Source organism: Musca domestica, unplaced genomic scaffold (assembly GCF_030504385.1).
Source record: "Musca domestica strain aabys unplaced genomic scaffold, Musca_domestica.polishedcontigs.V.1.1 2, whole genome shotgun sequence".
Classification (NCBI taxonomy): Eukaryota; Metazoa; Arthropoda; class Insecta; order Diptera; family Muscidae; genus Musca; species Musca domestica.
In genome coordinates, this window is record NW_026712249.1 from 3,223,259 (window position 1) to 3,341,654 (window position 118,396).

Here is a 118,396-nt window from a genome sequence, read left to right on the forward strand (position 1 = left end):
GGGTCAAATTATTGAATACTCATGAAGCTCAAAATGAGTATCCGATTCCTTTCAAGCTTGGTACATCTTAACATTTCTATCAACGAAGATATGTTTTGAACATGGAAGGGATTGGACCACTCCTTCTGGTATCTCCCTCAAAAACCGTTGACATTTGTTAACAATCGTATTCGCATACAAATGCTTGATTTTTTTTTTTTTCAAATTTTTGTATCCCAACATTTGCACCAGTATTAGATGAATTCAATACTTTATTCCACTATATTTGGTATTTCATGTACATTTCAACATCTTCCACGTTGTAACATTTATATTACATTTCTTCGGAACTATCGAAAATAAAATCGAAAACGATGTAGTTCTTTGAGGATCATATTGAGTCGATCTTAGGGTTGCGGACTCCAGCCAAGCGGAATCTAAGCTAAAAAATATATCCAAACTTTATCTTTATATATTTTCACCTAAGTTTACTCTCTGGCATCCTAATACATTATCTTAAGGAGCCTACAAAAATTCTAAATAATATATTTTTAATAAAATTAATATTAAAGCAGCCATTTTCTTTGTCATCTCTCACAATGTCCATTCGAATGTTAAATAAATACTCTGGTCTCAAAGATTTTGTCCACCATTCCTAAGAATAAACGAATGAAGGAAGCCAACAAAATAACCAACGACAAAGAAATCGAAACGCAAATGCAATAAATATCGATTCACCAATACACATTAAGAAAACCACATACATACGTATACCACAGCATTCACCTTCGCCGAACAATATCCGATTGAACAATTTAAAGTACATTAATGTTAACATATATACACACACATGCATGCATTTGTACATTTGTTGTATGTGTACATCCAGTCCGAATGTTGGAGGATGCATGCGTGTTGCTGGCAGATGGGTGGAGTTTTCCAGTGGCTAAATCAACATTCCAATACACTTACATATGCACATAATATACACCAGCCTTTTATATATATTGTGGAGATATAAAACGACATTTATATATAGCATGTGTATTATAAATGTGTGGTATATAAACCACATACATATATTGCGATAAAAATACAATACATTCATGTGTGGCACTGCAAAGATGTAACATTTTTATATAATACATGTTTCTGTATATGTGTATGTGTGTGAGTACCAACAATTCTAGAACAAAGTGCTGTGAAAACGTCCATTCCATAGCATGCGTCCAATCAGAATCGAAAAAAAGAAGAAAAACACAAGGAAAAAGAAGAATGACAAAAGCTTGCAAAAATACACATACTTTTGCACCGTCACTACAGCTGAAAGCAGCTCGAATTCAAGCAGACAGAGAACAGTGTTGTTGGTTAGAATTTGAATAAGAGGAAATTTTATATGGCAAAAAATATATCTTGCCGAAATAAAGGGGTCTCTTTAGGAATCCATTTCCAGACAATTGGAGTCCATCGATTGTCGAACGATTACTCTCAAATGGAGTATCCGATTTGTATCAAAAATGGTAAACCGTTACAATTCTCTACATGATGTGTATTTTCAATAGAAGTCACATGACAAAGACTTTTCAGAATAACCATTTCAGACGTTGTGCAATGCAATTTTACAAAATTGTAATAAAGAATTAAAAAGCGATCAAAATGCTCTCTGCAATTTGATTGACAGTTTTTCAAAACGACCCCACTGTGGGCAGGACAAATCAGCAAACAATGTTGCTAGGAAAATGAAAAAAAGTAAATGACAAAAACACCATTGCGAAAACGACGACCGCGAAGATGATGCGGAGCATACAAAACCGACATACATATGTGAAACAAAATAAAAAACATTTTTGCTGCTGTTTTCCTTTTTATTTGCGTCTCTCTCTCATCTGTCATCGAATATAAGATGAAAGGACGAATAAAGAAAAAAATTCGCTCTCACTCACACTAGTTCAATCGTTAGTGTATGGGTGTTGGTTGATTCCTTTGTAGCGGTATGTTTACGTGGATATATCATCTGTCATTTGTATAATTTTTCTCAAGCACACATACGTAGTACATATGTGTGTACTTATTTGTGCTTCAGATGCTTTACATTACATTGGATATCTTAAGATTTTAACAAATACTTTTCCTCAAAAAAGCAGAACAAAGAATAATCCTCATATGATACGAATCCTGGCATTTATAAATTGTCATTCATTTGTTCTGTTGTTTATTCATGGCTTAACTGAATATAAAATTGCATTTCTTCCTAAAAAAACATGGCTTACGTGGGAAGATGAAAGATTAAATTCTTCTCTATAAATTACAACACAAATACATGTCAAATCGGAGAAATCTTTCCTATACTTCTTTGTCATTAGAACGGATAATATGTCTGCAAATCTAATATGGGCGAGTATCACATTTTATAGTTTAAAATTTCTGGGTTCATAGCGAGGATCTTATAGTTTCTTAGGAAACTTAGGTCATCTTTCCTATTTTAATTACCAAAGAGGAGATCCATGTCAAATATTACCATGTCAAATATTCCGATGAATACAATATATATTTTACTGTATTCTATTTTAAACTTATTTTATTCTAAGTAGTTGGAGCTATTGAGATTATTTAAAAATCAAAGTTATATCCTGGCAAAAGGAGCTTTCCATTGATTCCTCAATTACTCTCGATTTTTTTTAGAGCAAAAGGAGCTTTCCATTGATTTCTCAATTTCTCTTGATTTTTTTTTTTTTTTTTTTTTTTTTTAGGGCTGCACAAACCTCATTTCTACGATTTCAATAATTACTACTATATTCTTTAGTGCTGTCAATAATGTATGAGAAGTATGGAGAAAATTAGATTTTTGTGGACTTTAACCTCACAAAAGTCGGCGTGAAATCGTTTGTGTCGGGATCTCGTTTGGAGGTAATTGCAAAATGTCTATCAGCTCGAAGTATTTAAGTTGCCTTCTCGCTCGAATATTATATGTTATGAGTTTTCGAGACGAGCTTAATTTTGAAGTGAAAAGGAAAAAAGGAAAGCCAGATATAGGGTATGTGTGCCTAAGTTCGGCATGTCCCAGTAGTCGGCACTTTTTATTTTTAAGCCCAAATAAATGAATCTATTATAACTAAATGTATTTTGTTTACTTCAAATATATTGCCAGCTATCTTTGTGTACAATTTCGCTAAGAAAAGATGATTTATTCTAATAAAAATTAAATTTTTGTCTGTGAAGGTCCTCAACAATTCATATTCTTAAGAAAAGTACAATAAACACGTCGAATCAGTTTAACTAAACAAAAATATTATATTTTAATGAATTAATTTATTATTATTATTAATTATACTTACAAAAAAGTTGGTATGCCGACTGTTGGAAAATGCCATACCGACAATTGGCAAGTGGTGCCGACTACTGGCAAAAAAGCATTGTTTTAATAAAACAACAAATTTATGAAATTTAATAAAAATATATTAAAACTTTATTATTGCAAAAACTATACAAAATTTCGAATCTGAATAAATTAACTTTGTAATAATTGAAATGTTCCACTCAGAATGGAGAGCGATTAAAAACGCGAAAATCCTAAAAGTGCCGACTACTGGTACACTTACCCTACACTATTACACACTCACCACTATGCGACGCGTTTCGCCGTTGGTTAGGGTCATATTTGGTGTGGATCATCGCTTTAAAAGGCCGTTCTTTGGAAAATAGTGTTTATTTCGAACTTATTGCGATTAAGCAAATGCGAATTATACAACAGAAACCCTCCAAGTATGACTCAAGTTCTACCAGCAAATCTTCTAGTTTTTGGATGATGCATACACCTTTTATAGTGCAGCTATAAGAAGACGGGTCAATGGTTTTAAACGTTGAAACGGCAACTTCTAGTTGGCTGGACACCAAGGTCCGCGTTTCAAATCCCACAGCCAGGCTCGGCTGCATTTTTAATTTATAAGTTTTGCCTTGTTAAGGCTAAGATCATATGTTTACGATTTATGTGCTTATTTATCTTTCGAGACGAGCTTCATAATCTGAAATTTGTGAAAAGGAAAGCCTCGGTAGTATCCGCATGGAACTGACTCCCAGCCGGAAGCTTCTTAAGTATCGTTGAGAGTATTCGATTTACTCAAAAATTTTAAGACCGTCATATTTTCTCAAATTTACTTCGAATTCGAAAATGAATTCTATCGAATCTCATCTTCTTGTAATACCTCCACAAAAAGTTAAAAAAATATAAATTTCATATAAAACAGGTGGTTGAAGCTTTACATATCGTAAAATACATTTAATTCTAAGATGAGGTGGGAAAATCGTTAATGCGGGTCCACTTATGGTACTTTTCCCGTAATATTGAATACCGAGTGTCTGAAGGTACCATTAAAATCCAGATTCACAGGAAATTCGGTAGAAAAATGAATAAACCCCAAAAATATCCATAATGGTGGCCATACCAAATCGATGCCCTTCATGGCCCATTTTCAATATCAATAAGTGAAAAAGCATTTGGAAGAAATTTGTAATTTTCAAAAAAAAAGTTGGAAAATACTGCTAAAGTCACAAAAATATCAAATATCGAGAGTTACACTTATATTGTAGCCTGTATGGAGACTTGGACCTGTATATGCACATTTTGTCTTAGGCCACTACGTTATTCAAATACGAAACATGAATAATGTCGCTAAAATCATCAAAATAACGAATATAGGGAGTTATCGTTGTATGGTGACTATACGAAGACAGGCATACCCAATTTTGTGTCATATGATGTAGGAACTTCAAATACCAAATTGGATACAACTTCGGTGAATAATGTCGCCAAAATCATCATAAAAAGTGTGACATAAATTATCAAAATGTCGCATATCTGTAGGTACAGTTATATTGAAACTATATCAGATCTTAGACCTATATTGACAGTTCTATGCAAGGACGTTTCTTACACGATGGGAACCTATGCTGGCAATTTGCAGCAAATTTCCCCAAAAAAACTTAAATTTGTCGGAACAGTTATAATCGGCTAGTTAAAGTCCAAAACGTGGAACTACATTGTCCATTTTCAATAGCAAAAGTCCTGCAGATCTGGATAAAATTTTATCAACTTACTTCTTTTCGTTCGGAAGCAAGAGTGATTTCCACAGGGGGACAGACATACTTTATGAGGTGTTACAAACTGAATGATAAACTTCATACACCTTCCATACTATAGTGGAGGGTATAAAAATTATACGGACCTGCAAAACATTTGAGTAAAATTTTATTAGGCTATTATTATTAACCTTCTGTTCGTAAGCTAGAGTAATTTCCGACACTAAATCTATAGTAAAAGTTTAAAATTTTCCAAAAATAATTATACTCCTTGTAGAAAGTAAAATAAGCCACAAATTGAGCCAAATCTTTGTCAGGTGTGAAAATATACAATATCTGTTTTACCTCCCTTAAAAAGTTCAACATAATTGTTATGGATTTCAAGTGAGCTGTGTCCATCGCAACTTATAGATTGCCATGCCTATTATTTTTTAAAATAATACATCATAATTATTAATATTTATGGGAAATTATTCATTTCTTACTGATTTAAATGTTTTTTGATCTTGTCATTCCGTTAGCGATTGCAATCCACAAAAAATCTTATTAAATCCGTTGCACTTTAAAGTACAATGTTCTGTTTAAATAAGTGAGTGCATCCGGTGGGCACCCAACTAAAAATACTGAGAAGAGAACAATGTCAACATAAACACACACAATTCTGAACAAACATCCTCGAACTCTTATGTACTTACATATGTTTGGTCTTATATTATTTGTTATTCGTTTGCGAACGCACAAAGGATCCATAACAGACCAAAAAAAGATGAAGATGGTAACTGAGAAGAGCAAACAGAAATCAGAAGATAGCAAACACCATTCAATCCCTCAATACCAACAAAAGGATAATCCTCATTCTTTGCCACTGTCATTCGTGGACAAACAAATCGCAGAAGGAAACATAATGTCGTCAATGCCAACACGCTTATGGCTTATTTACCGAACGAACGCCTTCAATATTCGACAAATTGACTCAATCAATAAAGGCCAAAAACAATAACAAAAACAACATGGAATTAGCATCCGCACGGAAACCAACAGAAATCTTCTAATACCATCATCTAGAAGGGAAGGGGGAGAGGCGAGGCAACGAAATCAAACCCAACAGCTGTTGTTTTAACCTCAAAGCTTAACCAACCCAACAATGAATGTTGACAATCTTTAATGACACCTCAGGGGTAAACAAAAAACGTTTAAAAACAACAACCACATTGAAGAAGCGACAGACAATCGATGCGACCCAATCCAATAAGACAAAAAGGCGGATTTCGAAATAACAACCGAAAAACATGAAACGGTCTTCCTTCCTACCTTTGCTTACGTCAATACCGGATCAATAACATTTGTGTACCAATTCCCTTTTCTTCTTGTTTTTGTTGTTTCCTTAGCTGGGGATGAAGTGTCACAAATCTATCTGTCACATGCAAATTTTTCAATCATTCTCCCGTCAATATTTTCAATCAATTTCCAATAGCTGAGGGCATTTTTAGTTCAGGTGCAGTTGTGAATGTTGAGAAGCTGTTTTAATCAATCAATTATGGAATTAAGTGAACAAATCGGGGGTGTTGTAAGTATTTCCCAAAGCGAAATAGAAAAAAAAAAGATTTCCTGTTTGCATTTCTCATTAAAATACGAATCCGAACATGGACGGATAGTAATTCGAATATCATCTTATCATAAAGATTTAAGAAAAATATTTCGTAATAGAAAAATAATTAAAGAGTTAGATGCCAGTAGTTTCTAAATATTTCGATATAGTATACGAGAATTTTCCCCTGGCTTTTAATTTATTTATTTCAGAACTCTAGTACTCCCATTTCTGATTATATCCTCAGCTATTATTTGATACCCAAGGGGTCAAAATTTTGAATAAGAAAATCCTCATAATATGTGAATTAAGCATCCGATTATCTTCATTTTTCATACATCGCAATATTTTTATTAACACAAGCTCTGGAGTGAAGATGGTAAATATCGGCCACTCCTCCACAAAGGGTTCCACATTTTCAAAACTTATATCTCTCATAAGTTGTGAAACAGGTCAGCGATTTTTTGGTATATCTAAATATTTCTCTCAACAAGGGAATCTATCGATCCACCCTTTTTCGTACCTTTCTCCACAAAAGGTTAACAATTTGATTAACAATTATTTGCATACAATTGCAGATAAATGTTCGATTTGCATTAAATTTTGCACATTCCAGTATTTTTTTTTTTTGTATTAGAGGTAGTGGGACACTTCGTCCACTATATCTGGTAACTCACGCATATTTCAACATTAGAAGTTGTCGATATACTCCAAATCTGGCACGTTGCAATATTTATACGAGGCTTAGTCATACAAAATGGACAATATTGGGTCAACATTTTGAAAAGTCCCAAGTCAAAATATTTTTATAATATACGGATACTGGATGAGGGTATACATCTGTCGGCAAACCCGACTGATACTTTTTAACTGGTTTTCATATACTTTCTATCAACTTATAAAATTCAGAGTTTCAACTATATTACTTCATCTGAAAACAAGTTAAAAAGTATCAGTCGGTTTTTTCGACAGATGTATACCCTCAGCCAATATTCGATTATTTAAATATAGCTAGAAAATAATATTATATATATATAATATATATATAGCTAGAAATAATATATAATATAGCTAGAAAATACCTTTGTCAAATTTTATCAAGATCGGTTCAGATTTCGATATAGCTCCCATATACTTCTTTATCTGATTTAAAGTTAATTGTATACCAAATTGTTAATTGAAAAGGCACAAATGCCTCGGCAAATTTAATAGAAATCGATTAAGACGATCTCATACATTACTTCCTTTGGACTTTAAATTATAACTATAATCATAGTTGGTCTTTACTGTTTTTTTTTTCTTTTTTTATTTCCAAATTGTGGAGAATATTCAAAGTTCGACGCCTTTGGTACTTGTTTAATATAATTGTTTAATTTTTGGAATTGTATGTACTTTATAGACACGTGTTTGTTCTCAATTTTACATAAATATCTCAAATAATAATTCTTTCTCACTTAAAAGAGGTATAATATCGTTCAACTCTCTCATCCCTCACGTAAGGGAGGGTGCATATTATACATTGTTCGGCCGGGCCGAACTTTGAATACCCTCCACCATTTGGAAAGAATTAGAAATTTTTCGAAAAAATAAAATCCATTAAAATTTTTGTTAAAATCTTTAAAATACCTAATACCGGAAGGTGCCGATATATGGGGGGATATACAATATTGTGGACCTATATACACAAAGCTCCGTCTAGGGGTAAAGTATTCACAAAGAACACAGCGTGTAGAATTTCAGACAATTCCTTTGAAAAATGTGGCTAAAATCATCAAAATACCGAATACCGAATATCGGGAGGTACCGTTATATGGGAGCTATACGATATCGTGGACCTAAATAGGCAATTCTCTTTCAGGAGGTAAAGTACTCACAAATAGAATAGTAGAATTCCGTTGAAAAATGTGGCTAAAATTATCAAAATACCGAATATGGGGGGTACAGTTACATGGGGGCTATATGAAATCGTGGACCTATATCGATAATTATCTTTTAAGGGATAAAGTACTCACAAGGAACTCCTTGTGTTGATTTTCAAATAAATTTATTGGAAAATGTGACTAAAATCATCAAAATACCGAATATCGGGGGGTACCGTTATATGAGGGCCATACGATATCGCGAACCTATGTAGATAATTCTCTTCCAAGGGATAAAGTATCCACAAGGAAATCCTTGTGTGGATTTTTAGACAATTCCGTTGAAAAATGTGTGTAAAATCATCAAAATACCGAATATCGGGGGGTACCGTTATAGGGGGGCTATACGATATCGTGGACCGATATAGCCCATCTTCGAACTTGACTTGCCTGCAGACAAAAAAGAGATCTGTGAAAAATTTTAGCTTTATATCTTAATTTCTTTTTGACTCTAGCGTGATTGTAACAGACGTACGGACACGTTTTAGAATTTTACGCTGATCAAGAATATATATACTTTGTTGGGTCTAAAATGATTATTTCGATAAGGTACAAACGGAATGACGAACTTAATATACCCTCCATACTTTGTATGGTGCAGGGTATAAAAATATCCAAACTTTTCTATGAATGATAAAAATGTTTCTACATTTGTATTAGGAATTATCTTAATGTGCAAAAATATATCATTGCATATGTTTCGTATTATCCTGCATTTAATGCAAATCAGATCAGATTATCTATTTTAAGTATTTAAAAATATTGTGGAAGTATTTGTGAATCCAGGTAAAAATAGTATTTACCGAGTTTAACACTATTTTATGTTCTTTGTAATTCCCTCCCAAAATCATACACTTTTAAAAAAGGGCATTTTTAAACATAAGCATCTGAATCTGTCCTATTAATTACCAATAATTATAATGTCTATATGTGCATTTGTGTTGAAATCTTATCCAATCTTCATTATTTTTCTACCAACAACTCTTTAAATTTACCCAAAATCTGTTAATGACCTAACCTAATTAAGACGACGTCCTCTTTAATTTAGATTTTTACGCGATATTCTCTTCGAGATAACCAATCCAACTGTTGAATGTTTTCTTTTTGACTTTCTTAAACTTGAAAAGACACACTTTTTTCGGCGTTTAAGTTCTTCGCAAGAACTTTCTGCGGCAGAAGTTTCCTCTTTAAGATGAAATGACTTTGAAAATAAACTTTTTGTTTTAAATAGAACAAAAATAACAACAACAAAAGCAAAAAAATTGATATTTTGTTTTTATTTCCTTATTTACCGAACAAAGGGGGAAAGTGCGGAAAAAAGTGAACTTTTTATGGCAGACAAACAGAAACTTTATTATGGGCCTCTACGACAGACAAACCAACAGCCGGCATAATTTTTACTTTAATGCAAAATAATCGATTCGGGGGGAGGGAGAGAGTTGTTGTTGGAAATTATTGGCGGTAATTTAAAGTGGTTTGCCTTTAAAAAGATCTTAACGTAAATTTAACTACAAATGGACGCCATCAAGTGAAGGACTAAAAACTCTCATAAAATTGTTCCCTGAGTGTGAGTGTGTGTGTGTGTACATATATGTGTGTGTGTGTGTCTCGGCCATATTAAAATCCACATCGAAATCCAAACTGGCAAAAGTTACACAACCATTTCTAATTACTTTGGTTTACCGCAATGCATAAATCTAATGACAGCAACTGAACGACGTGAGGTTATGTTCTCCGTTCGGGGATGCCAAAAACAAAGGTCTGTTACCACCGTATCTTTCGTTTAGCACTCGTAGTTCATTTCACCCCGACTTGTTGTTGTTCTTGTAGCCGGTAACAAACTACAGTTTCCGGTTTGTGTCAAACTACTGCAGTTCCATGCGGAATATTTGAATACGAAAGGTAAGCCATTGGGAGTTTGTCTTTTTTGTAGATCTTCTCTCTTTGCTTACAACATGACCTTAAGTTTTCAGGCGTTGTGATTGAAATTTGAATTAAATTAAATTTCATTCACTGAAATTTGAAAATGTTTAAATGTTATACAGATGGACATATAAACATTTAAAATGTTCATTATTTGTAGCATATTTGAAACATTGACTGGTTGACGGGACGAAATTCCGGAAAATTGAACCAAAAGTGTAGGAAAAAGGAAGGAATCGGTACACCGAATCAGTGTCGAACAATTAGAATTGGAAATGGACCAATGTGTGTAGGGAATAAAATATGCCCTCATTTTTGTAAAATTAAAATAAAGGCCCCTAAACCGACTAAATAATATGCAATGGGCGACCGGAAGAACTAGTGGCATACGTGGAGATTTATCGAAGATTCTCTGAAAGTTCTGAATTGTGTACCGCTATCGAGAACAGCTGGAGCTAATAATTTTTGCATACCGAAAATAGGTACTAAAGTATAACCAATATAACTTAATGGAAATGTAATGTTTCCGTAAACGGAATAACAAAAATCTAACGCGAAAATTTTCTATGACGGTACGAATGGTTTACTGAAATGGTCTTAAAATTTGTACTTGCATCGCTATCGTGGGCAAACGTATTTAGTTAGCATTTTTAAATTTGGAACTAAAATTGATTTTGGATTTTTAGGGATACATTTTACTTTTAAACCAATAATAATTTCTAAATTTTTCCAAAAAAAAATTAAAAAATTCCTCAACGAAAACTGTTCAATATTGTTCAACGTTTTAACATAAGCCCCATATAGAGGTTGCAGAAGAAATGGCTGTAGTTTAGTATTTTAAAATCTCACTTAGAAATCTGGTTTATGTAGGCCAAGCCCACAAAGTATGTATGTTTTAGATGATGACTTTCGCCACAAAATTGATCAGTCAAAACCCCACAACACGTTTTTTGTACCCTGCAACACTATGTTTGACTGGGCCAAAAATTATGTAACAAATCGAAATATCTGTCCGGCACAGTAATAATAATAGTTATGTATGTCCATCCATCCGTCTACAGGTCGCAATTACGACCCGATCCTTACGAAATGGGGTTAAGATCAGAATAGAAGCCTATTGTTTTTGGCGATAATTGCAAAATATTTAGGGATTGAAATGGACCAAAAAGCAGAAAAATGTCCTGATATTGCTGTTGTTATACACGCCGTCAATCGACATGGAAATTAGAGAGTGGAGTTAGAGTTTAGACAGTCAACGGACAAAATTAAGCGCGTAAAATAAACCATAATTTTATGTCAAAAAATATGAAAATTTCCACTAAACCGCGAATATTTTTAATTCCGGCGAAATCACAAATACTTTAAAAGGTCACTTCTGACCATTATAGCGATATCAGATATATAGCAAAATAAATACAATACATGTAAAATAAATATATATTAGTTATTCTGCTAATAAGTCACGAACTACCAGATTTATTTTCACAATTCTCATCAATTTCCAGGGTGCGATAAAAAAAAAAACTGCAACAAAGTCAAACGGCATAATTTTTTTTTTTTTTTTTTTTGAATGAAAGCAACATATGTCGGAATAGCATCACATTTTAGAATAAGTTTAGATTTGTTCGGTTTGGTCACCTTTGGTACGAAATATGGCCTTCAAACGACCAATGAAACCGTCACACGCTGCCCGAATGTTGCTCTGCGGTATTTTGGTCCATTCCCGGCGAAGCTCTTGCTTGAGGTGATCGACAATTTGGTATTTTTTAGTGCCAACCTACAATAGTCCAACTAATTGGTATCCGAAGATGTTGCTCGCCATTGTGAGCTGGAAATGAAGCGAGGAACTTCATTTTGTAAACATTGTAGGTGGCACGTGCTGAGTGCGATGGTGCTGAGTCCAGTTGGAATGTCCAAGGTCTGCGGCCAAAATGTTTGCGTGCCCAAGGCTTTAATACACCCTTCACAATATTTTCGCGATAATATTCGTATTTATTCTGATGCTACGGACGATTAATATGAACGGAGAGCGACCATCGGCTGTTATGGCGACCCCCGCCATCACCATAGACGGTGGTTGAGTTTTGATGCCCAATCGAAGGTGTACATTTTCAATTGAACTCTTTGGACAACGAATGTTTTCTCATCGGACAAAACCAAATGCGGCAGTTTACCACTTTCGGCCAAGCGAAGCAACTCTTAAGCTCTTTGAGTCTATTTCCTTTTTGTTGCGGTGCAAGTTCTTACACTTATTGGAACGTCAATGCTCATTTTTCAATATTTGTCGAATGGAATATTGCGATATTTTCAGCTCACGAGCCATTTTTCGGCCACTGCGACGCGGGTTTCAATCAAGTCGCTTCTTTACTTTTCGATCCATTTCTGCTATTGTTGTTGTTTTCTTCCGTCTACTTCCTTGACGTCGGGCTACGTTAGCAGTATCACGGTAACGAGCAATGGTACGGGACACAAAAGATTTATTAACATTTAAATGCTGGAGTGCTCTAACGATTGTCACTTGTGGTTTTCCAGCCAAATATAAAGAAATCACACTATTGCGCTTGAATTCCATCACGAATAACTTTTATTCTGGAAAATTCGCACTAAAATGCTTTTGTAAACAATATAATGAGCTGTCCCTGAAATAAATTTAACAGCGGTCGGACGAGTGGCTTAGAAATGACAGCAGTATGAAGTTGGTTGCAGTGTTTTCATCTCACCCTGTATATGTAAAAGAAGTAGATCTTATTTAATCCGCAATTATAATAAAAACAAGTAAAAAAGCAGTTGGGCAAGGCCTCCACCATTTGGAAAAAATTAAAAAATTTTCAAAGAAAAGAAATCCGTCAAAAAATGAAAACTGTTATATTGGGGCTATACTAAGACGTGGTCCTACATGAGTAATTTTTGTCATAGGCTGTAGTAATGTTTCCGAACTTCAAATACGAAATTTGAAACAATTTCACTGAATAATGTCGCAAAAATCATCTAGGGATACCGTTATATGGGAGGTATACTAAAACGTGGACGTAAGGGTAAGGTACTCAAAAGGAACCCAATTCACAAAAATCCACACTAGATTGTAAGACAATTCCATTGAAAAATGTGGCTGAAATCATCAAAATACCGATTATCGGGGGGCGTTATATGGGGGCTATACGAAATCGTGGACTTATATAGACATTCTAGGAGAGAAAGTACTCACAAAAAAGTCCTTGTGTGGTTAAATAAGCCCACTAATATTATGCACATAGCTAAACTACTGAACACTATCTCAATAAAACTGCGAACATCTGCAGCCTGCAGCATTTTCCTAAGTCAATATCTGAAATATTATAGAGATTTCGAACAAATTCAAATCGGATATGGAAGTGAGTTATTTATTGCCAAATATTTCGATTTTGTGATAGAATATTTGGATTCCCTTCCTGACAAGACACGTGAAAATTGCTTAGCTTAAATGCTTAAAAAACTATCACTTCGGCTTTGATTTTTTTACAAATCATTGCTTGCCTAACACCGCCTTTGGTATCCTCCATTGCCAAGTAACACCTCACCAAACCCCATTGATTTATTACCAAATCTAAGAATGATTTTAAAAGGCAACAATACTGCCAGGAAAATAATAGACCAACCTAAGAAGATAAAGATTATTAGCATGTGAACGAATGGACTTAAATGGCCTGCCAAATATAAAGAGGGCAGTTGTTTATTTGTTTGTTCCCACCCCATCTGCCTCTCTTTTCCTCCCTCAGTCGCCAGAAGGTATAATCAACTTGAAAATGAAGATAACACAGGAACTGCTTTATTCCAGCAACAACAACAGCAGTGTTTGTTCTAAATCTACATATCCACTTGACAAGGGAAGTTCATACCGGGAAGACAATGGCATGGGGGCTGATGCCGGTCACCACATATTCCAAAAACGGTCACAAAACGCCACTCAAAGTAAATCTGACTACCATAAATGAGGAGACAACTGATAACAGTTGGCAGTGTTGGTGTTGCTCATAAGAGAGCCATAGCTAGCTGACGGACTGGTGGGACGACTGCACGACGGGACGGGATAGTGGCAACGTCTTGTGACTTTGACTTTAATTACTGGATTTATAGGTCCTTAGAGATAATTTGTTGTTGTTGTCGTAAGAGATTTTATGTGTGTGTGTCCCAAATGGAGTAGACATCAGTAGAAGAGCGTTATTCTTTGTTTGGAGCACAAAGAAATGATGATGGTGATAAACCATCTAGTCATCCACACTACATGTGGATGTATGTATGTATGCTGCAACTTAATACACACACATAGCCCTTTAATTTGTTGTAAAGATACGGCGACGCGCGTTACAGCGTAATTAACATCATGAAAATACTAACTTGACGACTGACTGACAAAAGGCATCTTCTATTCCAGTGTCATGTCATTCTTAAGGCCCCCAACCAACAAAACAAAAAATATATTCCCCACCCTTTGGCTCTATCGAACTATATGATTATCATCGCATCAGCAGCCGCGACGTACACATGTAAGTTGCCTCATCTCGATCCACCGTTTCGTAATTGGCAGTAGCATGTTCGTTCGTTCGTTCAGCCAAAGCACAATGTCATGCGAAAATGAACTGGGAAAAATTAACATTTAAACTGAGCTGACAGCTAGAGCACGAAAGCCCAGACAGCTGTACAGATAGATTACAGAAACACGTATGCAACGCTAGCTGCCGACACATATGTACGGTTAAACATGAAGTCGAACAAGTTTTGAGTAATTAAAATCCGATATCTTAACAAATGTCACTTGAACGTATTTTTCGAGGAAAAAAATGAACCAAATTAATATTTTACCCTTTATAAGATTCTGTATATAATAATAGAGTAGCAATTAAAAATAGAGTTCCAATTTCAAATATGGAATGGGTCAAAGAGTTATCCAGAATGGCAAGAGATATTTTATCATTTTATAACTCAAAATTTCGACTCTCGGTCTTTCATCCCAAGAAGGAATTTCCAAGGCTAAACTTTGGCTACCGTTATCTCTTATTAGCATTAGTTCAAAACAGCCCAATTCCGACAAGTATTGAATAGTGAAACTCTAAAATACAGGAAAATAGGAAGTATTTTTCTAGGACTGTTTGTTTGTTTACAAACTGCTGGACAACGAATTCGAAATTCGGCAGTTCACCACTCTCGGCCAAGCGAAGCAACTCTTTAGCTCTTTTGAGTCTATTTTCTTTCTGTTGCGGTGTAAGTTCTTGCACTTTTTGGAATTTCAATGGCTTTACCCCGAGCTTATTATTCAATATTTGCCTAATGGAATATTTCGATATATTCAGCTCACGAGCAATTTTTCGGCCACAGCGGGGCTAGTTTCGATCAAGTCGCTTCTTAAATTTTTGAACCATTTTTGCTGGTCGGGCTTCGCTACTAGTATCAGGGTAACGAGTGATGGTTCGAGACACAAAAGTTTTATTCACAATTAAATTCTGAAGTGCTCTAACGATAGCCACTTGTGGTTTTCCAGCCAAATATAAAGAAATCACACTATCACGCTTAAATTCCATCACGAATAACTTTTTTTCTGGAAAATTCTCACCAAAATGCTTTTGTAGGCTTGTAAACAATATAATGAGCTGTCACTGAAATAAATTTAACAGCAGCCGAACGAGTGGCTTGAAAATGACAGCAGTCTGAAGTTGGTTGCAGTTTTTTTTTATCTCACCCTGTATATATTCTTGATCAGCGTAAAATTCTAAGACGATATAGGCCAGTCCGCCCCTTTGTCTGTTTGTTGTAATCATGACAGAGTCACAACAAATTAAGATAAGAAGCTAAAATTTTGCACAGATAAGTCTTTTGTCTGCAGGCAGATCTAGTTCGATATCGTATAGCCCCCATTCAACGGTACCCCTCGAAATTCGGTATTATAGGTACTACCGTCTATGACTGAAAATTGCTCATACAGGTCCATGTCTTCTTATATCCCCCATATAATGGTAGCCCTAATATTCGGTGTTTTAGGAATTGTTTGAAAATTCACACAAGGAGTTCCTTCCGAGTACTTTTAGTTGTTTCAAATATTGTATTAATTGAAGTTCGTAAGAGCTACTTCAACTTATGACGGACATTTTTCTATGAGGTCCACGACCTCATAAAGCCCCCATATAACGATACCTCCCTATATTCGGCATTATTAATCGGAGTTGTTTCAAATATTGTATTTAATACTCGTAATGGGTAGTACAACCTATGACGGAAAATTGTCTATACAGGTCCACGTATTTGTATAGCCCACATTTAACGGTTTTCATTTTAGCGGAATTTTTCGACGGATTTTTTTTTTTTTTTTTTTTTTTTTTTTGAAAATTATCAAATTTCTTCCAAACGGTGGAGGGTATAAAAAGTTCGGCTTTGCACTTAGCTGTTTTTACTCGTTTTTTGCTTATCTCACTCATTACTTGAAACTTAAAACATTTGAAAAGGGAGATGTATATTAGATTTTTCGAACCTTATTTTATACACTTATGTATGGAACATATAAGTCAAAACATTGGAACCAAATGGATTTACCACTATTTTGTTATTCCCTCAGCCATATGGCTAGGCATATTATTTGATTCGGCCGAAACGTGCTTCATCCAAATAAAGGTTTTAGACCCTACGTCTCATTGGACAAAATCCGTTTCAGGACATTTGGAGCCGATCTAGCAATGTTCGTCTGTCCGTATGTCTGGCTGGTACGCAAGATAACTCTCGAAGGGAATATCCGATTTGATCCAAACTTAGCACATCGTAATATTATTGTCAAACTTAGAGTGAGTTCGGAGATGGACAATATAGGTCCTGGTGCATCCCCCACAAAATGTCAACATTTTCAACACAAAGGGTCAACATTTTGAATACATTTAACTCTTATAAAAGATGATGTAAGTATCCGATTGTCTTCAAATTACACACACCACAATATTTTAATTAACCCAAGGTCTGGTGTGAAGGTGAAATATGTCTGTCCACTACTTCTGGTGCCTCTCCCACAAAGGGTCAACATTTCGAATATTCATGAATCACATTAAACGCGAAATTAACATCCGATTCCATTCAGACTTGGTACATCTCAACACTTCCATCAACACCGATACGAAATGTACTGTATTGCTCCATTCCTTCGGAACCTACTCCATATAGGGTCACGATTTGAATAATCACTACAGAAGTCAAAATATATTTAAATAATCGAACATTGACTGAGGGTATACATCTGTCGACAAAACCGATTGAAACTTTTTAACTTGTTTTATGGTCATTACTAATTAATTCGACGAGTTATATACGGAAGGACAACTGTGAATGTTATACAACGTCTCAACCGAAGTGAGTATACATTTTTGGATAGTTTATTATTTTATTTCTTGGATGAAAGCAGTGTTAAAATTTTGTAACAAAAATTTCAGTCCGGTACATAGCGTCATTTGTAAATTTTAAATACTTAAATCTTTCCCTTTTTCAATAAAATTTTCTACCGAAATTCTTATGAAAAACTGATTGCGTTATTTATTAATACGTCGATTTTAACCAGTATTCGCGTTAATTATTACTAAACATACCCAAACTGGTTTTATTTTTGATTTTGAAGCGAATTAGGCCTTTAGGTACATAGAGGATATACGAGGGGTTACTTATGTGGAGGAGGACCCATTAATTTACAAATTATTGAGGAGGAAGATAACATTTTCAACACTATTCAAAGTTTTAAGACCTGATAGGGGTTTCTTCCACTACGAATCTTTGTAGCTACTTTTTTAATTTTTGCTAATTAAATATTGAAACATATTGACGCTAATGCAATATAATTGATACCTTTAAATACCTGTAAATTGTATACTACCGCCCATTATTAAATAATAATCAAAACATCGCAATCATCACTCCTCTTTGCATCGATGATGACAATTGCCTTATAAATTCAGCGATAAAATGTCAGAGATTGTCAAGGCGACGTGTGTCGCGAACGATAACTGTGTTGAGGGCTCTACAATGGCAATTCGCACGGCGTTAGATGAATTTTTTCGCACATTGTTTGCAATTTCAACACCAGATTGTTCTGCTCGGTGGATCTCTACAACTGGCAAATGCCTTGACTGTTGACACTTTATGTTGATTCCTACAGACAGACAGACGGACGTACCGGCAGGCAAGCAGACTGACACGTGGGTTGAACCAAACAAATGTTTATTGTGCAAAAACCACCATGGAGGGTTGAATGGATGGTTTGTCAGGCCTTGTCTCATAACAGAGTCATGTGAAGTGAATGTTAACATCAAAAGACAATTCTTGGGAAGTGAACGAATTTTAATTTAACTACACCAAACAACAATGGGTTATTGCGAGCAAAAGTGGAAAAATTCTTGGGCTAAATATACAACAGCCACAATTTCATTTTTCATTTCATTCAAAATCCTGTTAAATGATTCGCTAAACCAACATTACTGTAGCTTTCCGTGTAGCCACCTTCCAAATTGCAGAAATGTGTGCAATTTACAGTCTCATGAATGAATAAATAAACAAAACAGAAACATGAAAACGCGCCGTTTGTCATTCTTTCCTAGCGGAAAAGCGGACAAAAAATAATATTGCCCCGACAAGAAGATGGGGTCACAACAGTGAAGTGAGCAGATGAAGATGTCGGTCGGCTTGGGAGTCATGTGATTTTCATGTGAATGGGCTGGCTGTCCTCGTTGTAGGTATGCCCTATTCACTCTGGACCTATTTAATCTGCATAATATTCTCTTCAATGACATCCTCACCTACCCATTGGCGACAACAACAAAGTGTGAATAACGACTCTTTTTTTTTTGTTTCGTGTGAACGAAGGAAGATTGAATGGGTGTTGTTGGAGTGTTAATGTCATTGGGTGGGTGGCAAAACATTTGTTACGGTCCTTAACACAGCGCGACAAAGTGTCAAGTGTCGGTTAAGAGCTCTCATGATTTTAGCGTTCAAATTCCGCTTCTATTTGTGTTGTCAACAGCCTGACCAGAGTCAAAGAAGTGTTGGTTTAACCTAACATGCATCAAACAAACATCATAAAAATTTATTTGCAACCATTTTAGTGTTTTCCCATTTACTAATTTCTTTTAGATTTTTTCCCTTAGATTTTCTTCTAAGTCCTAGAGAAAAAAGGTTAAGTAGAACAGTATATTTTCATTCCAAAAATTACTGAAAAGCCAATGTATTTTTATACCCTTCACCTTGGAAAGAAGGTTATATTAACATTGTCATTCCGTTGTAAATTCCCTAAATATTCGTCGTAGACCCCATAAAGCATATACAGGGTGAAATGAAAAAACTGCAACAAACTTCAGACTGCTGTCATTTCCACGCCACTCTTCCGACAGCTGTTAAAATTTTTCCAGTGACAGCTCATTACATTGATTACAAGCGTACAAAAGCATTTTGGTGAGAATTTTCCAGAAAAAAGTTATTTGTGATGGAATTCAAGCGTGATTTCTTTATATTTATCTGGAAAAACACAAGCGGCTATCGTTAGAGCTCTCCAGCATTTAAATTTTTGTGTCTCGTACCATCGCTCGTTTCCGTGATACTGGTAGCGTAGCCTGAAGTCAAGGAAGTGGACGGAAGAAAACAACAACATCAGCAAAAATGGTTCGAAAAGTAAAGAAGCGACTTGATCGAAACCCACGTCGCAGTGGCCGAAAAATGGCTCGTGAGCTGAACATATCGCAGTATTACATTCGGCAAATATTAAAAATGAGCTCGAGGTAAAGCTATAGAAATTCCAAAAAAATGCAAAAACTTACACCGAAACGGAAAGAAAATAGACTCAAAAGAGCTTGGCCGAATGTGGCGAACTGCCGAAGAGAAAAAGTAGTTGTCCGGCAGTTTGTAAACAAACAAAATTATTGTGTTTACTTGCCAAAGAGGTCAGCTGAAAATGACCTGGCCACCAGAACTCAAGCGCCCGCCGGCCATGGTGATGGTGTGGGCCGCCATAACAGCCGATGTTCGCTCTCCGCTCGTATTAATCGACCGTGGCATCAGAACAAAAGCCGAATATTATTGTGAAAATATTCTGGAGGGTGCATTAAAGCCTTGAGCACGCAAACATTTGGTCCTTGGACATTCCAACAGGACTCAGCACCATCGCGCTCAGCATGCGCCACCCAAGAAGGTTCCTCGCTTCATTTCCAGCTCACAATGGACACAAAAATCTACGGATAACAATCCGTTGGACTATTGTGTCGGAAGTATTTTGGAAAGCAAGGATATTCACTAAAAATACCAAAGTGTCTATCACCTCAAGCAAGCGCTTCGCCGAGAAGGGGCCAAAATGCCGCAGAACAACATTCGGGAAGCGTGTGATGGTTTCATTATCCGTTTGAAAGCCATAATTCGTGCCAAAGGTGACCAATTCGATCAGATAGGAGGATAGAAACAACTAAAAGTTCTAAATCCAAATTTGAAACAATTGCATGCAAAGATGTGTTGTTAATATCAAAATCATCGAAATACTGAATATCGGATATTTGACCTATACATAAACATTCTTAAAATCAAACATCTTAGAAGTACTATTCTTTGTCTTTATTATACCCTCTACCATAGTATGGATGATATATGAAGTTCATAATTCCATTTGTAACACAGCGAATTTTGGATCCTGCAAAATATATATGTTCTACAGTCTATAACAAAAAATTGTCTCTGCAGGTCCAGGTCTTCGTGTAGCCCTACTATAACGGTACCTCCCCATATTCGGTATTTTGCTGATTTCAGCGACATTATTCATCGGACTTTTTTTAAATTTCGTATTTGAGTATTGTAGTGGCCTACGACAAAGAATGCATATGCAGATCCGTGTCTTCGAATAGACCCCAATATATCAGTAACTCTCTATATTCGGTATTAAAAAATAATTACTAAAGAAAGGGTTTATTATTGGCACGAGTAACCACTTACAAAATAGCATTCACTTCATTCATTAACATTGGTATATCATAGGGATAAAGTACTTACCACACTGCCCATAAAAGCCAAAAAATAAGCACAAAGAAGTTGCCATTCTCTGAATACTTATTATTTGCCTCGTAGAGGGGTTGAACTGATTGGTAGTAGGTCACAGCATGCATTAAACAACAGTTTCGAAAAACGGTTACTGTTTAACGACGTGTTTGTGCGCTTCAAAATCTTCGTATTTAGTAATTATAGTAAGTTATTTTGCCTTGTAAATTTTATGAAAATTACTCACTATTTTTCTGCTTACTCGTAATGCAGAGAATACGTAGTTATCCTTATTTCTGAGGTACTGATAATATAGGTCATCAATGCTAGTAAAGCGTCTACCATGTTTTGGCTGGGTGGTGACATGACAAAAGTGAGAATGGGTCTACCAATAATTTAGAACTGGTCTCGTTCTATATGCCGTATGAAAATTTTGACCCACCTAGTCAGAATGGGCCGAATGAGCAGTATTGGAATGGGCTATAATGAAATTGCTTACCGATTATACTGAGGCAATAATTACATTTATAATAGAAAGTCTTTGACAGCTGCCATAAAAATGAAAAAATCATACTTTTATGACTCCAGCATGGAAAACTTAAGCCTTAGTTAATCCTCACACAAATCCAACTGCATAACGAAAATTATGGAAAAAAGCAGAAGAAACTTGAACGGATCTCCTTTAATGACATGTAACACATGTAGCCATCATTAATCCGACAAAATGCACAATTATCGTAATGCCGGAAGAGATACAATTTATGTTTTAATCACTGCATCATCAAAGGAATAGCAAATTATGAATGAAATGACAATATGTTACGACGACGATGACTACGACTGCCACTGCTATGACGAAGCGTCAATCATACAAGTCTCGTTCAATGTGGGGCAGAGTGGCTCGTCAAATGAGATTCTGGCTAGGCAGGCACACATGGATGAAACTTTCATTACAAGTTAATGTTAATTCCGACGCACAACACGTTCGGATGATGCGTTTGATAGGTGCGTCGTGTAGATTAATCGAAGCAGCAGCAAAACCGACAACACACACACACATACACAGACGGTAAAACATCCTGCAAGACAAATGAGCCACATGTTGTAATATCAGATTTACTCACCTCAAAACGAATGTGTATGGGTGTGTCACACGCACACACTTGCATACATACATCCGATAATGTACATTAATGACATTTCATACAAATGTCACTGTCACCACCAACAACAACGATAATAAGAACGTTAGTGGTTGATGATAAGATTCGACATATTTTACAAAATGTGTGACAGGATGACGTTAACAAAGCGCAAGGATTAAATGAAGCCAACAGATGGTGGTTGTGGTGTTGGCGGGAAAACTTTTTATTTATCTGAGGAAGTTAATGTATGCAGATGACGATGATTCGATGAGTTAAGTTTTTTTTGTAGAATCGCACATTGTAACGAAAAAAATCTAGCCCAACCCTATTACCAAATTGACTGTTATTGTTCTTAACAAAACTGCATGTATTTCTATGGAAGCAAAGGCAAAGCTTCCATTTGCAGAGTAATTTATATTGCAAGTGAAATTTGTGTATTAAAATTTTTTCTGCGAAATTAACACTTGTCCATTCAAAGTCAAAATCTTGAGTTTTTGGGAAATTTTTCAAAAATTAAATTTTGAATGCTTCATATGTTCTACAATATTATCAATTACGATTTAAAAATTGTCGAAATTTTCATTGTCGAAAAATTTCACACTCTCCGTATTCACCGCAAATTTTCATAAATTTTATTGTCCAATGACAGTTGGTGTTTTAGAAAATTAAAAGTGGATTTAATTGTACTAGGTTTGTAGATCAAAAGCGCAAAAGGGATTCGGGTTCTTTGTCCAAACTGTTTAAGGCTTTTATATAGCCCCGATAATACACAAAGAACCCCCAATATTTTGAAATATATTTCGGGACATTTTATACAGAGATTTGACAATTTATAGAGTGGTGTTAAATACTTCAAATATCTGCTTTATTGCAGAACCTTCAAGAATGAACTATTTGCAATTTTTTCGATATCATAAAGGAAAAATTACTTATCGTAGTGAAAAGTTGTGGAACACATCAGACGTCAGTTTAAACCAGTTAGAAAGTATCAGTCGGTTTTGCTGACAGATGAATACCCTCAGCCAATGTCTGTTTGTATATACATATTGACTTGTATTATGATTATTTTGACCCTTTATGGGGGAGGTTCCGATTTTCTATTTAGTATCTGACCTTAGTCTGATGTAAATATTACATAGTGCCAGATTTGGCCTATATCGACTACTTCCTGTACTTTATATAAGGAAACAGTTCAAATGAGCGCGATACAGTGGACGGAAAAATTCCACTACATTTAATACTGATTAAAATATTGGGTTGTGCAAAATTTAAAGAAAATCGAACACAGTTCAATCAAAAGTGTGACCAGTAAGGCTGGATCGAAATATATATTAGATCAATAGTTAACAGAAATATTGAGATACACGAAGTTTGATGATAATCGCTTACTTGTTTCGCATGTTATAAGGGCTATAATTATTCAAAATCTTTACTCATTGTGAAGGAGAGACCAGAAGGAGTGAACCGATATATTGCATCTTCACACCTAATCTTGTGTAAGTGGAAATATTGGAATCTGTAAAGCCTGGAATAAATTGTATGCTTATTTCGAATTTTATGATCGTTTTGGTTATTCAATATTTTGACAATTTTTTGTCGAGGTAGTAACAGGAGGAGTTAGTAGGCCGATATTTACCATCTTCACCACAGATCTTGTGTTGATTAAAATATTGGGGTGTGACGAGTTTTAAAGGAATCGGATGCTCATTTCGCTTTTTATAAGCTTCATGGCTATTCATGTTGACCCGTTGTGGGTCAATCTTCATTCCAGATCTTGAGTTTTAATTTTTTTTTTTGAATGTATGACATAGAGAGATATAATTTTTCACAATTTTGACCTTTTGTGCGGGTGGTGGCAGACGGAGCTGTCCTATATATTCCAGCTTCACAACAGATCTTGTTTTGGTAGAAATATTGGGATATGTAAATGTTAAGAGAATTGGATGCTCAAGTCGCATTTTATGCTCGTTTTGGTTATTCAGAATTTTGACTTTTTGTGGATTGAGATACCAGAAGGATTGGACCGATATCTACCATATTTATATTCGTATTCCGATTTTGTGTTGATAAAACTATTGAGGGGGTCGAGTTTGAAAGTAATCAGATGACCACTTTTAAAACACAAAACATTGACTCCATGTGGGGGAGGTTCCAGAAGAAATAGACCGATATATTTCGGTCTGGTGTTATCCTTGATTTATACAAATATTGGAATGTGTGAAATTTGAGAACAATCAGACTCCTATTTCACATTTTATAAGAGTCATAATTATTCCAATTTTTGACCCTTTGTGAGGAAGGTCGACCGAAAATGCCCATTTTCCCACCTGACCTAGCACTGATAAAAAATTGACACATTCTGCCCAAAAATACGTTTTATGTTACTTTTTTGCATTTACTCGAAAAAGGCCCTTTGGTGGCAGGCTTGAGGGTTAAAAATTTTGACCAAAATAATATATAATATCATTCGAAGACGCTGTATACCTTAAATGTAAAGATTCCATTCGAAAAAATGTGGAAGAGGGTGAGCTGGAACTTTTATTTTATTACTCTGCGATTTTGAACTTTCTCTGTAATTATTAGTGGCCAAATTTCTTCAAATCATAAGAAGATTCCCCAAAAAGTGTATAAAGGTGTATTAGAGGCAAAAGTGATAGTGGTCACTATGGTGTTTGAAATAGTTTAAAATCAAGCTGATCAAATGTAATAGTTTTCGATTATTATGGTCAGTTCATATAGTTTTATCACTTACAGCAATTCGTCTATTATCTCTTGTTTCAAATAATTTTAAAGACAATAAAAATCAAATCTCAAGTGGACAACAACGAAAAATATTAAAACATTTTCAATGAAGCATATCCAGTATCCGACTCAGACTCAAAAGCCAATAAATCAGAACCACCTGCAGGCATATATCTCACTCTTACCACCAGAGAGGTATTTTTAAGGCATTTTGATGTCATTAAATGTGTCAAATGTTTGTTTTGCTGTTGTTGTCTTCGTTATTTCGTTAGGAACACATTTCGGATTTCCCCAGAGGCATTGTGCCACCATATTTCAATGTTTATAGAGCAAACAACTGGTCATTGTGTCGCATCCAACCACCATCCCAGCAGCATACGCTCATCGCTTCTATTTTTATTTATTTACCTGGAATTTTCTTTAGAAAATATGTTAATAATATCTTCTCACCCCCGCGCATGGTGACATGGTGAGTACCATTCTCATTAAGGTGGCCATTACCAGCCACCGTCTGTTGGCCGTTCAGGCCAATGATGATGGAGATAGTATCCAGCGTTTGTGTTGATGCAGCTTCCACGTTGTCAAGTGATTTTTTCTGACGGTATCCATGTGTCCCGTTTGCTAAGCTGGCAAGTGTGCCGATGCGTCTGCAACCTGGAACGTTTGCAAGGAGGTGAGTAGATAGCACGGATAGAGATTCGGCATCTATCTGTTTGTTTCTTCCTGGTGTATTTTTTATCCAATTATGAATATAAAAATTGGAAAAATCACTAACGACAAAGCTGTTGTTGCTGCTCCTGCTGTCGAAAACAAAAGCAACTTAAATATATTTGCGTTTTTTCGAGCGATTTTCCCCCAAACCACCTAACGACAAAATCTCATTATATTTTCATTTGACCGGCGAAATAACGAAACATCGCGTTCGTATTCGCTTGTTTTGGTTGAGTTTTTTCGTTTTCTTTTCACTCTGTGCTGTTGGGTTGCTGTGAACTCAATTGGGTTTTCATTAAATGGAAAAAATGTCAATTTAGGTATTTGAGGAGGGGATGTTGGCTTAGACTGAGTGTTTATTATTTGGCCATTTAAATATTCCTGTATTTATATTCATTGTTTGTTTTGTAAATTTTTGTCTAAATTCTGCCGCGTTGCTACTTTAAGAGATTTCCGAATAAAACGACGTGACGAATTCAATATTTGCATGTTGCAAGAGTGGGAATTTGCGATTTCTACTCGGTTACATGCCTATCAATGGTATTTTGACTTTCACACCGACAAGATAATCTTCCGGTTTTTGTATTTTGCAAATTTCCTTGCGAATATATAAGCATTTTACAGTGGGATATAAATATTTAAAAGGGGGGAAATTCCGGAAGTAAAGGCACATTTTTATACCCTCCACCATAGTATGGAGGATATATTAAAATTGTCATTCCGTTTGTAACACCTCGAAATATACAATTTAGAACCCACAAAGAATATAAATTCTTGATCAGCATAAATTTCTATGTGGATTTAGCGAAGTCCGTCCGTCTATCCGTCTGTGGAAATCACTTTAGCTTGTGTACGAAATGAAGCCGGTTGATAAAATTTTACTCAAATGTATATTATATCTGCAGGACTTTGGTATTGAAAATGGGCCATGTAGGTCCACGTTTTTGTGTAGCCCACATATAAAGGTACCTCCCTATGATTTAAGCGACATTGTTCACCTGATTTGTTTTAAATTTGGCATTTAAAGTTCGTAATGGATAACACAGCCTAAGACAGAAAATAGCCCACACTAATGGTACTTCGGTATTTTGATAATTTTAGCTCCATTATTCGCCGAAATCTTTTTTCAAGTTTCGCATTTAAATATTGTAATGACTTATGACTAAAGTTGCCTATGCAGGTCCACGTCGTTGTATAGACCCTAATATAACGGCTACATTCGGTACTTTTTTGAAATTGCAGGGTATAGCTTTTTTTTGGTTGAACTTTTTTTTGGTTGAACTATGCAAACTCTTTTGCTCCACTGTGTTCCATTCAAAAAATCGATAAACAGAAATTATTTTCAGCAATGGTGTCCATCACAGGGACAATGTGGGCGAAGTTGCTCCGAAGCCATTGATATGCACAAACTGTAATAATTGATGTAAACTCAGCCAACCAACAGCCAAGCATCGGACGAACCAAACATCAAACCAAGCAACATACATACGGAAGTGCAAAATAACAACAAAACGGAAACTTGATTTCCAGTCAGTCCGTCGGTTGGTGATGTTAGTAATGGAGATTATCACGCTTGATTGCCCGGTCGATATGTTCAACGAAATGACTGACTGCCAGACTGGCAAGTGACTTGTTGTCATTGCTAAGTTCGAGTGGGGATGGTTGCAACCATTTGCTGTGTGTGTTGGTCGGAGGACGCTACGATGATATCTTCGCTAATAATAATGATTCGATAATCGTGGGTTCTTTGCTCCCTCCCCTCCCTTCCCACTGAACGGCATTACGCCACTAATACAACAAATAAGGAAAATCCTAATATTGTAATAAATGGAAATTGGAATATTGGCATGTTTTGATCGACAGGAAGAGGATTAGGCCATCAGTGAAGTCGTGAATCTCATACAAATTGTGATATTTTTGGGTGGAAATTATTATTTCATTTCCTGATGGGGATAGGCTAAGAAGACAAATGACAATATTCTTTTGATTCATGCAAACGCTCTAGCAACATATTATTAAAAACTCCCAAGCGTAGATATCAATAAATATCATTGTTTTGTTTTCTTTTCACAGCAAAGCTTATTTTTTATTTAAAAAAAGAAAAGATTTAACAATACTCAACATAATGTATTAAAATTCAACTCAAAATTGTGTACGTTTTAAGAGAGATATACACTAATATAAATATTTAATATCTAAAATACAAATTGTATTTTTAAATATTTCTGATTTGTATTTGTTTTAATTTGCATTAATATATTATTAAGTGATTTATTTCACATGTCATGCTCGATTCAATGTGTTAACCTCATTAATAAATCAAATCAAACTTGAATACTTGTCTAGACAATAACGGTATAACTGAATACAATTGGTCTAATTACAATTTTATAAATAGGATTAAGTGTAGAACTTGTTATTTAACTGGGGAAATTTTGCAGGAATTTCACTGAAATTTTCTTAGCGGATTGTGAAATTATTTTCATTGTGATATTATAAACAAATTAGCAAGGGCTACTTTGCGCCGTGAACCGCTGACCATGTGATACCCTACAACACTATACTATATAAGAAGCCCCTAGAGATCCAAATCCATATTGATCGTTTTTGAAATAATGCAAAACAGCACAAAAATTTTTTTTTGGCCAAATTTTATAGAGTTCGGATCAGATTTAGATAAGGCTCCCATATATGTATCTTTATCCGATATCAGGTTTATTGTCCACCATATGCCTAATATCAGCCCAAATAAACTGAATCTTGGCAATTCTGACTGAATTTATCCTAGAAATAAGTACTTCAAAATTGGCGAAAATCGGTTCAGATATAGCTTTAGCTCCCATATATATGTTTCATCCGATTTGGGGTTTTAAGTCCCTCACATGCGTGATATGCATTCTAAAACAATGATCTTTTGTACCATACATCAGATACAGCTATATATATATCTTTTCCGATATATATATATATATCTTTTCCGATATCAGGTTTATTGTTACAAATGGTTAATATCAGCTCAAATGATCTTATGGGCACTTCCGATGGAATTCAGCAGGTACTTCAAATTTTGGTGAAAATCGGTTCAGATATATCTATAGCTCAAATATATATGTTTTATCCGATTTGGTGTTAAAATCTCGTAAACGCGTAATATGCACCCCACAGCGATTATATTTGATACCAGACATCAGAAACATCTTAAAAATACCTTGGCCAAATTTTATCGAAATCGGTTAAGATTTTTATATAGGGTAAGTGTGCCTAAGTTCGGCATGTCCCAGTAGTCGGCACTTTTTATTTTTAAGCCCAAATAAATGAAAATATTATAACTAAATGTATTTTGTTTACTTCAAATATATTGCCCGCTATCTTTGTGCACAATTTCGATAAGAAAAGATGATTTATTCTAATAAAAATTAAATTTTTGTCTGTGAAGGTCCTCAACAATTCATATTCTTAAGAAAAGTACAATAAAGACGTCGAATCAGTTTACCTAAGCAAAAATATTATATTTTAATTAATAAATTTATTATTATTATTAATTATTCTTACAAAAAATTGGTATGCCGACTGTTGGAACATGCCATACCGACAATTGGCAAGTGGTGCCGACTACTGGCAAAAAAGCATTGTTTTAATAAAACTACAAATTTATGAAATTTAATAAAAAGTTATAAAAACTTTATTTATTATTGCAAAAACTATACAAAATTTAGAATCTGAATAAATTAACTTTGTAATAATTGAAATGTTCCACTCAGAATGGTGAGCCATTAAAAACGCGAAAATCCTAAAAGTGCCGACTACTGGTACACTTACCCTACCTACGATATACATATTATAATATCAGCTCAAATTGGATAGATTTGTTTCGAATTTTTCCATTTGGAGAAACAGGTCCCACAATAGATATTGCTTAGTGGTGTATGGTATCATATAGTCGGCCCGCACGACTTTTGACCTTTCCTTAGTGTTTTTCATATTTAGAGTTCATTTTTTTTATTTTATTTTTTTTTTTTTTTTTGCAAGACGCCATTCTGAATTGTTGAGTCCAGCAGTTCTTGAGCTATAAGCGTGTAACTATCATCATTTTCTTTACATATAGATTGTACCTATTTTGCTAAACATCCGACATCTATCAGCATCATTGTAACTGTGAGAAGTGACTTTTTCGTGTATTTGTGATTTCGCGGGAGTTAAAAATATTCGCGGTTTAGTGGAAAATCTTATATTTTATACCCTCCAGCACATGGAAATCACTCTAGCTTCCGAACGAAATGAAGTAAGTTGATAAAAATTTACTCAAATGTGTATTATGTCTGCAGGACTTTTGGTATTGAAAATGGGCCATGTAGGTTCACGTCTTCGTAGAGCCCCCATATAACGGTACCTCCCGATATTCGGTATTTTGATGATTTTAGCGATATTATTTACCGGAATTGTTTCAAATTTAGTATTTGAAGTTCGTAATGGATACTCTATAGCAGAAAATTGCCTGTGCTGGTCCACGTTTTATAACCCCCATGTAACCTCCCTATATTCTGTATTTTGATGATTTTAGCTACATTATATTTTTTTCAAGCTTCGCATTTGAATATTGTAATAGCTTATGTCAAAAGTTGCCTACAGGCCCACGTAGTCGTATAGACCTTAATAAACGGCTCCTTTCGTTATTTTTAAGATTTTAACAGAATTTTTAACGGATTTTTTGTTTTGAAAAATGCCAAATTTGTACCAAATGGTGGAGGGTATTCAAAGTTCGGCCCGGCCTTACAGATTTTTTACTTGTTTTACATAACAATTATGTTCAATATAAATATTGGCCAATTAGGGAGATCCATATATAACATTATAGGTCCGAATCAATATTTCGAGGTGTTACAAACTTGCAAACTTTTAAATCCCCCAAAACACAATGTTGTAGGGTATAAATACAGATTAAAATTACGTTCAATTTAGTAAACAAATCAATAAAAACATTTTAGTTTTCCTTCATAAATATTCAATTTGTAATTGTTCCATGTGATGTCACTGCCTGTCTGGGAGAAAGTCGTTATTTATTAAAAGTGAAATATGAGACTTTTTGAAAGGGGCATTTCGCTGGTAATTGTTTAATTATAAAAGAGGTTGATTTGTTTAAAATGTAAGAAAACAGTGTCTGTTATCATCATAAAAATGGACCATGTATTTATATAACTTAAGGTAACAATATTATTTACGGCATCGTGAATATATTAACATTTGCTGAACTTCAATAGCAAACGCCTCAATTAGAATTTGATCCTTTATGCACTCATTATAGAAATTAAGATCTTAAGAGGTTTGAGTAAAACGATTTAAGTTTTTCTTAACAATTTTAAGTTCCTGCATGTAAAATGATTCTAAAAGCACACGAGAATTATAAATTGATTTTACACAGCAATGTAGTAATACCCTGATAATTTTTTAGTTTTCACAATAGATTCGTTAAAAAAGAATCCCAGAGTGTCATAGTAATCGTAAAATCAGTTTTTTCCCGATTTCATTGCTTTTCAATATTTGTTGCTACGAATAGTAAAAGCAATTACGTACATTTTCATATTGCAACAAGTATAATGCATACGACTATAATTTGCTGTTAATTTGTAAATTTACATTAATTAATCTACTGAATCGTTAAATGCGTTCTTTATTCCACATGACTTGGTGTGGCACCATTCCACCAGCGCCAATCAAATTCAATTTTTCAGCTCATGTCATTTATGCATCTAATGAATACCTGTCAACCTTATTAGCTGAAACATTTAATTAGTACAAAAACAGGCATCGAATTAAGTATCACTTGAAGGTGATTTCCCTTTTTATTTATTCCAACTTGAATTAGAGCAATTAACACATTTCATTTTTTCCTTATTCGCAAATTGATATTCCTATTAATGAGAGACGATTTTTAATACAATATTATATAGAAATAATTAATTGGAATCACTGTAAAATAAATATAAATTATAATAATGGAACATGTGAAGACAATTGTGCATGCTGTCGTTTATTAACAAATTATTAAACGGTTGATTTCGAAATGAATTATGCAATCGGGTCACGTTTCTCCTGCTCTCTCTCTCTCAATATGTATAATATCAAGTTTGAAGACTATTATTTAAGTTGTACATTCAACTTTAGTTTCTGCCAAGATCAGGGACGACATCATCACTCTTACATTTTTACAGGTCCTAAGAACTGAATCATTTGCACCATGGCGTATTTATACCCTACACCACGTAGTGGTAAGAGTATTATGTCTTTGTGCATTTGTTTGTAACATGGAGAAGGAAGCGAGGTAGACCCATAGTTACTTTTGAGGATATTCATAGAATTCATAGAATAGTCATTCCGTCTGTTCGTCCGTCCATGTATTCTTGTAAAAAAATGCAGGTCGCATTTATTATCCGGTTGAGATAAAATTTTGCAAACAATATTTGTTTGGCCCAAGGACGAACCCAATTGAAATTTGGTTCAAATTTAGACATAGCTCTCATATATATCTTCAACGGATTACGGGTTAATTGTGCACCAAATGGCCAATATAAGTCCAAATGACATGAATTTTGACACTTCCAAAATCAGTGTAGAAGAAAGTACATTAAATTTGGTGAAAATCGGTTCAGATATAGCTATAGCTCCCATATATATGTTTCATTCGATTTGGTGATAAAGTCCCTCACACTCGTAATATGCATTCGACAGCAATGAAATTTGGTGACCGATATATTTTAGAGCTACGAAATACCCCTGCTAAATTTTATCGAGAACGGCTAAGATTTCGATATAGCTCCCGCATATATCCCTAATAAGATTTCTGGTTTATGGCTAATATCAGCCCAAATGGAACGTACATTTCCATTTTGTGGAACTCGGCTCCGATATATATTTTTAATATAATCCTTCTCACGGTGATATCATGCACTCTATAGCAATGTTATTTGATATAAAAGATTAAAATGTCTCTCTCAAATTTAGTGAAAATCGACCCAGAATTGATTGGTTATGCCTCCCATATACATACTAGTACCCTCTGAAACCAAACTGTAACTGCTCTAAAGCCAAATGTTGATAGGTCTACTTCAAATAAATTCATTTGTTACGGGAGCTCTACTAAATATGCATAGTGGTGTAGGGTATCAAATAGTCGGCCCGCCCTACTTTAGACTTTTCCTTACTGGTATTCATTTTGAAAATTCGTACTAAACGTGTACGAAAAGTACAAAAACGTGTTTTAAAAATTTGTTCATTTATACAAACGGAATGTGCTAATGAAATTTGGAATAATGGAGTGCAGGACAGATGTATCAAAAGGAAATTTTGGAAATTCGAACTTTAAAAGTATGAAAGGTTTTAAAATGGTGAATTATGTGATCAGATAGAGCTAAAAACTTAAAATTTGGTAGGAGAATCAAGGATCGAAAATAAGTTTGATATAAAAAGCTGGGTTTGGAAATGTGTACTAAGTGTGTGCTAAGTTTTAAAATGTTTGGTTTAGTCTGAACGGATGAAGCTTTAATTTTGAAAATTTGCATTTTAGTCACTGTTGGTGGTTGGTGTGTAATAAATAGGTGATTTTGAAAATGGGTACTGATATCACGAAAAGTAGTAAATAGTACTATATTTGGTACAATTTGGTGCTTGAAATCAGAAATTTGGTATAAGAGTTGCGGTATTTATTTATAGCCTGGACATATGGAGATGGTTTCGTAAATGTGTACCATAATTGTACGAAATGTTCTGAATGGTTCTATATTTGGTATTGGGTGAAGGGATAGAGATGAAATTTGATATTTGTACTATAATAGTATGAAAATTACTAAACAGTACTTAATTTGGTATTAGGTGAAGGAATCAAGCTGTAATGCTGAAATTTGATAAGGATGTCAAATTGTCTGTGGTTAAGATAAGGAGGTGACTTTGGAAATATGTACTCTAATAATACGAATCGTAGTAGGAATCCCGAAATTTGATATTGATGTCTCTTTTGGTGTCTGGAATTAAGAAATGGATGTTTAGGAAATGTATACTATAATTGTACGAAAAGTACTAGGTTGTACTACATTTGATATAGAGCTGAAATCCTGAAATTTTAAATAGATGTCAATCTTGGTGTCTTTGGTTAAGATATGGAAATGGAAAATGTGTTCTATAATTGTACGAAAAAAGGTGGAATCCCGAAATTTAACATTTAGGTCTCTGTTGGCGCCTGGGAATGAAATATGGAGTTGGTTTCGCAAATGTGTACTACAATTGTACACAATGTACTACATTTGGTATTGGGTTAAGGAATAGAGCTGAAATCCTAAAATTTTATAAAGATGCCACTGTTGGATATGGTAAGTGGTATGAAATTGGGTATTGGGTGAAAGGCTGGAAATTCGAAATTTGGTGTCTGGAACTGAGATTTGAAGGTGGATTTGAAAATGCTTTCAATAGTTTTTCGGAAAGTACTAGATGGTACAAACTTTAGATCACTGTTTATGTCAAGGATGGAAAGATGTAGAATGCTTTGGATATGCGTACTAAATGTTACCAAAATGTGGGATTGGGTGAGGGGAAAGAGCTGACATTTTTAAATCTGATAATGAGATCATGGACAATGGAGACGTTGAAATAGTTTTGGATTGTGCAATGGGTTTACTAACGTCTTCCTCGGTAAACTTCAAAAAGAAAGAATTAAAGACTTTTTTAGTGTAAAAATTAAACATTTTCCTTCTATTCTTTTTGAAAAATTAAAAACTTGAATAATATATAAAACCTTGAAGGCTCGAAATTTGGTACGCTGTATGAAGGCTTGATTAACAAATTTTGTCAAACTGAAAAAATTATGAATTTTGAGTACTAAAAGTGTAAGAAATACTAATATCTTTGCTGAACTCTTTTTCGAGTTAACTCTTTAATATTATTGCCATCCCTTTTAAATATTTGAAATATTTTTCTCTTTTCATTTTGTTGTTTTTTACTATTCCATTGTTGTGGATGAATGTTGGAAAAACATGATTTATTGATGTTAAAATATTTATCGTTTTAAGCGTTAAAATATGAAAATTGTTTTTACATTTTCATTCATTCTCATCCGCCCTTCCGCCCCTTGTCTTTCGATAACTACAACCGTTTCTCCAGTACCTCGCCAAACAATTGTAGTTGAAAACAATGTCGAAAATAGAATGCCCAACATTCTTTCGTTTGGCCTTTCAGATTTCAGCTCATCTTGAAGGTTCGCGAACGACCAAGCGCTCCTTTTTACCCCACCAAAGCAGATTTCGGGCCAAAACGGCTTATTTATTTTTTAGGAAAAAATTTGTTCGTTTCCTTTGGGTCAATTCCTCTGGTTTCATTTAATTAAAACTGGCAGCCAGGGGAGTGGGCAGCAAGCAGGCCATAAATGGTGAAACTTATTCGCGGTATATTCGCATATCTTTTTGTGTCCTTTCATAAGTATTCACGGTTACAAGTCACCCACCCTTCTCGTCCGGCGCTTGTTTGCATTTGAATTCTTTGCCATTGTTGTATTTATTTAGGATCAGGTGAATCTGAGTAGGTTGGGGTGGTTTGGCCAATTCCACATTAACCAAGGGATAAAATGAAAGCGAAAACGAAAACAATGATATGCCAGTCGATTGAATTAATCAAATCCACAATATGCCGTATTGAAATCGCAATTCATCAATTCAAAATGAGAACTTTAAAGCAGAATATTCAATGGTTTCTTGTAAAAATGTCTTTAATTTGCTTCCTTAGCAAATCAATGGGAAGTACTCACGCTCCGGTGGCCCATTTTCCCGCGAATAGCTACAAGAATGCCAACCAGCCCCATGTGGTCCCGTGGAGTACTCACTTGGAATGCCATTCAGCACTGCACTCGTCCAATAATTGTTTATGGTATGTTGGTCACGCCCACTTGGTTGGCTTGTTCTTTTCATGGATGTGAAACGATGCAGAAATAATAACTGCCGTACTTTGATTCGCTTGGCAATTATGTTTTTTTTTTTTTTTTTTCAATTTTTTATTTTGCCTAAGAGTTTTGCTCATTTCACAAGAGACACTTGTCGTGAAGAGTCCTTGACGGAAATCAAATAAAATTGCGATGAAAAAAAGTGATTTATGTTAAGGCAGTGGAAACGGTGGCCTGATAATTACACCCAAGGACGGGGATATTCATCATCATTTTGCATTGTATCGTATATTAAAAGAATGCTACTGTATTTACATTTGTTGCATTTTTAAAGTAACCCAAATGTCAATTAATTGGGTAATTTAATGAGGCTGTAGCTTTAAAGAAGGCCATAAAATTGGAAGATGATTCTTCTATGTCTGTCTGTTTGCCTAAACCAAAATAAAACTTCATATAGAACTCCCAATTTTGGGAAATTTTTAAATTACGTCTGAGAACATATGTATTGAAAATGGCTATATCATTCGCTTTTTTGAAGGTCCCAGTTGAATCAGCCTCAATTTGATACTTCGAGTTGACAATAGGAGGGAATTTTCCATAGAAAATTACAAATATCCAGTATTAAAAACCGCTGGGATTAAATTTTTTGGATTTTTTTTTAAATTCTCTGCCACCGGAGCGAGAACCCATTATGACCTAAAAATACCAATTTTTAGACAAATCCGTGGAAAAAATGTGGCAAAATCATTAAAATACAGAATATCGGGATGTACCGTTATATGGGGGCTATGCAAAACCGTGGAGCTATACATACAATCTTCCACCATCGGAGGTAGAACCCATTATGACCTACAAATACCAAGTCCTTGAAAAAAGTTGGCGAAAATCATCAAAATACCGATCTGGAGGTACCGTTGTATGACGACTATACCAAAATGTGGACTGATATATCCCATTTTCAGTACCAACCATCCTAGATACAATACAAGTTGCTGTGTCAACATTTTGAAGCTCTACGTCAAATAATGTGCGCTTTATCGTGATTTCAACAGACAGACAAACGGACATCGTTAAATCGACTTAGAATTGTATTCTGATCATAAATATACAGGGTGAGATGAAAAAACTGCAACAAAGTTAAACGCCATAATTTTTACTTTTTTCTTTAAATTTTATTGAATGAAAGCAAAATATGTCGGAAATAGCATCAAATTTTAGAATAAGTTTAGATTTGTTCGAATTGGCACGAATTATGGCCCTTTGGCACGAATTATGGCCTTCAAACGGCCAATGAAAGTGTCACACGCTGCCCGAATATTGCTCTGCGGTATTTTGGCCCATTCTCGGCGAAGCGTTTGCTTGAGGTAATCGACACTTTGGTATTTTTTAGTGCCAACCTTGCTTTCCAAAATACTAAAGACACAATAGTCCAACGGATTGGTATCCGGAGATTTTGGTGGCCATTATGCGCTGGAAATTAATCGAGGAATCTGATTTTGTAACCATTCTTGGATGGCGCTTGCTGAGTGCGATGGTGTTGAGTCCTTTTTGGAATGTCCAAGGTCTGCGGCCAAAATCTTTGCATGCCCAAGGCTTTAATACACCCTCCAGAACAATTTAGCGATAATATTCGGCATTTATTCTGATTCCACGGTCGATTAATACGAGCGGAGAGCTACCATCTGTTGTTGTGGCGGTCCACACCACCACAATGGCCGGCGCTTGAGTTCTGGTGGCCAACCGAAGGTGCACATTTTCAGCAGACCTCTTTGGCAAGTAAACACGATCATTTTGTTTGTTTACAAACTGTTGGACAACAAATGTTTTCTCATCGGAGAAAATAAAATTCGGCAGTTCACCACTTTCGGCCAAGCAAAGCAAATCTTTAGCTCTTTTGAGTCTATTTTCTTTCTGTTGCGGCGTAAGTTCTTGCACTTTTTGGAATTTAAATGGCTTTACCTCGAACTCATTTTTCTTTTCTCATTTGCCCATTTACCGAATGGAATATTGCGATATGTTCAGCTCATGAGCCATTGTTCGCCACTGCGACGCGGGTTTCGATCAAGTCGCTTCTTTACTTTTCGAACCATTTCTGCTGATGTTACTGTTTTCTTCCGTCCACTTCCTTGACATCGGTAACGAGCGATGGTACAAGACACAACAGATTTATTCACATTTAAATGCTGGAGTGCTCTAACGATAGCCACTTATGGTGTTCCAGCCAAATATAAAGAAATCACGCTTGAATTCCTTCACGAATAACTTTTTTTCTGGAAAATTCTCGCCAAAATGCTTTTCTACGCTTGTAAACAATATCATGAGCTGTCACTGGAATAATTTTAACAGCTGTCGGACGAATGGCTTAGAAATGACAGCAGTCTAAAATTTGTTGAAGTTCTTTCATCTCACCCTGTAAGTTCCCTATATGAATATAAATGGTTCAAAAGTCATTCATTTATGTTTTCTTAAAAGTAATGCAGGGATGGACAATTGCCTACTGTCTAGCTCATCCCCATGTCAAAATAATCTGTTGGCGTAATGGAAAAAAATCGAAAAATTATTTAAAATAAATAATATTTTTATTAGTTAAGTGAGCCTTGAATTTCTCTGATCACTTACTTTAAGATCTGTTAATATTATTGACCAATACAATACCCAAAAAATACCTAAAGAAGTTGATAGAAATTTGCACATATGTATGTACATACATGTATATATATCATTGTGAATAAAGTTATGACAAATTGCCACTCAGGCAGATTAAAAAATAGTCGACTAACTTTTTCGATAACAAACATCCCCTTTCTTTTTTAATTCATATACAGGGATAGTAACTTCAGCGCCTAATAACTTTTATTATTTGCTATTCTGACAATATTGTAATTTGATAAAAATGTTTTTTAATTTATTTCACGTAAAAAACAATAACTTTGCGAAATTTTTAGCTCGCAAGAAATAAATCATTGTTATTTCGACTTATTAATTGTTAAAGTGGAAGACCAAAACGATAGGCATCACATCATGGAATAAAGCATCATTTTCATATTGAATCGAAGTTTTGATGGTCGTAACGCCTCTCATTTTCCTCCAAATTGACTGGTATTCATAAATCAATATATTGGATTTATATTCATTATTTTTTGATTAATTTACTCGAAACTTCAAAACACAGTTCGGCATAAGAATGTTAAGTAATGTGCTGTCTAACCGAACTGGACATTGACTTGTATGTGGCACACAATAACTTTGGTGGTGGCAATGGCATCGGCATCAATGGCAAAACTCTTAAGCAAATCTCATTTTGGCATCTTGACCACCGCCGATACCATCTTGGCCAAAACATGTATTTTTCTGTAAATTTTGCAAATTTCAAAGAATCTGTGTATCCATCTCCCCTCAATCTAGATGCCGACTTGTGGTCAGACCAGCACTTAAATGTACGATTGTCAGTTCGTAATTATCCATATTTTGATAGATATTGTAAAACGTGTAGCCATTAACAACTTACAAATGAGCTGGTTTCACTTTGTTTATGGCAGTCGGAATTACAGCAAGTTGTAATGGCAAATATTTGGATGAATGTATGTGGATCGTTTGTATGAAGAAAAAATATCAACAGTATATTAAAACAAGTTAAATAGTATCAGTCGGTTTTGCCGACCGATGTATACCCCAGCCTTGATTTATGATTATTCTAACTGTTGACCCTTTATGGGGAGGGTTTCGAAGCATTTGGCCAATATTGTCCAATTCCTATCTGACCTAAGTCTGATATAAATATTACAACGTGCCATATTCGGACTATATCGTCTACTTCCTATACTTTATGTGAACTATGTGAAAATTTTTGGAAAATGTAAATATATGTGTGAGGTAACAGAAACAGCGGACCGAAGTATTCGACAAATCACATATTCATATCAGATTTCTGGTTAAGAGAAATATTTCGAAACTGCAAGTTATAAATAATTGCTGACTTGTACCGCAAGTTATGACAGTTATAAGTATTGGAAATTGTGACCCTTTTTGGGTGACGTACCAGAAGTGGTTGGCAGATATATATATATATCGGTTTTATTGGTCGTTTAAAGACCATAATTCGTGCCAAAGGTGACCAATTCGAAACTTATTATAATCTTCTAAAGTCTTCTAAACTCATTTTAATATCTTTAAATACATCATAATAACATTCTTACATATTACACCTCTCTGGCCAAATTCATAACAGAATATTTTAATTCGAAATAGCACTTTATATCTGTCCTTGTATATGTTCTTAATTCAAAGATGACTAATACGAAGGCTGTCAAAAGATCGATTTCTGATGAATAAACATAAATTTATGCAAAACTAATAATGATGACCAATTTTTTATATAACATCCAATAAATGAATTATAAACCGTAAAGAAAGTCTTAAAGTCGGGCGGGGCCGACTTTATGATACCCTACACCACTTTGCTAATTTAGTAGAGCTCCACATAACAATTAAAAGTTTTTATGGGAGAATTCAATCATACACGGTATGATTATAATTATAATTTAAAATTCAAAGGACAAAATATGCCGAAGCATTTGTATCTTTTAAATTCGGACTTGTATTGTCCATTTGGTGTGAAATTAATTTGAAATCTGATAAAAATATATATGGGAACTATATCCAAATCTGAACCGATCTCCATAAAATTTGGCAAAGATATTTCTGAGCTGTATTTGATATATTTCCCTGAATATCGTTGTTACGGAGTGCATATTACGATTGTAGGTAACAAATATAACAAATCGGATGAATAATATATATGGAAGCTATAGCTATATCTGAACCGATCTTCACTAAATTTGACATACTAGCTTCTAGACTCAATTCGGTCGTAAGTGCCAAATTCCATCCCATTTGGACAAATATTAGACGTTTGGTGCACAATAAAAGGTAAATCGGACGAAGTTATATATGGGAGCTATATCCAATTCTGAACCGATCTCGATAAAATTTAGCAAAGGTATTTCTGAGCTGCATTTGATATATTTCCCCAAATATTGTTGTTACAGAGTGCATATTACGGCGGCGGTGGACAAAAATAACAAATCGGATGAAAAATATATATGGGAGCTATAGCTATATCTGAACCGATTTCGATCAAATTTGGCATACAAATTTGCAGGCCTAATTTGGGTGTATATGCAAAATTCCATACATATTACATATTACAAACATATTACACGTTTGGTGCACAATAAAAGGCAAATCGGACGAAGATATATATGGGAGCTATATCTAAATTTTGACCGATTATCTCCAATTTCAATAGGGTTCGTCCTTGGGCCAAACAAAAGATCTTTGTAAAATTTCATCGGGATCGGGCAGTAAATGCGACCTGTACTTTGTTTACAAAAATACATGGACAGACGGACGGACGGACATGCATAAATCGACTCAGAATGTGATTCTATGCAGATCATCAAAAGGAACTATGGGTCTATCTCGTTTCCTTCTGCCTGTTACAAACAAATGCACAAAGGCAGAATACCCTGACCACCTTGTGGTGTAGGGTATAAAAATCTGTCATGTTTTAACTTAGCCATTTCGGCATTAGAGTGTCGTTTTCATTGCGGTACTTGTAAATAACAAAACCTTAATTAATATCGATTTTTTATGAATACTTTACGTTGACATGTAGTGGTGTTCCAAGACGTCAAGTGTTATGACATTATACAAGACTAAAACGTCATTACATTGCACCTGTTTGCAGTTGTTTATTTTTGGCACTCGAGTGTGAATTTGGTCATAGCAGAATGACAGCATGTTTTTGGCCAACACGTCATTTGCAGTTATAACTTAATTGATAATAACGGCTTTGCTACAAATGATGGCTGCAATGGAACTCTGTGGTATTTATATGTTATAACCTCCGCGCTTACGAAAAAATGTCCAAATAATGTAAAAACCTGATATCTCAGACTATAATCAACCCAAACTTGCCGCACCAAGATGATGGTATTTATAAGTCTTGGTGGGAAGTGCTGACCGACTGATGGACTTGGCATTGCAATTACACAGTCGATTAATTTTATATCGCCCCTCCGAACATTAAAAACAAATCATAATCAGAAGACGTATGTAAATTTGGTATTTGTATAATCCGTATCGTTCTGCAGCTGCAACTGCATGATTTGTCGCCCAGTTTAAATGAAATTATTGATGGCTGTAAGGCGTAGAACAATTTCAGCTCTAAATGCGCTCAATACGCATTACTGAGACATTTATTGATTAGCAGAGTTGTGTTAAAGACAGAAATTTGCATTAATTAGCATTTGATTATGGATTCCAAAAAATGGCGTTCGAGTTGTCTGTTTTGGCTGATGCAATGGCTTTCTGTTGGGGTAGCAGTCAGATATGTTCAAGGATACCATGGTGTGGTGGATATTCAGTACTTCAGAGCATATTATCGTGGGCCATAACTACAACTAGTTTTAATTTATTATTTATTAGATATTATATTATATGTATGTATTATATTTGTATGTATGTTACAGTAAGAAAAAAGTCTGTGGAATGCCTTGACACATAGAAATGTCGTTGTTTCGGGACAGAAGTATTACATTACTGAATGTTGTGTATTAATTATTTTTATCTGTGAAAGGAATTTTTGTTTGTTATGACCATAATAGAAGCAGAGTGTTTTAACCTTTTTTCGCAATAAATGTTATTTATTAATGTTAAATTAAATGATCTACAAAAAAAAAACGAACAATTCATTTTTCCTTGATTAAAGACCTATTAAGTTAATCCTGGATCCCAATCTTTACTCATTGTTTTTGACTGTCATGACTGTTGTCTGCACACATACCTACCTGTGTATGTGTATTGAATATTCAAATTGAAAATAGAAATTTGTTTTTAGGAGCTGTAGTTAGGCTACATTAACATTTTTCATGAAAAACAATGAAAACACCCTCCACCATTCACTGTATGGAGGGTATAATAACCTGTAACTCATCGAAATAACACTGTGCGACAAAATCTTTCTATCCAAAATTATAGGAAGAATCGAAGAGATAATGAAAATAGAGATAACGTGTTTAAAAATATGAGTCGGTATTGCCCTCAGTCAAAGTTCATTTATTCAAACATATTTTGACTTGCATTGTGATTATTCAAAACTGTTTAGTCTTTATGGGCAAGGTTCCGAAGAAGTGGGTGAATATTGTCTTATATAAATATTAAAACGTGCAAGATTCAAAATACTTTATTCACTTTGTATAAAAAATGTTATAATTTTTGGAAAGTATTGAAATGTGCGTGAGGATATAGTGCACTAAGGTATTCCACTTCATCTTATTCTGATAGAAATATTGAGGTGTGCAACATTTAAAGAAAACCTGAAATTTATTTCCAATTGTTAATAATTGTTTATCAAAATGTAAACCATTTGTGCGGGAGGTACCATATGGATAAATTCCATATTCACATGATATTCATATTACAAAATTATGACCCTCATACCAGATCGTGTGTTTGTAAAAATATTGGGAGGTGTGAATTTTGAAGAGGGTCTGATGTTTATTTCGCATTTTATGAGCGTTTTGTTAATTTAAATTTCGGCCCTAGAAAAAGTTGACCAATCTATACGAAATATTCGAATGTGGGAAGTTTGAAGATAAACGGATACTCATTTCGCGTATTGCAAACCTCATGGTTATTCTAAATGTTGGCCCGTGTTGTGGGAGGTACCAGAAGAAGTGGACTGATATATTTGGTCTTCATACAGTATCTTGTATTGATAGAAACATTGGAATGTGCCGAGTTTGAATGGAATCGGATGCTCCTTTCGAGTTTTATAAGCTTAATGGTTATTCAAAATGTTGACCCATAATGGAGGAGTTCCTGGAAGGTCTGATTCATCTTCATGCCAGTTCTAGTGCTAGTGGAAATATTGATATGTGCGAAATTTGAAGACAATCGGACTCTTATTTCACATTTTATAAGAGTTATAATTATTCAAAATGTTGACCCTTTGTGGTAGAGGTACTTGATGAAGGGAGCCGATATTGACCATTTTCCGCCTTGACCTACAAATGCAAATATGAGGATTTGCAAAGTTTGATCAGATGATCCTTTCTCTTTTTATGAAGTTACTCGATCTATATTTGATAATAATATTATGATGTATCAAGTTTGGACCAAATCGATGGAAGGACACCCCGAGATCGACTCCAAATGTCCTGAAACGGATTTGGTCTAAAGAGGCCTGGGATATAAAACCAATATATCGATGAGGTACGTTTTGGCAGGTATACCCCCTGTAGTCTTATGGCTGGGGTATTAAAATATGAGACAGTGCATCGGTATTTTGATAGTTTGTATCGCATAGTAAGCAAAATAGGACAGAGAAGTTCCGTCCATCTATAATTTTTTTAAAATATTCGGGTCAAGATTCCTTGAAATCCTTGGATTTTAAGTATGAGGTCTTCCGCACTATTATTGGCAAAAATTCGGGAAATATTATTGATGGCCCTTTTCTTCAAAAACTCCATTCAGATAAAAATGCTCCATAAAATTCATTGACATAAAATTTTATTCTAGATTTCAGAATTCTTCTTAAATCACCAAAGGCATGTCTTCTATATTTACAAAAACAAAACAAAAAACAAAATATTTTAAAAGTTTTAAAGTGAAGGGATAGTGTCAAGAGAAAAAAGATTCCAAATGAAATGTCATCGTTAGTTTCGGAAAAAATAACTGTATCCATAGAATATACCAGCTCTATTCTACTCTGTTTTCTTTGTAATTACTTTTCGGGTTGCACATGGTACGATATTGGTTCATGTTTTGGATTTCAGATATTTTGATGATTTTGGTGACGGCCGGAATATTTGTAAACCATGGTTTGAAAAATTTGTCTCACACTATCGAAACAAGTATGATGTTTGTAGCGATCAGGAAATATTGCAAAGCTGTCAATTTCGTTTTGAGAAAACATTAATTTGTTTGTACACATTTATATATTTTAAGTTAGATTAAAGGGTTCATATAAACCTCTGATATTAAATACAGAAAGACAAAAGGGTGTGGTGTAATTGTAACTAACTGACGTTGTAATTAAAAATTGGCCCACAAACATTATAGTAGACTTGAGCTAACAATGTGGGTCAAATCGTTTTTCTCTATTTAAATATCTAAAAGCAATTTGTCTTGTCTTGTTGTAAACAAATATGAAATTAGAATGCAAATTGGAGCAAACTTGAATCAGGTTTACAGATAAGCCTATAAGTAAATAATCATTATCTTTTTGACTTTATCATATATTTTACATACAACAAATCACAAGGCCAATGGAAAAATAGAAGATGTATACTATAACCCAATAATTTTGGCAACTGAGTATAAAATGTTGTTCGATAACCCAAGAGTCCAGTCCAGACATTTTTTTTAGAGTTTATCCGATATTGGAAAGAATAAGAATTATCCATTTTTAAAAACAACTGCTTGGTAGATGATGTGATGTAAATATTTTAAATTATTTTTCACACAATAAACGTTCATTGTAAAATAAAACCGATATCGGTCAGGGTATTATGTCTTTGTGCATTTGTTTGTAACAGGCAAAAGGAAACGGGATAGACCCATAGTTCCTTTTAATGATCGGCATAGAATCACATTCTGAGTCGATTTATGCATGTCCGTCCGTCTGTCCATGTATTTTTGTAAACAAAGTACAGTTCGCATTTATTGCCCTATCCAGATGAAATTTTGCACAAATCATTTGTTTGGCCCAAGGACGAACCCTATTGAAATTGGAGATAATCGGTCAAAATTTAGATATAGCTCCCATATATATCTTCGTCCGATTTGCCGTTTTATTGTGCACCAAACGTGTAATATCAGCTCGAATAGTATGGATTTTGTACGTACGATCAGATTGGACATAAAAATAAGTATGCCAAATTTTATCGAAACCGGTTCAGATATAGCTATAGCTCCCATATATATTGTTCATCCGATTTGTTATTTTTGTCCTCCACAGCCGTAATATGCACTCTGTGCCAACAATATTTGGGGAAATATATCAAATACAGCTCAGAAATACATTTGCTAAATTTTATCGAGATCGGTTCAGATCTGGATATAGCTTCCATATATAACTTCGTCCGATTTACATTGCGCACCAAACGTCTAATATTTGCCCAAATTGGATGAAATTTGGCACTTACGACCAAATTGAGTCTAGAAGTATGTCAAATTTGGTGAAGATCGGTTCAGATATAGCTATAGCTCCCATATATACTGTTCATCCGATTTGTCACATTTGTTACCCACAGCCGTAATATGCACTCCGTAACAACGATATTCAGGGAAATATATCAAATACAGCTCAGAAATAAATTTTATCGAGATCGGTTCCGATTTGGATAAAGCTCCCATATATATTTTTATCCGATTTCAAATTAATTGTGCACCAAATGGGCAATACAAGTCCGAATTTAAAAGATACAAATGCTTCGGCATATTTAGTCCTTTGAACTTTAAATTATAATTATAATCATAGCTTTTTAATTGCTTTTAATTGTTATGCGCAGCTCTACTAAATAAGCAAAGTGGTGTAGGGTATCATAAAGTCGGCCCCTCCCGACTTTAAACTTTCTTTACTGGTTTTTACTATTATTATTTTTATATTACTACTAGATTGTTTATTATTAAAAATAATATAAATCGGTCCATGATTTGGCGTCTCCCTTTTTGCCCCAATTAGAGACAAATCATCTGTGAAATGATAGATATGTGTAAAAAGGTCCACTATTGACCTATATAGCGGCACCTCCTAATATTCGAATGTTGAAACGTCGATTTTCAGCGGAATTGACTGTAATTTGCCTACTTGGATTCTCATTAGATGGAAATGTTTCAATATTGGTCCAAATTTTCATACGATTCCCATGTAGCGGTAGTGCCCCATTTTATTTCCAGATTTTGTACAGCCCCCAAAACCACAGAATCTCATATTAATTGATATTTTGAAAGTCTTGATCGCCTTTTTTTAATTAAATCGGCCGCAATTTGTTATTTTTGTGTCGTAACTGATAGAAGAATATATTCAACATTATAGATATTTGCACATCTACCACACACATCTTTGCACATCTATAACGCCATTTCCCAATTCCGAGGACTTCGTGTACATTCGATTTGGTTTTCAAGTTATTCCCGTTTCCCCTGTTTCAATTTGCCTTTATTTTTTTATTGTTACAAAAACTCTGCTTTAGATCTAATGTTCACGCTTTAGACAAAATTTGCTCAGGAAACAATGAATAATTTACATTTTAGCTTTTCAAACATTTTATTACCAAATATTTGCAACTTTATTGCCATATTCGTAATTTACTTAATACTAGTTCAGAACACACAACAACGCCAAAAAAATAATTAATGCATCACAGATTGTTTGTTAATGAGCGTCTGTTAATCAAAAACTAAACCTGTACTTATTTCAATACTGACGAGTGTTTGATCAGCTCTTGTTTTTAAACTGTTTTGTTTACTTCTCACCAGCGTGGCATGATGAACAAATGATGGAAACAACAACAAACTACTCTCCCAAAATTCTGTCAAAAAGATAAAAGCCCAGAGATCTTCGCATGTCGAATAACAAATTCGGAAATAAATGTCTATCGAATATGGAATTCTCTCGCCGAATACTGTTAACTTCAAGATTCTAACACACACACTCTGCTGTCGGATCGTACGGTCGTTCTTGGGCTTGAATGACTACAGGCAACCAGTCAGTCAGCCACCCAGCCAATATTGGTATTAAACTACTAACTCGGACTTTGCAATCTCCAGTTTGAGTTCCAAATAAGTACGCGCAAGATGTTTACGTGCGGTGATCGCGATCGGCGGATCAGTACCTTTTGCGCATTCAAATTCGTTCTGAGTTTTGCAACAATAACTTTACTTGCACTGTTCAATCCATTCGAATGTGAGGCCCGTACATCGCCGCAGTTGAAAGTTCAACTCCCACATGGAGGAGTACTTGTGGGCCGTCATCTGATAACGAACAAAGGTCGACATATGCGAGCCTTTATGGGAGTACCATATGCTGAACCACCTGTGGGAAAATTACGTTTTAAGGTCTGAAAATGTTGTTGTGAAAATATTTTAGAAAACAGTTCCCGCCAGTGCATAAAATAAGTTAATTAAAATTTCATTTCGATCTACAACAAATAAGTGTTTGGTGTGTGACCCTAAAGGCAAAAATTTATTAATCAATTTTCAAGATTTGGAAGTTACGTACATGAATACATATACATTGAATATTATACAAATTGGATATCATTTTCAAATGAATAATTAAAAATGCTAAAGATGGTGTTCAAAAAAGCCGGTTCTTCCGTCCAAAAATATAATTAATTTACAAATGATTGGATGAAAAAATTTGACTGTCGTGGCAATATATAACTTATATGATAAGTGTTTGAAAAAACATTATTTTCGGTTTCGCATTGAGAATATTAAAAATTTGAGATACATATAATATATATAGGGAAATAGTCATGTGTACATCAAGCAATTGGACTGTGTGGCTTTAGGAGTTTTCATCAACATCTCCAAGACAAAATAAAAAAAATCATTGGAAAATAATAACATTTCAATTATATTAACAATTTACAGAACAGTGTTGGTGTGTTTGTTCGGGATACGTAGTATTTTGTTGTTTCAAAATAGTCATTGTTTTTATAAACATTTTTATAAATTTTTTTATTGTTGTTTTTATAAAATTCACAAAAAAACAAGTAAGCAAAGGCTACAGTCGAGCGGGGCCGACCGTTGAATACCCTACAACACTATAATAAACGATACAGTTTATATAGGCGAGATACTCCAAAGAATTCTACAAGATATTGTGACAAATAATAAAAGAAAACCATCAGGTTTCGTTCTCTAATTTTCGAATAATAGCAACTTAAACTAATTTGCTCATTTCCAATTTATTGGTAGATGTTGCCCATAAATGGTCTTCCTAGATCTGGAACCAATATTTCCCAAAGACCCATAATCTCTCAGAAGTGGCAAAAGATTAACATTTATTATTGGTTTTTGACTGAAACGCATCTGTATGAGATACAGACATTTGACTATATTCTTCAACGAAATCAGCGTTAACGAAATAGTCAGAAGTGTGTCTTTCCTGTATTTGTGAATTCTCCAAAAAGTCACTGGAATAGACATTTTCGTATTTTGTCTACAAAAGTTGGCAAACTCCTTTACACATTGAATATTTTTGGATGGCCATCCAAAACTGCTTGGCTTTTGCAATGCCCGGTAATCCCCATTCAAATGTGCCTGAGGATCGGGCGATAATTACGACCTGCTGACAATTTTGCAGTTTTTTGGTCCATTTCAACCCCTAAATATATGACGATCATCTCCAAAAAGAGTAGGCTTCTATTCTGACCCTCATCTTATCCCCATGCAAAATTTCGCAAGGATCGGGCCATAAATGCGATCTGTATATGATATCCTGATATCCTAACTACTTAGTTTTGTTAGCTGTAGAAATATTACCAAATGTTTAATTCAAAATGAAAATATGCCAAAAATATGACAAAATTGAAAAAATATGAGAAAATTTTACAAAATCAATATTTTCATCTTAAGGGAGATATTTTTAGGCGATTTTTTTAGACGTTTTTTCTTTCCTGCCAAGAGGCCATTCTGAATTAATGAGAACTGTCGAAATCAGTTCAGCCGTTCTCGAAATATAAGAGATCTTTCAAGCATATCTTCTTTGATAGACATATATATCGCACATATTTTGCTATATATCCGATTTGTTGGATGTTAACATCAATGTAAAGATCAAAAGTAACCTTGTCATGGCCTTGTGATTTCGCCGGGATTTAAAATATTCGCGGTTTAATGAAAAATTTTGAATTTTTTCAACACAAAATATATGGTCTATTTTACCCGCTAAAAATTATCCGATGACCACCCAAATTGGTAGGCTTCTTCCCCGCCCTAAACTCTAGCTACATGCGAAATTCGATTGGTCTATAATTGCGACCTGTATAGCTACTGCAAAATCCGACATTTTTTCAGTATTTGGTCCATTTCAACCCCTAAACATTTGGCGATCATCTCCAAAAGAAATAGGGTTCTATTCTGACATTAACCCCACCTACATTTTAAATTTCGTGAAGATCGGGCCATAATTGCGACCTGTAGAGTGATTACAAATTAACATGGACAGACGGACAGACGGACGGACGGACAGACGCTAGATCGACTCAGCTCGGCGAGATAGGAAGATCCATATATACTTTCCTATGTGGGAAATCAATATTTCGTGGTGTTACATAATTTTTAGCCCAATCAAAATTATAATACCCACAACACATAGTGTTGTAGGTTATAACAAGATGTGAAAAGTAATGAAATTTATAGATTATGGAAAAATATTACTTGTTCTATTAAATGTTACATGTTCGCAACAAAAGTTTAGCGCTACGTGGGTTAACGAATCTGCTTTTTGTATCGTTAACAAGTTAATTGAATTATTATATTTTTTACTTTTGATAAATAAACCATAAACCATAGCATAAACCTATATCAAATATTTTGTTCACGTTAAATGGTGTGACATAAAATCGAGAGGAACCTTAAAAATACCTAAAATCGGTCGAAACCGTTATAACAAAATGTAAATCGGAAAAATCCAACATAGTCATCATAAGTATGAGCGCTTTGAAATTTTTTAATTAAGATTTTTTAAGCTCTTTTATTTAAAGTACATGGTGTATTTGGCAATATGACTGATAACAATAATTATATAGCCTTCAAGTGCAACAAAGTCAAACGGCATAATTTTTACATTTTTCTTTAAATTTTATTGAATAAAGCAAAATATGTCGGAAAGTGCATAAAATTCTACAATAAGTTTAGGTTTGTTCGAATTGGTCACCTTTGGCACGAATTATGGCCTTGAAACGGCCAATGAAACCGTCGCACGCTGCTCGACTATTTCTCTGCGGTATTTTGGCCCATTCCCGGGGAAGCGCTTGCTTGAGGTAACCGACACTTTGGTATTTTTTAGTGCCAACCTTGCTTTCCAAAATACTCCAGACACAATAGTCTAACGTATTGGTATCCAGAGATTTTGGTGGCCATTGAGCGCTGGAAATAAAGCGAGGAATCTCATTTTGCAACCATTCTTGGGTGGCGCGTGCTGAGTGCGATGGTGCTGAGTCCTGTTTGAATGTCCAAGGTCTGCGAGCCCAAGGCTTTAATACACTCTCCAGATATTTTCGCGGTACTATAACGGTCGATTAATACAAACGGAGAGCAACCATAGGCTGTTATGGCGGCCCACACCATCACCATGGCCGGCGCTTGAGTTCTGGTGGCCAACCGGAGGTGCACATTTTCAGCTGAGCTCTTTGGCAAGTAAATGCGATCATTTTGTTTGTTTACAAACTACTGGACAACGAATGTTTTCTCATCGGAGAAAACCAAATTCGGGAGTTCACCACTTTCGGCCAAGCGAAGCAAATCTATAGCTCTTTTAAGTCTATTTTCTTTCTGTTGCGTTGTAACTTCTTGAACTTTCTGGAATTTCAATGGCTCATTTTTCAATATTTGCTGAATATAATATTGTGATATGTTCAGCTCACGAGCCATTTGCCATCGGCCACTGCGACGCGGGTTTCAATCAAGTCGCTTCTTTACTTTTGGAACAATTTCTGCTGATTCGGTGTTTTCTTCCGTCCACTTTCTTGACGTCGGGCTACGCGAGACACATTTAAATGCTGGAGTGCTCTAGCGATAGCCACTTGTGGTTTTCCAGCCAAATTCTATCTATCACGCTTGAATTTCATAACGAATAACTTTTTTTCTGGAAAATTCTCATCAAAATGCTTTTGTATGTTTGTAAACAATATAATGAGCTGTCATGGAATAATCTTAGCAGATGTCGGACGAGTGGCTTTGAAATAACAGAAGTCAGAATTTGGTTGCAGTTTTTTCATCTCACCCTGTATGCTTAACAAATATAAGAAAATATAGATATATTTTAAATATATTTGAAATATATTTCTACAGGAGTTTCTTAAAACATTTTTTTTCTACTTTGCTGATAACTACTCGTAGTTGACAATTCTATTTTAAAATTATCATACCTGATAATAAAAAACAAAACTATTACATTTGCAAAACAAACAAAAAATGATTGTTTATCGAAAATCAACTCGAATAAAAATACTAAGCAATTTATGACGGTCATTATCGGCAGTGAAGTAATATTTTGTTTTCTTTAGCCGCTTTGAAACACTCATTCCAAGGCCTAGTTTTTTGAAAAAAATGTTTTATTTTTAAATCGATCTTATAATTACCGATCTTATAATTAAAAAAAATTTGTTGCACAGTGTAAATTATACTCTTATTTATAAATAAACGCAGCAAAGACAGAGACAGGCATCCCAAAATGGGTGATGCCTCCAGAACTTTTAAGCCCCTATCTTTCCGGAAATTCATAAGGTTCAGACGGCATCAAGATCGAATCTTATGCCAATAAATGTACGCGAATAATATACAAATATTCTCCAGGATCACTAAATACCTCCAACTATTTTCTACTTAAAGATGATTACATTTGCAAACATTTTTATAATTCTCTTTCATGACCTTTCTTTCAGCCACCGGTTCCATATCGATCATGGAGTGGAGAAAAACAGGTCATCGAAGATTCTCCAAAATGTACACAACGTGATCCCTTCCGACGGGATATGGAAATGGAGGGCAGTGAAGATTGTTTATATCTAAATGTTTATACACCGGAGGTACTGTGCATACCATAGACCACTGAAGTGATGGTACTTCAGTTATACACCAAATATTTTTGCCACATTTTTTCAAGAAGATCTATTAAATGGTTTCGATTGAAGTACCTTCTACATTTGTGGCTCACTTTATCGTTTATGAAAGAAACAATGTTATGCAACCCACTATTCATTACAGGAGCCCGAGACAGATGAACCATTACCCGTTATGGTTTGGTTCCATGGCGGTGGCTGGGAATGTGGTTCCGGCATCAGCAGTTTCTATGGTCCTGAATTTTTACTCAATCACGATATTATCTTAGTGTCGGCCAATTTCCGTTTGGGTCCGCTTGGATTTTTGAGCACCGAATCTATAGATTGTCCTGGAAATTTCGGATTAAAGGATCAATTGGAAGTGTTGAAGTGGATACAAACAAACATAGCTGCATTCGGTGGAAATTCGAAGAGTGTTACGATATTCGGGGAAAGTGCGGGTGGTGCCAGTGTAACATACCACATGCTGTCGGAAAAGTCTAAAGGCTTATTTCATAAAGGCATTGCCCAATCTGGAACATACTTCAATCCATGGGCACAGCCAGCCCATAAAGGAGTACCCGCACAGCGAGCTAGGAAAATGGCCAAACTTCTGGGATGCCCAAGTGATGGTAATTGGCCGAAAATGTTGGAATGCCTAAGAGAGAAGCCAGCGAACGATGTGGTGGCAACAATTTATGATTTATTTGTAAGTAGTATAGGGTTTACATTGAGGATGGGATATTTAAAACGACTCATTTGAAGTGAGGAATATTGAAATGAATCATGACATTATGATCTCTGTGTATTTTTTAGGAATGGGATTTTGACCCCATGATACCATTCCCACCGGTTGTTGAACCTGATCACCCTGATGCCTTCCTAACAGTTTTGCCACGTACAGCACCACCACCCCATGGCCTTAAGCTGCCGCTTATGATTGGAGCCACATCAGAGGAGGGATTGTTGAAAACAGCAGCACTCTTAAATATCCCTCATGTGCTGGAGGACTTCAAAACCAAGTTCAATAAAGTTCTGCCAATAATTCTTAATTACGACCATTTGAAGAAGTCCGAACAGGAGGAGATCAATCGAAAACTAATACAATTCTATCTGAAAAATGGTCACGATTATGATAAATTCAATCATCAGAATATAACCGATGTAAGTACAACGACTCCTTGCATGTTTGAATAGATAGTGTTGCTCCCTCGTGACTATCATTATGTAGACAAACTAAGATTCTCCGAAGGACACCACGTTTGATTTTCTAATATGTAATAAGTTTTCATCATTGATAATTTTAAATTTTTCTTCCACAACACATTTCCCTAACTAACTTAATTCAGATTTTTTTTCCAACATTAATAGAGTATCAATAGAAAATTAAAATAGAGTATCAACAACATCAATTGATAGAGGACACCAGTTTTTTCTCTCTTTAACGCATTCTCCTTATTTTTTTTGTTACAGCTTATATCTGATGGTTGGTTTATAGCAGGCATTGATGAATACATACGTTTACGCATTCAAAATCGCAAGGAGAATCCGCAGGGAGTTGGTCCAACTTTTGTTTATTTATTTGAACATAAGGGTGCTGCAAGTTTCTCCGAATTATTTAAAGGTGGCCGCGAAGATTATTATGGTAACTCAAAAAAAGACAAAATACGACATTTAAACAAACTGTAATAATTTTAAATAATTCCAATAGGTGCCTGTCATGCCGAAGAATTGCAATATTTATTCCCAATTGCTCATAGCCTGTTTGTAAGTGCTTCGCCGACCAAAAAGGACTTGAAAGTGAGAGAAATTATGCTTGAATTGTGGGTGAACTTTGCCAAAACAAGGTAAGGTGACGAATTAAACCATTAGATTTGACTTGTAAACAATCAGCCTTTGTTATCAACAATTACAGTAATCCAACACCTTCGACATCGAATCTATCAACATGGAAACCCACTGAGACTTATCCCGTAACTTTTGCCAAAATTGGTAGTAAAAACGAAGAAGAAGTAGAAATGCTGAGACACGACCGAGAACTTTATCAGCAAAGAGTTGACTTCTGGAACAATCTCAAACCCCATGTTCCAGCCAAGGATTTTCAACTTCGCGATGAACTGTGATTGCATGTTTCAGATTGTGCATTCCGCAATAAAATACAATGGGTTGTTAAATTTTTATTACTTTCTTTATTATATTTACTTGTATTATTCACTTTTTTGTAATTTGTATTTTTAATTTCTTTTTTTTTTTTCATTTAGCAATTGTACCTATTATCTATAAAGTTCTGTTCTCTGTATTTTAATATTTAATTTTTTTTCATTTGCTTTTGCATTTATACGTTTACATCATTCGAATTTACTATTAATATAGAGATTTGTTTTTGTTTAATAAAATTTAGCATTATATTTAATTGGTATTGACTTGACTCTTATGAATTGTTTAGTTTCTTTATGCTTAGTTCGAAGTAATTGGTTTTTCTTTTTTGTTTCTGAAATGTCAACAAGTAAATGTTTACGCGGAGAAGATTGTTGTAAAAACGGTGAAATTATTTTCAAATATAAATTTAAAAAAAAATTATCTTTCGTTATAAATGGGAATATTATGCAATAACTAAAAGGAAAGAGAAGGATAAGGTTCAGTTGCACGTTGCAATATGCAAAAGAAGAGAGTTGTGTTTTAGATAAAAACACAGCTTAATGAGAACAAATAAATCTACTTCGTCGGTAACTCAGATGGATTTCACTGGATTGAACAAGTTAAAAGTTAAAATTGTCGAAAGTGGTAAATATTTCATGGGACGGACCGGACCATTCAGGAAAAAATAACCACGGCAAGAAAATTAAACATCATTTTATGCCTCGAATGGCTATTGCAATTGGGTCATTAATTATTTGGTTTTTACGGACAGACGTTTAATGTATTAGTTGTTTCACATAAGGATACAAAATGAGGGTTTTCATTAAAATGTATGATACAGTTGAAGAATTTAAGCATTTGTGTTGCATAATTCAAAAAAAATTAACTAAAACAAAAAACACAAAAAATTACAAAAACAGTTAATTTTTCATTTTTTTTTTTCTTTTTTTTTTAAATATCAAACAACTTTTGTTTATAAATAAATAAATAAAATAATAATTACATAAATTAAGTAAAATAAAGCATCTCTTGTTGTGTTCTTGTTGTTTTTCCTTTTTCTTTTGGATATATGTATATAGGTTTGTTGAGAGTAATTGGGTGTAGCCATGTTGATGTGTGTGTGTGAGTGTGGGTGTGTGTGAATTGGCATTCAAAATGCCATATATCAGCGTTGTCTATTGGTATAATTTAGTAGGATAGGTAAGTAGTACATATATATCTATAGTAAATATAAAAGTGTGATTTGTTGTTGTTTTCGCTTTATATAATCTATTTTTGTCGGTAATTACATTCATGATAGTTTCACATCTTTTTTAAGTTATAGTCTACACATAAAACAAAATAATCAATAAATAATAACAGTAATCAAATACAATAAATAGATAATCTTATTTAGATAGTTACAACAGTTCCAAACTGAGTTGTATGTTAAGGGGGGGAGGGGCATAGCATTTGGCGGCATTAAACATAAAAACATAAAGAAAACAAAAAATAACAACAATTATAAACATAACACAAACAATTTCAATAGTTTCATAAAACTATATTCATCATTATTCCATAGATTCTTCAGATAGCGGGCGGGCGGGCGATCGGTCGGTCGTAGGAAAGGTGACAATGACCAAGGATTGATGGGACTTTATACTAAATGTTTTAGTTAGCTTAAGACATATTACTTGCAGCAAGAAAGATAAACGTATAAAATTGATCTCAAAAATATATGCACTTTTTGCTTGTTCTACTTCTTGTTTTTTTTTTTTTTTCTATGTTATCCTCTTTTAACTAGCTGTATGTATAAACAGAAATTGTCTTTCTTCATCTTCTTCGTTTAGCACATATTATAATTGTCAAAGACAATGAATGGCGCAATTTTTTTAGTTTGTCATTAGTTTCATACATATATGTGTGTTTTGTCTGTGTGTTTTTTTATTTGTTAATAATAAATATTAGCATTAGAATGCAAATAAATAATATTGTTACTCATGTAGATATATATATTTATATAGCTCCTATCAGTCACATACGTTTCGTTTCAAACGTTAATCATTGTATGTGTTTTGTTGTTGTTGTGTTTGATTTGTAAGTAATTTCAACTGCGTTTTCTAATAAATTTTGTTCTCATAGACTTATTAATTCTCCATCTGACTACATACATATTGCATGTATGGGTACCCGTAATCGATTTGCCAAAATCCCAAAAGTGGAACAAATATATCTAACATTTGTCGTGTTCATTTCTTTTTTTTTTTTCAATTATAAAATCAATAATAACTAAGGATCCGTAAAACATTGCACGTGTTTGTTTTCATGGTACTCAAACAAACGCTGTAATATAAACTATTTTAAAAAGCCTGTTTATGATTAATATAGCCAAAAGCGGTTGTTACGGTTAAACTCTGCTTATCATGATGTGGTTGGTGTGTATCTGTATGTTTTCCATTTTCATAAAAAATAAAGTAGTTTCTTATGAAATAATAACAATAATGTAATAAATATATAAAAATTGATTTAAAAAAACACTTCCAAACATAATGGACCAAAACATCATATAAAGCTGAAAAAAAAAACGCTGCATTTTATCCGTTGTTTTGGTGACACAAACTATTAGATTTTTAGAAACACTGCAGACTATACATGCTGTTTTAGTTGATGTTATTAAATTGCAGTTGATTCGTCACTAAATAATTTCGTTAATTTTTAATGTTGTCGCAGAGAATATCCGTGGTTAAAATATTCTAACTCTGAAGAATTTTCCTACATTTATTTACGCACGCTCATAGAATAATATATAGGCACTGGACGAAACAAGATGATGCTCAGACAATGATTCACTGACACTGGAAAAGAAAATAATTGTTAAAATATAAAAAAGCAACAAATGTCTTTGATAACTTACAGGTTGTCGTTGAACTCATGCCATTTCTTTGAGACAGGATGTTTGCAAATAGCGACATAATGACCACCGGCCGTTGAGCCTAAAAGAAAACAATTAAGAAGTATATAACTAGGTTAGATGCTACGATGTATAAAATGCACACTGTTCACAATATACAAGGAAAACAGAGTTGTTAAGCAAAACTAAGATTAAAACACTGAGACTTTTATGCACTTCTTCGAAACAACAAATTTTTCCACATTTCCCATTCCCATTTCACATTTTTCAATATAAACTAGGGCTTTTATTGTATCCTGTTAACCGTTCATATAGATTCATAAAAAGGTGTTCAGTTCTTCATCTTAATGTCCCTTTTTCCAAGTACTGCATAAGCATTATATTGGAAAATTTCAACGGAACTGGCTAACTGGAACGGGTGTAATGTCTCCAATAAGATTTGGCCGGTGAACTCCGAAAGGAGATCAAGGTGAGATCGTCATTTCCAGGAGAAAGAAGATCTTCATATCCATTGTCCTAATTACAGGACACCGCAACATAAAGGACATGACATCCAAATGTTGGGGGGAGAGGGGGTGTGTGACGACACTGAATACTGTAGGCTTTGTCAGGACGAAGAAGAAACTGAGAATCTGAATCTAATCCGAGTGTTTCTTTTAAATATAACATTTTAAGGCTGACGTAACAGTTACAGTCTTCTACTAGATATAAATTGCTAAATCTACACGAAGACTGTTCAGAAAAGTTTGACATTTTATGGAAGTATTCATATTAATTCACTTAAGACAATTTTTTCTCTGTTCCATAACCTACAAGAATTTACCAGATTTTCATTTTTTCTATAACATAAAGGAAAACTCAGTTATCGTAGTAAAAAATTTTACATACTTGTAGTACTTAAAAATGGATCAATTATAAAGCTATATCAAGAGAAAGATGCAAATGTGGTAGATAAAACCAAAATACTGTCTAATACCACTCTGAGACATACAAGATTTAGAAATATACAAAAGTCCCTATATGTCCCTATTACGTTGAACTGTTTAAGTATTTCCTAATTGATTATATTATCTCTAAGGACGAACATATACGCAGTCTAAATTCTAGATATTTTGATCTACCTTTTTACCCAATACATAGGGTACACTGTCTTAAGGCATGATAATCAAAAATCTATCATAATTTCCACATGCCTTATTACTAGAAGAACTCTGACCAAATGTTGTGAATCCCAAAACTCTTCCCGTTTTAAATTTTTTATTGTCGTAAAAAAATATTTGTTTACTGTTACTGTTACTTACCCATATGATTTGAAATAGCATAAAGTGAAAAGTACATATTTGAATTGGCATTTGCACCATAAGGTCCCATATTTAGCTCCCGTTCTCCGGTTGGGAACTCAACAATATTGGACAGTTTACTCCAACGTGTCTCAGAAAAACGTTTCAAATCTGCAACAATATAAATCCATGAGAATAAGTTGAATAATCGAGGTATTTTTATTGGTTGACTCACGTATAACAAGATATTTGGGAAATCGTTGGATAGTGAAGGACTTCGTACATTTTCTTCTTGTTTGGCATTTAGAACAAGTTGGCATTTCATCCCCATCCAAAACCTCTTCTCTTATAAACAAATCAAGACAGGCCTCTAGTTTGCAACGTGACGACGATGGCAATGGCACGCTCAAATCCCAGAAGGGATCGAAAGTAACACTAGTATTGCCGCAGGTGGTACAGCGTAGCGTACTTTTCAATTGGCCCACAAACAAATCACGTATGAGAGAGTTTTCCAAGCGGCTGTACCACTCCCACGTAAGTTCGGCCTTTTTATTGTCACTGCATTACAAGAAAAATGTTTAAAGTACAGTACAAAAGCTCCATGCAAATATAATTTTACGTACCTTAAGTTATCATCTATTTTGAGGGCTTCGCCTTTAACACCAGTATTAAGCGCACAATGTAGTGAGTCCAAAAAGAATCGTAGAAATTCTTGAGCGTCTTGTTGATTATAATCACTGTACATACGATGTTTTGCAGAGAAAGATCTCTTCAATTCCATAGGAGTTACGCTATGCACATTGTTTGTCCACATCTCTTTAATAAGTTTGGAGAACTCTGAAAATAACGAAAGGAAGTTTTTTTTTTTAATTCTTTACGTTTGCGTGTAATTCTGGTATTGTTGTTTTGAAGCAAAATGAAAAGTGATAGTTAAATGTATCCAGGAAAAGCGGAGCGGAGATCACTTTAGTTTCGAATTCACCAAGGTCTTTCAACTATTTCAATGGTCTCTCTTTCGACAAGAGTTATTTTCCTTCCAATAATGCTTTAAAACAACAACTCTGTGATAATGTTTTATTTAACAATTAAAAAATACAATACTCAATTACTTACCATACAAGATCTGCTGATCCTTTGAAGTTGGGGATTTAGTTGCATTGTAATTCCGCAGAAATTTTGTTAATTCGTTCGTGTGGCTCAGACACTGTATGACGGAGTTCATGAAACACGTATTTCCGATATTTTTCAGTCCACATAATCCTGAAAATACATAAAAATATAATAATATTTGAACAAGCATGTATTTTCGTAAGCAGATAAGAAAAATTTACGGAAAAGAAGAGTATGTTTTATGATTTATCTGTGTATCTTGAACGCTAACATTTCTTTCCGCAAAACTTTACACGTGTAAATTGGGACTACGCTTAGGATATTGATTCAGACCTGCATATCTCCTATAAACCATTCGATATAATTTTCAAGAAATAACTATTGTAAAAATATTTAACTGGTAATTTTTAAATTGACAATTACAAAAAAATAAACAAAAAAAAAACTTTATTTCAACACTGGGACTCAAATAAAATCACAATTTATTTTCAAAATATACAGGGTGAGATGAAAAAACTGCAACCAACTTAGACTGCTGTCATTTCTAAGCCACTCGTCCGACAGCTGTTAAAATTATTCCTGTGACAGCTCATTATATTGTTTACAAGCGTACTAAAGCATTTTGGCGAGAATTTTCAAGAAAAAAAGTTATTCGTGATTGAATCGCTCGTTATCGTGATACTGGTAGCGTAGCCCGACGTCAAGCAAGTGGACGGAAGAAAATAGAAACATCAGCAGAGATGGTTCGAAAAGTAAAGAAGCGACTTGATCGAAACCCGCTCGGTTGTAAAGCCATTGAAATTCCAAAAAGTGCAAGAATTTACACCGCAACGGAAAGAAAGTAGACCCAAAAGAGCTAAAGATTTGCTGCGCTTGGCCGAAAGTGGTGAACTGCCGAATTTGTTATTCCCAATGAGAAAACATTCGTTGTCCAGCAGTTTGTAAACAAACAAAATTATCGTGTTTACTTGCCAAAGAGGTCAGCTGAAAATGTGCGGTTGGCCACCAGAACTCAAGCACCGGCCATGGTGATAGTGTGGGTCGCCATAACAGCCGATGGTCGCTCTCCGCTCGTATTAATCTTCCGTGGCATCAGAATAAATGCCGAATATTATCGCGAAAATATTCTGGAGGGTGTATTAAAGCCTTGGGCACGCAAACATTTTAGCCGCAGACCTTGGACATTCCAACAGGACTCAGCACGCGCCACCCAAGAATGGTTAAAAAACGAGGTTCCTCGCTTCATTTCCAGCGCACAATGCCCACCAAAATCTCCGGATACCAATCCGTTGGACTATTGTGTCTGGAGTATTTTGAAAATCAAGGTTGACACTAAAAAATGCCAAAGTGTCTATCACCTCAAGCAAGCGCTTCGTCGGGAATGGCCTAAAATACCGCAGAGCAACATTCGGGCAGAGTGTGACGGTTTAATTGGCCGTTTGAAGGCCATAATTCGTGCCTTCAAACTTATTCTAAAATTTTTATGTTATTTCCGACATTTTTTGCTTTCATTCAATAAAATTTAAAAAATGTAAAATGGCGTTTGACTTTGTTGCAGTTTTTTTTTATCTCACCCTGTATTTTTCCAGTAAAATTTTTCGAATTCGAAAATTTAAAATAAAAATTTTTCAAACGGACTAACTAACTAGGTTGTTTTACAAACTTTTAATGAAGCAATGCTAAACACACAGTCAACCAAAATGTTACAAACTCACCTTCAGTTTCTTCGTCATTTACTGCAGTTTTTTTATTCTCATCGGCATGCGACGCTGAGGAAGATATTAGTGATGATCGTGAGGTATCCCTATCCCAGTAGCGGGATGAGGTTGGTGAAGAGGTCGGGAGAGTATTTCGCAAGGCTGAAGATGTACGCACCTAATAAAATCCAAAAAATAAAAATAAGACAACAATACATAGGCATTTTGCGCAAAATAGGCATTGTGAGTTTCAGTATTAATAAAGGCGCGGGAATATTGACAATTAGAATTATAAAAACAATATTACGTTGTTGTTAAACCAACAAATATCATTTTGTTACTGTGGCCCCAAGAACACAAGTGTTAATGCGCAAAACATATTGTCACTTAGAAGCAAACAAAACTATTGCGGGTAGCAAGATAAATTAGGGGAAGGATGGCGGGTTAGGACAAATCATAACATATTCAAAAGGGGTGCGAATGTGTATTTTGTTCAATTAGAAATTGTAACGAAAAAAAAAAAAGACATAACGAAAGGAAACAAGAGCGAAATAAACAATAATATAATGCATGCTGAAGAAGTAAAAACACAAAGAGAGTAGCGGCTTCTTACAAATATTAATGGTTATTATTTGTTTTTGTAATACGCCCACCCGTTTTCCCTCTTTTCGCAGAGTATAAAACCAGTCTTTAAAAAATACATGGAATCCTGCGTCTCATCTAAAAACTGTGAACTGGATGATGGTTTTGATGGAAGGATGAGGATACGATTAAAGATATGTTTGATGCGTTTTGTGTTTGAAAGGTGGTAGGGCCGATTCTAAATTATTTGGTTCAGGGGATTTTGTTGGTGTGAACGTAATCGAGATATGATAGGGTTCTTATTTTCCATTATGTTTAGATCAAAAGAATAATATTTGAAAAAAAATGGGAAAATGTCCCTTTTTTAAAAACATAATTCATATAAATATTCATTTGAGTTAAAACAAAAGATGTGCAACTTTATTCTAAGCAAACAAAAGTCCAGATGCGTGGTGAGCAGCAATTCTTTCATAAACTCAGCATGCATCTTGGAGATGTGAATTCAGTTGCACAGCCAATGTTCTATTTTGTTTTTCTTTTTTACGGCTACTGTTTGGAGAAGATGGGTGCAACTTACACTAGGTGTTTCATCCATGGTTTCACTGAGACCGCCAGAAATTGATGCGATTTTCTTTTTACTTGCATCGCCGTCAACCGAACTTGACAGTGCCGTAAACGTAGTATCCTCGGCTTGAGCATAGTGTTTGCTACTTTTTAATGGCAGGCTACCAGTATTGTTGGGACCGCTGTTGAGTACAGTGGCATGACGATTCGAAGCCGACGACATTGCCGCCGAAGCACTAGGATACAAACTGGTAACAACTTTACCCGCCGCGCTAGCTCCCGAACTGCGATAAGGTGTTCGGGTCAATGAACCACTACCGGTATTTGGGAATTTTAAATTACAATTGTCAAAGTCACTACTGTGGCGATGATGTTGCAGGTTACTCGTACTGCCACTGCCGCTGTGGGATCGCAGCGTGACTGAACTGGGAGGCAAACGCTTTTGCTCACTTAAACTATTGAATTTTTCAATTGATGCCCTAATACTATTGGGGTCTATGGCTGTGTCTGCCCTTCTGTCGACACAACTCGACATGGGTGAAGAACTGATTCCGGCGGCGCCTAAACTACCATTGGCATACTTATAGTTATTGACTTTTTCAAACACCATGCTATTGGTGGCATTGGATGAGGAGGAGCAGGCAGCAGATGTGGAAGATGCAGATGACACAGAATGGCTGCTGGAACAAATGATTGTTGATTTTGGCCGAATGCGGCTCTTAGACAAAGACGAGGTCGCTACGTTCACACAACAGCGTTGTTCGTAGCCACTATGTGCTGATTTGCGTTCACTGGTCATGGCGGTAGACTGTGCGGGTGGCGGTGGCTCATCGCTGTCGATGAATTTTATATCGTCTTGATCCAAAGACGTTTGCATGTTGTTATTGCCGCTACTTGTCGCCGCAATATTGTTTAAACTGTTGTTGCTACCGTTATTGTTGTTATTAATATTGATGTTGTGGTTATTTTTATGCTGAAGGGAGTTAATAGATGAGGAAAATGAATTAGCTGGAGAGCCCGTGGCAATAACCGTGCTCCTATGGACCAGAGGTTTCACTTGGTTCCGTATATTGAACTTGTTCGTTGTAAAAGTGCTGCTGCTAATATTCGACCCTGTGGCGCAGATTGCCGAGTTTAATTTCTTGGATGACGTGGAAGCAGATGTGACTGGAGCTGAGGCCGACGATGGCGACGACGATGACAATCCTTTGAACTGAGGGCCGCTGTAGTTAATTTCAACCTTATTAGTTGCCGTCGCAACCGCTGTGGTTGTGCCCAAATGTGTACCATTACCAGTTCGTCGCATCCCATTTGTTGTGGCAGCAAAGGCTGCTGACGGTCGTTGCTAAATCGTAACGTGGACAACCGAACTAATTTAAAACACTTTCAAGCCACGAATTTGAGGAGTTTAAAGCCGAGCAAAGCAAATATTAAGTAATTGAATTAAGTAAAATTAACATTATTAGGAAATTGTTATAAGACTCGAATTTGTGGCTTGATTAAGGATATAACTGGTTATATAGAATACATCCTTAAACGTGTTTTTTTTCTGGGGTTTTATGCTTACCAAGTTGTTGTTTCTATTAAATGTGCTATTGTAGGAGGCAAGGGGCAGATTAGCTTTAACCTGGGGTAGAGAAGTCGTTGATGACTTGGTAGATTGCTTGCCACTGTCTTTAGTGGTCTTTGCGACTAGAGCATGGGCCAATTCACATTCTTCTTTGAGGAAGTTTTGATCTTTGTAGGCATTTATGAGGAAAAATGGTTGATTGGCCCTCCTTACCGGGTTCGAATTGGAACCGGGATCCTTGTCAGTTGTTTTAGATAGTTTAGTTGGTATATCTTTTCCGGAATGATTTTGTTGTTGAGCTGGAATGTATTTAGTTGTCGTTGCTGCTATATTCTTTATCTGTTGTTGTTGTTGCAGGTGAGTTTCCTGTGTTGTTACAATACCGGGATCACATTTTTGTTTAAGCATGGGGAATTTTTGAAAATTGTTTGTGGTATTTTTAATGTCAATCATTATTTTGAACAATTCTGAATTTTATCTTTTACTTTCCTTTATGCACTGAGTTTACTCTTTCTTTGTTTTTTCTTCTTGACCTTTTACAAAAATATTTTATTTAATTGTTATACGTCTGTTTTTTTTTTTTTTTTTCAGTTTCTATTTCACTCAATTATTCACACACACAGAAACCCACATACTCAGTGGTAAGTAATATGGTTGTTAAATTGATTTGTTAAACGGGAGTTGATGGACCTGCAAGAGATTAGCTGGAAGGAAGGAAGATTTTGTTATATTAAAATGAGATGATGTCTAGGGTTACGGTGGCTGTACACGATGAATTAATGAGTTAACCAAATGATGAATTTAGAGTTAAGTGTCTATTGAATGGGTAGATGCTAGGAGGGGATGGTATAGTTCGGTGTAACCCTCCTCGACCCTAAAAAGAATGTGAATCAATGCTAGTTTATCACTCCCTTAAGATTACTTGTGGATCACAAAAAAACACTAACATCTATTCAGAAGGGGTAAGGAGACACTTGCAATTATCTACATACACACTATTAGAAATTGAGCCTTAGGGTTTAAGTCTTTGTTGCACTTAGGAAAAGGGTGCATCATGTTAGTTGCATGCATGCGCATGGTTAAAATGTCATTCATTTTGCCTAATGTGTTAATTTCTTAAAAACGAGCAGTTCAGCCAAAGATCAAATTGATTTATATTTTTTATCTAATTGTGGGAATTGGAAACATTCGTTCTTTGTTTTTTTTTTAATTTATTTACATTGTATTCGTTGTCTGTCCTTTGTGTTTACCTTGTTTGATGCATCATTGTCTTCTGGTGTTTCTACGCTATTAAGATGGTTGGTTGCCATTGTCGCCACTGTGTCATTCTTTTCATCTTGTGTTGTTGGAGTCGAACTCTCGTTGTTGGCATTGTGGTCGTTTAATTTCAGTTTGTTGAGCTTGATATGTACGACCGTATCAATGCCATTACTGGTTATTAGCGGTCTGTCCAATGAACTAGTGGTTTTGCTATCATAGTCAGTCGAACCATTTTTTAGGCTCGTCTTCTTGGTTTCTTTGTCCTCTGTAGGTTTCGCACGACGCAACCGAGTGCGACTTAACGTAATAGTTGGAACATCTTCTGCACTTGCTGATGTATGTAGTGCTGTCGCCGAGGAGGACCTAATGGCCGAAGAGACATTGTCTGTTTCATCGGTGTCATTGCGACTGTACAAACGACTATAGCGATTTCGAGACCTGATATCATTGGCTGTTGTGCTGGTGTTGTTGCTAATGTCGCCGATACGTCCGCCGCGTTCCTCAATGTCGTTACTGATGCTGGCCTCATTGAGCCCTGATCTAGAACCAGACAGTTCAGTATTTGGTTTATAGTGGGCCGGACTGTACTTTTCATACATGTCCAGCCCAGAAGTGGCAACCAAACGCGCCAGGGATGAGGATGAAGATGAACCTGACAAGCGTTTCGAATCTCTGATGCCACTGCCAGCACCACTACAATCTGAACCAGAAGGTGGTTTTTTGGAGACCGTGCTCTCACGGCCATTGTTGTCATTTTTTAATGTATCCAAAGGCTTTCCATGTTTTCTCACCTTCATTTCATTTGCATTGATGTTATAGGTTGGGTGGACATGATATCGGGCGTCATTGTGTTGTGGAAGTGTTTGGTAGTGAAATTGAACAAATTTTTTACGATGACACGGTTACATATTTACACAAATGAACCCAAAACGACAAGATCAATTTGTAAATATGAGATGAAACATATAAAGACAATGATGTTGCGCGATCGATGCTGTGATTGTTAATTAAATACGATAATGAAAGGAAGGAAGAAGCGGGCATTTCATTTCACCACATTAGTTACGCTGAACTGTAAACGATCTAATTGAAGTATTGATTGATAGCAACATTCAATAAATTACACACATCTATGGTCAATGTTGATGGGGTGGTACATTTTGGAGCTCTGTTAAACAAAGCAACATTCTAATGTGTAAAGAAATAAATGTCACATATAAAATACAGTAAATTCCGAAAAATCATTCCCAGCTGTGTTGAATAATTATGGGGAAATTCCAATTTTAATCCATAAACTCCAGATGAAATTTGGAATACTGTATAATTTTTTTCAAAATTTTAAAATTTTGACTGATATATTTTCTAATTTATAGAAAAATAATGGCATTGACCCTTTATCAAGGTCAATTTTTGTTTTGAGTAAAACTCTTCACATTATTATAGTGTGTCCCTATGTTATGTATGTACCATGTAGATATGAAAATCAATCCATTTGGAAGTATGCCATTCATTTAGTTAAAAATATCATTGAACATACGAAATAAGCAAAGGAAAATAAAATTTTTAATTTATCATTAGTTCACAAATACAACAATGCTGTGGGAATGTATCAATACTGCAATTGAATAAAGTTTCCTGGGAAAGTACACAAACAAAAATATTGTTATCTATCTAGCAAGTAACATTACCGAAATGCATGGTGTTTCTGTGTAGATTTAGACGAAGTGTTCGAACAATAAATGAATAAACTCGTCTTATGCGTATTATATATTAGCAAACAGTTATACAGAGGAGTCGAAAGGTCCAACGGTTTGTCGATTGGTAAAATTGTGTAAAAAAAAAAAACAAATGTAGACTTGATATACAAAAAGTTAAAGTGGTCATTGGGAAGATGGACAAGTATCCAGTGGAAAAAATAAGGAATGGTGATGCCTCGCTGGAGTATAATATCGATGGATGGAACTTTTGGGAAGAGGACATATCCTCAAAGCATAAGGTTTTACGTATTTTACATGTTTTATAATATATCAGTATATACATATATATATTTGGTAATTACTCACTCCATATCGGCTGAGCGTAGTTGTATCATAACTGCTACTGCCTGAGCCTAAAGATGGCAAAATACTGCGGTATGTACCAACACCAGATGAGCCACCAGTAAGGCTAGACGCTGAAGAGCGATAAGTTGTGGAAGAACGGGGTGTGTAGGTCGAATACGAAGAGTAACTACTTAGACTTGGGCTGTAGGAGGACGAAGAACCAGTAAGTTTTGATAGACTGCCTGCACGATCCAAATATGACTTGTAGCCGCTGCTGCTGTATCGATCTGAAACACTTCTTGAAGATGACGATGAATCCGTGGAGGTTGTAGGGCCGACGGCTGCCGATGACGAGGATGTTCCGTAGATACTGCCACTGGCTGAAGTTGATGATCTGCGTGGCGAAATCACCGGCATATTAAAAAGTCGACAGTTTGCTGTCCAATTCTAATCTTATCTAAACACTTAATGTTTTAGTTATTGCACTATCAATTTATGTACTAGAGCAACAACAGAAACGTCGATAACAAAACAAAAATTTTGAAATGTCCCCTTAAAATACAATATGATATTCAGCAGCATGTATCTACAAGAGAAAAATGACAAGTTACATACAATTTGAAAACGACACTTTTAGAATTATTTACTTACCATTTGGTTCCTTCATCAACGACGATATGCCTCTGCCAGGTTTATCTTATTACATACTTAAAAACCTAACTCCCCACAACACACAGATTCGGTGTCTTAATAGTTTCTGCAAACGAAAGAAAGAGTGTTAATTATTAGCATGTATAAATATAAATAATGTTATCACTCGTTATGTATTCAAAGCAATTGAAATTCTAAAATTTTCCTAAACCAAGACTTTCTACTACAAGAACACAAATACAGAACGATTTATGTATTTGTTACAAATATCAGCATACTGAAAACTATCCGACATGCGTATTGAGTTAGATTAGATTATAAAGATCCTTCAAAATTGTTTTTAAATACCTGTGACGCGATAGCTGTAATCAGAAAGTAAGAATAACAAAGTTTTTAGGTAAAATCCCTGCTCTACAGCATAGGTGAAGAAAGTGTACATTAACAATGTCGAGCCAGTTTTATTAAGAAAAAATAAGAAAATTAATTAATATTATTTATTAAATATATGAATTATTTTTTTTTTCTTACGAAAAAAAGTCTTATATAGGTCCCATTGGTCATCATTTTGAAAATGTTAGCACAAACCCATGGGGGAATAAAGAAGGTAAAGTCATGCAATCATATGTTTATATTTTTTTTAATCATTCATTTGATAGCATCTCATTGTCAAGATGTATATTTTTTAAAGCCATTTTACATACAATTGAATAAATAATTTAAAACCGCGAAAACTGAAAATATCTTTTCAAAATCTAGTTCTATATGTCCCTACTAAAGGTTTGTTTTGCTACAAGTATTAAAAAAACACGAATTTTAATATATTCTGAACTATTTTTTTATTGAAAAGAATACACACACAAACAAATAAAGTTGAAATAATATCATAATATCATACTCCAACCTTGATTTTATTCTACCTACTTTCTATGCAGTGAAATTTGACAAGGTAAATTACAGAATTTGCGAATATGGGTATGCCTATTTGAAATGAATTTACCTTCTTACTTTTAACTTCCCTTGGAGTCTAATTTACACCAACATATAATTTGTATCTCAAAGCTTATGTAAGTATCCTTAATTTTTGTATAGCCTCCATAGTATGGAGGATATATTAAATTTGCAATCCCGTTTGTAACACCTCGAAATATACATTTCAGACCCCACAACGTATATATATTCTTGATCAGCTTAACAGTACGTTTATGTATATGAGGGTTAACCCACTGGATTTGGATTTAAATTGTCATATCCATTACTTTTACTTCAAATAAATCCTCTCAAAGTAGGTTAACCCTACAAAAAGTTCTAACGTAAACATGACATAAAATTCCATGTCGATTTAGCGATCCCTCCGTCTGCTAAATCACTCTAGCTTCCGAACGAAATGAATAGATTGATAAAACTTCATTTGGTATTGAAAATGGGTCATGTTGGTCCACGTTTTGGTATAGCCCCCAATGGATACTTCAGCCTCAGGCAGAAAATTGCTTGTGCTGGTCCACATTTTGGTATAGCCCCCATATAATAGTGCCTCCCTATATTAATGATTTTAGCTACTTTATTCACCGATTTTTTTTAAGTTTCGCATTTGAATATTGTAATGGCTTTTAATAAAAGTTTACTAAACAGGTCCACGTCGTCCTTTGGGCCCTAATATGACGGCTACATTTGGTATTTTTAAGATTTTAACAAAATTTTTAACGGATTTTATTTTTTGAAAATTGCCAAATTTGTACCACATGGTGGACCCGGCCGAACTTAAAGCTTTTTTACTTGTTTTTATTATCTTTAAGCAATATGTATGCCGTATATTTCTATTTGCCCTGAAATGGGCCTAAGCAACCTACGTACAAAGCATAATTTTTTGTTGACCGACCCTCGGTCGAACCTGTTCGTTTATTAAAAAATCTGCGAGGTAGCCATAAACTAGACGTAAGCTTCCAATATTACACATTACATTTTTTTGTCAATCTTAGTTTCAGATCAAGGACTGTCAATTCGTCTGATATCTGTATATGACTCAAATTAAGGTTCTTAACCTCACTCTTGGTGTTACTGTTACAATATTATAAGACAATTTGAAGTCAAGATCAGTACATGCATAGACCAAATTTGTAATATTAATTTATTTATTCCTCCACTTTTTATACAAAAACCTTTATGGCCTAAATAATGTATGACATAGCATTATATCAGTCCTGATAGTTTTAGACAATTAATTCTATAATATAAATTTCCCCAATATATTTAATTTTCCCAACTTACTTGACTTAAAATTTTACATACCTATATATAAAAGATAAGCTATATTGCCCATTTGCAATCCCGACAATTTCAAATTGGAAATTTCACTGTAAGATAGCGTCATTTTTATTATTTTAGCCATTCATCGGAAAAGTTACAGAAATGCACTACAGACTCAGGCTGTAGGTTCTAAGATCCAAATATAGTGCAAATACCTTTATTGCTAATTGTCATAGGTAGTAATCTTTAGATCAATAAAATGTCAGTTATATGGAGCGAATATATATAGATTTTAAATTTGTGTGGATTGTGATGATTGAAATTTATTTTTTGTTGTTGACACAGAGTCACAATATTACAACAATATGTAAATCTGCACAATAATCTACAGATCAAAATGTTTTTTTTAATAATAGACCAACCTAAATATAATTCTGCATATGTTTTTAAACACAATAACACCTTTTATTATATATTAATGATCGAATTTATTCTTTTTATTTATTTTTAGACTCAGTGAGGGAACCACGGAACCACTATGCGGCGCAGCGAATGGGGAAAAAACAAAAGCAGCGACTCTGAATGTGCGCATACTTTGACAATCATAGGTTAGTTATCATCATTATCACCGTGAGCAGCGTCATCATCGCACTGAGCATATATCAACAATATTCATTGTCAAATATCAGCAAACAAAAACCAAAAGCAACAGAAACACACAAATTCATTAATTGGCTGTGTGGCACACATGAAGAGATACGGTATTAATTTTCTTTTTAGATCTTATTTTCGGCCGATTTCACATTTTAGAGTCGCCCTACATAGAATTTCACATCAGTAGCCGTATATTTGATTAGAATATGTAACTAGCTAGATATTTCGTAAATATTGTAGCACTTCATATAGTCAGGTGGCAATTTTTTTTATTTTACAAAGATAAAAACTTCACCTTGATCGTCGACGCACAACGCTTTACGAATCGAGAGAGATTTGATTAACTTTTTTTCACTAATGGATCAAAGAACGAGAAACACTTGATGCTAATCAATGCAAAATATATTTTTGAGACGACGCAGGAAGAGAGGAAGCAAAATGATAGACGGACACACATACATACTATATTTTCAACGTTGCTGCTGCTTTTATCGCACGTTCTCTTGTTAGAATTGTGTTTTTTTTTGCTGTTCGTTGTTGTTGCCGTTTGTGCTCAAAAGTCAAATAAAGTCATAAAAAAAGAAACAATCTATTTTTATAGCGAGCGATTCATGAATTACGCAAAGAGAAAAATTTTCATTTCATTGAAAATTGGAAAATATGCAAAGGTGAATTGTCAAATAACAAAACTACCACCACTATTATTACTACGTTAATTATGATGATATTATGAAAACATCATGTACACTACTACGTAGATACTACACAAACATCATCATTTCCATCAGCACGTCGTCGTCGTTGTCATGATGATGAAGATGTTAGTCGCCTGCAAGCCCAAGTGGGTAGTGGGTGGCATGAGAAATACAAGCTTGGCCTTTCTCGCAGAGTAATCGTCGACGTCGACCAACATTCCACTTCTCTGACGACTTTGACAATAATGATGTTCAACAAACTTGGGCTGATGTCTGGTTCTTGTAGTGGTGGGCCGAGGTCGTTTATTCTCGATTCAGTTAATAATTTCTTTACAATTTTCCAATATTTCTTTGCATTTACACTGTAATACAATACATTTTGCTTTGAAACTCACTGTAAGTTTATTAATTTCAATAAAATAATATGATTTTTGGTTTATTTTTAGCTGAGGAAAATTTTTTCTCTCTCCGAGTTAGAGAACCGAGTTACAATGAACACTGTGTCGGCGTAACAAGAACAAATTGATTGAATAACGGCGTTGGCACTTGTAGTGACATCGATAATTGTAATCGATAACCGATTTTTTTGCTTTACAATTGGTTCGTCAAATTATTGATGGTATTACAGCGCCTTGGAAATAAAAACGAAAATTAGAAAAAAACGTTCAATTGGGAAGAAATTTTTAATTTTTAAAATTGTAATTTTGATGCCTTGAAATTACAGACATTGTGTTTTTGGGCAATACAGCCGTAAAACAACCTCAGTGAGTATGAACATTTTTGTGCGGTATGTCAGGAATTTGGTAGGCCTATGTAAAATTCTATTGTAATGTAAAATTTTTAAAGCTATTAATCGCGACTATTGGCCAATCACCAAACTCGACAGTGGAAAATCGTTAATTATTTTAAGAAGTTTGTAGTTTTTATTGAAAATATTTCACTTTATTCTGATTAATTCTGTAAAACTCTAACTAGTTGACGACAGAATTAACGACATTAAATTTGTCTGGTTACTTTTCCTGCAGGAATTGTCCAGCAGCTTCTTTCTGAGAGAGTATGGTAGATAGCAATTGAACACAGATATATCAAAAATATAAAAAAATATTTAAATGTACATTTGTAGGAAACGGCAAAAGGCTTAAAAAATGCGGCTTAACTCTAGATTAGTAAAAACTCTTCGATTTTTTCCCTGATCCCGGGAAACTATTTTTTTCTTGGGGGACGGACCCGGCATTTGCACACATTGTAGCATTTTGGAAAGGTAAGAGTGTCAGCTATAATTTTGCATCAATTTTGTTGACCCCAATAATGGACCCTTTTTGGACTTTTTGGGGGCTTTATAAAAAATATGGGTCAAGAAAATAGATAATTTGACTATAACTTCCGAACCTTGACCATTTACCCCATCATGTGATCATCACTTGTTGGATAGGTATTTTCATAAGCTTTTCAACGATACCTATATTGTCTATATCGGGAAATTGGATCCGGGTCTAGTCGGGGTCCTGACCCCGGACTTTGGGGTCAAAAATCTGGAGTCCCGGGTCCGTCCCCCAAGAAAAACTAGTTTCCTGAAATCAGGGTAAAAATACCTACCTCTGGAAAAAATTTCGAAAAAAATCGAAGAGTTTTTACTAAACTATTTTTTTTTTTTCTTGGGGGACGGACCCGGGACCCCAGATTTTTGATTAGAAAGTCCGGGTTCGAGTCCCCGACTAGATCCGGATCTAGTTACCCGATATAGGCAACGATTTCTAGTTGGAAAGCTTATGAAAATACCTATCCAACAAGTGGGGTAATTTTTAAGCGGTTCGGAAGTTATAGTCAATTTATTGATTCTTTGTACCCGGATTTTGTATAAAACCCCCAAAAGCCGAAAAGGGGCCCATTATGGGGGTCAACCAAATTTACGGCAAATTATTCCTGACACTCTTACCTTTCCAAAATGAAACAATTTTTGCTAAAACATTTTTCGACATTTGGGATTTTTAAAAAATTTGACTATAACTTCCAAACCGCTTAAAAATTACCCCATCATGTGACCACTTGTTGGATAAGTTGGAAAAGCTTTCAAACGATGCCTATATTGTCTATATCGGGTAAGTGGATCCGGAATCAGGAAAGAGTTTTTACTAAACTAGAGTTGTTCCAAAAAAAAGGGAAAATTGATTATCGTCGCAAAAACTTTTAGATTTTTGCAGTTCTGGAACTGTCCAATTGTCTAACCTTTAACGTAAAAAAGACTCGAAAATTTTATTAATTTACAAATTATAAACAACTTGTTCAAAAATTACACAACTCAGTATCGCAATTCTTCAATTAAATCGATCGTCGATTCTTTTTTAAGAAATATTGTTTTTAAGTCCTTTACGTCCTTCATTGTTAAGACAAACGAGAACTACCACAAGAACTATATAAGCTTGAATACTGTTCTAAAATTCCCTATTCGATTTATTTTAAGATCAGCCATCACGATCAAGCTACATAAGTAAACAAATATATAAGGAGAGTTTACACCTTAAAAGACAACGACTTGTGTCAGATGAAATGCTCATGTCTATAACAAACTCTTTAACATCCATGCATTAGTCTATGGATTGATTGTTGTCCAAAACATACATCGATTTTATATACTGTACATGTTTTTATTTTCTATAATTATCTTTACAGCTCATTTTCTTTTTTAAAGAAATGTATTTTAAATGCCCAAGTTTGCCTCGACTTCTTGTTCAAACTTTTTCATCTTGGCTAAAACCACAAGATTTTCTTTTTGTTCTTCGTACGTTAAATAGATTGCAGTCAAACCTTGAATACACAATATAGCACTAAGTATCGGAAGAATGGGCTTGGTAAATTTTCTAATTAATTGAAACACTTCCTTGGGATTTTCTGTAATTGAGGGTAATCTATAGGTGAAATGGCGTGTAGCAAACATACAAGCCGATAGAGGTGCCAGTATTGTGGGATAAATGACTCCAAAGGCAGTTTGAAACGTCATCGCTCTCATTTGTATACATGTAGGACATTCACCCATAGGATCCAACAGGACTGAGCGCTGCACAAACAGTTTGTGGCACGAGAGCGTAAATATTGCCGGAATAACAACTATTGGGAGATACGTCGAGAACCTACCATATGTGCCAAGACGCAGCTTGTTGCGATAGTGATTGTTAACGAAAATACCGGTACCAGTGGCCATGGCTGATAGTATACCCGGCCCATAACGTAGCGACCATCTAAAATATATAAAAGACGGAATTAGTATCATTCATTTATTTATATTCTTCAATTTGACATACACATCGCTCAACTTCTCCCATTTGGAAATTATGTTCCACTGGTATGCCAAGGCTTCGTCCTCTGTTATAACGACTGCATCTTTCGGAATATATTCCTTGGTAGCCCTAGACAAAGCCATTCCATTAAGATTATTTGGGAAATTGGAAAAATAAAAAACTTGTTTGAATGGTGTGCGGATGGATGATTATGAAACAGAAAAAATAAAAGAATTGATAAATATGGCGAATCAAAACAAAAAGAAATAGGGTTTCAAAGATTGAAAAAGGCCAAAAATGGTTGAAAACAGATGGCCCTTTACGAGCATTAGGTCTGTCTGTCTTTACGAGCATTAGGTCTGGTACAATATGCAGATAAACTACAGCTTCGTAAAACTACAGAAATGCAATAATTAATTCCATGGCGAAACTTGTAAATTGCTTTAACAAATGCCCTGATATGTACTATGTCTTTTCCAACCATTGATTTTGAAAATATTTCTTGATTTTATTTTTCACGGTAAAAGAATGCAGATAGACGTATCGATACAGCTGCTGGGACAATGAACTGTCAAACCAATTTTGGAATTGAAATTTTTGAATAAAAATTTTTCAAATTTATAAATATATTTGAAAAACGCATATTACAATAACCTTCGATTTACGTCATAAAGGGATTACAGAGCCGCATAAAAATCCTGCCGTCGTTTGCCATTATAATTTGATATTAATAGGCCTAGCCATGACTTTAAGCTTTTTATGTACCTGCATCCATGGTACAATGATATCAAGGTAGGGCTATGATACCATATGATTTTAATTTTTTTATTTTCTTGGCTTAATATGTCGTCTTAATTTGTTTATGTATGTGTTTTTTATTTCAATAACAAAATAATTGTTCAGAAAACACTCAAACTCAGGTGTTTTCAAAATGTTTATTTCATCGTATGCATCGACAAAATCTAGAGTTTTTGTAGCGAAATAATCCTTTAGAGTTATATAGTACATGATTTTGAAAAGAAGTGTTGGCCTTTCATTCAGTTATCGCGGTTTTCAATTATTTATTCAAAATAAATGCAACAAGTTGTTTGATTTTTTATTGTTTTGATACTTATTCTGACATTACAAGCCAAACAGGTAGACCTCCATACTTGCAATTTTTTCAAAGTTGTCCTACCTTCTCTTCATTGTACCATGCCTGCATCTATAGTATGACACATGGTACAATGAAGAGAAGGTAGGTCAACTTTAAAAAAATTGCAAGTAAAGAGGTCTACCTGTTTGGCTTGTCAGAGTTACTATCAAAACAATAAAAAACAAACAACTTGTAGCATTGATTTTGAATAGATAATTTAAAACCGCGAAAACTGAATGAATGATCAAAATTTCTTTTCAATATAATGTTCTATATATCTCTTATGGTTTATTTCGAGACAAAAACTCTAGATTTTGTCGATGCATTCGTTGCAATAAGCATTTTGAAAACACCCGAATTCGAATATTTTCTGAACAATTTTTATTATTGAAAAGAAGACTCACACATAAGCAAATGAAGTTGACATATTAAGCCAGAAAAATAAAAAAATTTAAATCATATGGTAGTTCTGTCCTACCTTGAATTCATTGTACCATGCCTCCAACATTTGTAAAAACAAAATCGCCGACCGTTAATTTTCATAGCCTTGCCATAACAATCGAAAAACTTTTGGTATTCCCGCCTTCAACTATCGCAGACAAATATTTCAATTACGCCAAAAATCTGATTTTGGTCGGATATGGCAACTACCAACATACAAAAGAAATAAATACAACAAAACAGACTTGATGAGAGTAGGAGCTGGTTCCGTGCTCTTTTGGTGAATGTGTTCAAACCACTTATGTTGTCGGCCGTTTTGTTTTGATTCCTTTTGTGTTGTCCGCCTTTCCCTTTTGATTCCCATCTTTATTATCGATTTCTCTCTGAGCTGTCTTTCTTTTCAGTGTTGCCAAGTGTCCTTTGTTCTTTACTTCACTCTCCCGGTGGCGTCGGTGGCGACGGTTTGGTGTGTAAATTGTCCGAGTAAAGATTCTTTCGCGTTATTGGATTTTAATAATTAATTATTTTAATGGATCCCTCAGCTTTGAAAACTAATGTAATATCGCTACCGAGTAATGTTATCGAGGGCCTTAAGCATTTGGGAACAATGGACTTTGATACTGCCCGAAAACTTATTGGAAATACGATAAAACTAACACTACATCCACAAGCCAGTATGTTCATGATGCTCGTTTGCCCCAAAAGTGGTTTCTCCATTTTTAATCCTTTCAGCTCTTCAACCCATTCCGGAAATATATGCTACAAATAGCACAAGGGCAAAACAAAGTGAATATGCCGTCTGCAGTTTATTTAGTTTGGCTACAAAACACTGTCTTTCTGAATTCGAGCTAAGACAACTATTGGAGGAAATTGAATTAAGTGGTGTTACTATCGATGAGCTCATCAAAACATACGTCGACAACAAAAATTCTCTAATTTTGCGGCATTTGCAAATTGGCCATAGTTTTCCCCATGTTACCGATTTGCAGTGGAGAATAGTAGCCGATGTTAAATCCTCGACAGCAGGAAAGAGCAGTGGAGAGCCTGGATTTTACATAAATATGGGGCGTTTTAACCAAAACTCCGATGGTGAAAGGGAAACTGTAGTCGAATTTGTTTGTAACACAGAAGAGTTGCAACTGCTAATAAACAAGCTGAAGGAAATCGAGAGGCACTGTGAGAAGTGGTCAAATGAGTCACCTTAAGAAGTTCTAAACAAAACGCGCAAATACAATCTGGTAATAATTTATTTAGTTATTAAGATTATCTAAAACAATATCAACAAAGGGGGTAAACTTAATGAAAAATACCTGACAATTTTCTTGTTTTTGGTTGGTAGTATGAAAGCAACAATTCTTCCTTATTTAAGAATAACCACTGCATTCGTTAAACCTGATTATCGATTAATGACTTAATTTCTGAATAGTCGGAAGGTGCGTTGGTGTAAATAGAACCAGAAAATGTCTTCTCGACATTCTCGTCTGGTGTAATAACAACACAATCATTGTGTTTCTTCAATTTCATATTGAGTCCGCGGAATCGTTTGTCAATTTTATACAGGTTTTTACCACTGGCCCAGGAGTAAAAGGGCTTTCCACTAAATGGATTCATGAAATCCGCCCAAAATCCATGTAAACGAAGGCGAGAAGAAATTTCACGGGCGGCCAAAACAAACTGTAGAAAAGATAATACCAATATTAGTTAACTTAAAATGGACGGCAAAAGAATCATATAAAAGAACAGCAAACAAACCTTCCTTGCCCCTTGCTCCGAATCGCCATTGAATGTTAATGTTAACAAAGTTAATTTTTCACTAGATACCACTTCTGGAGCCGGAAAGAGTTCATGTAGCGATTTCTTAATTAATGATGGGCATTGGGCTACCGAGAATTCCAATCGGGACTTATGTTCGTTCTGCTAAATCACACAAGAAACAGAAGAAAATAATACAATAATTACATAACTTTTAACTATTACATTTACTACCTTTCCATCGAAATCGACCAGCGATTCTAATGGAGCGTCCAAAGTGATTGTGCTCGAAGCACCCTGCCAAGCTGGTCCAACAGCATTTTTTAAGAAAAATCTATTTCCCTTAGGAGCCAACAGTTCCCAATTAGGTCCACATTCACCGCCCAAGAATTCTATATTGTATTTGCAATGGAAAGCATAATTAGTACATTTTTATACATAAATTGTTCATATCTTGTTTTCATCGGTGAAAAAATTGTCCACCACATTCCACCAGTGTCAACACACACAAGTAGAGTAGATAATTTTTGGCTATTGTTAACATTTATTATTATCACCGATACGTGCTTGCTTTGCCCCTCGATGTTTATTTACCTTCTACACGAACTTTTGATTTGACAACCTTGAAAGCTGACTCAAGGTTTTTTGAATCGCTGCGTCTGGAGTAATGTGCCACAATACAGTAATTATTTGGGCGAATTGGCAGCAGGTACAAGGTGAAGGGATATTGTGTATTGGTTATGCGCAGTGAGGCAGCTCCAGTACAACGTACAAATCGCAATAAGGAATAGGACATTTTTAAACCACCTCCATACGTTTCTTCTCAAATTTTGTATGCTGCAGTTCTCTTTGTTTCGTATCAAGACTATTTTTGTTCAGATTCAAATAAACAAGGCTATGTGTCGAAAATAAAACGAATTTAATTTTTTGCCCAGTTCCAATCCAATTTTGCAGACTATTATGACTATTATATATCGCAAGTTTACACACTAATAAAAACAGACAACAGAGCCCACAAAACCTAAGCGAGACGCCGCCACAATAAATGAAAAAGAAAGAAACAGGAGAAATATGTGATAAATTTGAAAATCAAAACAAAGTCTACGATTGGTCCATAGGGTTCCAGAAACTCATTTTCGCCAAGAATGCATATGTTAATTCATTTTAGGTGAGAGCATGGTAAAAAATACACGTAGATGCATTAACACTTGGAAATATTGATATGTCAAAAAATTTTAAAAAGTTTTGACAAAAATAAGTAGATTTTTACATGTTTTCTTATACATACTAATCGGGGGTTTTTATCAAATAAATTTACCAATCAGAGGTCGTTATAAAATGCATTTTTAAAAATTTTCACAAATTAGAATACAAAATTGGTTTGACAATTCATTATCCTAGCAGCTGCGCCGATGCTACTACCTGTTTTCTTCTACCGTGCGAGGGAACGAACACCTCTAGCCGTATCAAATTCAAAATTCGACATTGGCTCCCATTTCCAGTGAGTGTTGTCATTTCATATAACATCCCATTTTGCAGTGAATGTATATCGTTATTCCTTCCACGACATTCTTACTGCTTCACGTGTTGAAATAAACAATGAAATAAATAAAAAACATTGAATAAGTAAAATATTAAGTTCAATTAGAAACCATTATGTCCAGAATTATTGTAAAGCAGCTTCCCAAAAATGTAAGTACTAATTCGCACTGTTCGATCACCATGCTTTGTGACAAGACACATTTCTTTACTTAGGTCACAGAGGAAAAATTGCGTAGCCTTTTCGGCCAAAAAGGTACCATAACTGATATGCAGCTTAAATATACTCCCGATGGCAAGTTTCGGCAATTTTGCTTCATTGGATATCAGACAGAAAATGAGGCTGCGGATGCTATAAAGTATTTTAACAATTCCACTATACAAACCAGCCGAATTAAAGTAGAATTATGCGCTAAATTGGGAGGCGATGAGAAGCCCCAGTCATGGAGCAAATACGCCAAAGACAATAAGAAGGTTGCAACAGATAAGGAAAGTAAAATTACCAAAGAAGTGAAAGAAACAGAGCCGAAACCTCCCTCGCGTGTTGAAGAGTTGTTAGGCAAGCATAAGGATGATCCAGAATTTCAGGAATTTATGAAAGTTCATGAAAGAAATCGAACATTATGGGCCAATGATGTTACAGAAGCGGAATCTCCAAATGAAGCCCCTCAGCTTAATGAAGAAAATACTATTACAGAACAAGCAGAAGACAGGGAAGACACAGATAATGAGGAAGATAAAAACGATGATGTGGATGATAATGAAGAGGACGGCAAGGATAAGTTAGCCGAAAAACCCATCAGTGATATGGAATACATGAAATCCCTAATGGCCAAGACTAGTGTCAGCTCCGCATCGAAAGCAAAGAAAACAAATGTTGACTTATTCACAATAAAAATTCACAATGTTCCCTACAAAACCAAACGTCAAGAAATCATCAAATTCTTTAAACCACTCAAACCTTTCTCAGTGCGTTTGCCAACTAATGTCCACGGATTTTGTTATGTAGGCTTCAAAACAGAAAAGGATATGAACAAGGCAATGCTAAAAAACAAAAGTTTCATAAAAGGCAAGCAGGTGTTTTTCTCCGATTTCACTGAAAAGAATAAAATCACAAAAGCCAAGCAAACAGCGGCAAAAGATGGAGACGACCTCAATCAGACAGATAGCACAGAAAAAAACTCCAAATGGAAACATCAAGAGTCAAGTCTTAGCAATGAAGAAGACATATCAGAATCGGGAAGAATATTTTTTAGGAACTTGGCCTACACAGTTACTGAAGATGACTTGCAAAAAGTTTTTGAAGAATTCGGTCCCATTGCAGAGATAAGTTTACCCGTCGATACGGTTACACGACAAATCAAAGGATTTGGCACTGTTACGTATGTGATGCCTGAACATGCTGTTCAAGCCTTCAATAAATTGGACGGGACAACGTTTCATGGGCGTCTTTTACACTTGATACCGGGAAAAGGCAAAAAGTCGGACGAGAATCAAGACGAGGATGATGCCAATCTGTCATTCAAACAGAAGAAAGCATTGAAACTGAAAAAGACTGCACAACAGTCTACAAATTGGAACACTCTGTTCTTAGGGCCAAATGCTGTAGCCGAGATTTTAGCAAAGAAATTTGAAACTTCGAAACAACGCATCTTGGATACCGACGATGGTGGATCCAGTGCTGCAGTCCGCATTGCCTTAGGAGAGACTCAGATTGTCATAGAGATGAAAAAGTTTTTGGAGGATAATGGTGTGAGAGTAAATGCTTTTGATTCCGTGAATGCAAAACGCTCCAAGACGATAATATTGGCAAAAAATTTACCCCCTGAAACGACGGTAGCGGAATTAACACCAATCTTTGCCAAATTCGGACCAATTGGTAGAATAGTATTACCACCTAGTGGCGTGACAGCCATAATTGAATATTGTGACCCAACAGAAGCGAGGCATGCATTCAAAAAACTTGCCTACAGCAAGTTTAAAAATGTTCCGCTGTATCTTGAATGGGGCCCTGAAGATGTTTTCTCAACCACATTAAACGGAGAACCCTTAATACCGAAAATTGAAAAAGAGGATGCAAATGTTGGCCTAGCGGAGGAATCGCAGGAGAACTCTGAAAATGGCAAGCAAATCGAGGAAGCAGTTGACCAGGAGGAGGACGAAGAAAATGAAGATCCTGAACCAAATACAACACTATTCTTAAGAAATCTTAATTTCAAAACCGTGCGGGAAACGGTTTACAGTCATTTCAAAAGATTGGGCACAATACACACTGTGGAAATAGCAAAACGGAAAGACCCCAACAATCCATCCCAGACGACGTCTTTAGGTTATGGTTTCATTCAATTTAAGAAGACATCTGTTGCTGAATATGCACTCAAAAATATGCAATTTACGACGATCGATGGCAATCAAGTGGAATTGAAACGTAGTGATCGTATCCTCAAGTAAGTTATGCTAAAAATTCCAAACGTATAATATTAAGGAGATCTTTTTTTACAGAACACCGGCAACACAGGGAGAGCGCAAAAAGGTCCAACTTACAAAACAGACTGGTACCAAAATGTTGGTACGGAACATACCTTTTCAGGCAAAAGTCCGGGAAGTTCGAGATATTTTCAAGTAATATACACTTCAAAGACTAGTTTCACATAGATCTGTTATGATAATACATTTTGTTACAATCTTTCAGAGCATTTGGCGAGTTGCGTTCAGTTCGCTTGCCAAAGAAAATGGCACCAGGCGAAGAATCCCATCGCGGCTTTGGTTTTGTGGATTTCGTAACGAAAAGTGATGCCAAAAAGGCATTTGAAGCACTTAGCCAAAGTACCCATTTATACGGTAGACGCATTGTCCTCGAATGGGCTTCCACGACTGACGAAGATGTGGATGCTCTCAGAAAACGATCCGCTGAGCAATACAATAGTACAAATCAGGATAAATCCACGAAGCGCAGTAAAAGAGCAGTTTTCGATGCTAACGGAAGTACAAATGTTGCCCAAAATGACGATGACCATTTAAGCGATTAGATCCATGTAATTCAAAGTACATCTGTTAGTCCATTTAGTTTAATTAGGAATTTTAAACGTTCGAAAATATGCGACAAAATTATGTAAAATATTCACTATAAATTCGAAAAAAAAAAAAAAAACAATGCAATATTTCATATGAACAAACATACTAAATGCCGCAGTCTTTGGAAACGATGGGATTCCAAATTACTCTTTAAAACCATACATGGTGTGTTTAGAATTTAAATATTGCTTTTTCTTTTATTTTTTTATGTATCAATTGTGAATACATTATTCTTTATTTTTAAATAAGTTTACGGTCGACTAAAGAATAGTACATAATTTTTTTAACATTTGCGGTAAGATTTAAGACCTTTGAAGCTGTTATAGTTTTGTAAGACGAAATAAAATAAAATACATACGGGAACGCTATGCTATGTGCTGAAGATTTATGGTGCCGTGCGGCATAAATCATATAAATATACACAGCAGCAATGTGTTCTCTGTAATAACGATACACTATAGAATAAATGTATAGTAATAATTAATAATAAATTTTGGATTTTCAATGCATATTCTCTTGTTTTCTTCTCTTCTTCCCTATATTCCCGGATCGCCGATGTTTGTGTTTGCAATTTCAAAAGTTTTAGGAAACTTCATCCATCCAATTCTACTTTTTTGTTGATCTGTATCCGATATTGTAAGTGTAGACAATGTGGGTGTGTGTGTGGTTTTTCAATGAATCAGCCAGCTCAAGCAATAATGTTTGACAAAACTGATCCAACCACTTGGATTTATGTACTGTATTTACATAAAATGCATAATATATATGTATATATAAAAATATCGTGCTCTCATCTATATATAATATTTGTATGACCTGTTAAGTGTTACTTGAGCTATGGAATACGCTTAATCAAACATGCCACGGGTGCAGCATGTGGTATACAGCATTTAATGCTTTATTTTATAGATGGCCGGTAAATAATCAATAAATCGTCCGTTTCCTTTCCATTATGGAACTATAGAGTCTCTGTCGTATTGCATGCGAGCTTGCAGGAAACAGTACAGAATGCCAGCTTGAGCCATTACATCTACCGTACTGGCAGCCAAAAGATCTTTTTGTTTTGTTTGTGTTGCGCCCGGTCGTAGAAGAGTGGGACCAAACACCATAGCCAAATTGTGTAAAGACATTTTATTATCGGCTTCCCGATTGTGAACTCTGCAAAAAAGATTTTATTCTTCAATGTTCATTTGAAAATACAAATTTTCTCAATGTTACTGTACCTTATTAAATGATCTAATATATGATTTATGGAGGCCTTATTGGCCGGGGGCAACTCCTCAAATACAACCAACAGTTCACTGATGCGTTCTGCTTCGTTGTTATTGGTAAATTTGCTGAAGGTTTCAAAGAATTTGGGATACAAAACATCCGTGAACAAAGCCTCGGGCAATTCGCGTAAATACGACTTAAGAATACCAGTTACCGAATGAATGTCAACATCTTTTAATAACTGTTCGGCTTCATATGCATCTGGAATGTAGAGAGGTTATTTATGTAATGTGATCTCCTTAAAGAAATGTCTTTCCGACTTACTAGTTTCGAACGATTTCTTCAATTTGGCTAAATCAGATGCGGATCCGCTAACCCTATAAATGCCAACCTCAGACATCCCCCGTTTCTCAACTTCTCGTATACAGGCACTTATTATAAATGGAATGTCTCGCTTTTCACGTCTAAAAGCAAACAAAAAAGTCAGAACAATAAAAATCGCATTTAAACCAATAGTAGCATTGCCACCACGCACTTCAGAACTTGTTGCATTTTTGCGCCAAATAGAGCTCCCGGTTTCGAGGTAGGCACCCGCCTTAAAGTCACTTCACCAGGTACGAAATGTAAGAGAGTGTTCAGGACTAAGTTGTCGCCTAATTTTATGACACGGGCTTGTGGCGTTTCCTTCAACCAGCTGCGGCTTAACTGGAATTGGTTAAACATTTTAAATATTACATAGTAGAGATATATATTTACAACATTTCTCACCTTGAGCACATGTTTTGATTTTAGAGTGGGCCTATCCGATACGGTGTAGAGTAAAATGCGGACATTTTGACTGCCCTCCAGCTCAACAACAAAGCTCTCATTCCAGACAGGATTTGTGGTACGACAAATCATTTTTGTGCCCGCCTTACGGAAGTAATGACCATACGAATCGACTTCTATAATTATATATGAATCGACGGGTTGTTCCAGACCCGTTAAGCTTTGCACAGTCATGTGCAGATCACCCACAAGCAGACTTTCATCGTTTGTATTGCGCATCAGATAAGACCCCATTTCGGTTTTCATGCTCTTCTGCATTGCCACAATAAAGGCATGAACTTCAAGCGCGTTTATACTGCTGGCACCAGGTATATTACAAGTTTGCTATACGAAAATGAAAATCAAAGGATGGAGGTGGATAAGTTCGTAATAGTGCTGTTTTTAACGTAGAAACGTACCTGTAAGCCAAGTATAGATTCAATCCACTGGGTCCTCTCGAAGTCGGAGCTTAAGAAAAATGTAACGGTTTTATTTGTAGCCTTATTGGCTATACGAAAAACTAAATTCGGCGATGCCAATACTAATTGTGATTCCAAATCAGCCAATTTTCTGCGATATTTATCTCCATAACGAAGTCCGTTGGCCTTTCGCGATTTGTCATCTGCTTTCTCCTCCATAAGCAACTGATCTCGCACCGTACATGCTTGGGTCTTTAGCTGCAATATATTTGGTGGACTAGATTCCTTAAGGTCTGCACCGGCATCCGTTTCTTCAAAGACGGCCACATCTTTCAGCGGAATAAACCATTTAAGCTCGTAGTCTATGCGATCACGGCCGGAGGCCTTGTATTTGGCACATGCTATTACGTCATTGAACAGGAAGAGATGTCGCAGCTTACGATGTCCATCCACAAGTTCAACAATAAATGAATTCTTCACCATGCGGCGGAGATTCTTATTCGATTCGGTTGGTAGCTTTTGATTAACCACATTGAATTGCTTGAGGAACTTGTGTATTGTGTCGTGTGCATGCTTAAGAGGATGATGATCGGGATGATTGGGAGGGGTACACTCAAGAAGATCATTAAATACCAAGGCATTTATTTGCACACGTGCCACTGGCTTGTGCAACAGATCTTCCAGAGTAAGCGACTGCTCTGTCTGCAGATTCAAGACAATCGTCGAAACAATCTTCTTGAACTGCGGATTATTGGCACTGCATTTCTTCACCGTTTCAATGGCTTGATTATAATTGTGCAAAAACGCACTATATAAATCAACCATTTCGGCTAGACGTTTAAACGTTTCGCCAATAAGCACATCGCCACCCTCGTGAGCTACAAGTGTTTTCAAATCGCTCAAAAATATCGAATGGGAATCGTATAATTTTTCGATCATAAAGAAAATCGTGTTCTCTTCCTCTTCTTTGATCACGGGCTGTGATGTACCTAACGTTGCATGAATGGCCTTTTTGTACTGAAAAATAAGCAGTAAAACATAGATTTTTAAATTAAATTAAAAATGTGCGAAATAGAAGGTAAAGTATTTTGAAATATCGACTCCTTCTAATTATGTATTGAGATCTGTATGTACATATTGTCTAACATGAATTGGAACTCACTTGTATCATTGTATTTAAACAGGCAACATATATGGTTTCGCTCTGTATAATAATGTTTAGTATAGTCCGTATTTTATTGCCACGCTGATTGCCCGAAACCTGCAAGTTAAAGAATTGTTAATTTCTGATTGCTAAAAAACGCTCAATAACAATAAAAAAAAAAACAAAATGAACCAATTCCTCCGACACAGATGTCTAAAGCGAAATGATGAATACAAAATTTACTTTTAAATTTAAGAGTACACTACTGTAGCAAATAATGAAAGTAACATTAACAGGAAACAACCAACACCACAGAGACAAACAAACAAAATATATTTCAACATTGGTAAATGGTGGATACTCACAAGTATTGCTGAAACAAGATTCTGTTCAGATGTGTATTTGTGTTGTTTACAGAAAAACGTATTAGAAAAAACGAAAAGATTAAAATGTTAGTTAATAATTAAAAAAAATAAGATGTTATTGTTTATTAGAAATATGTGTTCAATGCATCGATTATCAACTCCAGTTGAATTCTAGTCGATTTGCTCACCCAAAAAAAAAACATTGGTCAATGCATACTTGATTGGAATTTGTGATTTTATGATTGCTTAATATAAGGTACAACAGGTATAAAAACCTTTTTGGACAACAAAAAAATATATATATTGCACAATTTATGAACCTGATTCAATTCCAATGGGCAAATTGTTTCAGAAACCATTCGAAAAAGAAACTATTTTTAAAAACTATAATACATGTATTCGAAACATTTTACATGTTCACGTATTTTAACATTATACGCAAATATGGGGAATTGCATCTGCTCAAAAAATTTGAGGACTGTATTTTATTCATGCAATCATATGCCTGAGGAATGTTATAAGTGGAATATACCTTTTCTAATGTTCGAGCGCAATTGCTAACAATGATATACCATTTAAGTATAGTGTGTATAATGTTGTAGTTATTTTTCTATTCGGTCTTTAAGATGTTAGTTTGTTTTGTTTCTAATTAGTCATGAATATGTAGATCATTAAATATGTAGATATAAATTTGAAATTGTTATTTTTGTTAATAGTTTCAACATTCAATTTTTTTATCTTACTACATCTCTATCTTTATATTTCTGATGGGTTTTAGCAATAGGTTTTTATATCAAGGATTTAAGTTAGGACATAAAATCCAAACATCAAATTTGAACAGTTTAACGAACCGAAAGTGGAAACTCAAGAATCGACGCCGACTAAACGAGCGTATTTGACAAAAATTCTTCTGTTGATTTTCAGTGCATATATAATCCTGTACACACTTTTAATTACCTTTCTAGAAACACCTGGAGCAGGAGCATTGTGATCATCGTGTGAAATAGTACGCATTATTGGCATACCATTTTCATATTCTCCATCACTATCCATTGAACTAGAACGGGTTTCATTGTTTTGACTGAAAGCAAATGAGAATTCATGAAACGCATTATTGAAGCAACCTTCCGAAGCTTCGTAACTACTTACTGTATAAAATAATCAATGTTGACATAATTAGACGATCGACCTGGAGATTCCGGATCTGTCACACTTGCTTGACTGCTCAAATGCGCATGTGAACTCATTGGAACAACGCTACCAGGCGTTGATAAATCATCACGACTAGAAGAAGAGCCTGTTCGTCCTGGTTTTATATAAACGTATTCATCGTCCCCGTTATCCAGGGGTACAGTATCATATAAATGTTCTTGTTCACTATCTCCCGTCTGATTAGCTCTAACGCTTTCCGAACTTAGTGATGACACTGATTCGTAGCTCTTAATCTATAAAAAGGCAAGAATATTACTTAATCTTTCTGTGGAACGACTGCAATGAAGTGCATACTATTTCTGATATGCCCTGTGAGGACAGTGATTCCTTAGATCCAACATTGCGGCCTTGCGCCGCCATTGATGCTGATTCAGCATCAACAGGTTGCAGCGTTGATCTTGATTTTTTGTCCAAGCTGCCAGTTGAGGCGTTATCTGCCGTTGTAAGCTTGACATTTTTATTAAGACTGCTCGTAGGAGATGTGCCTGTCGCGGTATAACTATTTGGTTTGCTCTGTCGGCTTATAGCAGGAGGACCACTTGTTTGTGCATTTGGTGCACTTCCACTGGCAGTTCGACCCAAGCTACCGGTGGGGCTATGTGTGTAACCTAGCTCGGGCCGTTTAGTTTTTTCCAAACTTTCGGTTTTATTAATTTTATGACCCAATTCTTCTAGAAATTCGGAATTATTTATGAACTTGTTAAGTTCTGGCGTTGTTTTGCGATTTTGAGAAAATCCTTTACTTTCGCTGGGTTCGGAAGATTTTGATCTCAATATATCAGATGGTTTGACATTACGTTCTAAGGAATTTGCTGGACTCTCCGAAGATGATAAATTTCCAGAATTAGAGGGCAAAGGTACAAAACTACCAGCAAATGTAGCATCACGTTTAGGAGAAGAGGAAAGTACGGGTCCCGGAATTGTTGGCGGTTCAACACGTCTTATTATTTTTGGCGGAGGACTGCAAGAGGGGATGCAAAATAAATTAAATTTTTGACCAAAATGTTTATGGGAAGATTTTTTACTGACCGTGGTGGCATTTTTTTCTTATTGGCCTCTGATAATGCAGCGGCATTTGAAGATGACGACATCGAAGGGGAAAGTGGCGGCGCCGAGGGCTTCCTCTCAAAACTACTAAACGTTGATGTCATCTGATCAGGAACAATATCAGATCCCTGATCCATTGATAAACTTGGATTGTTCTGATCCATGTTTATTTTACTTTCCTTTACCTCAATTACGGTAACAAAATGTGATGTGTTCTTGGAAGATGACGTTGACCGATCCGAAGATGAGGATAATTTTTTGGGCGCTGAACTGCTCATTTCTGTCGCAGAACTATCTTCATTTGATGCTATCGATGCGGCCAATTCACTAATACACTGATGTAGAGCTCCATTTTTGCCATTGTCCTTTTCAGTGCCAGCATCCTTGTCTTCTTTTTCCCGTTCCTCGCTGGATGTTGATGGCAGATTAGCTTTGTCGTTTTTACCACCAGATCCAGATGTGTACTTATTATCGGTATTCAAAGATAGCCTATTACTCTGTTCTTTGTTGGCATTTTTAGAATCTCTTAAATTTAAGCTAGATTTCTGCAAAGGCATACAAATATACACAAATTATTTACGTCATTGCTACATGCATGTATGTTATTGTGAATTCATGCAATAAAAAAGTAAGACTATTAGTTGAAACTATTAGTTTGAAATTTTTGAAAATTTCATTTCAAAAATACACCGTCCCTCCGTGTAGATCTAAAACAAATACAATATGGGGAATTGCATGATCCAAAAGAAAATCTCAAATATCGTTTATTTCGTTCTCTACTCCCCCGTCTTTACATGACTCACGCACAATTCAATTTTAAATTGCCTTCAAACACTGAAAATCGAAGTATTTACATTCAATTGATTCGACCGACGACAAGTATATATTGGTAGGTTGCCTACTGCTGTGAGTTGAATGCAAACGGTTTGAGGAACTGATAGCGAAGTATTCTTCATTAAGTGTTCATTAACACAGTGGCATATGTATGTAAAATGGTTGTGTGGATGGATATATATGTATGTTCATAAGATGTTGGTAGACTTTACCCCGCGCCACAGTTTAAACTTCTCCTTAAAAGAAGACATTTTGTCTGTCGAATTTTGCACTGGCCACTTTATAATGAGCGATGTCGTCACTGGCGATTAGGATGTGCTGGTGCCACGTTCAGAATTGTTTTACACTTTTTGTAAAGGTTTTGGAATATGCAGACACTATGCAACAGACACCATCAAATGATAAACACATTTTCAAGAAAGCAACTCTTTTTTTCCAAACACAGACACACACAAAGGCACGAACTACTCCACCCTGTTTGTGTACATTTTATATTCGCAACAATATATTATGGGTGGATGGCTAACTGGATCAATGACTTCTGTTGTTATTAGGTTTGCCAATTTTATTTATGAAACACAAACTTTTCCTTTTTGCCTTTGAAGAAACTAAATAAAAACGAGACACGGCGATGCAGAGACAGAAAAGCGTTTTTAATTGGTGACCGAAAATATGACTAGAGAGTGCGGGTAAACCCTACGAAGACATAGTATTAACTGAACAATTCATATTGTTCGCTTCGCTTCGTCTTGGCATGATGGTGGCTGAATAGTTCTATGTCGACGAAGAGAGGGAGGAGGGCTACTAAAATGCAGATAACAGAAAATGAATGCAACATAGAGCAAGGAATTTCGTAAAAAAAGGAATAACAAAACGAGAGAGATATTGCAACTCCATGGAAAAAGGGTGCAATTGGATGGATGGATGGACACTGTGGACAGACGTCGCACCAAGGAAAAAGAGTATGTTGGGAAACATCTCTCTCCCAATTGAATCGAAATGTACGAACCCTATGGACAAATAGATTCGAACACATGTACAAGTATTTGTAGGATGACGACGACTACGATGATGGTGGTATTGTGTGCCCAGTCATATCTCCGCCAACTGCTGTCCAAAAACGAAAAACCGAAAAGAGAAACAACAACGACGACAACTGAGATAAGATAAACAATTTTCTTTGCCTTTTTGTGTAATATTTTTATTATTATTATTGTAGTGCCTTGTTATTGTTATTGTTTTCGTTTTTATTTTTTAATGTGTCTCTTCTTACACTTTCATTCGTATATTCGATTGTGCTTCACGTCTCTCCCCACCACCCTTTTGGGTGGAAAATATTAACGCCACAACAAAGTTAAATAAACATGAAAACAACAACAACAGTTAAAGTCACACATGATAATGAATGGTTGCAATAATTAACATTGCTTTTACTGAGCGCCTGGTAATTGAAGTTGTTGAGCATCACCAGATTATATTGTTGATAGCAACAGCACATGCAACTTCTGCAACAGACTAGATGACTGATCATGTATGTAAATCCGCAAGAAAATTTAAAGAACATCGTTAAAAATATTTGGCTTGGGTATGAAATATAGGTTGAACGCTTTTTCAAATGTTGTATTTGAAAATTAATAATAAATATTAAATTAAATTAAATGTTATACACAAATTTGGTCTTTGGAGATAAATTTGACATGGGACGGCAATAGAGTAAAAAATCTATTGTAAGAATAAGTTAAGGTTGACAAAGATGTTTGTAAGTCAATGCCTTTACCTTTTGTTATCGATGGGAAGGGATAAATCATAAATATCACATCCGAAGTTGATGTTGTGATGGTTTTCATTATGCCTTAAAGATATTTTAACATACATATAATGTTATAATACTACATTCGTGCCCTGAAATTGTTGGATATGTTCGATTCAGTTTGACAGAACACCTCTTTATCCCGATTCCTTCATGAACTCGGACATACATAGATAAAAACAACACAAACTTTAACAAATATTTTCCCTTCACAATTTTTTTAATTGACAGAACGATATAACTTTCTATTTTCTTCATCCAAAGCTGGTCCATTCAAAACAAGAACTTTGGATTTGAATGCATACTGCGTAAAATATAATTTGTAGAACTATTGGTTAATTGAAACATTTTCTTACCGAGCATCGATCTCCACTGCTGTCTTCCCTTTCACCACCACTTGACTGTTCTAAGTGGTGGCCTGGATTGGAAGACTTCGATCCGCTATTTTCAGCATTAGTGGCGGCCTCGAACAAACTTGTGGGATCACCGCCAGATTCTCGATACTTTTCCACATCGGATAGTAAACGTTCCAAATATTCCACGTATAAGGTTTCTTGTTCCAATTCTTTGGTTAATTCAATAATTTTCGCTTTATGTCTTTCAAGGCTGGCACGAACATCCTGTTCCCAAGCATCAGATAAGGAGCTTTGTGGAAAACGTTCCATCCACAAGCGTTGAAAGTCATTGAAAACGCTCATGTTTCTTTATTTGTTTATTTTACCGCTAATCACTTAAATTATGAATTTAATTTACTTGTTATTAAAGGATTTTTTAATAATTAAATGCTGTTTAGATTTTTTTCTTTTCTGTCAAAGACATTAGTTTTCTTGTTTTTGTTTTCGTTGGCTCAAAATAATAACAACAACAATAGAAATAAAGTATCCCAACTCTCTCTCTCTCCCTGTTAAAAATTGTCTCACTCATAATCTTGCTCTCAGAATCCTGATTTCTAATTACGCACCACCGCCACCAAGAAAAAAAACAAATTTATTTATATTACTGATGCATCATAGCATATCGCAAATTCGTGAGACCGACCAAACAAAAAACACTTCCTATGGTTTTGAAATCAAGTCTCATTAATATTTTCTTGTTGTCGTGTATCGTACCTAGGTATCTATAATATATACATGTAAATATTTAATAATTCATTGCAAGGTCAACGAAGCTGAAGCTCAACTTTTAAGGATGTACTTAATGCAACAAAAACAACGGCATCTATCCGTGCGTGTGGTATAAACCGAACAAAACGTAAACGATGCGTTCCAAATCAATTACTCGCTGTTTCAAGCCACTTCATCAGCTTTGCAACACTGAACAAAAAACAAACTTTAAACATAGAAGAAAATGAAAATATTAGCAAGTTATGCACTTTCCAATTCGATTTTAGTTAGGGTTCAAGTGATGGTGGTGGTGGCGGAGTTAACTGGCACGGAGGCACACCTTTCTTTTGAATTTGTGTTTTGTGTCGTTTCGTTTTGTAATAGTAGTGGTGTGTTGATTGATTTTTTTACATTTACAATTATACACTGGCTAGTTTCGATTTTCAACGCAGCATCTTTTTTACACGACCACTTCATAAAAATGCACAAATGGAAATGCTATTATAAACCAACAGTTTCTAGCGCAACACATTTAATATTGATGAAACATTGAATTTGTTTGTTTAATTTTCGATTATTTCCAGTTCTTTTGACATTTTTTCGTAAGAAAACACAGCACACACAGACTTTTTTCACGACAACATTAAAAATGGGAATAAGAATAGGGATAAGTAGGTCTAAAAACGACAATGAGAATAGGGACACGCAGATCAAAATCAAACTCGATTAATCGAATGGATGATCAAAACGGAATTAAGATGGAATGAGGTTGAAAACGGAACTATGTTAAGGATAAATAATTAATTAACGTTGAACAAAGTTTTACTTCATAAGTCCAGTATAAGATTTACAAGTTTTATTTATATCACTACCCAGTTTAAGAAACCTATTTAGAATTAATAATAATAATGCTCTGTTCCAAATCTTTTCCTTTATGATATCGAAAACATTGTAAAACTAGTTTTATTTACTTCATGAGCCACATCAGCCCAGCATTAAGATTATACACACCAAAAAATATATTTGCATTAAACGCGTTCAAAAATCGATTTAGTGAAAGTTAATTTGATCATTTTCGCCATGTCGTCGATAATATTCGTGTAGTATATTGTTTTTTTCTTCGATACGAATCATAAGTTGCTATTGTTTTTGAATTCTCAAACAACAAAAAAGTAACGGAAATTAAAAATAAAGTATTGCCAACATTGGAAATGATTCTTCTTTTCTAAACTGTGTTGAGAAATAGGAAAGTCACGGCAAGGGATTTTGATTGTATATTTGAAGAAACTGAGAATATTAAGTAGTACGGTCAATAAAAATGTAAATGAAGTTGGCCTAAAGTACCACACGCCAACCTAAGTCTATTAATTTGTATGTGTCAAGATATGAGTTTATCAAAAGCGTAAAATTAGTATTCTATTTAGAATAAAGGAAATGTTAAGTTTAAAACATTCTTGTGGGTATACATTTAAAAACAAAGGATCGACCAAAATAGCACAAACTAAAGATGTATCAATCATTCCTATTTGTGTCATTTTCAAAAACAAGGAAATTCTAGAAGTAAATAAATAAATTTTTGGAGCGAGCGGACTTCAAAAGTCTGGTATGTTCTAACTTCATGTCTTGTGAGTAGGGCTCGGGACCTCTGGATAGACCTCGATGAAAATCAGGGTTTTTTCGAATTCCTCCGAAAAATTAAAAAAATGCATTTTAGTTTTGTATGTTTGACTTTTTTCTTTGAATGATCCACGTTTTTAGAACCAAAGTATTCCGAATGCGAATTATCTTACGTTATTTTCTATTTGGGAATAGTATTTAGTTGCGCGATGCACATGTTCACGTACTTTATAAATCTATTTTACATAGTCGAGGGTCATAAAATGTTGATTCCGGTTTTTATAAGTTCATACATAATTCAATTTGTTATCATTGTCAGCAAATCAATCAAAGTAAGTATGTACGTAGGAAAGGCTAAAGGCAATGCTGATTTGTAACCAACCCATCTGCTCTTGAGATTTACTGCTAATTTTGCAGTTGTTTTGATTTTTAGTAAAAGTGTGAAAAATAATTGCTCAAAAGTGCAACCGAGCCATTATCAAATAATAAAGTAGCTAATCAGCAAATCATTTTTTTAACAAATTGAAGTTTCCTACATTTTAGACAATTTTGGTTTTTATTTTGGCAAATTTTTCATTACTTAACGCCTTTTTGTTTGTTTGAAATATATTGAAACTATTTGTTCGAATATTAGAAATGAAAATGCTGCTTGTGTTTAGATGAAAAAGAACTTAATACATTCTTCTATTTGTGTATACCGTTTTGCTGACAAATAGTATTTATTATTTTAAAGTCATTTAAAAGACCTATTCAGATGTGATTTTATAGCATTTTTCCGTCTTATGTGAGAGCAAACACTTTATTACATACACATACGAATATATAATGTGTTTAAGATTATGTGAAGTGATAAGAATAGATTAAATTTTAATAATTTTCCCAAACGTATCTCATGCACTCAGTTCGCTTACTTCTTCTTGAGGCTACGGAACTGACTAGAAGGAGGAATTCGAATATTGTATATTATTCCTTTGTGGTTTTCATTTTTGGTTTTTTATACGAAAACAAATCCGCAGCCGTAACCAGTGATAAGGTTGGCTGTATTGTTCACATATAAGACGGTAGCTCTGTTGTTTCTCCGGTAGTATTCAAATAAAATTCATCGCCGCAATTTGTTGACCGAAAGTTAACGTTTGTGTTTACAAAATGGAAATAACACCGCCAGCCTGCTTAAAACGTTCCCTGTACGTTCCGAATAAAACCTTAATGGGTCCGGGACCCTCAAATTGTTCACAGCGCGTTCTTAATAGTCTCTCGAATCCAATATTGGGACATTTACATCCAGAATGTTTAGAGGTAATGTGCTAAAATTATTTTAAAAAATATGCATTTTATAAAAAAACCTATTACGTTAAGCCTGAAAAAGAGATTCGCTACTACATTTTCTTTTTCTAAATTTAAGTGTTATGTGAAATTTAAAGTGATGCTTTATAACCATTGTCTTATCAATCAGAGATAAAGCGTACAAAGTGTAAATAATAGACACAATGTCATCGTTCAGATGCAAAATTATAAAGATTAATCAAATAAACAGAAGATACTTCAATATAATTCTTTCTGAAAAACGTTTTTTTCTGCGTGAAGGAAGAAAATACAAAGGATATTTTATATTCCAATATTTTATATTCCTTGGTTCTGTCCATTCATAAGTAACTACTCTGAAAAGCCAGCAATTACGAAAATTCTTGATCAAACTACGGGATTCCTTTTTCAGATTTATTAAATTTTGTATTAGTTGAGCTTAACATCGATTTGACATGTTTATAATGAATTGTAATTTGAAATATCAGTCATAAATTCGGACCTACCTGTAAAACATTTAAATAAAGATCCATTATTTTTTAAAGCCCCCTACGCAGTCGAATTTTTTGAAATTTGAAAACCAACGACGCAAACTTGTTTTAATTTTACATTTGATGTTCTCACAAGACATAAACTCTCTCAATAATAGGTCTGTTTAATAATTCAATCATTTTTATACCCTCCACCATAGTATGAAGGGTATATTCCGTTTGTAACACCTCGAAATATACATTTTTGACCCCACGAAGTATATATATATTCTTGATCAACATAAAATTCTATGTCGATTTAGCTCTGTCCGACATTATTCACCGTAATTGTTTCAAATTTGGTATTTAAAGTTTTTTATGGATACTACAGCCTAAGATAGAAAATTTTCTGTGCAGGTCCACATCTTCGTATAGCCCCCATATAACAGTATTTTGATGACTTTAGCTACATTATTCAGCTAAACTTACAGCTTTTTTACTTGTTACAGAGTAAATCGTAAATAATATCGAAAAAAAAATCGAGACTAGTAGATTCTTGCATGTTTTGGAACAGAGTATTTGCCAATTCACTCCAATTTACCGGACTATAATTACTGGTTAACGAACGATATCTTGTAATAATAGGTATGTCTGGTTACCCTAAAATTTGTAACAATTTTTACAAATTGTTACTGGAAGTCGTCTGTTAACCCGAAAGTTCTGCAAAAGAGAGCGGTTGGAGAGAGAAATGTTGACAGTTCTTTCAGTGAGAGTTTGCAAATTCTTGCTGGAAAAATTTCTTCTTGCAATCTCTTGCAACTCTTCTTCTTCTCATTCATCGACATTCAATCAGATGTTTTCTATTGTTTATTTATTTCTTTTTGGGATTTTAATTTGAAAATATTGTTTTGTAATTAGCAAGACCAATTGTTTTTGGAACAACAACTTTACAAAATGTGAAAAACATAAATATTAATATGTAATAAGAAAATGAAAGACTATTTCCAACATTTTTACTCAAAAAACTTGTAAAATTAGTATTGGTTCCTTTGTTTTAATTCTCCTTATGGGGGACAAATTGGTTTGTTTTGACAAATCAGCTGATTAGTTGCAAGCTTCTGCAGGAATAGCGTCTGTTTACTTTTTGCATTTTCCTTGCAAAAGAGAATAAAACTACCTTACTCTCTCAGAAAGAAGTTACTGGACAATTCCTGCAGGAAAAGTAACCAGACACACCTAATATGTACTCATTTATTACTGGGTAAACGTTCGCACATTTTATAGGTGTATCTACAGTTGAATTCATCGTTTAATTGAATTCATAAAAATTTTTCCAGTTGCAACTGAGGAATTTAGGGTTAAAGTCCCACTATTTTTATTTTAATAATAAGACCATTTGAGAACAGAATTTTTTTAATACACTTGTTAAAGGCATATACTAAACCGGACTTAAAAAGTTTTGTTTTTCCTTAAATGTTGCCCTGAAAATACAATAAAGAGTAGGATTTTATGATATTTAAAATTTTCTAGCAATTTGAGAATAATTTCCAGCCATACAATTTCATTGCATAAACGTGGAAAAAAACTGAAAAAAGGTCTCTCAAAGGTAATTTTTATACCCTCCACCTTGGAAAGGAGGGTATATTAACTTTGTCATTCCGTTTGTAACATCCTTAAATATTCGTCTTAGACCCCATAAAGTATATATATTCATAATCAGCATAAAATTCTTAGTCGATTTAACGATGTCCGTCTGTCTGTCTGTCCGTCTGTTGAAATCACGATACAGCCCACATTATGTGACGTAGAGCGCCAAAATTTTGCAGAGCAAATTGCATTGTGTCTAGGATGGTTGGTATTGAAAATGAGATATATCGGTCCACGTTCTGGTATAGTCCCCATATAACGGTACCTCCCGATATTCGGTATTTTGATGGTTTTTGCCACATTTTTTCACTGATTTGTCTAAAAATTGGTATTTGTGGGTCATAATGGGTCCTAGTTCGTGTGGCGAAACATTGTAATTATAGGTCCACGTTTTGTTGTAGTCCACATATAACGGTACCTTCCGATATTCGGCATTTTAATGGTTTGTGCCACATTTCTTCTAATGTTTCTTTTACCTTAAGGTGGAGGGTATTAAAAGTTTGGCCCGGCCGAACTTAATGTTTTTTTACTTGTTTGTAATCGTTTTCAAGGAATGACAGTATCATAAAGAAAAAAAGAACATATAAGAAGCGGGCTGAACCAAATTATGTGTCTCTGGGCGCCAAAAAATAAAGACAAGATAGAATCAAGGTAGCAAACCTAAATGCCAGAAAAAAAGTTATGGACAGAACACTTTTTTATGGTTTAAAATTATCTATTAATATCTGAAGATATAACGAAGACTCCCATAAATATATATTAGCATACCTATTTATAGACATAAATAATAAAAATATAGCCATAACCATTGTTCTTTAAGAAAACGTTTATTTTTTTTTATATTTTTGTTATTAACTCCAATTTTTGTAGCACAGGAATAATGCATTAAAGTGTAGCGAGACAAACGATAAGGAAACACCATTAGCCTCATTAATAATCTCTTCAATTCCCTTTTTATTTATGGGTCTGTTTCAGATAATGGATGACATAAAGGAGGGTATCAAGTATGTGTTTCAAACAAAGAATGATGCCACAATGTGTATAAGCGGCTCAGGTCATGCTGGAATGGAGGCCGCTCTGTGCAATCTAATCGAAGATGGTGATGTCGTATTGCTTGGAACCACCGGACTGTGGGGTCATCGAGCTGCAGAAATGGCCAAGCGTTATGGTGGTGACGTTCGATTTGTCGAGTCGCGTTTTGGTCGTTCCTTAAAGTTGGATGAAATTGAATTTGCCTTTGAAGGGCACAAACCAAACATCTTCTTTTTGGCACAAGGGGATTCCTCGACGGGTATTTTACAAAGGCAACTGAAGGAAATCGGCGAAATTTGTCGTAAATATAATTGTCTTTTTGTGGTCGACACTGTGGCCTCGTTGGGTGGTACAGAGTTTTACATGGACAATTGGCTGGTTGATGTGGCCTATACGGGGTCGCAAAAGGTTTTGGGTGCTCCACCGGGTATAACTCCCATATCGTTTAGTAAACGCGCTATGAAACACATTGTTGAACGTAAAACGAAAGTTAAGGTATATTATTTCGATGCCACTCTCATTGGTCAATACTGGAATTGTTTTGGGGGCTCTAGGATTTATCATCACACGATATCTTCCACTCTGTTGTACGGCCTGCGTGAAAGTTTAGCCCAAATTTGTGCCCAAGGTCTGGCATCGGTTATAGAGCGTCATGAGCAATGTTCGTATCGTCTACAACACGGCTTAAGCGAGTTGGGACTTGAGATGTTTGTTCCGAATGCCAATGACCGGTTACCCACTGTGAACACTATTAAGGTGCCTGCTGGAGTCGATTGGCGTAAAGTGGCCGAATATACAATGAGAAAGTATGTCAACCGATCAAAAATCTTGTATCAAATATTTTTTAATTACCAATTTATTTTTAAGATATAATTTGGAGATCAGCGGTGGATTGGGACCCACAGTGGAACAGGTATTCCGCATTGGACTAATGGGTGAAAATGCCACCTTTGAACGTGTGGACTTGGTCTTAAATGTGTTGCACGAGGCCATACAAAGTTCAAAGCGAGATGTCAGTGAAAAGTCAAAGATTTAAAGAAAATGCTTTATTTTATATTCTAATCATTAGTTTTCAAATATTATTTTTTAATTAATAAAGTTTTATTTAAACAAAAACTATAAATATGTCCATGTACATGAAATGCTGGTCACGTAATTATATTTTTTTTTTTGTCAACAAAGTTGAACTTGATGTGAAATTGTTTCCCAAAATATTATATTCATGATCATTTTCAATCTTTCATTTCGGCTATTCATAAAGCACAACATGGAAAATTTAAGAAGGTGAAGTCAGTTAAAATAAGCTACCCTGCATTTTCTGTAATTTACCTTGTCACATTTCACAACATAAAAAACAGGTTCCCATCTCTGGTTTGTGTATGTACAATGGATTTATAAATACAAATTTTGACAATGAAATGTTGTCAAATGAATAATTTTGAAAAAAATGTAAGCATATGATTGCATGTCTTTACCTCCTTCATTCTACCATGAGCACAAATATACCTTATTTATCCAGGCCTAATGCTGATATAAATGATTTGTAGAGTTTTTTTTTTTTTTTTGGTATGTTTTTTTTCCTAATTTTTAGTCAGTTTTTCGGTATCTGTTTTGATTTCCGAGATATCCCAAGGGATTTCCATTTATAATATAAATACTCTTAAAATGTAAAAAATTGTGTATAACTATAAAGTTTATTCCGACAGACATACCTCAAAAACTTTCCAGTCAAACATATAAATTCAATTATCAGTCGGCCGTAGGTAATTCTTAAGCAAATGGTGTTTAGAAAAAAAAACTAAGCATGACACCGACATTTTTAATTGTGCGAAGTGGAATTACATGGAAGAAATCTTCTGTAACTTACTAACTTCAACGACGAAGGTTTCATTCGAACTGTATATTGGCTTCAATTGTAAAGGTGATTAGATAAAAAGAAACATATTTTTGAGCATCTAATGTGAGCATTGAATTTTATTTAAAAATACCTTCCATTTGTAAATCGATTTTACTTGAAATGAAATTGGTAAAAAATTGTTATTACGCTAACTCCAGAATCGAGTTTCAAGCAAACTACTTCATATGTGGATGCCCGCTTCCGCAAGCTTTTTTAATACCAATATCAATATTAAATAACAAGTCATATGTATATTGGATGTCTATATCAAGCAAAAAAAAGCTAAACATACCCTTATATATGTTTATGATGTTATCATCCTGTTTCGCGATCCTTCTTTAAATGTAAGCCTAAATATTTAACTTGCATTTTAATGTTTTGCCAACGTACATTCTTAAGTTCCCCATCTTTGGCGGAAACATACAACTCCTCTGTTCCTTTCTAGTCTATTTTTTTTTTCTTCCTATTGTAGTCATCTTCTGTCATAACCGTTCCACAAAGCCTACCTCCCCGCCACAATAATACCATATAAATTTTACTTTAAAAACTAAATTTAGTTTTATTTTCTTTTCATAAATCAAACTTTAAAACAGTTCTTCTCTTGTATGTATTGTTTGATTTTATTAATCAAATCAAATAAAAACTAAAAATCACACAGAGGTTTTTAACCTTGTTTCTGAGCGAGCTCACGGGCCTTGGCGCGTTCCAACTTGGCAATGCGAGCCAAACTCTTGGAGCCCAAGATACCACCACCCCAGTGTCTGCGGATTTCATCGTGGCGATCATTGTAGTTGGTCTTGATGGCTTCGACAATTTTGCCGAAGTTAGCCTTATCGTTGGCTTCAACGTTCGTCAAGGCCAAAGCAGTGCAGGTCTTGCGACGGACCAACATACCGAGGCGGGCCTTGCCCTTAACAATGCAGTATGGTACACCCATTTTGCGGCACAAAGCAGGCAAGAACAATACCAACTATAAGAGAAAAGAAATATAAAAAATATAATTAGTTTGTTTCAAGGCAAAAATATACACAATACAGATAGCATTGTTTGTTGTTTATTCAGCATGTCAATTTGCCACAAATCGAAAGAATCTCGTAAGATTCAAACACTTCAGTTGAAGAAATTCAAGTTTAACATCATATGTAAACAACAAACAAGTAATGAGATATATCCAATTACAAGTCACAATTACTTATTGGTTAGATTTTATCGATTCATTTCTCTGATCCGCTGATGATTCTTTTATCCGTAGGTCAATACATTATTTTCGTTAAAATCTAGCCACTATTTGTTTAGTACTTAATTTTTCGTTGTTTATATTTTGCTATTAAGCCGGTCTTACCTCAAGGGGATCAACATCGTGAGCGATGACGACCAATTGGGCCTTCTTTTGTTCAACCAACTTGGTGACGGTGTTGGTACCGGAACGCACAAAGGTGGGCTTCTTCTTGGGTTGGACATCCTTGCCCTTAGCCTTGGCTTCAGCAATCTTCTTCAAGCGTTGCTTCTTGGCGATGGCTGATTCGGGACGGTATTTCTCCAACAGCTTGAACATCTTGACGGCGGTGGTCTTGTCAAGAGTCTGGCTGAATTGATGGATTGGTGGAGGAACCTTCAAACGCTTTTGCAAAACAGCCTTTTGGCGTTGGATACGGATGTACTTAGGCCATTTGACGAAACGAGACAAATCTCTCTTGGGTTGAACATTTTGACCTGTAACGAAAAACCACAATTAAAATACTATAACTATAAAATCAATTTTCCAAATAAACTTACCGATGCCAAAGTTCTTGGGGCGCTTCTCAAAAAGTTGATTAACGACTTTCTTGACAACAGGTTTCTTAACGGCCAAAGGAGCTGGGGCAACCTTCTTGGTCACTGGCTTCTTCTTTGGTCTGGGCTACAAAAACACAAGAGTAAACAAACACAAGTAAGTAAACTAGCTTTCCGATGGAATTTCTCCATGCACCACAGTTATTTATCCAGAAAACTTATTGAAATGTGAAGTGCACTTGGTAAACATACCTTCTTAACAACCATGGTGATATTTTATTCAAAGATGTTTATGAAAAAAGCAGATATTGGCGCGGGCCTAAATCGACCAGCCTTATTCTCTGCCTGTCAAAAAGGAAAGGAGTTGAGACAACGGAAACGCTGCACATGTCAATGAAATGTCAAAATATTCTACACGTGCGCCCTCTGACAACAAAATAGTGACTACAATACGCCAAAGATACAACACTGTGTGAATAATGAACACAGCTAGAAAGAAAAAGATTTGTTTCAGACGTAAATTATTTGGTGTAAGTCAAATATAATAATTATTATGAAAATACATAAATAAATAAAAATACATAAATAAACTAAGAAAGAGGTTTTGTGGGGTCTATACATAGCTGAATTTTAGTACTGTTTTAATGCTGAGACAAGTCACTAACATCCAAAGTCGTAGCAAAACGGATATAGCCACTTCAAAACGAGAAAAATAAATTGTACTGGTTACAACATAAAAACGTACAACGACGAAGTTAAACATTGCTCCACTTTTGAATTCTTTTCTGGCTTCGTATTTGACATAAAAAACCAAAACATGCGATCAATTAAAAAAAAAAATTAACTTTCATTTAAACTTATATTTGCGAAAAATAAGTTTTAATTTATTTTAATTAATAATTTTTTTTTTAGGCTAGAAGTATAACACTTGTTTCTTGAAACAATTTATTTGTTTACTAAAAACATATAATTGGTACAACTTTGGCCTTTTACCACAAATAACGAGTTAGAGCTCGTTTAGACTACTAAATCCACTTGATTACAAATATCAATGGATATTATTTGACGTAAACGCTGTGGAATTGATCGAGTGGATTTCGTAAATCGAAACGTATTTTTATTTTTTATGGATTTTTTTCTTTGTGTTCGGCTAAGTGATTTAAAATTTAAAAGAGAATACAAAAAAAAACAACAAAAAACGGTTGATTAACACAAATTTATTGCAACTTTTGTCACTTTGAAAAAAATATTGATTTATTCGACTCAATCCATTTTACTGTAATTTTAATTTACAATTGTGAAAAATTATTTTAATAAATTATTAAATTGCATTAACATTTTGATGGGATATTGACACTGCATATAAGAATGTTACATTTAGAAAGCTGCACAGCTTAAAGGTGGAATTTCTAATGAGACTAGTGTACTGTTCCAGAACCTGAAAGAATTTACTAGCTTTGCTTTTTTCGATATCTGAACTGATGAAAAAAAATATTTATTTGCATGAACATTTTGATTTTGGGATATTGCATATAAATGTATTTTACATGCAGGAATCTGCAAAAATGGACTTTTTTGAAACAACTTAAAGGTGGAATATCTAATGAAACTAGCGCTCTGTCCCCTGGCCTGCAAGAATTTACAAGCTTTCCAATTCTTTCGATATCATAAAGGAGAAATCTGTTATCATAGTAAAAAAATCATAGTAGATTTTAATACCAAAAATATACTTAGACGTATATTACGATAGAAATCAAAAGATGTACAACCACTAAGAATTTCCAATCTTTGCATTTGTCCCTATTGCTGATATTTTGTGTAAAGGAACATGATTCGAGTAAAAAATTTGAAATTCTTAAACGTTAAGAAACATAGGTAAAATATACCCAGAGCATTTCAACTAAAATTATGTTTACTTCAAATCAGAAATGCAGTGTATGTTTTTTTTACAGAATGAAATTAACAGTCATTATTGACAAATCATTATTTGACGCTATACGCCGATCGCTGTGATTAGGTTGCCATGCATGAGACAACTTCCGCTCACTAAAGTGGACCGTACACGGTCAAAATGCATGACATCAAAATCGTGTAGGTGTGCATGAAGCTTTCACCGCACACGGTTCATGTATTCACTAATTAAAACGGATGGTACATTGGAAAGATGGAAAGAAAATGGAAACAGTGAGAGAAATAAAAGAATCTGGATGAAAGATTGGTACACTCATGAAAATGTATTAGTTGAATTAAAAGTGTCATCAGTGATTTCAAAAATTGTTTAAGACATCTCTATGCACTCATTCGCTTTAAAACAAGTTAAAAAGTATCAGTCGGTATTGCCGCCAGAGATATACCCTCAGCCTATGTTCGATTATCTAAATATATTTTGACTAGTGTTAAGGTTATTCAAACGTTTGACCCTCTATGGAGCAGATCCCGAAGGAATGGGCCAATGTGCCAAGTCTAAATGGAATCGGATGTTAATTTGGTGATTTATGAGCTTCATGGGTACTCAAAATTTCAATATTTTGTGGGGGAGGTACTTGATGGAGTGGACCGATATTGTCCATTTTCACACCTGTCCTACCACTGACGCAAATATTAGGATTCGCAAAGTCGGAGCAAATTCGGATTAGCCTTTCTCTTTCTGTGCAAAAAATTTGTTTTTTTTTTTTTGAAAATTTCGAACTTTTGTGGGGGAGGTACCAGAAGGAGTGGGCCGATATTGTTCATCTTAACACAAGACCTTGGGTTAATATAAATATTGGGATGTGTGAAATTTGAAGACAGTCGGACTCTTACATAACATTTTATGAGAGTTGTAATTATTCAAAATTTTGACCATTTGTGGGGGAGGTACTTGATGGAGTGGACCGATATTGTCCATTTCCACACCTGCCCTAGCACTGACGCAAATATTAGGATTTGCAAAGTTGGAGCAAATTCGGATTATCCTTTCTCTTTCTGTGCAAAGAATATATTTTTGAACATTTCGGCCTTTTGTGGGGGAGGTACCAGAAGGAGTGGACCGATATTGTTCATCTTAACACCAGACCTTGGGTTAATATAAATATTGAGATGTGTGAAATTTGAAGACAATCGGACTCTTACATAACATTTTATGAGAGTTGTGATTATTCAAAATTTTGACCATTTGTGGGGGAGGTACTTGATGGAGTGGACCGATATTGCATATTTTCACACTTGACCTAGCACTAACGCAAATATTAGGATTTGCAAAGTTGGAGCAAATTCGGATTATCCTTTCTCTTCCTGTGCAAAAAATATATTTTTTGAAAATTTCGACCTTTTGTGGGGGAGGTACCAGAAGGAGTGGACCGATATTGCCCATCTCCGAACTCGATCTAAGTTTGACAAAAATATTACGTTGTAGCCAATTTGGACCAAATCGGATACTCCCTTCGAGAGTTATCGTGCGCACCAGCCAGCCAGACAGACAGACGGACGGACGGACATCGCTAGATCGACTCCAAATGTTCTGAAACGGATTTGGTCCAAAGAGACCTAGGGTCTAAAACCGTTATTTCGACTAGGCACGTTTTGGCCGTATCAAATGATATATACCCTCTGTAGCCATATGGCTGAGGGTATAAAAAACGTCACAGATGAGAATATGCATGACCCCTCCACCGCATACCCGTCAAAAACGAACGCCATGCACGATAAAAATCAAAAAATTTTGATTTTGCTTCATGCATCGTTTGTGTGACGCATACATACAAATTTTCACTAACACCACATAATTGCATGCCATGCATTTCGACCGTGTTCGGCGCAGTTAAAGTATATGGATTTTGTATGTTACAGTGACATATAGATAGCGCTATTGTTTATTCTTTTATTTGAAAATTCTATCGGCAATATAAGTAGTACATATTTTGTGTGATTCTTGGTTTTCGATTTACTTATAATTGTTTTTATATCTTTGTATTTAAATTTTTCATCTGTGTTATATATAAATGTTATGTTAAAAAATATTGCAGCAAAATGTTACAGAATCGTAGAAACGTAAATAATTGTAACTGAATTTTGTAACTTGTATTGTCTTTGTTGTCCATGGAAGAATTAAGAAGGTAAAGTCCATGGTGAAATTAAGAAGGTGAAGTCAATTCAGCTCTGCATTTTCTGTAATAAAAAGCAGGTTCCCATCTCTGATTTCTGTATATACAATGGATTTTATAAATTTTGACAATGAGATATTTTCAAATGAATAATTTAAAAAAAATGTAAACATATGATTGCATAATTTTACGTTCTTAATTGTACCATGGTAAAGTCATGCAATCATATGTTTGCAATTTTTCAAAAATTATTCATTGACATATATATATGGCAGTCGTCTATTAAAACAAAAGATCTACAAAATAGAGAAAAATGAGAAATTTCTATTTTTGATAAATACAAAATTCTTGCATTCTTTGTCGATTCTTGGATTGCTGGGCATTTCTATTTTTCTTGCAAAATGGAAATAAACAAAGGGAAAACTCATTTCATGCACGAAGTGACTAGGCAGGCCTATTACTAGCATTTCGTCCGATAATATCGATAGAAAAGACTATCAATCCACACTCCCTTCTAAAGTAAATTATCGACGCAAGAGACTGCGCCTAGAAAGTGCAATATCATCAATAAATGTATCGGATCTGGCTGAGAAATTAACCAACTACAACCCGCAGGACCAAAACAAATTCGGCATTTTGGGGGCATTGGCAGACATTGACATTTCCACACCTGTCAGCAATTCGACCACAACCAAAATCAATGTTCCTCCAAAACCAAAAATCTCTTGGTGCCCACCGATTTTTACATACAATGTCAACATAAACTCTCTAGTAGAGTCATTACGTGCCGCATCCCCACAGTGCAATTTTAAAATTAAAAATATAAATAAAAACAAAAGTAAGTTGTACTTTGCCGATTCTAAAGTTCATGCCTCAATGATGGATCTTTTAAAGTCAAAAAATATTCAGTCATACTCTTTCACACCCAAGGATCAAAAGCAGACATCCCTGATAATCCGAAACCTCTTCTCTCTAACTGAACCAGAGGCAATTAAAAACGAACTAGATCAGTTAGTTCCTGAAACAGTGGCCAGTGTCTCAAAATTTAGAACACCGACATCAATTAAAAACAACACTGATACGGGTCTTTTCTTAGTTTGCTTATTGCCAGGAAAGAAGTTTGGCGAAATTTCACATATTCGCCAACTGCAATACCAATCCATAATCTGGGAGAAACCCAAAAAAAGGGATACCTTCGTCCAATGCCGAAGATGTCAAGGGCACGGACATATAGCACGCAATTGCAATTGCTCTTACAGATGCGTTAAATGTAAAGACAAACATCTTCCTGGAGAATGTAAAAGGTCCAAGACAGACACCTCGGAACCTTACTGTGTTAATTGCGAAAAAACAGGCCATCCCGCCAACTGGCGAGGATGTCCCTCCTATAAAAAATATGCCTCCGACAGGAAAAAAAAGATGGCAGTAGCATTAGAAAACAGAGCTCTAGCTCAAAACAATGTATCTAAAGCATTAAACACATCCAAATATTCACCGGAAAAAACTTTTTCAAACTTATTTAAAAGTGTCACATCTATTCCCCAAGATTCAACCAAAAAACCACAAATAATTCAAGACTTCCTTAAGTTAGCAAATCTTTTTTTGGAACCTGAAGAGCTGACCTTAGAGCAAGAAATTCAAATATTCCTAACAGAATATAAAAACTTGTCAAAAACCGAAGCAAAAAAACAATTTTTAATGCTTCTTAATAAAGTTAAATTGAATTATGGACCATAGATCACTAAAATTTCTTACTTTCAATGTACGATCCCTTGTGGATAGAAGTCGACAAATAGAATTAAAAAACACACTACTTCACAATAACATCGATATAGCATTCATCCAGGAATGTCATCTCAGATCCAACATGCGTGTCAAAATAAGTGGATACACTTTTGTCTACGATAATTCTCCCACTGGAGTTGCAATTTTCATCAAGGACTCAATTCAATTCAAGAGAGTTTCCGTTCCGGCCACTGGCATTAATACGACACTTATAGAAATCTCATCTAACAATTCAACAAAAAAATACCTTCTGGGATCGGTATATATCCCGTGCAGTTATCCTGTACAGCGCCTCGATCTTGATCTGAATACATTACTTCAGTTATCTAGCAACTTTGATGGTTTCATCTTTGGAGGGGACTTAAACTCCAAAAGTCCAACATGGGGCGACTCCTACGAAAACTCAAATGGAAGAGTCTTGAGGTCCTGGTTATCAGATAATTCTATGGATGTCATCAGGATATGCGATACTAGCCCATCGTATCCAAGTGGTACCTCTTACCTGGATCATTTCCTACTCAGCAACCATTTAATCAACAGTAGAAATCCTAACTATACTATATCCACTAGACCCACTTTCTCGGATCATTTCCCCATTAAGTTAGACCTAAAACTTGATCATTTAAACATCGATTTGACGCCTCCGCAATTCTTCATATCTTATAAAAACACTAATTGGCATAACTTTCGTCAGGACATAGACGTTATCTCACGTCAAATAATGCCTTCCATCAATAGGAACCTGACCAATGACGAGATTGATACCACTCTAAACGGTTTTAAGAGTCATTTTTCCAACATCCATGAAATACACTCCGAAAAATTTAAAATAGAGGATAGGAGCCTACCATACTCGGACAAAATCAAGAAAATCCTACAAATTAAACATCAATGGCAACGAAATCTCAAAAAAATCTTCCATCGTTCAGGCAACAGGACAAGCCGTGAGTACTCCATTCTTTCTAATCAAATTCAGCTCTTGAAAATAATAATAAAGGAGCTAGTCAAAATAGAAACTGCCCAAATATTTAATGATAGATTGCAAAAAATCAAACCTAGTCCGTCCGCCTTTAAAGAAATACACCGATTTACAGGAAGCAATAAATCATCTTTCTGCCGTCAGATCAACCATGCTAACAACACTATTACAAACAGTAACGAGATTGCAGATCATTTTAAGAATTTTTATTCCACCATATTTGAAGGCTCAACAACACTTCCTGCCTCAGATGAGCATAATTCTACGCTATTAACATGTATCAACTCAACACCAACTCATATATATTCATTCGATGAAAATTTTAATTCTCTCCACAATCCAGACACATACCACTTTACTTCATCTGAAAATATAAAAAACATTATTTTCAACATCAATTCAAAAAAATCTAGCGGCCCTGATGAAATCTCAAACTTTATAATCAAGAGATTTCCAGAATCCACAATTAATTTACTCACGTGCCTTTTCAATAATTGCATTAACAACGGATACTTTCCCAAACAATGGAAAGTTGCCAAAATCATACCCATCAAGAAGAAAACAACAAATTGCAACGTTGATGACTTTCGCCCAATTTCCCTTTTGTCAAATATTGGTAAAATACTGGAAGTAGTGCTGAAAGAAAAATTAAACAATGAATTAACTATTGATCCAATATCAAACTACCAATTTGGCTTCAAATCTGGACATTCCACTCAGCACGCACTTCTCAAGTTTCATAACGACGTAACAACAAACTTAAGGAGTCAATCATGCACAGTTGCAATATCATTGGATATACAAAAAGCGTTTGACTCAGTGTCTCACCTCGGTATTTTGTTCAAATTAATTCAACTTGGAGTAGATCCATTTATTATAAAAATGCTAAAGAGTTTCTTCAATTCTCGTAAATTTATGGTTCAGATCCGGAATACATCATCATCCTTGGGCCACGTAAATAGCGGCGTTCCTCAAGGTAGTATCTTGGCACCATACCTTTTTAACCTGTTTCTTCATGACTTTCCACACATGTATCAACATTCCAAAGCAATCCTGTATGCAGATGACTGCATAGTCTACGCACATAATCCTTCGCCAGTCATTGCCATGAGTGTTGCTTCAGAACACCTACACATAATCAACAACTTTTATAAACAATGGGGTATTAAAATAAATGCCGCTAAATCGGTAGCCATATGCATACGTAATGCGTCGGGCAAATGCCCACGAAAAGTTGTACCAGAAAGCAAGCAATTAAAATTGTCTTTAGAAGGAGTAGAAATTCCTTTCAGCACATCCTTAAAGTACCTTGGTGTAACATTCAATCATCTCCTAAAATTCAACGACCATGCTCGTTCCATCATGCAAAAAGTTAAAGGTATATTAGCGAGTTTTTCAAACATCCTTAACAGCAATTATTTACCTCAAAACACCAAGCTGCTCCTATATAAGGTGGCAATTAGATCTATCCTAACATACGCGTTTCCAATCTGGTTTCCTATTTCCCCAATAGTTGCCAACGAATTGGAAATCCTGGAAAGAAAGGTCTTAAGAAAATGCACAAACAAATATTATCAATCTCATCACAAAAAATTCTCCAATACTTACATATACAAAATCTCTAACGTTGTGCCATTTTGTAAGTACGCCCAACAACTTCAAAGGAAGTTTGTAGAGAAATTGGCTACTCACGAAAACCATATTGTAAGCGAAATCCACGAAATCGAGAAAAATATATCCTGGTCAGATTCGTCATATCTGTCTACAGTGGGTATTCTCAACGAACCTACTGAAGATGTCGCAGATGACTATACCTTACCACGCTTCTACATTAAATCAGTACCTGGAACCCACAGAGGTTAATCAGTAAAATTAGTTAATTATAATAATTCATTATTTGTTACAAAATATATACACTTTTACTTTTAAGCAGCCTATACTGTAGATCTCTCTTTATGAGAATTCGATTTATTAGCTGAGAACTTACTGTGATATTCAAAGAATAAGAAATTTTTATGTATAATTACACATTCTGTGTAAGAGCACTGACTGTCACTCCGTTTTGATGTCATATTTTGTTAACTAGTTTTAAGATTTTGTTAATTATTTATTTATTATACACAGTCATTAGCACTGTTAGTTACAGTTGAGGCCGGGAGCAAGCCTTATATACTTCATTCATTGTTTACATTTTGTGTATTGATTTCACAATTCGCATGTAGCATATTATACACTTTCATTGTACGTTAGAATAAGACAACAATAGTTCTAACAGTCTCAATTCATGTTAATCGTTCACTTTGTATTTAAATGTACCATCGAAAAGAAGAAGACTCAATAAAGTAATGTGGCGTTTCCACTGCACTTGATTCGCTCTCTATTCGTTGTTTGACCCTTAACTATGAAAAAACTACATTATTCTTCACACAAAATTTCCTGAGCGAACACTCATATTTGTACGTTGTTCAAATCAAATTACTCTCAGAACAACGAAAAAATATGTCCCATCCCTAACAAATGAGAGCATTTATCGAAAAAATAAATTATGACATTTAAAAATTAAAAATAGAAAAATTTAATGAAATTTTAAAAATTTTTGGGAAGACTGAAAATTATGAATGAAAACTACAATATTGAATGGCGTATGTACATTCAAACGAAAGTACATTTTGTTTTCTCTCTCATTCGAGGTACGCATTTTATCCACGAGTTGAAATTTCCACAGAAAACTGCAAACAAAAGAGGCAATATTTTCAAAAACTTTGTATCGGCAGAAAAAATGTTTGACAAGTGTCTCTCCAGCAAAATTTAAAAATAGAAAAATACAAAAATATGTTCAAAATGTCAACATTTGCACAAAAAGTTGAAAACGTGAATGAAAATTATAAAATTAATGATATAATAAATCTTTGGGAGAAAAACAATCATTTCTTCTATTCATATTAGTGAGAATTTCATGTATTTTCGTATGAATTCCCATTAAAATCAACAAACAAAATTTTTGAAAAAAGGAATTATTTTACTATGAATTACGAATCGTGCCGTATGAACGGGTTAATTCGTGTACATAATTCTGAGAGCGAACAACGTTGTTCGGTTTCCAATGGAAACATGCTATAACTTACTTACTTACTAAGTAAATTATCGATACGATCGATTTTGCTGTCGATTCATTGCCAGCTCTATTAAGATGGCGACGCGTTGTTTTGGGGAATAATTTAGTAGATCGAAAAAATAAATTAATATATAATTTGTGAATTATTTAGTATTAAATTTAATACAAGATTTAAAATAATTGCCGCGGCGAGATGTGATGTGCTTATAATAATATAAAAAAAAAACAAAAACCAACCTATGTATGAGACTTTGGAGACCCAGGAGAGAATCGTAAAATCTAAAAGTCATAAAGTTTGTAAGTTCCCTGAATTGTAGGTTGAGTCTGATTAGTAGGAAAAGTGTTCTTTGTCTAACTGATCAAACGATGGAGGCTAACACCCAAATGGTTACCAATATGTGGCAGGCATTTAATTTTTTTTACGACAATAAGAAAAGCTTGATTTGATCTTTATTGGACACGTAGCAGACAAAAATATTCCTCATACATAATTTAAATGACTTCTGGGTTTTGTCGGGATTTAAAACCATGTCCAACTAAATAACATAATTTCTGTGGGGTTGAAATAAGGCTATGTAAAATGGATGTCATTGTGCTCTATGGCTCTGGAATCGCAGTGTTATCTCAATTATGCAGTATATCTACGACGGAAACTACAGGACGATTTCAAGTTTCTAAGTAGAACAGATCGCTCAACTGCAACCTATGGTTATTGTTGGCCTTCTGTCCTTAGCTAGAAAACTTAACTGTGTCAAATCAATTGAACAATAATAGATGCAATTGCAATTTTTCAATTAAATAATAAATTAGCGTAATATACATAGGGTCAAAGTCTAGAGTTGAGTGAAAACGCATTCGAGCCTCAACAATGTTGGTTTTAGACACATTCAAATCTTGAGACGTCAGAAAGGGATTCGGCCAAATCTAATTGTCAGTCCCCATTTTTATTTAACTTTTTTTTTGTTTTGTTTACTTCTATGTTCTCTGATCATCATTCGTACTCGTCGTATTGTTGTTGTTGCATTCTATCGATAGTTTTTGTATGTAAGAAAGACACAAAGAAGACGCTGGAAAAGAAACGAAAGCGATTGTGAGGATACCAAAGCAGAAGAGGGTGAGTTGGGGAATGCAATTTGTGTGGGATATGGAAATTACTGACAACCTTATTGTCTTATTTAAACAAGGCAGCAATACAAATCAGATCACTATGGTTTGAAACGTGGAAATCGGAATAGGCGAATGTATTTGAAATACATAATCGGTAGTCGCAAAATCTGTTGGGACTACGATGGCTCATCTTAACAATGGCGGGGGTGGTGGCAGTGCAGCAGCAGCCAATACACATGCTGTTGTAGTGTGGGAGTATGAATCTCGTGGCGGAAAGTGGTTGCCGTATACACCGGCTGTGTCACAGCATTTGGAACGTGCACATGTGAAAAAATTGACACGGGTTTTGCTAAGTGATGCTGATCCGGAATTGGACAAGTTTTATGTTAATGTCAGAACAATGACACAGGAAACCGAGGAGGGTTCAGGACGCTCCACAGTGGGAGTAAGGCGAATGTTTTACACACCCAGCTCACCTGCTGGCAAGGGCACAAAATGGGAATGGGCTGGTTCTGTTTCGGGTGATTGGCACCCTTATAATATGGAGGTGCAGTGCATTATAGAGGACGCCTGGTCAAAGGTATGTAATCTATACTGGACTTTATGTGGTTTTTTGCAAATTTTCGATTTTTTCTTTGTACAGGGTGAACAGACGCTTGATCTCTGCGGAACATCAAGTCTTCCATACACAATTAATTTTTGTAACCTGACACAAACACGACAGCCAAGCGGTCCAATTAGAAGTATACGTCGTACACAACAGGCACCGTACCCATTAGTTAAGCTAACTGCACAACAAGCTCAGCAGCTAAATCGTAAGTTGATTATATGTGTAGGGTAAGGTGAAGTGGTGTGTTCCAAAAGCAAGAAGAAATAAGGAAATAATTGGTAATAATAAATTTGTAGTGCGATTCTTCTATGCGTGCAGTTACAGTTCAATTTAAAAGCTGTAAGTTTTGTCGCTAATATGATAAAATAAAATATATTTCATCGATACTAAAAGAGTATCCAATCGCAAGCTTTCATTAAGCCGGCCGTAATGTACACCTACAAACCCGTAATTTATTTACCACAAAAAACGCACTTTTTTAAACAAATTTCTTATATAGTACTTGTTCTTATTTAAAGTCTCCATATTTGTTTTTTACATCTAAAGATTATTATAGTCCTCTTCAAGAATCATTATATTCTTCCTGTATTTACATTATCTGGAAACTGGATGACCTTTCAGAAGTTTTTTAAACCCATAATTCTAATTTTATTAAACAAAATTTTATCCTATTTTTTAATTAAATAAAAAATGTTATTGAAAATATCTCATTGCAGCTCCCTCAAATTACATGGACTATGGGCCCAAACGTAACAACACCTTACCGAAATTATCAGCTAAATCCCATTGTGTTGAGAATAAACACCAGACGCAGCATATGCATCGGCTGACATCAAATGGAGTTTTTTCTATGCCTTCGGCCAGTGGAAATCGACAACAGCACGGTTTACCCTCATCTACGACTCATCCACCGGCACCAGCAGCACAATCACAACAATCTCTGACACATGCCTCACGCAAAGCAGGAAAACGTAATGGTGAACTTTCCACGGCGAATCTCAGGCAAATTTTAAATAATCTCAATATTTTTGGAAGCAGTAGCTCCAAGCAACAATCGTCATCTTCACATAACCATGGTATTTTAGGATCATCATCTTCATCGGTTAGCAGTAACCAAACTACGAGCAATCACTTGCAGCCCTTTGCGCATTCCAATAACGTGTTGACTTCGTCAATGAGTAGTCATCATAGTCGTTGTTCCGAAGGTTCTCTCCAGTCTAAACACAGTAATCGCATGAGTATGCACCGTTCGCGGTCGCGAACTCGAGCCTCCGACACCGACACAAATAGCATGAAATCCCATCGTAGACCTAGTGTGGACACGGTTTCCACTTATTTGAGTCATGAAAGCAAGGAGAGCCTGCGCAGTCGCAACTTTGCCATATCTGTCAATGATCTTTTGGATTGCTCATTGGGCAGCGATGAAGTGTTTGTACCGTCACTATCTCAATCAGCATCAATGCAATCCACAAGTGGGTCATTGATAAACGAGCGGGCGCCTGCGCCTCCACCCATACCATCAGCTGGTTCGGTGTGTGGTTCTGTGGCGGCGTCTGGTACGTCGTCGATTATTTCTCATTCGTCTGCAACGCAACAACAGCCCATTGCGGGTTCGATTGTTGGCGTAGATCCTGCGAGTGATATGATCTCACGTTTTGTCAAAGTGGTTGATCCGCCACAGTGGCCAAATGCGCAGCCTTGCCCCATGTGCATGGAGGAGTTGGTGCACAATGCGCAAAATCCAGCCATTGCCCTTAGTCGGTGTCAACATTTGATGCATTTACAATGTCTCAATGGTATGATAATTGCCCAGCAAAATGAAATGAATAAGGTATGTAAAGTACACTTTTTTGGTAGAACTAAATTTTACGGTTTTCCATCCCTCCTTTAGAATCTCTTTATTGAATGCCCAGTTTGCGGCATTGTATATGGCGAAAAAATTGGCAATCAACCTAACGGTACTATGTCTTGGAGTATATTGAGTAAAAGTCTTCCTGGTCATGAGGGTCAAAATACAATACAGATTGTGTATGAGTAAGTAAATATTTGTGCTAATCGCAAAACATTTAAAGAAATGAAACATTATAATTTTCAGCATTGCTTCGGGGATACAAAGCTCTGAACATCCACATCCCGGTAGAGCTTTTTTTGCTGTTGGATTTCCGCGTGTCTGCTATCTGCCCGACTGTCCACTGGGTCGAAAAGTTTTGAGATTTCTCAAGATTGCATTTGATCGACGTCTTCTATTCTCGATTGGGCGCTCTGTGACAACAGGTCGTGAGGATGTTGTCATTTGGAATAGCGTAGATCATAAAACACAATTCAATATGTTCCCAGATCCCACATATTTACAACGTTGCATGCAACAGTTAGTACATTTGGGAGTAACCGATTAAAAGCATTCATCGTACCAACACTTGCGCTTAAACGTTCATTTAGGAACCGCCAAACAAATAATAAAATCATTTAAGTGCAATTAATCATAAATATATTTGCGCAAGCTTCCAACAGTTTGGGTAACTCAAACTTTAAATCGAACTGATTAATTTCATAAAATTATCCCCATATATATATGTCGCCTTTATGCAGTATACAACGAGTATAAGGACAACATTTGGAGTCGGTCTTGATTAAGACACTTGTGTTTGTGTTTTTATATCCCTTATATACTGCATACAAATGTGTCATAACCACAACGATGGAAGACTAAAGTGATTAGAAAACTAAACTATTTACACAACAAAAATGCTTTAAAACACATTTTACATTGCTATTAGGCAAACAAATAACATTTACTTCATATACAAATCTAATCTTTACAAACATGCATTCACACACACACATACACACACTTTGTCTTTTATTGTGATTAAAAATGTTCTTCCATAATTTTAAAAGACTATGTCATTTTACATAAACATTTACGAATATATATATTTTTTAATATTTTACTATTAAACTATAGACGTAGTTATAAGAAAGCTATACATTCATATATATCCTATTACTACATACACAATATTTTTGCAAGTGTATGCGTACTAATAAGGACATACATTACAACTACTCGTTGAGTATTATTGTGTATTCTATATATCTATATGAAGATACATAAGGGAATACATTTATTTGTAATATTATTGTTTTACACGATTATTTTTTTTTAGATTTTAGTGTAGTGAGAGAGATTATGTATTTTTCCACTTGGTTCCAAGTGGAACGAACTGTATAAATGCCATTTGTTCATGTCTTTAAATATGTTTTAAAAGAAAATTTATATTTCATTTGACGAAAAATAAATATATTCCATAGTTTTAATTGAATTAAAGCGCTTTGTTTTAATTTTAAAAGTTTTTTCTTTTTGTTGTGGAAAATGTTAATACAATTTTCACAAAACATATACAGGATCCTTTGTTTTACAAAGAGCAATTCCTATGCAGGGTGATATAATAAAGCCGCAACAAAATCAAACGCCATTATTTTTTTTTTAAATTTTATTGAATGAAAGCAAAAAATATTGGCGTAGAATTTTTATTGAATGAAAGCAGAAAATGTCGGATATAGCATAAAATTTTA

The 118,396-nt window shown here is 35.0% G+C and overlaps 11 protein-coding genes and 1 long non-coding RNA gene across 27 annotated transcripts; 7 read left to right on the top strand and 5 right to left on the bottom strand.

Annotated features, from left to right (window-relative positions):
• Window positions 1–47,777: 47,777 nt before the first annotated feature.
• Window positions 47,778–55,065, top strand: LOC101887955 (carboxylic ester hydrolase). Its single transcript, XM_005180961.4, has 7 exons — window positions 47,778–48,138; window positions 52,698–52,841; window positions 53,020–53,562; window positions 53,670–54,017; window positions 54,327–54,498; window positions 54,565–54,700; window positions 54,769–55,065. The coding sequence occupies exons 1-7, from the start codon at window positions 47,878–47,880 to the stop codon at window positions 54,974–54,976; spliced, it is 1,812 nt and encodes a 603-aa protein (XP_005181018.3). The 5' UTR covers window positions 47,778–47,877; the 3' UTR covers window positions 54,977–55,065.
• A 1,169-nt stretch (window positions 55,066–56,234) lies between these two features.
• LOC101888124 (ubiquitin carboxyl-terminal hydrolase Usp2) lies at window positions 56,235–72,743 on the bottom strand. 8 transcript variants are annotated; one of them, XM_005180968.4, is made up of 10 exons: window positions 72,630–72,743; window positions 68,642–68,747; window positions 68,012–68,576; window positions 61,991–62,150; window positions 60,279–60,425; window positions 59,789–60,002; window positions 59,401–59,723; window positions 59,187–59,336; window positions 57,889–57,967; window positions 56,235–57,829 (listed from the first exon to the last, which is right to left on the bottom strand). In XM_005180968.4, the coding sequence occupies exons 3-10, from the start codon at window positions 68,405–68,407 to the stop codon at window positions 57,757–57,759; spliced, it is 1,542 nt and encodes a 513-aa protein (XP_005181025.2). In that variant the 5' UTR covers window positions 68,408–68,576; window positions 68,642–68,747; window positions 72,630–72,743; the 3' UTR covers window positions 56,235–57,756. The 8 variants fall into 8 exon arrangements, with proteins under 8 accessions (XP_005181025.2, XP_011291470.2, XP_011291469.2 ...); XM_011293168.3 differs by lacking the exon at window positions 72,630–72,743 and adding an exon at window positions 72,003–72,143; XM_011293167.3 differs by lacking the exon at window positions 72,630–72,743 and adding an exon at window positions 71,835–71,928.
• On the top strand, window positions 67,829–72,673 carry LOC131802152 (uncharacterized). The gene is made up of 2 exons (XR_009342058.1): window positions 67,829–67,944; window positions 71,397–72,673. It is a non-coding gene; the product is annotated as an uncharacterized LOC131802152 (long non-coding RNA).
• A 2,115-nt stretch (window positions 72,744–74,858) lies between the features above and the next one.
• On the bottom strand, window positions 74,859–75,756 carry LOC101888999 (uncharacterized). The gene is made up of 2 exons (XM_005180969.4): window positions 75,534–75,756; window positions 74,859–75,470 (listed from the first exon to the last, which is right to left on the bottom strand). Exons 1-2 carry the CDS (start codon window positions 75,650–75,652, stop codon window positions 74,933–74,935), a joined length of 657 nt encoding a protein of 218 aa, XP_005181026.1. The 5' UTR covers window positions 75,653–75,756; the 3' UTR covers window positions 74,859–74,932.
• Window positions 75,757–77,409: 1,653 nt separating this feature from the next.
• Window positions 77,410–80,376, top strand: LOC101889473 (COMM domain-containing protein 3). Of its 3 annotated transcripts, none has more exons than XM_059121648.1 (3): window positions 77,410–77,551; window positions 77,628–77,759; window positions 77,818–78,394. In XM_059121648.1, exons 2-3 carry the CDS (start codon window positions 77,693–77,695, stop codon window positions 78,288–78,290), a joined length of 540 nt encoding a protein of 179 aa, XP_058977631.1. In that variant the 5' UTR covers window positions 77,410–77,551; window positions 77,628–77,692; the 3' UTR covers window positions 78,291–78,394. The 3 variants fall into 3 exon arrangements, with proteins under 3 accessions (XP_058977631.1, XP_058977630.1, XP_011291471.1); XM_059121647.1 differs by lacking the exon at window positions 77,410–77,551 and adding an exon at window positions 80,242–80,376 and having other exon boundaries at window positions 77,559–77,759; window positions 77,818–78,323; XM_011293169.3 differs by lacking the exon at window positions 77,410–77,551 and having other exon boundaries at window positions 77,559–77,759.
• LOC101889177 (cobalamin trafficking protein CblD) lies at window positions 78,315–79,839 on the bottom strand. Of its 2 annotated transcripts, none has more exons than XM_005180971.4 (4): window positions 79,432–79,839; window positions 79,072–79,229; window positions 78,838–78,999; window positions 78,315–78,759 (listed from the first exon to the last, which is right to left on the bottom strand). In XM_005180971.4, the coding sequence occupies exons 1-4, from the start codon at window positions 79,631–79,633 to the stop codon at window positions 78,472–78,474; spliced, it is 810 nt and encodes a 269-aa protein (XP_005181028.1). In that variant the 5' UTR covers window positions 79,634–79,839; the 3' UTR covers window positions 78,315–78,471. The 2 variants fall into 2 exon arrangements, with proteins under 2 accessions (XP_005181028.1, XP_005181027.1); XM_005180970.4 differs by having other exon boundaries at window positions 78,838–79,002.
• Window positions 80,377–80,391: 15 nt separating the features above from the next.
• LOC101889635 (probable RNA-binding protein 19) lies at window positions 80,392–83,960 on the top strand. Its single transcript, XM_005180973.4, has 4 exons — window positions 80,392–80,529; window positions 80,593–82,823; window positions 82,879–82,998; window positions 83,069–83,960. The coding sequence occupies exons 1-4, from the start codon at window positions 80,494–80,496 to the stop codon at window positions 83,403–83,405; spliced, it is 2,724 nt and encodes a 907-aa protein (XP_005181030.2). The 5' UTR covers window positions 80,392–80,493; the 3' UTR covers window positions 83,406–83,960.
• On the bottom strand, window positions 83,622–94,065 carry LOC101889806 (active breakpoint cluster region-related protein). 5 transcript variants are annotated; one of them, XM_005180975.4, is made up of 14 exons: window positions 93,822–94,064; window positions 92,658–93,031; window positions 89,640–90,202; window positions 88,905–89,571; window positions 88,548–88,843; window positions 88,356–88,479; window positions 87,399–87,419; window positions 87,052–87,150; window positions 85,890–86,906; window positions 85,432–85,815; window positions 85,199–85,368; window positions 84,988–85,127; window positions 84,675–84,924; window positions 83,622–84,609 (listed from the first exon to the last, which is right to left on the bottom strand). In XM_005180975.4, the coding sequence occupies exons 2-14, from the start codon at window positions 92,997–92,999 to the stop codon at window positions 84,402–84,404; spliced, it is 4,281 nt and encodes a 1,426-aa protein (XP_005181032.1). In that variant the 5' UTR covers window positions 93,000–93,031; window positions 93,822–94,064; the 3' UTR covers window positions 83,622–84,401. The 5 variants fall into 5 exon arrangements, with proteins under 5 accessions (XP_005181032.1, XP_005181031.1, XP_011291473.1 ...); XM_005180974.4 differs by having other exon boundaries at window positions 93,816–94,064; XM_011293171.3 differs by having other exon boundaries at window positions 93,745–94,064.
• A 1,851-nt stretch (window positions 94,066–95,916) lies between these two features.
• On the top strand, window positions 95,917–100,595 carry LOC101890310 (alanine--glyoxylate aminotransferase). Its single transcript, XM_005180978.4, has 3 exons — window positions 95,917–96,317; window positions 99,416–100,278; window positions 100,340–100,595. Exons 1-3 carry the CDS (start codon window positions 96,168–96,170, stop codon window positions 100,506–100,508), a joined length of 1,182 nt encoding a protein of 393 aa, XP_005181035.1. The 5' UTR covers window positions 95,917–96,167; the 3' UTR covers window positions 100,509–100,595.
• A 1,307-nt stretch (window positions 100,596–101,902) lies between these two features.
• Window positions 101,903–103,555, bottom strand: LOC101890481 (large ribosomal subunit protein eL8). Its single transcript, XM_005180979.4, has 4 exons — window positions 103,395–103,555; window positions 103,146–103,269; window positions 102,712–103,082; window positions 101,903–102,339 (listed from the first exon to the last, which is right to left on the bottom strand). The coding sequence occupies exons 1-4, from the start codon at window positions 103,407–103,409 to the stop codon at window positions 102,034–102,036; spliced, it is 816 nt and encodes a 271-aa protein (XP_005181036.1). The 5' UTR covers window positions 103,410–103,555; the 3' UTR covers window positions 101,903–102,033.
• Window positions 103,556–107,646: 4,091 nt separating this feature from the next.
• Window positions 107,647–113,335, top strand: LOC109612871 (RNA-directed DNA polymerase from mobile element jockey). Its single transcript, XM_059121649.1, has 2 exons — window positions 107,647–108,062; window positions 108,119–113,335. The coding sequence occupies exon 2, from the start codon at window positions 108,951–108,953 to the stop codon at window positions 111,849–111,851; it is 2,901 nt and encodes a 966-aa protein (XP_058977632.1). The 5' UTR covers window positions 107,647–108,062; window positions 108,119–108,950; the 3' UTR covers window positions 111,852–113,335.
• LOC101890650 (protein deltex) lies at window positions 113,191–118,148 on the top strand. 2 transcript variants are annotated; one of them, XM_005180980.4, is made up of 7 exons: window positions 113,191–113,400; window positions 114,139–114,217; window positions 114,288–114,790; window positions 114,854–115,025; window positions 115,537–116,651; window positions 116,712–116,854; window positions 116,916–118,148. In XM_005180980.4, exons 3-7 carry the CDS (start codon window positions 114,392–114,394, stop codon window positions 117,214–117,216), a joined length of 2,130 nt encoding a protein of 709 aa, XP_005181037.1. In that variant the 5' UTR covers window positions 113,191–113,400; window positions 114,139–114,217; window positions 114,288–114,391; the 3' UTR covers window positions 117,217–118,148. The 2 variants fall into 2 exon arrangements, with proteins under 2 accessions (XP_005181037.1, XP_019891433.1); XM_020035874.2 differs by having other exon boundaries at window positions 114,292–114,790.
• The last annotated feature ends 248 nt before the right edge of the window (window positions 118,149–118,396 follow it).

What these genes read in the sequence shown, in the direction of transcription:
- LOC101888124 (XM_005180962.4), bottom strand. Translation starts at nt 65,141, where the DNA reads ATGATTGACATTAAAAATACCACAAACAATTTTCAAAAATTCCCCATG. An exon ending in CCATGGATGAAACACCTAGT is followed by an intron (nt 62,151 to 63,131) that starts GTAAGTTGCACC and finishes GGATTTTATTAG; the next exon opens with GTGCGTACATCTTCAGCCTT. An exon ending in GGATCAGCAGATCTTGTATG is followed by an intron (nt 60,003 to 60,278) that starts GTAAGTAATTGA and finishes CGTTATTTTCAG; the next exon opens with AGTTCTCCAAACTTATTAAA.
- LOC101889635 (XM_005180973.4), top strand. Translation starts at nt 80,494, where the DNA reads ATGTCCAGAATTATTGTAAAGCAGCTTCCCAAAAAT. An exon ending in TAAAGCAGCTTCCCAAAAAT is followed by an intron (nt 80,530 to 80,592) that starts GTAAGTACTAAT and finishes TTCTTTACTTAG; the next exon opens with GTCACAGAGGAAAAATTGCG. An exon ending in CGTAGTGATCGTATCCTCAA is followed by an intron (nt 82,824 to 82,878) that starts GTAAGTTATGCT and finishes CTTTTTTTACAG; the next exon opens with AACACCGGCAACACAGGGAG.
- LOC101888999 (XM_005180969.4), bottom strand. Translation starts at nt 75,652, where the DNA reads ATGGCTTTGTCTAGGGCTACCAAGGAATATATTCCGAAAGATGCAGTC. An exon ending in TGGGAGAAGTTGAGCGATGT is followed by an intron (nt 75,471 to 75,533) that starts GTATGTCAAATT and finishes TATATATTTTAG; the next exon opens with ATGGTCGCTACGTTATGGGC.
- LOC101889806 (XM_005180975.4), bottom strand. Translation starts at nt 92,999, where the DNA reads ATGAGCGTTTTCAATGACTTTCAACGCTTGTGGATGGAACGTTTTCCA. An exon ending in GCAGTGGAGATCGATGCTCG is followed by an intron (nt 90,203 to 92,657) that starts GTAAGAAAATGT and finishes ATGCCTTTGCAG; the next exon opens with AAATCTAGCTTAAATTTAAG. An exon ending in GTTTAAATACAATGATACAA is followed by an intron (nt 86,907 to 87,051) that starts GTGAGTTCCAAT and finishes CTTATTTTTCAG; the next exon opens with TACAAAAAGGCCATTCATGC.
- LOC101890310 (XM_005180978.4), top strand. Translation starts at nt 96,168, where the DNA reads ATGGAAATAACACCGCCAGCCTGCTTAAAACGTTCCCTGTACGTTCCG. An exon ending in TACATCCAGAATGTTTAGAG is followed by an intron (nt 96,318 to 99,415) that starts GTAATGTGCTAA and finishes GGTCTGTTTCAG; the next exon opens with ATAATGGATGACATAAAGGA. An exon ending in GCCGAATATACAATGAGAAA is followed by an intron (nt 100,279 to 100,339) that starts GTATGTCAACCG and finishes TTTATTTTTAAG; the next exon opens with ATATAATTTGGAGATCAGCG.
- LOC101889177 (XM_005180970.4), bottom strand. Translation starts at nt 79,633, where the DNA reads ATGTCCTATTCCTTATTGCGATTTGTACGTTGTACTGGAGCTGCCTCA. An exon ending in ATCAAAAGTTCGTGTAGAAG is followed by an intron (nt 79,230 to 79,431) that starts GTAAATAAACAT and finishes AATACAATATAG; the next exon opens with AATTCTTGGGCGGTGAATGT. An exon ending in TGGTCGATTTCGATGGAAAG is followed by an intron (nt 79,003 to 79,071) that starts GTAGTAAATGTA and finishes TGTGTGATTTAG; the next exon opens with CAGAACGAACATAAGTCCCG.
- LOC101890481 (XM_005180979.4), bottom strand. An exon ending in CCCCAAGAACTTTGGCATCG is followed by an intron (nt 103,083 to 103,145) that starts GTAAGTTTATTT and finishes TTTTCGTTACAG; the next exon opens with GTCAAAATGTTCAACCCAAG. An exon ending in ACGATGTTGATCCCCTTGAG is followed by an intron (nt 102,340 to 102,711) that starts GTAAGACCGGCT and finishes TTTCTCTTATAG; the next exon opens with TTGGTATTGTTCTTGCCTGC.
- LOC101890650 (XM_005180980.4), top strand. Translation starts at nt 114,392, where the DNA reads ATGGCTCATCTTAACAATGGCGGGGGTGGTGGCAGTGCAGCAGCAGCC. An exon ending in AGCAAAATGAAATGAATAAG is followed by an intron (nt 116,652 to 116,711) that starts GTATGTAAAGTA and finishes TCCCTCCTTTAG; the next exon opens with AATCTCTTTATTGAATGCCC. An exon ending in ACAATACAGATTGTGTATGA is followed by an intron (nt 116,855 to 116,915) that starts GTAAGTAAATAT and finishes TATAATTTTCAG; the next exon opens with CATTGCTTCGGGGATACAAA.
- LOC109612871 (XM_059121649.1), top strand. Translation starts at nt 108,951, where the DNA reads ATGGACCATAGATCACTAAAATTTCTTACTTTCAATGTACGATCCCTT.
- LOC101889473 (XM_059121647.1), top strand. Translation starts at nt 77,615, where the DNA reads ATGGATCCCTCAGCTTTGAAAACTAATGTAATATCGCTACCGAGTAAT. An exon ending in AACACTACATCCACAAGCCA is followed by an intron (nt 77,760 to 77,817) that starts GTATGTTCATGA and finishes TAATCCTTTCAG; the next exon opens with CTCTTCAACCCATTCCGGAA.
- LOC101887955 (XM_005180961.4), top strand. Translation starts at nt 47,878, where the DNA reads ATGTTTACGTGCGGTGATCGCGATCGGCGGATCAGTACCTTTTGCGCA. An exon ending in ATCATCAGAATATAACCGAT is followed by an intron (nt 54,018 to 54,326) that starts GTAAGTACAACG and finishes TTTTTGTTACAG; the next exon opens with CTTATATCTGATGGTTGGTT. An exon ending in GTGAACTTTGCCAAAACAAG is followed by an intron (nt 54,701 to 54,768) that starts GTAAGGTGACGA and finishes CAACAATTACAG; the next exon opens with TAATCCAACACCTTCGACAT.